This window comes from Diceros bicornis, chromosome 26 (genome assembly GCF_020826845.1).
Source record: "Diceros bicornis minor isolate mBicDic1 chromosome 26, mDicBic1.mat.cur, whole genome shotgun sequence".
Lineage (NCBI taxonomy): Eukaryota > Metazoa > Chordata > Mammalia > Perissodactyla > Rhinocerotidae > Diceros > Diceros bicornis.
The window spans coordinates 37,274,806-37,418,984 of NC_080765.1; the positions used below are offsets into that span (position 1 = coordinate 37,274,806).

The following is a 144,179-nucleotide window of genomic DNA, read 5'->3' on the forward strand; positions in this document are numbered from 1 at the left end:
TAAATTGGAATTTCAGATAATGAAAAGCAAATGTTAGCATAAGTATCTCCCAAATATTGCATGGGACATACTTATACTAAACGAACCTTCGTTTGCTTCGTTGCTTATCTGAAATTCCGTTTACCTGGGCGTCCTGTACTCTCAGCCGTAAACCCGGGAAGCCCACCTCTAGGGAAGGGCCGCCCCCGAGCTCAGCCCTCTGCGCGCTCGCTGGCCCCAGACAAGGGCCTGCACTCGCCAGGCGCCGCAGTCGATCCCAGAGGGGCCGCTCGCGGGGCGGCCCGCCCAGGCAGCACTAGCGGCGCCCCGAGCGCCGAGCCCCGCCCGCCCCGCCCCGAGCAGAGGGCGCCGCCCCGAGCGGGGTGGACCCGGCCGGGCGGTTGGGCCGGGTGGCGGCGCGCCGCTCCCTCCCGCGCAGTGTGCTCTGGCGAGGCCAGAAAGTCGCTCGCCATGTCGGCTGCCGAGGCGGGGGGTGTTGTCCACAGAGCCCGGGGCAGGACCCTGGACGCGTTTCCCTCAGGTACCGCCGGCCCTGCGCCCGGGGAGGGGACGACTTCAGGGCGGCGGAACCTCCCGCCGCGGGAACCCGCGGCCCGATGCGCGCGCCTCCAGCCGGACCCCTTCAGGGCCTGCACGCGGGCCCGGGGCCCCGAGAGCGGCCGCGCCGCGCGCACGCCGGGCTCCCGGGGGCGCGGCTGAGAGCGCAGTGTCCGCGCGGGGGCCCGGCCGGTCCCCGCGTGACCCTGACCCGGCTCCCCTGAGAGGGGAGGGGCCGGAGGAGGGCAGCGGAGCACAGTCACGGGAGCGTGGGCTCTGCGGCCAGGCTGGGTCCCCACGCCGGCCTGCGACACGTGACCGCAGGCTCGGCCTCAGTGTCCCCATCTGTAAAACGGGCACCACAGCAGGGCTGACGTGGCCCTGGACGAGCGCTCGGGGCGTGTGGGATGCGGCTGACTTTATTGTGGTGTTCACCGTGGGGCACTTTATACCCCGTAATCACGGTTATACCCTAGAGTGAGTCACCGCGGGCGTGTCCGCGGTGCCCGTTAGAACGAAGGGCGGGGCGGCCGAGGGGCTGGAGTCCAGTGCGTGGACTGCGGAGGCGGACAGGCGGCTCGCTGACAAGTGGGGTTGTCGGTACTCATCGCCTAGGGAAGCCTTCGCCGATGAAAGTGTTTCTGTAGCCCGGTGTCCAGCAGAGGCCGGGGCGGCGGGTGTCAGTCCCGGAGCAGTGAGTCAGGAGGGAGGTTTGTCCTGGCTCTTTGGTCCCCTCTGCGGCTTTCTGCTGTCCAGAGTCGAATTCCCTCCCAGGCCTTCACCAGTTTTGTAACCTCAGGGAGGTCACCCCAGGTGCCCAGCATGATCTGGGTTGCACTCACCTTTCTTTTTTTGTTTGTTTTTTTGTTTTTTTGTTTTTTGCTGATGAAGATTGGCCCTGAGCTAACATCGGTCCCTGTCTGCCTCTACTTTATATGAGACCCCACCACATTGCGGCCTGACAAGCAGTGTGTCGGTGCACACCAGGATCTGAACCCGGGAACCCCTGGGCTACAGAAGGAGAGCGTGAACTTGACCACCATGCCAGGGGCCACGCTCATTGTTCTTGCTTCATGCTTGTCGTTCCTTCCCTTGCCCGGGTCTCCTGCCACACTGGTTTTCTGAAACTGCATTTAAGAGAGCCGAAGGCTGCCCCTCCTCCCCTCCTCGGGACCTTGGCCCTTACTCTTCCCTGCTGCCGTGGCTGATAGCTGGGCTGGTGGGGGAGGCTCCTTCCCCACCTTCACACCTAGTTTCAAGTTCAGTCACTTTCTGGGACAACTTCTCTCCCTGGCTACCTGATTAAAAGTAGTAGTTCTCTGTCCTAAAACCTTGTTCTGTTCCTTCTTTGCAGCTCTGAGTGGGGGAGTGGCAGGGTTCTGGAAGGGCATGTGGGGCCAGAAATATAGCTATGGTGGGTCTTGGAAAATACCATCTACTGTAGCACCGTTCTCTACCTGTTTTAATATGCCTTTTTCACCCAACACGAGGTTTTAGAGATTTAACCGTATTGCTATAAGTAGTTCTAGTTCACTCATTTTCCTGGGGGTCAATGTTCTGTTCTGTGAGTGTATACTTCATACATTCTGTTCCTGGATGTGCTCAGTATCTTCCCTCTGCCTCTCCAAATCCACTCTCTCCCTTCCCCCCGTGCACTGGGAGGTTGACCTCTAGGGGTTACATCACTGGGCTCCTTGCCCTCTGGCTTCCCATTGGGGTCCACCAAGGGAGTCCCAACTGGAAATCAGAGGGAGGGGGCAGCAAAAGTCAAGGTATTTATGCCCCCAGTCTGCTCCCTTTTGGGGTGCTCAGGGCTGGCTGTGTTCCTCACCTGAAGGTCACTGCTGCTGTCCAGAAGGCCTTTCTGCTGGGCCCTCTCTTTCCAGATTTGCGTAGCCACCTCCTCCCTCCCTGCTCGTACATGTGGGAGTGGCAACAGCTCCGCTTTTTCTATGTCTGGGCTACTGAACTGGCTTTCATAGATTCCCTACACTCAACGCATCCCAAATAATCCCTTTTTAAACACTCCTTTAATTATCCTAATTCGAGCATGCCAGTTATTTCCTGCTAGGATCCTGAGTGATGTAATGGACATTTAGTTGTTTCTGTTTTTAATTCTTGTTATGTGTTCAGTGCTGTTGTGAACATTCTTGTGCAAGTCGTCTTGTGGACCGTGGGAAAGTTTCTCCAGGGCATACACCCAAGAGTGAAGTTCTGGGTTGTGGGATATAATCATCCCCAGCTTTACTAGGTCTTGTCAGATCACCTTCCTAAGTGTTTACACCAGCTTACACTCCCACCAGCAGTATATGCAAGTTCCCTGTTACTCTGCAGTATCTCTTCTTGTCAGTTCTAGAAGCATTCATTATGTTCCTGTTGCATTCTCTAGTATCTTGTGGAGAGTAGAAAAAAGAAGGGGAGGCAAGCTACACGCCCTCAGGGGCTTATAACCCAGGCACAGAACTATGGGACAAAAAATAATGCTTGGCAGCTGGTGAGCTCTGAGGCTGCTGTGGTGAGAGGAGTCTGGATTTTAAGCTCTGGTCCTGGGCGATGGTGGGGCCGTTAACTGAAATCAGGGAGCAGGGAGCAGATGACATTTGATGGGACTCATTTGGGAAGTATCGGCTTCGAGGTACCTTCAGGAAATCTGAGGCAGCTTGTGGGAGGCAGCGCACAGCTGGTGCTGGAGGTCTGGGTGCCATCCACAGAGGGGAGTAGATGGTATTGCTGTGGGAGTAATGGCATTGTTAAGGGGAAAAGTGTGGGGTAGTGGACGGTGTGTGTAACCTTAGGCTATGCCAACGTTTAGGGGGAGGAAGAAGGAAAAGACGCACTCAAGGGCTCAGAGCAGGAAACAACGAGAAATTCTGGAAGATAAAACCAGGAGCCGTCCTTGGCACCAAAGCTGGGGAGGGGGGCTTAAGGCAGGCTGGTACCCAGGGCCAGATGTCACAGAGGTCTAGGTGAGCGTTAGCTGAGCAGAGGATGGCAGGTTTGATTGTCAGGTGACCGTCAGGAGGACACTTTCAGTAGAGTTGTAGGGGGAGGGCTGGTGCCCACTGTTTGAGGATGTGAAATCAGCCAGGGCAGGATTCTGTCTGGAGCCATTTGGCGATGCAAGGCAGACGAAGGATAGTAGCAGTTCAAGGGAGGAGTGGCGCTGAAGGAAGGCTGAGGGGTGTGTAATAGTAAGAATGATGAAAAGAACCACAGGAGCATCTGACATTTGTCAAGTGTTTATACTGCGTGCCGGGCACTGTACTATGTGCCATGTGTGCGTTATCTCATGTAATCTTCAAAATAGTCCTATTGAGGTTGATATGATTATCCTCTTCCTACAGTGGATATAAAAATCAAGCTCAGAAAGGCGAGGCAACTTGCCCAAGGTCACATGATTGGTCTGAGATGGTTCTGGGGTTGAAAATAAAAAAGGCAGGAGAATTGTTGGAGAGTGATGCTGAGGAGATGGGAAAGGGTGGGATCGAGGGCTCTGGAGAGGGGTTGACCGTGGGAGCAAATGTGCTCTTCGACCATCTGTCCCTCCTTCTGTCCATCTATCTGCCCAACAGTTTGACCATCCATCTGTCTACCAGGCCATCCATCCACCAGTCTGTCCATCATGTGTCCATCTCTTTATCTGTCTGTCCATCCACCCGTCTATCGGTTCATCCATCTACTTGCCGACTCATCAAATGTACTGAGCACTTGCCTCGTCCCGGGCATTGTGCGAGATGCCCAAGTGCAGTGATGAGTGAAAACCAGAGGTGATTCTGCACCTCTGGCACGTAGCTACTTGGAGAGGCTGACATTAAGGCGACAGACACACAAACAGGTGTAAATCACAGGTGTGGCACATGTCTGGGAAGTGAGGAGTTAGATGCCATGAGAGCCTCTCATTGGAGCATTTGACCTGATAAGGACCTTGAGGGAGGACTTCCCTGAGCAAGAGGTGTGTCGTCTGATTGTTGAACGATGTGTGAACTGGTCTGCGAAGGGAGGGAAGACCAGTGTGGACCGTGGGCAGAGCAAGTGCGCAAGTCTGTAGTGGGGGATGGGAAAGGGAAGGAGGGGGATGTGGTGTGGGCTGGGCTGGGGAATGGGAGGTGGGTAACTGAGGAGTTTTATCTTCACCTCCTAGCATCCAGAGGTTTTAAGCTGCATGTGTGAGGAAACAAGGGCACATGGTCAGATTTCCATTTTGGAAAGAGTGGTCCGGCTGCAGCAGTGACAACAAAAGAGTTTTTACTTTGGAGGCACTTGGGGTCCAGTCTGATTGGAAGCTGGAGCCCAGGAACTTGTCTTGAAGCAACATTTCCACAGCACCACGTTGTTCACTTTGAATTTGTTTATTTGCAGGAGCTGGAGGTGTATGTAGTGGTGGTGCTGGGGGGGTTCCCGTGGGGACTTTAGGGGTGCTGAGGTGTGGAAGCTTCCTAGCCCATTAGAGCTGCCGCAGGGCTGCCAGTAGGACCAGAGAACAAGAGAGTGGTTCAGCTGGACCAGAATGGGGGGAGGGGGAGAGACTTAGAAGATAAAACAGTAGGACACTTAGCCGGCTGCGACAGGAAGAGGGAAAATGACTCTGGACTTCTCTTAGCGCCAGCTGGGTGTAGACGTGGGCCTGCGCTTGGTGTCCTCTGTGGGCCGAGCAGCCGTGGGGGCAGGCTCAGTATGGCTCATTTAGCGCAGGGCTTTTAGAGGCCCAGCCTTGGAGAGTTGGGCGTAGAACCCCTAGTCTACCCCCAGGCTGCCTCTGTCACTGTCACTGACTTTTCTCTGGTCCTAGTTCCCTGTTAGCATCACTGGCGACTTGCAGAGATACTCTTGGAGGATGCACTGCCAGTCCACGGAAGGAACTGGCTTTTCCCCATCTCTTGCCAAAATAAAAACTACTTGTCAAAGAGGTTCAGTTAACTCAAGCAATAGTGCCTGAAACCACAGCGCTGCTAACCTTCACACTCGCTACGAGAAGCCCCCTCCAGAAGCAGCTAGTTATTTAAACAGTTTGTTTCTCAAGTGAATGAAAGAGGGCTCTCTCAGTCCATTGGTGCAGCTGTAACAAAGCACCACAGGTGGGTGGCTTATAAACAACAGAAATTTATTTCTCATCATTCTAGAGGCTGGAAGTCCACAGTCAAGGCACCAGCAGATTTGGTGTCTGGTGAGGACCCCCTTCCTGGGTCCTAGACTACCGTCTCCTTGCTGTGTCCTCACACGTTGGAAGAGGGAGTGAGCTCTCTGGGGTCTCTTTTATAAGGGCACTGATCCCATTACTAAGCCCTCATGACCTCATCACCTCCCAAAGGCCTCACCTCCTGATACCGTCACATTGGGGATTGGGTTTCAACATAAGAATTTTGGGGAGACACAGACATTCAGTGTATGGCAAGCACTTTAAAACCGTCTCCCCCTCTGGTGATTATATGAGTAACGGTATTCCCATCCCCTTCTGCCAGTAGTGGTGTACGTGAAGCTTGGCTTCAGTTGTCCTGTCCCTGTTAACATAATCTGCTAGGCTCTGTCGACAGATGTTTATAACAAGTAAGTTGTACATGTCTCACATGAGAAGACTTACATTCCTCAGGCATGTTCAGATATTCATTTTAATTAGGCAAATTGATAATTATATTTCCTTGACACATCCTAATTAAGACTGCTTTCTCCTAGCAAATAATTGTCTTTCTGAAAAGTTTACGACATCCGTTTTGAAGAAATTCTCAAAGGGAGAAATATCAAGATAAAATACATTTTAAAAATTACCCATATTTAATTGTTTTCAGGTCGTGGTCTGCTTTTCCAGTTCATTTTACCACTGGAACTTTTTCCCACTTAGAGAATAGGGCTCTTCGATGGTTTTCTTAAAAAGATTATTTCCCAGGACGTTTAAACCTCTACAGCTGTTTCAGAGCAGTTGTCTCTCTTCACTGATCGTGAATATTTCTTGGTCCCCTCTGGAAACCCTCTCATGTGGCAGAGAATAAATGGAGTCTCCGTAAAAAATAACTTACTCCATCTCTTCCGGGTCTCACCTAAAAAGTTTTGTAGAAACAGTAGACCTGGAAATGTTTATCCAAGTCTGAACAGGGTTGAAAGTATTGTGGTTTAGAAAATTCTGACAGGTCAATGAAGAAATGAAATAATTGTGCCATACATTTAGTGCAAACCACTGATCTCTTATTTGAGAAGGGTTCCTGTGAACTAAAATAGGAATTTTGATTATTTATCCCCTCGTCATTATCATCAGTCAAAATTAGTGTGTAAAAAGTTACCATAAAAACATTTTCAAGAGACAAATGAAATTTTATTTTTGAATGCCTTAATTTTTTTGCTTCTCTATTTTTTTTTGTTTGTTTGTTTTGGTGAGGAAGATTAGCCCTGAGCTAATATCTGTTGCCAATCCTCCTCTTTTTGCTGAGGAAGACTGGCCCCGGGCTAATATCCATGCCCATCTTCCTCTACTTTATATGGGACGCCATCACAGCATGGCTTGACAAGCGGTGCATCAGTCCCTGTCTAAGATCTGAACCCACGAACCCTGGACCCAGCAGTGGAGCGTATGCACTTAACCGCTGCGCCACCAGGCTGGCCCCTTGCTTTTCCATTTTTTAATAACCTCATTGAGGTACCATCACATTCACCCATTTTAAGTTTACAATTCAATGGTTTTTAATAAACTCACAGAGTGGTGCAGCGTCACAGTTTTAGAACATCTCAGTCTCCCGAAAAAAGAAACTTGGTGCGCACTTGCAGTCTCTTCCTGTTTGCAGTCTCAGCACAGGCAACTGCTCATTGACCTCCATGGCTTTGCCTTTTCTGGACATTTTGTATAAATGGAATCATGTAATCTACTCTTTTGTGACTGGCTTCTTTCTCTTAGCGTAGTCTTCTCAAGATTCACTCATGTTGTGGCAGGTATCAGCACTTTGTTTGTTTTTACTGAACGGTGTTTATCCCATTGTGGGATAACCACGTCTGTTTATCTCTTCACCCATTCATGAACGTTTGCACATTTTTGGGACACTGGTAGACATTCCGCCTTTGGACACTGGCTGTTATGAATAAAGCTGCTATGAACATCGACATACAGGTCTTTGTATGGACATAGGTTTCATTTCTCTCGGGTAGATACCTAGGAGTGGAACTGCTGGGTCATATAAGTAACTACGTTTAACATCTTAAGGAACTGCCAAACTGTTGTCCAAAGCAGCTGTGCTGTTTTACGTCCCCCCAGCAGTGTATGGCTTCACGTTTCTCCACGTCCTCGGCAACACTTGTTTTTGTCTATCTGTTTGATTATAACCAACCAAATGGGCGTGAATTGGTCTCTCATTGCGGTTTTAATTTGCCTTTCCGTAATGGCTAATGATGTTGAACATCTTTTCACTTACTTATTGGTCATTGGTATATCTTTGAAGAAATGTCTTTTCAGATCCTTTTCTCAGTTTTTAATTGGCTTATTTGTGTTTTTATTATTGAGTTGTAAGAGTTCTTTATATTTTTCTGGATACAAGTCCTGTATCGAATATATGATTTGCAAATATTCTCTCCCATTCTGAGGAAATGCCCTTCACTTCCTTGATATCATTTGCAACACCATAGTTTTTAATTCTGATGAGGTCCAAATTATCAACTTTTTCTTTTATCACTTGTTTTTTTTAATTGATGTCATAATAGTTTGTAACTGTGAAATTTTAGTTGTACATTATTGTTTGTCAGTCACCATATAAATGCATCCCTTCACCCCTTGTGCCTGTCCCCCTGTTCTCTCTGTCCGTGTGTTAGTTGATCTTCCACATATGAGTGAAATCATGCAGTATTTGTCTTTCTCCGTCTGGCTTATTTCACTTAACATAATACCCTCCAGGTCTATCCATGTTGTTGCAAATGGGATGATTTTGTCTTTGTTTATGGCTGAGTAGTATTCCTTTGTATGTATATACCACATCTTCTTTATTTACTCATCAGTCGAGGGACACTTGGGTTGCTTCCACATCTTGGCTATAGTGAATAATGCTGCAGTGAACATAGGGGTGCATAAGCCTCTTTGGATTGTTGATTTCAGGATCTTTGGGTAAATACCCAGTAGTGGGATAGCTGGATCATATGGTATTTCTATTTTTCATTTTTTGAGAAATCTCCGTACTGTTTTCCATAGAGGCTGCACCAGTTTGCATTCCCACCAGCAGTGAATGAGGGTTCCCATTTCTCCACAACCTCTGCAACATTTGTTATTTTTTGTCTTGGTGGTTATAGCCATTCTCATGGATGTAAGGTGATATCTCAGTGTAGTTTTGATTTGCATTTCTCTAATGATTAGTGATGTTGCACATCTTTTCATGTGCCTATTGGCCATCAATATATCTTCCTTGGAAAAATGTGTGTTCATATCCTCTGCCCATTTTTTAATCGAGTTGTTTGTTTTTTTGTTGTTCAGTTGTTATCACTTGTGTTTTGTTTGTTTGTTTGTTTTTGTGAGGAAGATCAGTCCTGAGCTAACATCCGTGCTAATTCTCCACTTTTTGCTGAGGAAGACTGGCTCTGAGCTAACATCTATTGCCAATCCTCCTCCTTTTTTTTCTTCCCCAAAGCCCCAGTGGACAGTTGTATGTCATAGTTGCACATCCTTCTAGGTGCTGTATGTGGGACGCAGCCTCAGGATGGCCAGAGAAGCGGTGCATCGGTGCGCGCCCAGGATCCGAACCTGGGCCGCCAGCAGCGGAGCGCGCGCACTTAACCGCTAAGCCACCGGGCCGGCCCTCACTTGTGCTTTTGATGTCATATCTAAGAAATCGTTGTCTAACCCCAAATTGTGCAGATTTACTCCTGTGTTTTCTTCAAAGAGTTTAAGTTTACTTAGTTTAAGCTCTTACATTTAGTTCTAGATCCGTATTGAGTTAATTTTTATGCATGATGTTGGGTAAGGATGTAATTATTAGAAAATTTCCATAGTCTTTTTTTATTGCAGTAGAAGCCCGGTAGTTGGTCAATGAATAGAAAAAATTAGTTAAGAGAGGAATCATAAAAAAACTGCACGTTCTTACTTTTAACATTTCATTTTAATGTAAACTTAAATGTACATTCACTTACCAATCTTGAGGTTGGGCCAAGGAAGTGTCTTGGTTTACAGATGGGCCTACCGTGGAGCCTTTCTTGCATAAAGAGTACTTGTAATGAATCTTTTCCAGTTTGGGGTTTTTCCAGTGGAGTAGTCAGTTAAAAATCTCTTGGAAAGCACTCTGAAGAATCCTTCTAGGTTGGTACTTTCTTTTCCTTCAACTCTTTTACCCTTGTGTCCCCAACACCTAATTCAATAGCATTCAGTTTTTACCAGCTTGCCTTTATTGAGTCTTCCCGAGGCATCCATCTTAGTTTTATTAGAAAGAACCCTTTTTACATTCATATTTCTCTGGTTTACACATTTAATTAAATTAAGTGATTTAAAAATAAGCGCGAGCATAAACAGATTTGGGGACAACTCCCGAGGGACGCGTGGTGAGCAGCCTCCCTGAGAGGCGGGGGCAGAGGTGTGCAGAGCATGGGAGGGCCATCAGCTGGGCTGGGCGGTAGTCAGTGCCTTTATAGAGGCGTGGTAGAGGCTTCAGATCCGTCTAGTGGAGGCCTGATAAGAGAGCGTCATCTTCACAGAGAGGACTAACTGACAACTTTTATATTTGTGCAGCATGTGGTTTTTAACTTTGCCAAACCCTCCAATAAGGAGCAGGAACATGGGGCGGGGCAACTGAAGACTCCAGGAGCCCCAGAACTGCGCCAGCCACTCTTAGAACCAAGTCTGATGTGTGGTCAGACACTCAGGAGATGTTTGTGGAGAGAAAGAATGTCCCAACTCCCCATATACCTTTGTTTAAAAGAAAAAGAAAAAGGGAGAAAACCCTAGCCTTGCTGATGTCGCAGGCCCTCATTTGTCAAATGAAGGCAGGGTCTTGGCTAGATTTGTCTTGAGGTGCAGCTGCGATTATGTATGCGTTGACTTCATCTGTGCGGGGGCACTGTGGCACTGTGGTGATTTCAGGTCCCAAACTAGTAAGTGGGAGGACCAAGCAGAGAACACGGCTCCTGGTTCCCGGCCCTTTGGCCTCGCCACCACAACACACTGGGATAGGACAGAGCTCTTCATCTTCTCTCCAGTCTGCTCTTTCCCAGTCTTCCCCAACTCACCTGTTCAACCAGAAGCCTGGGAGTCATTCCTGACCTCGGCATCTCTGCTCTCCATGTCCCAACCGTCCACAGTCCTGTCCATTCAACCCCCAGAGCACACCTTGGTTTTGTCCACTTCTCTCCTTCCCAGCTCTCACCCCACCCACCCCCGTCTCTCAGCTGGACAATTCCAACAGCCTTTTGCGTCCACTCTTGCCCCTCTAGTTCATTCACTGTACAGCATTCAGAGTCACCTCTTTGAAACGAAAATTGGGTCCATCACCCCTTGACATGGCTTTTCTCTGTCTCTCTCTCTTTCTCTGTGTGCTTTCTCATTCTTCAGGTTGCAGTTCAAAAGAAGCCTGTGCTGATTCTCCCGTTCTTAATTAGGTCCCCTGTCATTCACCTTCACCTATTCTTTTCCTTTATGACACTTATTACAACTTAGAGTTTTGTATTTATTCCGGTGACGTTGATGTCTTTTCCTGCCTCTAGACTATAAATTCCTGGAGGGCAGGAAGCCTAGATCTAGGATGGTGTCTGGCAGCAGTGGACATTCAGTGGCCATTTGTTATGTGAATAAATGAGTGAATGTGAATGAATACACTGGATCGTGTGTGTGTATCCGCCTAACCCATTGCTTGCACACACCATGTGTTCTCAGGACAAAACCGGAAAGCAAGGTATTGAACTAATCAGTAGGATCCCTTGTAAACCATCCCAGCTGGCTCTGCAGTTTGTACATTACTCAAAGGCGTCCAGTGGAGGGGGTTCTTGTTACCAGGTGGATGCCCTCTCACGGAGCTGCATCTGCCCCCAGGAGGGGTTGCCTTCTCTTCGCATCCAGGGCCTCTGTTCGCCCAGCCTTGTGCCTGCAGGGCTGCCTCTGCCCAGAGAGAGCACTGCCTTGCACTTCTCCCCAGAGCGCTGCTTGGGCCAGCAGCCGCCGCCTCGCTTGGCAGGAGACCATGGGGGAAAAAGTCAGAGCAACATCCACCCCAAACAGGAAAACCCCAAATGGAGGTCTGCTTTTGAAAAGTGAGAGAGGTTCGGGAAGTGCCTTTTTTACCCCTTTAGCTGTTGTCTAGAACAGCGTCGGCCGAAGGCAGTCATGCTGAAAGCCGCCTGGCCCAGTCATCCTGGCCCATCTGCCTTCTTACTGCTCTGAAGGGTTCAGATAAAGTTTTTGGCAGGGCCTTCATCCCCAAATGGCAAGTGTGGCAGCCAAGCCATGATGCAGAAGCTTTTGTGTTTCTCAAAAACTACCTTCTGGAGCCTTTAGGCCAAGAAAAGAGAGGTTGAGTAAATTCACCTTGGTATTTAGGAAACACGATTTGGAGACTTTGAGAATATTGCTGTCACAGTTAATTATTTTGGCAGAGGAGGGGGTCCTGAAAGACACTGTTTTTTTCCCAATAGCTTCGCATACCATACAATTCACCCTTTTAAAGTGTACAATTCAGTGGCTTTTAGTCTATTCACAGAGTTGTGCAACCATCACCACAGTCGGTTTTAGAACATTTTCACCACCCCAAAAAGAAATCCTGTACCCCTCAGCTGTGACTCCCCAACCCCCCTGCATCCACCCCTAGCAGCCACTAATGAAGGACGCTATTAACTGCTGCATTAAGTTCTGGCAGTTTTACAGTTGAGATGTTTGGATTGTTAAACCATAAAGAGTCCCAAAGTGGTGAAGATTGTTTTGCTACTGTTTTTTTTTAACCACTAAAATAAGATTAGTCCCCAGAGAAAATGAGGGGTATTGCTGCAGACATTTAGATTGTGATTCACTGTGCGGATTGCCACTGTGAGAAACTGCAAAAATTGCATTTCATTGGCATTTGCTCTTTAGCCGGAAAGCCTCCAGGCAGTTGTAAAGCTCCGCATCTTTGACATTTTATAACCAAAGCAATATCCACGATATGTGAAGGATAAGATGTTAGGACTAATGCATGTAAATGTGTGTGTGTGTGTGTGTGTGTGTGTGTGTGAGATCAGATATTTTCTGAGCCCCACTTTGTGCTATGGGGAACAAAGAAATGAGTAAGATTTTGATAGCTCTGTCTCTGCTAAGACAAGGGTAGGAGTTACCATGAACAACAGTCATGGTGATAGAAGCTCACACTTGACGACTTACTGTGTGCCAAGTCCAAATGCTTTACATGTATTAGCTCAGTAATTCCTCATAACAACCCTTTTGAGGTAGGTGTGTTACTCTTACTTTACAGATAAGGGAACTGAGGCCCAGAGAAGTTAAGGAACATGCATCAAAAGTTGCATAGTTGATAAAGGGCAGAAATGGGATTTGAACCCCGGCTACACTGGAACTAGGTTAGGGCTTTAGGAGACCGAGGCTGAAAGTGTACAGGGGCTTTAAGCCCCTCCCCAAGCTCACATGTCCCAGGATGATGTCTCCCTGCCTTATAGTCATATTTGCCCCTGGTCTCAGGGTCTGAGTACTCGCCGTGCCCTCTGCCTGGGGTGTGTCCCCACAGTTCCCCCCATGCATGGCTCTTTCTCATCCTTCAGATCTCACCTCCTGTGTTGCCTCACTGCTCCATCCAACCATTGCTCTCCCACCCTCCAGCCGCGCTGTCTGTGATCACCCTGATTACTTCTGTGGTAGTAAGGAAGACAGTGTGTGATGAACTTAGTTGTTGACTGTTTCTTGTCCATCTCCTCACTGTTCTGTAAGGTCTTAAGGAATGGGATGTGTGGCCTTGCTCACTGTTGAACGTCCAGTGACTAGCATGACACGTGTCATGTAGTGAGTACTCAGAACAAACTTGCTGAATGAGGGCAGGAGGCAGAGCTACATCTGCCCGCGGGGGAGGGAGACAGACTTTGTAGTAGAGGTAGTGTTTGAGCTGGGCTGGGAAGGATAGGTGGACTCTCAGCAGGAAGAGTTGGTAGAATGGAGCACATCCCCTGGAGGAAGGGATGGGGAAGCATGGGGTGTGTTTGAGGAGCAGATAAGGGTCCATTGGAGGGATCCTGTGGTATGTCTTGTGCAGGGTTTCCCATCCTCAGCATTGACATAACGGACTGGATCATTCTTTGTTGTGGGGCTACCCCGTGTAAAGTGGGATGTTGAGCACCATCCCTGGCCTCTACCCACTGGATGCCAGAAGCACCATCCCCTTCCCAGTGTGACATCCCAAAATATCTCCAGACATTTTCCAAATGTCACCTAGAGATCAAAATCGTCCCTGGTTTGGAGCCACGGGTCTAGTGGGAACAGTAATCAGTACACCTGGAAAAGTTTTGGGCTACATTTTAGCCCCAAGTGCAAGGATGAGCAAGGATCCATTGACATCTTCATTTATCCCTCCACCAGATGTTTACTGACTGCCTCCCACATGCCAGGCACCAAATGATAGCATGCTGAGGATATACTGGAAGGGGAAAGCAAACATGGCCTTTTCTCATGGAGATTAGAAGGCAGTGGCCCTTTAGCAAGGGATTTTGATGGTCAGGATAAGGGTTGTAAGGAAGAGTCATAATAGCCGTGACTGCCCAAGATAGATCAGAGCATGGAGCACTGCATGGCACTGTGCTGGTAGCCCCGGGTGGGAAAGATGAACACCTGACCCGACGTGGTGCCGCTGCGAAAGGGAAGGAGGGACTATTGCAGGAGATGCTCTAGACATCTGGTTGGCTAGATGTACACAGTGACACATGATCCTCACATCTATAGACTGGGGGACTGGGGACCAAGGTGGCAAAATCAGAGCCATCAGCAGAAGGAGCCAGTCTTGAAGGAAAGATGACGAATTTGCTTGTGGGAGTGCTGTAAGGTGCTGATGGGACCAGCTGGGAGCTTGGACGTATCCAGAAAAACAAACATACTACTTTGTACTCACTTTTTAGTTGATTCTCTGGCTTTCTAGTCAAATGGAGAAATGTGGCCCCTATAGTCCCAATTCATGTATTATTTTGAGTCAGATAAGTTAACAGGAGCCAAAACATTGAATTCTTAAATATTCTTACAATGCGGTGATGTGGTGGTCTAATGATAGGAGCCTTGTTGATCAGACTGTCTGCTAACCAGACTTGTTAACCACTGTCTTACCATTTTAACTCTGTCCTCCAAAAGGCAAAGTAGATTTAGAAAATGAGAATTTCTTTATAAAAATTAAATTAAGAAACTATTTATCATTGTATTCCACCTTGAATTATTGAGGTTCCCTATAAGTAACAGGTTTAGCCATCATGAGAGCAGAGATTATTATATATTAGGTATTAATTAGGGACATGACTGACTCCCATAGGCCTTTTCCTAGTTGGATGATGAAAACAGTGATTCGTTTCCTTTTGGGGGTGCATTTATTATAGTTAGTCATTGATTAACTGGTCATAGCGAAAGGATCAATGAAATTTCTTATTCTTGGTATATATTAAAAAGTCAGCTTTCATTAACAATTGACAAATATGCCCAAAAGGTATAATAAAAATGAGTGAGAGGAAATATATTAACAGACAGAAATCCAAGAAAACATTTAGTTTGTGATATTAAAAGTGCAAACTGTGAAGAGCGATTGCAGTTTGAATATCTGTCTTTCAGGCAGGATACTGGCACAAAGTCTCATAGGAAGGATTAATGGTGAGGCATTGTGTGGATTTTTAGAGGTTTTTAAGATTCTTCTCTGTACACCGTTGCTTTGCACCCAGTAATGCTTGAAGAAGACTCACAGGCCTTTCCTGTCCGTGGTTTAACACCACCCCAAGTCCTGTCTTTTTATCCCTCAATTTTGAAAGGTGGTCTCTATGACAATTTCTATCAGTTAGCTGGAATTTGGAGGTGGCCAGATCTTGTTACTCTCTGTACGATGGATGAATCAAATTTCTTTCTAAGGCCAATTTTTCCTTTACCAAAGATTTTTACATTAATTTAAAAATTTTATTTAGGCTATGCTAACTGTTGTGGGCTACGGTAACATGATAAATTATGGTAATTTTTTATGGTAGCTCAGAGCTTGTTTTCTCTGGCTTGTCATTCGGACAGACCTTAGCGCTCCTAGCTAGACAGGTCTTCTCTGTAATCTCACCTGTGTGATCACCTGCCCTGAAATCGGGGTTCTGGGGCATAATAGGCCTGGTTCTGCCCATCACCCTTTGTTAGATCTCGATCGGGTTATTGATGCTTCACCCTGCTGAGTCTCCTCTTCTGCACCTCTGAGCAAAATGGAAGGGTTATCGTAGATAAGGACTTGTCATCGCAGATGTCTACAGGGGCCAGGTGAGTGGGGCCAGGCGTGGACTGGGGCAAATTTGAGAGCACATGCCGCCCTAGAGGGGCAGCCACTACTCAGCCCCAGCCAGTCGTTGGCACACTCCATTTGGGCCTGGTGTGGCCACATTTTCCAAGAGAATCCAGAAATCCAGGTATATATGTGAAACTCATGTATTAAAAATGTTGGCAACATGTTCAAAATTGTATAAACACTGCGTGGGCGAAACAGAACACATCTGCTAGCCAGACCGGATCCAGAGACCTGGAGTTTGTAATCTCTGGAGAAGATCACCAATTAGCATCCCACAGAAGATGGATGTTCTGGGCCCCAGCCTGTCCCCGAATCAGCCCTGGGCTGTTGGCAGGGACTCTGAGCACTGGGACTTGCCAGCATTATCTTTGTGTGCGGTCTTCTTATTTACCAAGATGTTCCTTTTGCAGGAGACTTTTTGGAGACAAAAATGTCTTTCTGGAGGTGGACGACTTGTGGACAGCCCAGGGCACATTCTGTCTCCTTTGTGGCTCTGTCCTCTTCAGGCCAGCCTGGCAGCACTGAGATTCTGAACAGTAGAAGCTGCTGTGCATTCATTGTGTGACCTTGAACTTGAGCTGTGACTAAGATCCCTAGCCAGGCCTCAGTATCCCCCCTTGGTTAAATGAGAGGGTTGGTTAAAGTAACTCTGAGAATCCCTCCAGCGCTGACAATTTCTAGTTCTTCAGTGGGAAAAGGTGGGCTTCTATAAGATAAGCCTTTGGCCTCCCTAGGATGAGCTGCAGTAAATGGGCTCACTGAGCTCCGTGTGGGCGGGTGAGGTGGAAACTTGTGGTTGACTGAGACAGTTAAGTGTGTGAGGCTAGGCCTGTTTAGTGTTATCGTCTGTGGCAGACAGACTTGCAGAGGGGCCTGATGATGCCTGCCTCCTGGTATTCATGGCCTGCACGGTCCCCTGCTCTTGAGTGTGGGCTGGCCTAGTGATTTGATTGTAATGAATAGAATACAGCAAAGTGCTGGAATGTCACTTCCATCATTATGTTACACAGGTAACTTCTGTTTGCTAGCAGACCCTCTCTCTTGCTGGCTTTGATGAAGCGCATTTCCATGTTATGAGATGCCATGTGGGAGAGGCCTACATGGCGCGGAACTGAGGGTGGCCTCTGGTTTACAGCCAGGAAGGAACTGGTGCCCTCACTCCCACAGCCGACAAGGAATCTTGTCAAAGACCCTGTGAGTGAGCTTGGAAGCAGATCCTGCCCCATGTGAGTCTTCAGATGAGACCCCAGTCTTGACTGACTTGGCAGCTTGTGAGAGATCCTGAGCAGAGGACCCAGCTAAGCCGTGCCCAGACTCTGACTGACAGAAACTGCGAGATAATAAATGTGTATTGTTTCGGGCCACTACATTTGTGATAATTTGTTATATAGCAATAGAGAGCTAATACACCATCTCTTTGAATTTTTTTAAAAAATTAACATTGAAAAATTCAATTTACTGTGGACATTGTTAATTCATAGCTGATTTAGGTGTTTTAGTTAAATAAATGTATGCTTTACGATGTGTTAACACTAAGTACCCTTTAGGCATTATGCCGAGGTTTGTGTTAAACGGTTAAAAGATTATAGTCTTGTTTTGGTACTATCTGGATCAGAAATGAGATCTTAATTTAATCAACTCACTTTATTCTTTAATTCGTTCATTCTACAAGTACTTAGTTTATCTGAATTTGACCTTGGCCTTATCATAGTTAGCCATTAGAGCCCTAACTGCATTCTTTTATCAGTTTTGGAAGAAAAATAACAGACCTCTCTGTTGTGTGCCATGAAGTCATGTAAAATCTGAAGTGTTAGAACTCACGAATTAGTGATGAATTCCCTGATTAAGTTCTTACCTTGAGTCTTGGAATTCTTACCAAGAGTCTTACTTGGTTTTGAAAGACAGTTTAGAGGGTGATGATTAGGTAGCAGAGGATAAGACCAAGCAATGTTTAGACTCAAATACCTGAGCTGGACACAGACAGGGACCTAAAAGGGAATAGGAAAATGGGCAAAACAAAACCAAAAAAACACCACTGCTGACAACAGCAGCAAATCCTCCAAGACATTATTTCAATTTAGGCAAACAAAAATCACTTTGCGTCTGCTTCTTATCAAACCTGTTTAAGCAGTTCCTTGATTAGTTGCAGGCCAGTGCTTCTTAAATTTGGATTTGTATACAGATCACCTGAGGGTTTGTTAAAATGCAGACTCTGACTCAGTCAGCCTGGAGTGGGCTTGAGATTCTGCCTTTCCCCAAAGCTGCCAGGTGACAATGATGCTGTTGGTCCTCGGCCACACCTTGAGGACTGAGGTGTAGCCCAGCCCTGCCCTCTTGCAGCCAGCTTCTTGGCTCCTCTCTTCTCTTCCTTGCCTTCTCCCTCAGCCTCCGTTTCTAGGCAATTCTGTTCCTTACTTTCGGTTTATCAGGCATTTACCGTTTAATTAACCAATCTGATATTTAAGTTCTTTGTCTAGGAGAATAAAAACAAACAAAACCACTGGATTCTTAAGTCTTTTTTTTTAATGCTCAGATTATGTAGCAGGGTGCTTGTAGGAATGGACCTCAGTATAATCCAGACTCCCAGGACAGTGCTTTCAGGGAGTCTAAAGAGAGAAGCTGGCCTGTGCCAGGGAGCAGACACTTGCTCTGCCCGGGAAGGGATGGTGTCGTAAGCTCTCCCTGGCTCTTGTAGATGTCAGGTAACTAACACCTGTGCCCTGCCCTGCGGGTAACTCTGGACTTTGGTGAAATAATTTAATGCAAATGTCGTTAAGAATTCACTTTCATAATGTAAAAATCTGCCCTTTTGAGGGATGGAGGAGGTATAAATTTATAAAAGATTCCTCTCTAGAACTAAGCATTATAAGCCTCAAATAGCTTTAATTCAGCCTTGATTAAAATTAAGATGAGACCAAAGACCACAAGCTTCTGTAGAGGGAACGTTAAGAGGATCCAGGTGCTTCTGAGCATGCAGAGCCCTGAGTCAACAAATTGCCTTTATTACCTAGAGAAAGTAGATTGAATATTGATATGTGAGCTGTCATTCGTTTTAGGTCAAATCTATTTATTTTATACCTTGTCATTATAAAATAGAGATTCTAAGTTTTTACTAAGTAAAGTAATGAAAGATTTATTTTATTACGTCCAAGGACTATTGACTTTTCGAGACAATGACTGTTTGTCATAGGAGACTGTATTTGTTAAATTGTTTGCTATAGAAAACTGTTTAATAATTCTGTTTGTTGTGGAAGATTGATCTATGCTCCAACCTTTGGGTGACGATCACCTGCCTGATCTGCTTCTGATTAATTTATCCAGTTTAAACAGCTCTGCAAACTGCCTCAGAAACAGGGACGTAGCTACAAGCATTCATCTTGTAAAAAGGTTATTATTCAAGTAAGATAAATAAATGATGCTAACAACTTTACAACACCAATCAGAATCTCAGCGTTTTTCAAGACACCAACCTTCAGCTTTGGAAGAAGTCTTACTGACTCCTTCCTGACCCTTTATCTTTAATGCCTGATCCACAGCTATCCATTACTGTACAACAAATTACCTGAAACCGGGCCGCTTGAAACAACAAATGTGTATTATCTCTCGGTTTCTGTCAGGACTCTGAGTGCAGCTTAGCTGGGTCGTTCTGCTGCAGGGTCTCTCACAGGGTTCAGTCAAGGTGTCATTCAGGGCCATGGTGTCATTCGGGGCCGTGGTCTCATCTGGGGGCTCAACTAGGAGGGATCCTTTTCCATGTTCACTCACAAGGCTATTGGCGGGATTCGGTTCCTGTAGGGTTGTTGCATGGAGGGCCTCAGTTCTCCACAGGCTGGTGCCTCAGTTCCTTGCCACATTGGCCTCCCCACAGGGCTAGTCACAACAAGGCAGCCTTTCTTCTCCACAGCAAGGGCTCTGAGAGACAGTGTGAGAGAGAGCAAGCAAGACGAAAGTCATGGTCTTTTTCTAGCCTAATCTCGCTCTTTTTTTTTAACCACTTTATTGAGGTATGATTGACATGTACAAAGCTGTACATATTTAATGTGTACAACTCGGTGAGTTTGGGGATAAGTATACACCTGGGAAACATCACTACCATCAAGGTCATAAGCATATCCATCACTTCCCAAAGTTTCTTTCCCACCCCCATTATTATTGTTGCTGTTGTTGTTATTTTTTATGCGTGTGGTAAGAACACTTAACGTAAGATCTGCCCTGTTAGCAAACTTTAAGTATATAATGCAGTATTGTTAACTATAGGTATTAGGCTGTGTGATAGAGCTCCAGAACTTCTTTATGTTGCATAACTGAAACTGCACCCTTTGACCATCACTTCCTCTTTCCCCTCACCCCCAGCTCCTGGCAACCACCATTCTACTCTCTGCTTCTATGAGTTTGACTATTTTAGATTCCACGTATAAATGAAATCATACAGTATTTTTCTTTCTGTGACTGGCTTATTCCACTTAGTTGATGTCCTCCAGGTCCATCTATATTGTCCCAAGATGGTGGGATTTCCTTTCTTTTTATTTTAAGGCTGAATAATATTCCATTGTAGATATATACCACATTTTCTTTATCCGTTCATCCATCGATGGACATTTAGGTTGTCTCCATATCTTGGTCCAGCCTAATCTCTGAAGGGATATCCCATCACTGTATTCTGCTTATTAGAAGCAAGTCACTAGATCCAGCCCACACCCAAGGGGAGGGGATTGCACAATATGAGTATCATGATGCAGGGGTCTTTGGGGCATCTTGAAGTCTCTCTGCCACACATAGGGAGGCTCAGTGGGTATGAGTTGAATCATTTTAGTGCTGGATCACTGTTCTTAGCAATGAATGCACCTGCAGTCCTTGTTCAGATTGAGTTCGGGTTGGTTGTGATTTGACTGAGCAGCTAGCATTGTGAGCTGTCGATCAAGAACTGGTGGATTAACACGCATATACAATTTGTTTTATAAAATATGTATAGATGGTTTTGTTTCTTTGCATGTTTGTCTTTTTAAGTTCTGAAAAAGGAATTCAGAATGAAGAGCGGCTGAGCGAGAGCTAGAGGTCCACTCTAAGATGGTAGTAAGCTGAGTATGGTAGGTGGGAGGGTGGCCATGGAATTGAAAGAGGTTACGACTGGCTCTTCTTGCCGATTAGATCTCAGCTTAAATGACACCACCTCAGAGAGAGTCCCTGCCTGTGTGTCCAGTTTAAATTAGCTATTGCTTCACTCTTCATCCTCTCGTAGGCCGTAGCACCCTCTGGCTCCATTCTCTGCTTATTTCCTTGTTTGCGTCTATCTCCCTCATGAGAACTCAGCCCCATGGGAGCAGGGACGTCTCCTGTTTTGGTCACCCGTGTATGGTCAGCACCTTGCACGGGCCTGGCAAACAGTAGGCTCTCAGTAAATACCCACCAAATAAACGAATGAATTGAACACGCAAACACAAAATGATTCCGAGGAGCTTTTTAGAAATTATAAATATCTTCATGACTTCCAAATGAAATGCCACTTATTTAGTTACACATGCAAATGGATTAATTTGTTAAAAAGAAGAAAGCAGTCTCAAGAGTGTGGGGTAGTTTTGTCCCGGCCACTGATTGCTGATGGGCCCTTAGGCAAGTCATGTCACCTCTCTGGGGCCTCAGTTTGCTCAGAGGACAAATGTGGGGGCTGTAGATCGGGGGTCTTCAGACTGCTTCGTCCTCAGATCCTGCTCGGGCAGAGGAAGCTCCGTGTTTTCAACATTGGTCTGCCACATAAGGTTTTGTTTGAAGAAAGGATTCTGTCGCCAAAAACAAAAAAAAAAAGTTTGAAACCCACAGGGCTTCCATGCCCACTACTGGCCATTCCAGCTCTGAAGGCAGGCGCTGGTTACAGTTCTTTTGGTGGATGAGGGTAAAGACCTGTGGTCCGTGAAGCTTCGGCCCGTAGAACCAATAGGACGGGCAAACCTGGTAATCTTGGGGCACGTGACCTAGTGCCCTTTCCAAGAACCTAAAGAATACCCTCTCCCTCCCCTTCCCCCTCCTTCCCCCTACCCCAAGCCCCACACCTTGCTTATGCCCACATCATGCTGCCTTGGAAATGTTAGCATCGATTTTTCTTTTCCACATTGACAAACTCATTTCAAGATTTCCTTTCTGGCACTGCTTTTCCCACCAGATAGCCGGAGCTTCCGAGCTCCAAGTATTATAATTAAAATTCTGTCACATCCCCGAAACAGTGCAAATTGTGCCATTAAGCCTGGCATAAAAGATTTGAGAGCGCTTCACCTAGTAATTTACATATAATTCTTCTGGCAGCTTTCAATTTGGGGTATTTTTAATTCTAATTAAAAAACTATTATTGGACATTAATATCCTCTATACAGCGTGTGTTGTGCCTCGGCGCTCCATTTTGGCCGCCTGGCTTTTAAACAAACAGCTCGGCTGCGTGGCTGTTGCAGCCCACATGGTTTTTCCTGGCCTCGGGGAGCCGCCGGGTCCCAGGCATAATTAGTATAAATCAAAATCCTCTAGACTATGACAGGAAAATGGTATGTTTGAACAGCAGCTTATTAAAATGACCTACTTAATTTAAGAAAAATATTGTATCGACTCACACGGTAACCTGGATGCTTTCCCTGACATATTTTATAATACTTCTTCCCTCTCTTTTTTTTTTTTAAGAAAAGGAAAGGGAATGGAAAGGCCCGTTCTACTTCATCCAAGGGGCAGACCCACAGTTTGGGCTGATGAAGGCCTGGTCCACTGGTGACTGTGACAGATGCGGTGACGAGTGGGGACAGGAGATCCGTCTGACTGAGCAAGCTGTTCAGGCCATCAACAGGCTGAACCCCAAACCCAAATTCTTTGTTCTCTGCGGGGACCTCGTCCATGCCATGCCAGGTAAGACTTGGGTTGTCACTCTGACCTTTTCTCCTTCACCCAGACATGACTACATTTGGGCAGAAAAAAATGATTTCTCTTAAAAGATGTCTCTGTTCAGTAATGGCTCATTCCTTCATGATTGTTGCAGTATCATCGAACATCAGAAAATGCACACTCGTTTTATATTTAGAATTTGGTGAGATTAATCACAGTAATTAAGCAGAGCTACAGTTCTGATGATCTGAGCTTAATATGAAAAATGGAACAGATTCGCATGTGTCACCTTTCTTCATTTCCAGGGGACAAACTTGAACTGCTTCCAGATACTGTATTCGTAAATGTAATCTTCTCCTCTTATTTCCCCTCTTCTTATACTTTTATTTTTCCTGTATTTGTTAGTGTGTTTTCAAGTCACAGAAATCTAGCTTAAACTGGATTAATTGTTTTTAAAAGTATGTATTGCTTTATGGGACTATAAAGTCCAGGGGCAGATGTAGGCTTCAGGTATGGCTGGATCCAGGGGCTCAGAGGGTGTTAGCAGGACTTGGTCTCTCTGTTGCTAAGCCCTGCTTTCTTCTGGGTTGAATTCATTCTCATGTGGGCTCTCTCTGTAGGTAGTGGCTCCTGGGAGCTCTAGGTTTATGTCCTTCTTACAGAAACCATAACAGAAAGAAAGTGCCTTATTCTTGGTGGCCCAGTCAGACTCCCAGACCAACACCCATCCAGCTCACATGGCCCCTTGAAGCCAGGGTGTGGGATCAGCTCCACTGCAACCAGGTGATCAGAACAGAATGGTTCCCCTAAAGAAAAGTGGCATCCTGGGAATGAGAAAATAACAGATGCCTTCTAGAACTTACTTCCCTTTTTTTTGTTCCCCCAGTCTGATATCCTTCTTTCCCAGGCAAGGATAAGACCCAGTGAGCAAGTATAAGCACTTGGAAACTGCCCCTGCCCATCAGGGAGGCTGGGTGCCCATGGCCACTCTTATCTGTGTCTCAGTCTCTGCTAAGTGGAACAGAGATGACCTGAAGACTTTTGCAGAAAGCACTGCAGTGGCCGTGGATATTTGTTTTTGGCTAATGTTACCCTGTAAACCAAGCTTCTTGGGTCCTGCTATGATATCTAACACCTCTAGAAGCCGAGGCGCTCTGCAGTAAGCCCAGGTGCATTAATTCCTCCCCATCCAGACTCACTTGTCTGGCAGTGTACCTACCTATCCAGAACAATCCCACAGTGAAGATGTGAAAGGAAAAAGAGCTGCCCAGAATTGCTCTCCCTAAAGTCTGGGGAGTGTAACCGGAAGGGAGATCCCTCAGACTGTCCCTCCTTCTCTGTTTACTCATGTTTTACACAAAGTCGTGGTTGTGGACATGCCTACGTCGTTGACTCCCGCTGAGTAGAACCCAGTGCTGTCATCCCTGGAGAAGCAGCCTGTCCTGCTCTTGGGCCTGTACAACGGTGGCAGGATGGGGTGAGGGAAAGTAAGGTGGTGGACAAAGACCTGAACTAGGGCTCATGTGTCCGGGATGCCAGCCCCACATCCGCCACTGATGCACTGGGTGAACTTGGACAGAACCCTTACCTTCTTAGAGCCTCGGTCTCTGAGCCGAGAGCCCACTGAGGCAACAAGAATTTAAAACCTCAGCAGTCTGGGGTCACACAGCACAGGGGCAGACGGCTCTATACCTCCGTGCTGGTGGTGAACGTCTGAGCAGGTCAGTACGGACACGCGTCCACAAGGATGGTCCTGATTTTGTCTTGTAGAGAGGTAAAATCTTAGCCTGTGAACCTGGCTACCCTTGGTGACTCTTGGCCGAGGCTTCCTGGGTGCTGAGATTGTACAGTGCTAAAGTAACCACAGAGTGCCCTCGTTTCTAAAGGAGCTGGAAATCACAGCAGGACTTGGAGTTGGTATGAGTTGGTATGAGTTGGTATGAGAAGGTATGAGTTGACCAAACAGATTCGTGCTGCTTCCCAGTGGTCTGATTTGCAGTTATCTGGTGTCTTTGGACTCATTTGGCCCCATACGCACTTGGAGCGTCAGCTAGAGCTCTCTGGACCACACAGTGAGCAACTTGTGATTTTATCAGACACTTGAAAATCAGAATCTGAATTTAACATTTTTCTGTCCAGTGATTTCTTTTCTCTGAAAACAGATTATGAGACTCACTAGAATTATATAACATGTTCTTGTAGATGTTTACTGACTAGTTCTGAATTATGTTAATGTATTCAGTCATATTTCAAAGTAAGATTTAAAATAAAAGCTTTCCATGTGATTACATTGCCTCTTAAATAAAGTATGCTGAACATAAGTAAACTAAAAGATATAGTTTTTGTGACCAACCCTACTAGTTGTTCAGAAGACCTCGTAAATGTGAACTGGCAAACTTCTGAATACGGATTTTATATTCAGTGCAACCAGAGCAGAATTCATTATCTGTTTTGAAGAGGGACTGTTGTGTGAGGTTGTAACTGAGCCAGTGGAAAGACTGGAACTGTTTTGAATATTGTGGTCTGGGATTAAACAGAACGTTTTAAAACTAGTTACCTTTTTTTAATATGCAATTAGTGGCTTCCTCCTCCTTTAGCTCATAGGCAGGGGCAGACACTAAAAAGTAATTATTTGCTTTGACTGCTTAACACATTGTTAATTATCGAATGCATATATTAATAGGCAAATAAAATCAGAAAGCATGCTTTTAATTCTACCATAAATAATATCTTGGGCCGAGTAGTTTTAGTTTCAAACTGGAGAAAAAGAACTTGAAGAGTAATGCTTTTTCTAATGAAAGTCATAATATGCTTCTCCATTATGAATATCCATCATAATATTTGTTCATCCACAAATATTTGTTGTGTGCAACCTAAGAGCCAGTTACAGTGCTAGATGCTGTGGATGTAATAGTTGGAAATGAGAGACCGGGTCCTTCCATGAGCTTAGAGCCTGGTAAGGGAAGTGCAAAACCACGGATGGTAAGGGGAGCCATTAGTGACAAGGCATGCAGGAAAAAGCCTGAGAAAGGCTGAACAAAGTCCACTTAGTTTTGAAACACATGTTTTCATTCTGCATCTTTTTGGTTATCTTGGTATTTTCTTATTTTATAAAGCTTATCTATGGGATAAGCCACTTATAATAGCAATTGAAGATTTGTACAAATATTGAGAACATTGATTTTCTTTCTTTTTTTAAATTTTATTGAGATCATATTGGCTTATAACATTGTGTAAATTTCAGGTGTACGTTATTATATTTCAGTTTCTGTATAGACTGCATTGTGCTCACCACCAGTAGTCTAGTTTTTATCCGTTACCATACCTATGTGCCCCTTTACCCCTTTCGCCTTCTCCCTACTCCCTTCCCATCTGGTAATCACCAGTCTGTTCTTATCTATGTGTGTTTGTTTATCTTCCACATATGAGTGAAATCATATGGTGTTTGTCTTTCTCGATCTGACTTATTCTGAACACCATTGATTTTCAGTCCTTCACTAAGCCTAGGGTTACTTTCTTCAGTCCTCCTGACGTTGAGGCATCAACCCACTGATATTGTCCCAGGAGCCCTGTTAGATTTCAACAATTATGTGGAAGCTGACAGATTGGAACGTGATGATACAATTAGAGTGTAAGAGATTCCTTTCGGCCTTTAGAACAGTTTGTTATTAACGCACATGGTGTCCATGTTTATTAACAAGCATCCTTACCAAACAAAACAGACAATGTGGGAGGAATCCTTCCCTTGATATAAAGTCTCCTTGAAGAGTTCTGTGTGTATCGACCTCTGCTGGGCAACTGGTACATGATTTAGTTTCAGTTGATAATTAAGCCTCAGGAAATCCTCTATTATGTAAAGTGAGGCAAGCCTGCATTCACATTAGTCCAACAGATAGTGTATGAGTTTCCTATTGCTGCTGTAACAAATTACTACAAACTTAGTGGCTTAAAACAACACAGATTTATTCTCTTACAGTTCTGGAGGTCAGAAGTCTAAAATGGGTCTGCAGGGCTGTGTTCTTTATGGAGGTTCCAGCTTCTAGAGGCTGCCCACATTTTTGGGGTAGTGGCCCCTTCCTCCATCTTCAAAGCCAGCAACAAGCATCTTCTCTCCTTTCTGACCTTTGAGTCCATCCTCTCATATTATCTCTATTACTCTGACCCTTCTGCGTCCCTCTTAAAAACACCCTTTTGATTACATTGGCCCATTCACATAACCCAAGATAATCTCTCCATCTCAAGATCCTTTACTTTATCACAGCTGCAGATTCCCCTTTTACCATGTGAGGTAACATATTCATAGGTTCTGGGGATTGGGATGTGGACATCTTTGGGGGCCGTTATTCAGCTTACCACAGATGGCATAGGATGGAATTCCAGGCCTGTTATCTGCCAGGAACTGTGCTTCTAGCTCACCTACTCATTACAGTCTTGAAAAGGAGGGGTCCTGAGTATTTCCATTTTAATGGATGGTGGAAGCTGGCTCAGAGCAATTAAGTACTTTTCCCAGGGCCACTCAGCCTATAAGTGGTGGAATCAGGATCTAACTCAAGTCCATCCTTTTCCAAACCTCATGCACATCCCACTGCAGCCTCACTACTCAAAGAGTGGTTCCCAGAGCACCAGCCAGGAGCTTCTTTGAAATGTAGACTCTCCACCCCACCCCCACCCAGTGAAACAGAGTCAGTATTTTAACAAGATCCCTGGTGAATCTTATGGATAATCAAGTTTGAGAAGCACGTAATAGACTAAAATGCACAGGGCCCTGGGTTTTTTGCTTTTCAATGTGTTATGTACAATTTTTGTGTGTCTGCAGGTAATTTGTGAAAATTCCCTTCAGCTGTTAAAGATATGGTGTTGAGCAAGAGAATTATCATTACTTTAGTCTTAGGATGCTCAGCGTTCAAAGGGGAATGCTTTAAGTTTGTAGGTTTTGTTTTGCTTCCTAAACAACAGTTTGAATAACTAAAGCAGGGTGACCTCTGCTATGCAGGGCTTCCAAAGGGGAACTTGACCAGAATGTTCAGGAGAACAGCCACACATGTATAAAGTATCTTTATATGGAGTGGTGGGGAGAGCTGGAACTGGTTCTTCGATTTGGGTCATGTACATGTGCATAATCCCTTCTCTGCCATTCCAAAGTTCCAAAAGCTCTGAAAACTAAGAGTTTTTTCCTTAAGTTTGGAACTAAGTCAGTTGGCAGCAAAACTGACCTGAACTGACGTGAGGCTGTTTATAGTCTCTGTTTATCCTACTTAGTGAGAATATTCATATGTTTTGCTAGTAAACTATTACTGTGTTCTATTACGGGGTGCTGCTGGAGACCCAGCTTGAGGTGTTATTTAGTGTATACCCTATGCCCAGCATTGCTATTTTAAAGTTTGAAAAACTCCAACTTTCAAACCAGATCTGGCCCAAAGGGTTTTGGAATGAACATATGAATCTGCAATATTGATAATTTTGGGTTTACAGATGAAGAAACAACATATGGATCTGCAATGTTGATGATTTTGGGTTTACAGATGAAGAAACCTTTCATCACTAGAAGCAGAAGGCTTTTTCCTCCCTTTGTCATTCCCCAAGTTAACTTCTACACACCCACTGCACGGTAACCACATTTTAGTTTCAAAGTTAAAATGATCCCAGGTATCATATATTTGAATTTTTGGGACCATTTCTGTTGGGACCAAAGTGACTGAATATGAAAATGGAATTGAATTCAGAAATGATTCTGACAAATTGGAGGTGAGGGTCTGTGCACAAAGGTGATGTTTGCTATAGATAAGTACAGAATAATCCACTTAGTTGGAAGAGTCTTAACTTCAACGTAGAGAAGGACTGGGCTTCTGCAAATATGGCTGCAAAAGGCTGGAGAGTAAGGGAGTCAACAGAGTGGAGGTGAGGAATGGGAGATGCTATGGGAATGTCACGTAGAGTTACTGATAAATGGAATTGTGGTTTTCTGAAAAGACCTAAGTGAGACCTGAAAAGTTCTATTTCATCTAGTTTGGTAGCCCCTCCCCTTGAATTAGATGTGAAGGGCTGGGCCCAGGTCCAGATAAGAGTAGCCATGGCCTAATGACCCTCACGATTCCTTCCCCACTTGGAGATTTCTAATTGTGTAATGAATGAATAGAATTGAGAAATAAAGCCATCGAGCAAAGATGAAATGCTTGGTGTGCTGGGCTTCAGGCAAAGAATAAGCCATTTGTCCTTCATTGTTCATACAATCCAGGAAGGTTGGTATTCATTTTCCCCCAGCTGGGCAGGCAAAATGCGTGAACATAATTCTGATACAATACAGACTATGATAAGCAAAGCCTCAGAAGCATAATTTTGAAAACCAAAGGCAGGATTAAGGCTCTGGCCAGGAAAAGGCCTTATCTTATCCCTCCAACCTCTACAAATTCACCTTCCCCCAAGCTTAATTTTAAGTTCCTAAAGGGCAGTGAATGGGTCTGTCTGTATTGGTGTGTGTTGTCATCTAGTATCCAACACTGTTGGGCATGTGAAAGGAATTCAATGAATGCAAGTCAAATAAATCACTGTATGTTTTCCATGATCCTTAGCAAGTAGCTAGCACATGGTAGGCACCCAGTACAAATTTCTGGATTAAATGAATAATCAGTTCATTTATTTAACAAATCTCCATTGAGTCCTTCTTTTGTGCCAGGCGCTATTCTAGATGCTTGTGCTACATCAGTGAATAAAGGAGACAAAAATCCATGCTTGACCTAGAAATAAGGACACATGAAAACATTGAATATTTTTTTTTTGATCATTCTGATCTTTTGTAGGATTCAAACGGGGTAAATATGGATCTGTTTTATTGTTATTTTATTAGATTTTTATTATACAAGTAATATATGAATATGTTCTCTTTGTAAAGGTTTAAAATCTATATCTAGAATAAACTGTAACTCCCCACCCAGGTCCTGCCCTTGGGGTCACCATAGTTAAGTATCACCATATTAAAAGTACGTAAGCAACCTGGTCTTATGTAAGTGTCATCATTCTGTGCACATTGTTCTGTGACTGGCTTTTTCCCCTTCCATCTGTCTGGAAAATCCTTATATGTTGATACACAGAGGTTTATGTCAGGCTTTTCATAACTGCAGTGCATTCCATGGATTGGAATCTCATAATTGGTTAATTCTCTCTCCTAGTCATGACCAGGAGTGATAATCTCCTCATGTTGGAGCTAATCTAAACAATACTGCTATCAGACGTTCTCCTGTGTACTCTGGTCAATGTTTCTTTAGGTGAGAAGTCAACATGGGTTGGCTGGGTTTGGGATCTGCTCGAGCATTTGCATCGAGTGAACACTAGCCAGTTTGCCATCTAGTTCCCTGGAGGACCTCTCTCAGGGACTGACACGCGCTTTCCTTCCATGTTCTCTCTTTTGTGCAACCAACGTCTCAGTCCCTGTCATACAAGCCATAAGTGCCAGTACTGCCTACCGCACCGTAGGTACTCAGAAAGTTTCATTGAACAGAAACCGTTTTGTCCATATTACAGTAAGATTTATTGTTGCAGTTATTGTTTTTTTGTGTGTGTGAGGAGATCGGCCCTGTGCTAACATCTGCCAATCCTCCTCTTTTTTTTGCTGAGGAAGACTGGCCCTGGGCTAACATCATGCCCGTCTTCCTCCACTTTATATGGGACGCCGCCACAGCATAGCTTGCCAAGCAATGCCTCGGTGCGTGCCCAGGATCTGAACCAGCGAACCCTGGGCCACCGCAGCGGAGCGCGTGCATTTAACCACTTGCGCCACCGGGCTGGCCCCGGTTATTATTGTTTTTAAGAGAAGCTCAGTTAACCCACGTTCATTTCCTTAGCTGTATAATTAGCCTTGAGTTTTTATTTCTAAGTGCCTATTCCAGACTCCAGGAAATGCCAAGATTTAAAGACAATTTACCATACAGCCTAACATACAGACACATACAAGGGGGATTATGTGAGTGCAAGAAAGTGACACACCTTGGTTGAAATATCACCAGGCCCTGGCATGGGCCGGGGCTGTCGACCTCTGATCTTCCAGCAGGTCGTTTGCCTGCGGAACACTGAGCAGTGGTAACCCGGAGCAATCAGCCAGCCCCGGGGCTCATTGGCTCCTTCACATCCATTGTAAGCCCTGTGAAAGCATCCAGGCAATCAGCGACAATACCTCCCTTCTGCTGAGGCTGATTGAAAGTGGTTTGAACTAATTTACCTAATATTACTAATTAGGGAACTTGGAGCATTACTTGAAAAGCTGTTTCTGATTAGGTGTGCGATCAGACGCAGCGTTGTTGGGGGCGGTGATCGTCCTCCCACTCGCCCAGCCTTTGCCACCTGGTGTCATGGCAGAGGTGCTGCGCTGGCTGCTGGCTGTGTCAACTCTTTATTCCAGGTTAGGGCGTCTTAACCTGTTTTATGCCTTGGACCTCTTTGGCGGATTGGTGAAGCCTCTGGACTATGCCTGAGAATAATGTTTTTAAATGCATAAAATAAAATGCATAGGATTTGAAAGGAAACCAATTATATTGAAATACAGTTATCAAAATATTTAAGAAATTATTTGATAAAGTAATATATATGTTTCTTTGTTGATCTGTAGCAGGACTAATAACCACCATAATTTCAAAGTGATGCTGAGCTTAAACCATATGTGAGTTATCTGCAACAGCTGTAATGGGATATGAAAAATCCTTGTGATTCCTGTTGGTGACAGAGTCACAGGAGCATTAATACCTCTGTATTTTCTGCCTAACTTCATAATAGAAGGAAATGCTGAATATCAGTTAGAGGTTAGTAGAAATGTAGTTTTCTCTCATCCAGGTTCACAGATCCCCCTGGACCCCAGATTAAGAGCCTTTATCCACATGCACATGTGAACATACTCTCGTTTGACTAATTGGAGCTGTCTCTTCATAGTCAATCGGTGGATATTATAACTGACCAAAGTATAAACTCAATGGCAGAAACTCTGCCTTTGATTAAAGGCCAGAAAGCTTCTTAATTGTAGCTAGGAGAACGTTTCTCTGGGCGTTTGATTATTCAGTGAAAAGAAGTGACTAGAGGAGCTAGAAAACCGTTGGCTTTTGATTAAGGGAAAAAATTCCATATTCTTTCTCTCGGGTTCCCAGTGTTTGGATCAAAAACTCAAAATTGAGAGAGCTTTGTCTCATTTGTTTGTTTGTTCCATGAAGCATTTGAGAAGACTTAAACAGAAACACAGAATGATAAATACAAGTAAGAAACAAATAATCAGGACCAAAGGAAATGTAAGTTTATATAGGAAGTCAGGACCAGAGGGAGGGGCAGAAACAAATAGGCAGATCTTACTGGCCATTGTGGTCGATAAGATGGAATTTTAGCCAGAGAGAAAAGAAAGTTATCAAAGAAACAAAATCACACCCATATCTAAGAGAGACACAGCTTTTCCTCAAAAATCTTAGGTTTGAAAGCAAATTTTTATGAGGATTCCCTTCTGGGGCACTAAATAATGTAGTGTCCCAAAGGGGGACTTCTAGAGGCAGGTTTCTTAACCGGGTGTGGGGTCCATGAATCGGCTTTGCCAGTGAGCCCCATGAGACTGGGCAGAATCCAATGTATTTGTGTAGGTGCTTTGAGGGGTGGAGTGAGGAGAAGGTCTGTAGCTTTCATCATATCATTTAAGACTCCATAACTCAAAAGAAGGGTAAGGAACCAGGGAGTAAAAGTCGTTTATGATCTGAGGGTTCTTGTTTTCCACTCCCATCTGAGGACACTTTCCTGCATAGCAGACCACGATTATAGATGCCATTAGACAGAGAACCTGTGGCAGTCTGCTCAGAGACACTGGACCAGCCCTCTGAGCAGAACAGCTCTGGAGTTCTACCCACTGCCCTTCCTTGGGATTTTTCTGGAGATGGTTAACAGATGCTACTGATGCTTGCCCAGTCCCCTGGCAAACTGAGACAGTATAGACAAAACTAGTGTCTTTCTAGCTTGTGCTTAGCTGTTTGGAATATTTCTGTCTTTCCTTTCATTGTTTTTACTCTAAACACTCATTTCCTGGATTTGGGACATTTAACCTCTTTGATGGGCCTATTTTCTGCAACTAAATGAAGTAGTAAAAAGGAGCATGACCCCAAAGGAGTTCAATTATCAGGTAATTGGTCAAGTGATCAGAATGTGAAATGAAAAAAATAATGAGAGGTTGAAAAACAGAGCACATTTAAATGCCAAAACTGCTGAGGACACCTGTTTTATAACCCCCAGAATTTAGAAACTCACCTGCGTGTTTGGAATTCTATCTTGTTGCCTCCAGTTCCTAAATAGTTTATTGGAAAACCATGGTAGGTTCTTTTCAATATATATTATTTGGGTTGTATAAAAATTTTACTACTCCTTCCTTTCTTTATAATTATTTGGGTGAAATACTGTTGTCATAATCCATAAGTATTCTTGTGAAGAAATTTTGTATTGATCTGTAAGGCAGCAACTTTAGAAATTTCACTTGGATAATTTACTCTCCTTAATTTTTTTTTCAAAAACACATTAAAGCATATTTCATATCATACCAAAACCTTGTATTATGTCAAACAGTTTATTTTGTTAATTGTATCCTAAGTTGGTTCATAGTACGGATTCAACGGTGAGTTGCTATAAATGTCTGGGAGCAGCCGGTGTAAGAAGCTGTAGCTGTTAGATGCAAAATTAAATGAATCTTGTCTAATAACATATAATTTAAAAACAGGTAGAACCTGATTAAGCTTGATCTGCTAGCAATGCGGTGGATCAGTACCTGAGTTATGTTTATGCTTGCAAAGTTTTAGATCAATGAATTTACATACCCCAATTAGGAAAAGATAATGGAAAGGATTTGAGATGGAAAGAATTATGGCTCCATAAATTCTCTGGAACTAGATGAAAGTAAATGTTTTTAATTGAAGGAATTAAATCATTTTCTTAAGTTCCACTCAAGGCTGCTTGTGCCACTGTGTCCCCAGTCCTGGCACTTTCCTGCACAGTGCCCTCCTGTCCCACCAGTCACTGCCATGCCCTTGACTGTTGGCAGTTGAAGTCAGGTAATTCAACCTGAATTCCTTCACTCATTTGTTTGTCTGATCTGATAACAGCAAATAAGTGTGGAGGGTCTGTTTCTGTGCCCGTTACAGCTTAGCGAGAAACAAGCCCAGGGCCTGTCCTCAGGAAGCTTACAGGCTCGACAGGGAGAGAGAGGGAAGCAGAAGGCGTACACATGAAATACAGTGGCTGCCTTAGTGAGTGATACCGAGCATGGTGCGTGGGGCTGGGAGGAGGTGCAGTGCACAGCCCTGCTCTGGTGTGGGGATTAGAGAAGGCTGTCTGGAAACTGGGGCCGTATTGGGTAGCCCGTGCCATGCTCATGGTCTAAAAAATCAAATCAAGTACCAAAAGGTACACGGAAAAAAAGTCAGCGTTCCTGCCACCACTGACCTACTTCTCCTCATAAAAAAACACGGTTATTAGTTTTTCATGAAAAATGACAGAAAATTGTCAAGCTTATGTACACTTGCATGTATAGCCTTTTGTAAAAAGCACAAAGGGTGCAAAAAAGACACGGCGTTTGTTTACATTCTGTCGTCTTTCCACAGCAGCACATACAGAGGTGAGTCACTCTTCAGTGGACAGGATACCAGAATGTAAACTGTCCCCGACTGTGCAACAGTCGTGTCCTATGTTCTGTCGTGACCCGTGCTACAGGGCCTCTGCTTGAACTGGCCCCTCTGTACATGTGCAGCTGTTAGGAGCAAGGCTGTGAAGTCGGATTGCTTGAATTCAAATCCTGGATCCCGGGCCGGCCCCGTGGCTTGGCAGTTAAGTGCGCACGCTCCGCCGCTGGCAGCCCGGGTTCGGGTCCCGGGCGCCCACCGACGCACCGCTTCTCCGGTCATGCTGGGGCCGCGTCCCACAAGCAGCAACTGGAAGGATGTGCAACTGTGACATGCAACTGTCTACTGGGGCTTTGGGGGGAAAAATAAATAAATAAATAAATCGTTTTAAAAAAAAAAAATCCAAATCCTGGATCCCTTGTTTACTAGCCAGATAGCCTTGGGCAGGTTACCTCCTCTCTCTGTAGCTGAGTTTCCTTATCAGTAAAACACAGATAATAATGGTACCTACTTCATAGGCTTCTCATAAAACTTAAAAAAGTGCTTAGATCACTGTCTGGCATTCAGTACCATCCAATAACTATAAATACTTCTACTAGATTTTTTTTAAAATAAAAGGGTCAATGGAAATAATCCAAAATCAATCCATAAATCAAAATTGGGGTGAGTTTATTATGAGCCGAATTTGAGGACCATATAGCCTGGGGCCTTCCTTCTCCAAGGAAGGAAGGGCACCAAAGAAGTGGGGTGTACAGAGCAGTTATATACCATCAAAGAGCATGCATCACATATAATTGCACTGTCACTTTTACAGTAGTCACGAGATTGTCCTGTCGGCACAGCAGTTGATGGACACAGCAGGTAGGAGGTCTGTTGTCTGAAGCTGGGTGGTCACAGGATGAGCACAGCAATCAAATCCTAGCCTAGGGAGAAATGCTTATGCCTAAGGAAATGCCAGTGTGGGGGAAGTTGCATCCTTATCTTAAGGGCATTTGTTCTTGTCTTTGGGACATGATAAATGCTTAAAGCAGATATACAATGTATGTTCAAAGGCCACTAGCCTTTTTGGAAAAACAGACTCAGGCAGAATTAGTTTTACACCAAATGGCTTCCTCCAATATATCCTGTTGCTTGCCATTTATTTCTCAAAAGCTTTATTGAGATGTAATTCCCATACCATATAATTGACCCATTTAAAGTCTACAAGTTGATAGTTTTTACTATATTCACAGAGTTGTGTAACCAACACCACTATCAATTTTAGAACATTTTCATCAACCCAGAAAGAAGCCTTGTACCTGTCAGCAGTCACTCTCCATTTCCCTCCAACCCCCTCCTCATCCCCAGCCCCTGGCAACCACTCATGTACTCTGTGTCCTTATTGATTTGCCTGTTAGGGACATTTCATATGAATGGAATCGTATAATGTGTGGTCCTCTCTTTCTCTGAGCATCATGTTTTCACGGTTCATCTACCTTGTAGCCTGTATCAGTACTTCATTCCCTCTTATGTCTGAATAATATTCCATTGTATGGATAGAAGACCACATTTTATCTATCTACGTTTACTTTTTGTTGTTATTCTATGAGATAAATTCTTAGAAATAGATTATTGAATCAACTGGTAATATTAAGGAAAGTGGAAGTTAGGCCTTGGTCCTAATATATGGTACAAATAATACATTTTAGTATTTTTACTCCATTACTAATCCCTAGTGACCCCAAAGATCAAATTTACCATATTCTTTATGGTGAAAAAAAATCTTTATGGGGAAAAAAAGTAAACATAAAAGAGAGGGTGTTTTTAATGTGGAAATTAAGGCCCCAGGGCACTGAGTAGAAGGGAGGGGACCGAGTCGCCCATCTCCCTGGCTTTATGCAGATCCATTTGCTGTCTCAGATAGCTGAGAACCTGTTTTTGTAAGACTCTAACTCTTCATTTTCACAATTCTAATGAAGGATCTTCTGTCTGAAAATTAAACCCAAACTTTTGGAAAATAAACAGCAGATTTGCTAAGATTAATTGAGTTGCTCTTATCCGTAGCCTTCTTTTCTTTCTGTTTTAAGTAATCACTTCAAAAAACAGTCTTCCCTGATTCATTCCTCATCATTAGGTAAACTTAAGAGGCCACCAGAAATTGGGAAGAGCTCATTACTATAAATAGTAGTACTCGTGATAGTGTAGCACCACCAAGGTGGTTGTGTTATTATGAAATAATACTGTTTTTATCCCTTTTTCCAGATGAGCAAACTATCAGGTCAGACAGCTTGCCCAGCACCGCCCACTGGTGATGCGGATGCTGTGGCTGAACCCGGCTCAGTAACTCGGAGCGTGGACTACTTTTATTGGACCCTCGAGGAGTTGCAGCTGTGCTGGGGTGAATCCTTTTGTCTGCTGCCCTCCCACAGGCCAAGGCTGCATGAAAACTAGGGGAAGAGGGTGCTGAGGTCAGGGGACAGTGTTCCTTACTCGAGTTTGATGACAGGCAGCCCTAGATGCGCTTTTGGATCTAAACCTACAAAATACAAAATGAGTTGTCTCCGTAGCTATGTAAGGGTGAAGGGTGGCTATAAGTAGAAACAGGTAATGTTTAGTTGCAATCTAGGCCATCCCGCCAGCCCTGGCCCACATCAGCATTATCAGGTTTAGGTTAATAGGATGATGTTGGGGTGGGAATTGCTTCTCTTTGTTTAATACACCAGGGCAGCCATACTCAAAGATGTCACATTTTAAAATTTCACTTATCAGTAAATTAAAAACGGTCCCCAGAGTCCCTAATCCAGGGATCTCCAAACACTTGGCACATGCTGTGGGAGATTCGCAGCACGTCTGAACAGAAGACAGTTTTGTTATTCTCAATAAGCGGGCCTGCTGACAGCCAGCCCCAGGACCGCTGGGCTCCCAACAGCAGAAAAAGTAGACGTGTCATTGTAGCAGCCTCTAGGCTCCACTGAGGAAGAACGTGACCATCTTGTCCGAAATCTTAGCATCGCCGTCTTAAACTCTTTGTTCGTTCTGAGGCTTGTAAAAATTTCTCTACCTGTGAAAGGCAAGTTCAACTACCAGTTAGTTAGAGCAGACAGAACAAGGTACTTGCAGTGGGCATTTATCCTTCTTCTTGACCTCCCAGGACCTGTGAACTCCACTTTCCCTCCCGCATGTGTCTTGGAGGAAGGCAGAAACCACCTGCTGAGGTTGAAGCCAGATGCCCTGGTGCTCTTTCCAGCTTCCCTTGCAGCTAGGACTCAGGCCTGTAACCCAGTCTCGACCACTTAGACCCCCCTGAAGCAGATTTTGAATCTTCAGCTATTGCCACAGAGGAGGCAGGATCTGTCCTGGTGAGGGGGTTGCCAGCCACACCCTCTCTCTAGGGGCAACAGTGGGCAGGGGTCCAGCATCGTTAGCATCCAGCATGGCCATCAGCAGTGTCAGTGGGCAAGCTGGGGAGGGGGGTCCATGCCCAGGCCAGTGTTTCTCCCTGGAAGCATATTTGCATGTGATTTGAGGTGCTGCTTCTGCCTTCTTAGCCTCAAAACCTGGTTCTCCAGCTTTCTTTAAGAGCTGCAGCTCCCTAATATCCTTTAATAAATTGCTTCTCCATTTAAACTAGCCACAATCAGTTTGCAGCAAAGAAATGATCAATGGAAGCTTCCACAATCACTTCTAGTTGCTTCCCAAATTACCCGCCCCGGGGCCAGATTTCACTCTGTGCTTCTCCCTAGGTATATCTGCTGGGAGTTCCCCTCACACCTCAATTTCATCATGTGAAAACCAAACTCACTCTCTGCTTAGAGCTTCCTTTTTGTTTGGTGGTATGTCGTTGTTCCTCCGTCATGAGGATGTGAACTGTGTGGATTCATCCTTGAGCCATCTCTGCTCCTCGCCCAGCCTCCCTGTAGCCTGGACCCCCCTCTGGCATATGAGCTCCAGACACTCAGGCCGGGGCTTTTGCAGCTGCCTGCTGATTGAGCTCTCTACCGTCAGGGTGGCCCCTCGTCACATTGTCCCTTCCATTGCCCACCTGACCCCCCTCCGCCATGTCACACAGTTGGCCCCATCACCTCTGTGGTGTTCTTATTACAGAATGGCCTCAGTCCTACCTCCCTTCCTGCGTCTCATCCTGCAGCATAACTTGCAGCTCTTCCCATCGGGAGGGGCAGCGTGTTCCTTTCACCCTGCGTTTGCAGAGGGGCAGCGTGTTCCTTTCACCCTGCGTTTGCAGAGGGGCAGCGTGAGGCAGTGATCAAGAGCACGGGCCACAGCATCCGTCTTCCCTGCCTGGTTCAAGTCGCAGCTCCATCCTGTAACGGCCGTGTGGCTTGTGCCACCTCCTCTGTGAGATGAGGCTAATAATGGTACCTACTTCAGAGGCTTGTTGTGGGGATGAGGCGAGATAGTGAACATAAAAGGGCTGGCACTAAATAAGCATTGAATAAATGGTGGCTGAACCATCCTCCTCCTTCATCATCCTCCATCTTTGTCGTTGCTGTTGTCGTTGTCATCGTCATCGTGTCTTCCTTTGAGCACTGATTCCTATCTTCTTGAAAACTTCTCCTGAAGTACCTGTTTTTAGTGATTCCTCCTGCTTGTAAACTCAGCGGTAAGTCTGCTTGATTAACGTGGTGCCGAGCTCGGGCTGTCGTCTGCAGCATTTGTCTGATGCACTCAGTCTCGTTAGGAGTGTGGGTTTTGGAGTCAGAAGATGTGGCTAATTAACCCTGTGACTTCAGGCTAGTTACTTAACTTCTCTAAGCCTCAGACTTTATAAAACATGGAAAATAATAGCTATGTCAGTGGGCGGGTGGGAGGATTAACTGAAATACTGATTGGGAAACATTTCGAACAGTATCTGGCACCTGATAAGTACTGAGTAACTGTGATGACTGTTACTGGCGCTGCTTCTTGTTTCCCCTCCCAGCCTGTGAACCTCTTGAAGACAGATTCTCTGCCATTTACCCTTTTGTATCCTAGAACCTACCACAGTATCCGATACATAGTGAGTGCTCCAAGCATTTAAGCCTTTTGGAGACAGGCAGACCTGATTTTAAAACTAAGTGTCATTTAAGAGCTATTTGACCATGGGCAAGGTCCTAGACCTCGCTGAGCATCTGCCTCCTTATCTGGCAGCCAGTGGTGAGGATATCCACGTTCCTGGGTTGTTTGGAGGATTAAACAAAGTCACAAATTACAGGGCCTGTGACAGACCTTGATGGTGGGAGTCATGGACTGGCGTCCTGGCTGGTTTTCCTTTATCATTTGACACCATGCTGGACCACGGAGTGGTACTCTGTCCCTTTTCCTGCGAGAAGCAGAAATGTGAGGAATAGAAAGGGGCTTTGTTTTTTCTTTGACTTTCCAGCTCTTATTCAGAACATTCCAAAAGCCTGCATGGAAAAACAGCAGCAGCCAAGAGAGCCGTCTGAAGAAAAGTGGATATTGGATTCCATGATTTACCCAAACAGCTAGTTCCTCTTCTGCCTTTCATTGCCATATATTTTGCTCTGTTTTAGAGTAGCCCTAGGTATCCACTGAATTTATTTGGAAACATGGTCTTTTCAGCCAAATGCTGACACACCACCATCTCTTGTAAATAATTACAGTGTTTTAATCTGACATCTGACAGCTTGCCAGGAGGACTTGTTATCCTTTTCTAAAAGGTTGCCTTTAGGACTGGTTTGGTAGATCATCTGGAAGGAATGAAGCGCATCATGGATGTCAGCTGTTACTCTCTCACAACACCCCTGCTTCCCAGATCCCCATGTGGAGGAATATCAGTGCCTAGAGTAAAATACCAGATACTCAAAGGGAAACCAGTCAAGGCGTTCAGTCATGAGGGTTTTTGTTTTCTTTTTCTTTTTAATTTTTGAATTTGAATCTTTTTTTAATTGAGGTATAATTGACATATAACATATCAGTTTCAGGTGTGCAATAATGATTCAATATTTGTATATATTGTGAAATGATCACTACAGTAAGTGTAGTTAATTTCTGTCGCCATACATAGTTACAATTCTTTTTCTTGTGATAAGAATTTTTAAGATCTACTCTCTTAACTTTTAAATATGCAATACAATATTATTAACTATAGTTACCATGCTATACATTACATCCTCATGACTGACTTATGGGTTTTTATTTTCAAGCATATTAAGGTCCTTCTGTACAATTCAGGTAGGCAAACCCTGTGGACAGACTGCATCGTGTGGGGCTCTTAGCATCTGTGGTAATGTTTGTACTTATACTTTGGAGTTCTGTATTACTCCAGATTAGGGCAGCCAACCAGTCTGGTTTGCTGGGAACTGGTTTCAGCACCAAAAGTTCTGGCATCCTGGGAACCCCCTCACAATAAATGTTCACCATTCTAGGAAGAAAACACCCATCGGGGACATATTTTGGGGGAGCATCATAGTTGAGGTCTCTGACTTTGATCTCAAGGGTTAAAGTTGTTCTCTGAGCTCCCCTAAACACCCTTTAATTGCTTACTTTTGTCTGATTTATTATTTTGTTGGCTGGCTTTCCTGGGATTTCTCAAGAGAATCACTGACTGTCGTTAAACAAATGCATCTCTGCTGCTGCTTCCCCTGGAGCAGTTTGCACAGAACTGCCCACGTGATGTTCAGCTGTGCCACATCCCTCCTCTAATTCACAGCATTTGCCCTTGTGACTTTCCAGTTGGGGCTCTTACTTAAAACCATAGCTGTCTGTGTCCACAGCTTCCGGCAGTGTGGACAGCACGCTTTCCAGCCGCCCATCCTGTGGACACAGCATTGTACCTGTTCTAGCTGCTGTGCAGCTGAACTAACTTCCACTTCTTTTGAGGCCCCTTGCAGAGCCCCCAGTGCAAATATCAAATATGCCACTTAACCTGGATTTTACGTCACACTGTCCCAAACATACCTTCCAGATTTGCTGAATGTGTCTAGCTATTGTCACAGGATGAAGCAACAGAAAGTGAATTAATTTTATTATATTGATAGGAGCCTTCTCAAAAGTATTTGTATCTATTGCAAAAATGATTTAACGTCATAGCTAGTAGATACATAAAGAAATATATTGAAATGCTCATAAGAGAGTCACCCCAAGAGAATTCTGTGATTAATCCACAAGGTCACTGATAGGGGTTATAAAAATGGTGCAGTTCCACCATCGAAAGACACCCATCAGAGACCATTTGACCCCATTTTGCCGTCTCACACCTGAGAGAGAAAACTGTTCATTTTAGTCTTGAGTATGCCACCTGCCCTGCAACTTCCTGTGCCCAGAAGTTTTTCAGTGAGTCCGACCCCCCTTTTCCTGCTGTACTTTCATATTTTCTTTAATTTGGTCCACTGTAAGGCCAAAGAAGAGCTGGTGTTCTCCCTCTTGGCCTCTTCCTCTCCGCAGTAGAGAAGTTCCTGCGAAAATTGGATTTTTATGAATAGAAATCAGCAGAAGATCTTAGAGGGTCTCTGTAGTTGATCCTTTTGTGAGGTGAAGAATCAGCTTGCCCTGTACACTCGTCTGCTTCATCTGTTTAATCGATTTAGAAGTTGAGCATCCCCCCCTACATGGTATATTGAATATGACTGCTCTTAGTGTGGAGGCTCCTTCTCATGGGAGGAGGCGTGGCTCCTGTGTGTGTGTGTGTCTGTGTGTGTATGTGTATGCGCCACAGCAGATCCAAAACCAAAATGCAGTTGCTTGTGAAAATTGCCTTGAACTGAGAGGGCTTCATCTGGTTTTGGCGGCTGGAAAATATCCTGTCAAATGACCTAGAGCCAGAGCTGGTGTTGAAACCAATATTTATTATTTCATTTGTTGTCAGACTCTGCGACCTCGAATGGGGTTCAAAGGCCGTAGTGCACCTGACTGCGGCTCTCTGTTATTGAGATGCAGTTTGAAGACCAGATATCTCTCAGTTTTCTTCTACCTGACAAAGCTGTGCACACGAAGAGATAAAGCACCGGAGCCTGAAAGGCCTGGCAGCAGAGAGGAGAGCGGCAAAGGGCCCCAGTGGGGTCACATGCCTTGTAGTGAAGGGACCACGGTAAACTTCAGGAACCCAGAGCCTCTTTCTTGGCCGTTGTGATTTATTCTTGTCCAGGCTCTCCACAGTCCGCACTGGAGAAACAGCTGCATTTCCACTTTTCCTGGGTCGATCACCAAGTAGGGTTGAATTTGCCAGAGGCTAGACTCGACAGGAGCAACCAGAAAAGGGAGGGGAGTACGATCCAGGTAAAGAAAGAAAGCACAGGCTCGATGTGGAAAATAGGATGTTCCAATTAGCCCGTACAGTGGGGTCAGTGGGGGCAGGAGGGTGGGCTGGGCACAGGGGCTTCTGGAGAAAGGCGGGGGATGTATAAGGATTGGAAGAAAGGGGATTCTATTATAAGAAAGAGAAGCCTACTCATACTAGCTTAAGGAAAAAAAGTAGTGGCTGGGGATGGGGGACGGTTGGGACTCAGGAGGCAGGGCAGGAGTGAGACCTAAGGAGGAGGATGGGGACGTGTGGGGACAGAGGCAGGAAAGGCAGCAGTCAGTGACTTCTGCCATCCCCAGGCCCACATGGCCTCTTCATTGAAGACCAGCTTTCTTGGTTTTGACACACACATAGGATGACCCCTGCTCTGCCTTCACGTTATTTCACAGCTCAGCTCTTTAGTGAGGTGCATTGATATCAAAAGCTCCAATTTCAGACTCCCAGAAGAGAACCTGTGATTGGCTCAGCTGGGGTCAGATGTCTCCTGAGACCAGTCAGGAGACCAGTTGCCAGGGGCCTGGGTTGCACTGTACAAGCATGACTGCAGGTGCTCGTCCCCATAAATTTGTGCAGGTCGGGGGCCGGAATGGGCTGGTATCCTCTACCAGAACCTGTCTACTGAAATTTGCCTAGAGGAGAGAAGAGGGCATTTCAGGTTGTTGCTTAGGATTCTTTGGATGCAAGCAACAGAAACCAAGTAGCCAATTTAAGAATAAAAAAAGAATTAATTGAAAGGATAAGAGGTGGTTCACAGGATTAAAGGAGAAGCTAAAAAAGGCATCTGGAAAGTGGAAGGACCCAACTAGCTCTGGGGAGCTGGGAGGCAGAGCTTAAGGGAAGATCTTTCCACAGAGCTGTTGTCCAGGGGCATCCACCTCTTCCATTTTTCATTGTTGTGTGGCTCTACTCAAGAACCAGTTCCAGGGAGAGGAAGGCTGATGGGCCCCGTATACACCCAGGCCTTGGCCAGGAAGAGCATGTCATCCTAAATGACAGTCCCAGTGGAGCCTGTGAACCCTTGGGGAAAGGTAGTTCTGCAAATCAAAATGGTGGTGCAGTTACCAGAAAAAGGAGATGTGAATGCAGGGCAGGTAAAATCCACCGATTCCGCCATAAAGAGAGCCATGTGAAACAAGATGCAGGGGCAGGAAAGCCCTGAGGATAGTCACACAAGGCTCGCTTGGCCGGGTCAGAAGAGAGGGTCAGGTGGCAGAGGGAGCGTGTGCGTGAAGTCGTCTGCCTTTCCCGTGCAGTGACACCTACGCCTCCCGGAACCGGACTCCGCCACCAACCAGAGTGAAGTCAGGGCTGGGATAAGGAATCCGGCAGCTCAGGGAAGGCCCTTTGAAGCCCAGCTGTGTATTGCCTGGGTCTAAAGACTCATTTTCCTTTAGTTCTTGCCGTCCCCACCTGCACTCCCCACGTGCAGAGCTCACCACCGTGCAAAGTACCAGCACTCCGTGGCTGCCAGCCAAGGCCTTTGTGCCCACGTGGGCTGGGAGCAGCAGTCCTTCTGGTCCAACTAGATGAGTTAGTGGTACGCAGAGGCGTGGGGGGGAAATACCCCCCAAAAAATAGAAATAAAAGCTGTCCTACCACGGATGAATTTTAATAGATAACTTCCACCAGATCCAAATGTTTTCCTTTGTTTTTGCTTTACCCTAGTATAATTTTTGAAAGCACTTCATTTTTAGCATGTGTATTAGTCTGCTCAGGCTGCTATGACAGATTACCAGAGACTGGGTGTCTTAAACAACAAAAATTTATTTCTCACAGTTCTGGAGCCTGGGAAGTCCAAGATCAAGTGCCAGCAGATCTGGTGTCTGGTGAGACCCTCTTCCTGGTTTGCAGACAGCCACATTCTCGGTGTAGCCCCACATGTGGAGAGCAGAGGAAGGAAGCCAGCTCTCTTGGGTCTGTTCTTATGAGGACACTAAACCCATTCGTGAGGGCTCTACCCTTATGATCTCATCATCTCTCTCAAAGACCCCCACCTCCTAATACCATCACATTGGGGGTTAGGATTTCAACACATGAATTGCAGGGGGGGGGCACAGATGTTCAATCCATAACGTGTTAAGAAATCCAGTAATTTGTCAAAGAAATATTTTTGGTGGTTGATATAGTAATTGAATAATAAGAAAAAAATTCACACTGTACTGAATTTATGATGGTTCAGACAGGTTGAATTTGCTTAAAAAACTTCATTTTGCTGTCGATCTTCAGCTTGTAAATTGGAAAGGCAAGAGAGTTGGTATTGCCACACAGCCAGAAGAAAAAAATATATATAATTTTTCATCCCATTACATACAGTCTCTCTCTGTTTATTCATTTGTTTACCTGCCAGGATAGCCCTCAAGTAACTGATTTTCAGAGTTTAATAAATTTGATCTCCTCAAAACTGATACTGATTTATTCCCACCAATCTGAAGACAACTGTGGTTGAACAGAAGGCGGTTAGGGAGAATTAAGTGGGAGCTGTCAGGATTCAACAAAGCTTCCTGACGTGTGTGGTAGAGGAATAGATAACACAAGCGTTCTCATCCAGCATGGCAGCTCATTAAAACCCCAGCAGTGGTTCAGGTACACGTTTATGTTAGTAACATCAAGTAGGCTTTTTAAGATCCAAAGGATGTTTTTCACCAAAATCCAGTTACAATCTGTGATGTTCTTTTAATAGATTTTCTGAAAGGAAGGATGGGCCTTTTCATTTTAAAATAGAACTTTAACCTTTGCTCTCTTCCTGTTGTGTTTGATTTTATAAGCTAGTACTGGTTTATTATGAGAAACTTTATCTTCTAGGCAAAGTTGTGTTTATCTACTCATTAGTTTAGAGTATAGTGGGAAATGCTGGGACCTGGAGTTCAGACAAACGTGGGTTTGAATTCTGGCCCTGCTGTCTACTATCCTGGTGACTCCAGGAAGCTTTCTTTTTATTTCCAATTCAGTTTATTTATCAAGTTGCCTACCAGGGGCGTTTCTCATATCACTGAGTCTTCAAAATCTTACTAAGGATTAGGTATTGGGCTACATTTTTTAAAAGTTTTAAATGTTTCAGCATTTAAAAAAACCAAAAAACTGAAAAGCATCAAGAACACCAAAAATATTCTAAAGATTAATATAATGAATACATATTTATCTACCAGCAGCTTAAGAAATGAAAGATTAACAATACTGGTGAAGCTGCCTGTGTGCCAATTTCAGTTAGAGATTAAGGGCATGTGACAGAAAATCCATGGAACAGTGGCCTATATATATATATTTTTTCCTCTCAGGTAATGAGAAGTTTGGAGGTAGGCATTCCTGGGACCCTGGTTTCTCTTGTTATGTGCTCCTTCATCTTTAGAGTGTGGCCCTTGTTTCCATGCTTACAAAATGGCTGCTAGGGCTGCAGCCATCACATCTGAGTTCCATGAAGCAGGAAAGGCCAGTGGCAAAAGGGCTTTTCAGCAAGGTCCATTCATTGATTTCCATTGCAGGGACCAGAATTGAATGGAAAATGTAGTTATTAGCAGAGACCATTTTTGCTGCCATCAAAATAATAGGTTCTGTTAGTAAGGAAGAAAATAAAAGTTATTAGGTAGGCAGCTAGCAGCTTCTCACTGAGAGGTAAACACTATCCTATATTACTGTATGTGTATGTATCCCTCAGAAATATGTAGGCTTATTTTACGTTTTTAAATTTCATGTAAATGGGATATCCTGTATATGTTCTCGCACAGCTTGCTGTTTTCTCCTCATTCAGCCATGTGTTAGAGTCATCTACATTCAGACGTTGCATTCTAGTGCATTTATTTTCACTGTTGTAGAGTATTCCAGTATATGACTGTACCATAATTACTTATCCATTATGCTGTTGTTGGGCATATGAGATGTTTTCAGATTTTGCTACTGTATTTACTCTCTTCTGTTCCATTAATCAATTGATTGATTTTTCTCCTCGTTACAGCTGTTATTTTCCTACTTCCTTGTATTTCTGGTAATTTTTAGTGGGATTCCAGACATAGTGAATTTTACCTGGTTGGATGCTATGTATTTTTGTCTTCCTGTAAAATTTTTGAGGAGATCCAGGACACAGTTAAGTGATTTGGAAACAGCTTCCAGTCTTGGTTTCAGTTTGTTACGTGGGACCAGGGCACAGTTTGGGTTGGGACTACTTTGCCCCACTACGAACGCGCACCTCTTGGAGTCTTCTGCCCAGTGGCCTGTGAACGACGAGGTTTTGCTCTCTGACTGGGAGGAATAGGAACTGTTCCCGGCCCTATGTGAGTGCTTGGACTGTTCCCGCTGGTCCTTTCAAGCGTCTCTCCTTGGCCTGGGCTAGTGTCAGTTCTCACGGGAGGCTCGGGGGACACTCAGCAGATGTCTGGGGTTTCTGTCCATGCGGCTTTCTCCTTGCTCGTCCTCTGCTCTCCAGACTCTGGAGGCCTGGACTCCCAGCTCTGTTTTCTTAGCTCGGAGGGACTGTGGGCTCTGCCTGGGTCTCCTCCTGCAGCGCGGCCTGGAGACTCGCCACGCAGTGTCCGTCTCGCTCGTGTCCTGTCTCGTGGGGTCACTGATTGCCACAACCTGCTGTTCAGTGTCTTGAATGCCATTATTTCATGTGGTTTGTCCAGGTTTTAATTGTTCCAAGCAGGAGGGGAAATCCACTGTGTGTTCCTCCTCCGTGGCTGGAAACAGAAGTAAGTCCTCATTGTGGTTTTCATTTCCTTTTTGTAATTACTGGAGAGATTAAGCATCTTTTCATGTGTTTTCCGACCATGTGGATTTCCTCCTCTCTGAATTGTCTGTCCATCTCGGCCAATTTTTTCCGTGGAGATATATGTATCTTTTTCTTAGTAACTTGGAATAGTTCCTTATACGTTTTATGGATTAATCTTTTGTCAGCTTATATTGGTTGTTGCTGACTTTTCTTAGATTTAATTTTTTCATTTTTAAAATTATGTTGTTTTTGACGAATAGAAATTTTCAGTTTTAATGTAGTCCAATTTGTCAACTGCCTTTATTTATGATCAGTGCATTTTGTTTAAGAAATCATTCTTTATCCTGAAGTTATTAAGATATTCTACTTACATTTTCTTCTGAAAGCTTAAAACGTCTTTTACATTTAAGTCTTTAATTTGTTTAGAATTGACTTCTGCGTGTGGTAGGGATGGGGTCCTAATTTTGTAATATTGTTTCCAGTTGGGGTGACCAGCTGCCTCAGCACCGTTGAATGAATAGTCTGTCTGTGCAGAATAGTTAACACAGCTGGCCTGAGACCTGCCTCTGAAAGGCCTGCTCACAAGGTCAGCCCTTGGCTGGTGTCTAGGAACCAGGATCTCGGGAGGGTTCCCACTGTCCCCAGAGCTGACACGAGGGCCTCACTGTACAAACAGTGTGGTTTATGCTGAACCCCCGTCTCCTTCTGTGAGTCTGGAAGGTTGGTGTGTGCCAGGCAGAGGCTGCCCACGTGACCAGCCCCCAATAAAGGCCTGGGCTCGGGGTCTCTAACAAGCTTCCTTGATAGACGGCATGTCACACGTGTTCTCACAGCTCATTGCTGGAGGAGTTAAGCACATCCTGTGGGACTCCCCTGGGACAGAACTCTTGAAAGTGGACTCTGGATTCCAGCTTCGCCCCATGTGCCCCGTCACTTTGCTGATCCTGCCCTGTATTATTTTGCTGGGATAAATCACAGACGTGAGTACTAAGTGCTGAGTCCTGTGAGTCCTTCTACCCAGTCATCAAACCTAGGAGTGGTCTTGGGGACCCCAACATGCTATCCTTTCCCTGATGATGTTAAAATAATCCTGAGAGGTGGGTATTGAGCAGTGTTCTTTACTCTTAAACATTCGTTTCTTCATCTAAACATCTAAGCCCTCTTCCCTTTCAGGTGATTTATATGATGCCCAGCACATACTCTGTATCACTCAATAAATGATGATTAATAATCATAAGAAAGGAACAAGTAAAGTGCTAGGTAGTTGGGAAGAAGATCTTAAATATTCAACAGTAAATCTTTCAGATGGGTGTATTTCATGTTTTTGCATTAGTGAAATAAATTTTCCCATAACTATTTAAAGTTGGCAATCAATTTTTTTATCATCTTGGAATATTTATAGTTCCTTTAATATCTTTAGGTAGGAATTTTCTACCCTCCTAATTTTGTCTGAGAATTAAAAATCTCAAGATTGTTTAATAAGCTTCACATTCCTGCCTTTATGTTATGCTATGGACTGAATGTTTGTGTTCCTCCAAAATTCATGTGTTGAAATCCTAATCCGCAATGTGATGGTGTCAGGAGAGGGGGGCCTTTGAGAGGTGATTAGGTCAGGAGGGTGGGGCCTTCGTGAATGGGATTAGTGCCCTTATAAAACAGACCCCAGAGAGCTCCCCCACCCCTTCCACTCTGTGAGGACACAGCAAGAAGTTGGCCGTCTGCAGCTGGAAGAGGTCTCACCAGAACCCGACCATGCTGGCACCCTATCTCAGACTTCCAGCCTCCAGAACTGTGAGAAATAAATTTCTGTTGTTTATAAGCAACCCAGTCCATGGCACTTTGTTACAGCAGCCCAAACTACGACATGTCACTTAATGATTTGTGACTTAGTAAGTCAGCTCTTCAACCAGTTGCTTTTATTAGTGTAATGTTTCTTTAGGTAGTTGTTCATCATTAGTTAAGCGATCTCGTTAAAATATATATATATTTTTTTTGGTGAGGAAGGTTGGCCCTGAGCTAACGTGTTTCCAATCTTCCTCTTTTTGCTTGAGGAAGGTTGGCCCTGAGCTAACATCTGTGCCTGTCTTCCTCTATTTTGTACGTAGGACACTGCCACAGCATGGCTTGATGAGCAGTGTGTAGGTCGGCGCCTGGGATCCAAACCTGCTAAACCTGGGCCACTGAAGCGGAGTGCGTGAACTTAACCACTACGCCACTGGGCCGGCCCCTCATTAAAATATTTTGAAAGACATGTCTACAGTTATTTAAACTATTTTTTCTACAAGCATTATGGTCATTTCTACATTATTTCTCTATTCATGTGTTTATGAGAATGTCTCTGTTTTGTCATGTTTTAAATACTATTGACTTTGTAGACAGGAGGTCAGCGCACATACGGTGATAGGCATTATATACTAGAAATTGTAAGCTGCAGGACAGTTAACTGTGAACCCTCTCATAAAATTCCAACAGATGTCTTATTTGTTCACTCAGTGTCTTTTGTCCCCTAGAAATTCACATGCCCAACCTGTTTTTCGATAATGATTTTTTCTAGTGGCTTATGTGAACAGATCAATAGTGTCCAACTAATTTCTTCCCCTAATGAGGGGAAGCAAATAATCATGCCCGTTTCAGAAACTGCTCTGAATTGAGCTTAATGCCTTAAATCACATCCACGGTGAATGGAGCCCCTTTGTCACTCGTAATGACTGCCACCTCTCTTGGCCCACATGTGATTTTCCACACCTCTCCGTAAACAGTTCTGTCTCAATTCACTTACTCTACAAAAAAGCATCCAAAGGAGGATTTACTTTTTCTGCCCATTTTTTAAAGTCTACCATAAACCCATACTAAGTGTCTCTGATGCCATTTAGGAGGCAGAACAGTTCTTTCTGATGATTTACCCTCCTGCTGTCCTGCCCACTACATTGTAAGTACTGTCCAGCTCTTGGCCTGAAGTTATTGTCATATTTGGTCATAATTGGATCCCATTATATTGCCATGTCAGGCAATTCTCCTGGTTTAGAAATGGGAATATTACCTAGTGCAGTGCTGGCTCCTTAGAACTATTAAGCAAATTTACATACCAAGTACGTTGAATAGGTGTGGACCCTTGGCCTTTTCTCCTTTGATCAGGGGAGGAAAGCTGTTACATCACTTAGGAAAGTGTTTGGCTGTAATTAACAGGCCACCCAAATCTTGTAGTTAAACAAATAGGGGTCCACAGTTCAGCTGCCTAGCAGTGCCCTTGGGGACCAGGGTCTTTCTAACTTGAAGCACCATCATCCTTAGCACGCTGGCTTTCATCTTCCTGCTTGTTGCCTTGTGGTCTTAAGATGGCTGTATTGGCCACATATGGGTCTGCTTTTATCAGGAAAGCAAACACTTCTGTGCCCTCTGCATACATCTCTACCCCTACCCCACCCCCACCACCAGGTGGACTTCTGCTGAGGTCCCATCAGTCAGATCTGGGTCACATGGCCGTTCCTGGACTCCAAGGAGTCTTGGAAAACAGGGAAGAGGAATGTGCTTATTGTCATAGTGCTGCAGCAGGGCACGGCACAGTGCTGCCCTGAACAAAACTGGGTTTCTGTTGGCAAGAGAGAAGGGAAGATGGATCCTGGGTACACAGTTGGCAGTGTTGGCCACAGATGTGTATTCTCAGGCTCTCTCTTGCTCTCATATGCCACACCACACCCACAGAGAGATATCATATAACCACCAGAATCCTCTTTGCCAAACTCACTCACATAGCTTATTTTTCTTACATAATAACAAGTCTTAAGAGTAGGCAGCTCCTGGCGTTGAATAAGTTGCTTAACACTGTCACGAGCAGTGTCTCTGCCATGTTCTTGTTACTTTCGTCCTGGTTGCAAGATGGCTGCTATAGCCCAGCCATCTCCTGCATGTTTAAGAGAAGAAGAAGGAAGGTAGGGGGGCAGTACCGCTGACATCTGACCCTTTTTTCAAGAAAGCAAAACTTTCTCTGGAATCCCCCCAATTTCTGCTTGTGTCACTTGGCTACTTCCAGCTAGGAAGGAGTCTGGGAACCATGTGTGTAGCTTCTCCAGCTTCTGAACTAGAGGTGAACAAGGGAGAAAAGGGAAGAAATGGGAGTTAGACTAGCCCACCAGTAGTGGTCTCCCTCTCCCCTCGTGCCCCAGCATTTATGTGAGCAAGTACTTTGGTATTTGTGGACAAATAGGAAAAGCTCACTTGCTTTGGTTATTTGTTGATTCATTCATCCACGTCCAGTCTGAGCCAGTCTCTATACTAGTCACTATACACACGTATTTTCTCATTCATTCTCACAACAGTTCTGGCAAGGTAGACATTATTATACTTATTCTGAAATTAGAAACGGAATCTCAGGCAGAATAAATGACTCGCCCAAGGTTGTGCAGCTCTATGAGGGGCAGAACCAAGACTCAGACCCACACCTGCCTCCCTGTGGAGCCTCTCGCCTTCCACCGTGCCACACTGCCTCCCGGAATGATTACAGCTGCTCCTGTGAAAACTGTGTCTGACTTTTCTCTACCAGGGAGCAATGATTATTAGCCTGTGGGAGCTTAGCTTCTACATTAAACATATTTTGGCAAAAACAGTTTGCTAATGATATTGCAACTGTGATTTGGGGTGATTTTATATTTGGGGTCTAATGAGGTGACATTCATTTTATGAGCAGGGTTATAATTTCTAGTACAGAGCCTTGGATGGTAGGCTAGTTAATAAGCATTTACCCAGCGGTTAGTCCGTACTCTTAAGACTAAATAATTTGCATAATCTTTTCCTGTATAAGCAGGTAAGGCTCTTTGCCAGCAGCTGTTCCCCTTTATTATTCCTGAAAACCCCAGCATTCTTGTTTCAGCATAATGGAAACAGTGATCATCTATATTCATGTCCGCAGCTTATAGTATGTGTTTGTGAACTAAAATAGTCAGAGACATTTCATCCCTGCAACATGTTTTTTAATAATGTGTGTGGGTTTTTGTGATTATGAGAGTAATAGATGCTCAACTGAAAGAAATTTGGGAAGAAGAATGAGAAAAATCACTCATAATTCTATACCACCCAGATGCAATAACTATTAACATTGTTGGCCTATTTCTTTCCTAATCTTTAAAAAACATTTTTTACGTAGCTGAGTTCATACATTATTTGCAGTTTTGTGGGCTGCTATTTTTCGTGTAACATAAACAAGCCTTCTTGTTACTACAAGCATCATTGTGAACGGCTGCGTAACGTGCCTTCATGAAGAGCACACCATCTTTCACGATTTTTACATGCTCACTAAAATAAAACAATGACAGAGCACCTTAAGTTAAAAATATTTTCAATATTATTTTACATACTTTAGAATCGAAACATTTTCTTGATAGATATGCTTCAGAATCTGCCTTTTTTCCTCCACAACACTTAGTACCGGTTAACATCTTGCATATTTTACTTATAACTGTACTGATCGTCTGCCTGTCTCCACTAGTGAGTAAGTTCCATGAGGGCAAGAACTTTTGTTTGTTCTGTTTTCTTCCATGTTCTTGGTGCCCAGCACGGGGCCAGGGCAGAGTAGGGCTTTAGTAAGTATTTGTTAAGCCAGTGGGAAGAATCCTAAGTCTAAGTCACTCCTCAATCTTCTGGTTGTCTTCGCTCTGCGTTAGAATTTGTTTTGGTTCTTTTAGACACAATAGCTGGAAGTTTCTGGACAACAAGAGCCAAAATCCAAAGGCATCTAAGGCTTCTCCCATCTGTGGACAGTGCTGAGCAGTATTTGGATGTGCTGCACACAGTCTTCAGCCCTCTGCTGACGGTGGGGGCCGGGGGGTTCTCTGAAGATCCAAGCCACCCCAGGTGTAGGGACCCCTCACCCTCTCATGCCCAGCTCACTGCAACAAAGTCAGAGCACAGAGGTCCTGGTAGCAAGCTCTGTCAAGCTCCAAGGGCCCAGGGGATCTTGTTTCTAAGGTGGGAGGTGGTCTGATCCATTTATACCTCCGCTAGGGCCGAATTGATGGCCCATAATGATATCCAGGCCTAACTCTCTTCCACTATTTGGGGCAGTTTAATCTAAATATAACTTTCTTTCCTCACTGGGGCACTGAGGGGGGCTGGCGCCTTTTAAATCTCTTGTAGAAACATTTCATAGGCATGTGAGCACAACTCTGGACAGAGAGAGACTTCTCCCAGCACCTTTGCCAACACACCATGTTCTCTTCCCTTGTTTTATTTTATTTATATAACTAACATTTATATAGGGCTTGCTGTGTGCCAGGCATTGTTCTAAGTGCTTTGCAAAGATGAACTCACTTAATCTTCATAACAATCCTATAAAGCAGGCAGTGCAATTATACATATTGTTACACTGTGTGTAATTTATCTTTGGGGACGAGGCACCTGGATCTTGGTGCAAATTGCTTTATAGTCATGGCCTGCTCATCCCGTCATCTCTTTTCCCAAGAGATGAAAAGGGAAAACTAATAATCATTCCATGGAATGTGTCAGAGGGGCAGACTTTCAGGCCCATAAAAAGGAGTTGCGTCCAGGGTCTCCAGGACATCTGTGTGCTCCTGACAGCAGTGACTTCAGCTTCTCGCTGGCCCTCCAGACAGTACTCCCCACTTCTTCTCCGCCTGTTGGTGGGGTTCACCCCATTTCCTGTGCTACATCTTCCTGCCTCGATCTGTCTCTGAAGTCTGGTGCTGGGCATGGGAGAGCAGTTGACCTGGAGGCAAGGCAGAGGAGCCCGTCAGTCTCTGGGCCTGGCTAGTCTCTGTTTCCCTTGAGGCTCTCGCTTGCATTGTGGTCTTCATGGGGTGCGCGCTGTGATTCGTGACGCCTTGTGTTCAGCTTGCACTACTTTCCTCACCTGCTGTGATGAGGGGTCTCGTGGGAGCCCTGCAGACACTTAGGGAGGTTGAACGACATCCTGGGGTTAGACATTTAAATACCTTTGGGGACAGGAAAATGACTTTGTTTAATTACAAAAATAATTATGTAATGGTTTTTATAGGCTATGGAGTTGCTATTTTATAGTAAACAAAAATAGTGTCACAATCTAAAGTTTTGCTTTTTGGGGGGCAGGCCCCATGGCGTAGCGGTTAAGTGCACGTGCTCCACTGCTGGCGGCCCGGGTTCGGATCCCAGGCACGCACCGACGCACCACTTGCCAGGCCACGCTGTGGCAGCGTCCCACACAAAGTGGAGAGAGATGGGCATGGATGTTAGCTCAGGGCCAGTCTTCCTCAGCAAAAAAAGAGGAGGATTGGCAGATGTTAGCTCAGGGCTGATCTCCCTCACAAAAAAATAAAAGAAAATAAATAAATAAAATTTTGCTTTTTTGATTTAGTTATTCATCTTTGTCAGCACTGAATATGCATGCAGATTAATGAGTCAAATCATTGTACACAGAATGTCATGAGAAGCGGCAGCTCATGACTCCTCACCAGCCCATTGCTCGCTTCCCAGAGGCCACCACTGTCAATGATTCTAGTTAATTTTGTTGATAATCACTTCATAGTTCTAATTAACATGCTTATGTTGCTATTTCTGGGTCTGCTTATTGTTATTTATTGAATTTGAATCTTCATTGAACCTTTAATTTTGGTTATATCGGTATTCAGTATTTATAATAGTTCATCTATATATACATTATTTTAAACATTATTCACAACTGTGCCCTATAGTATGCCATGAATATTTCTGCAAATTTTATTTGTTTTTTTTTAAATAAAATTTCTTAGTTTTTTAAATGTACTAAGTTAGCCTCAATCTCTTCTTCCAGAGGCATAAGTATATGACTTTCCTGTCAATAAATTTAAAAATATTAGGCATTCTATCAATTTCAGCTTCTCGAAGAAATTTCTGCTAGAGCCTTCAGCTTCCTGACTGGTTACTCTCTAAGCCTACTGACAGCTGTCATCCTGGGATTTCCATTCCCGTTCGAAGGGCTGAGCACATGCACCTCTCTCTCATGTTGGATCCCCGTTTCTTTCCTTTTTAGATGGATCACATCCTCTTGTAGCTTCTGGAGAAGAATTGATATCTGAAAGTATCTTCATTCTACCCTCACATTAAATTGATAGTTTGGTAGTTTGGCTGGGTATAGAATGTTAGGTAAGGAGCCATTTTTCTCTCAGAATTTAGAAAGCTTTGCTTCCTTGCCTTTGCTCGTTGAGTATGGATCTTAAGATGTTCCATCCCATTCTGATTCTTGATCCTTGATTCTTGATCCAAAGGATCGTCTCTTCGTGTCCAGGTTTCTGGAATAATACTGTGAGGTACCTTGGTGTGAATCTGCTTATCTGTTTAAAGTCATGGCCTTTGGTTCTGAAATCTTTCTGAATTCATTGATGATTTCGCTCTCTGATTTTTTCTATCCTCTCTGGTACTCATATTCTTCAGATGTTGGACTTCCTATACTGGTCCTCAAATATTCTTTCCTTTTTTTTCTTTTCCTTGCTTATTCTACTCTCTGAGATATTTCCTCAACTTATCTTTTAAGCCTTCTACTGAGATTTTCATTTCTGCTACAATAGTTTTAATTTCTAAGAGCTTTTTTGGTCATTACTCCTTTTAAAAATAGCATCCTGTAATTGTTCGATGGATGCAATATCTTCTTTTCCCTCTCTGAGGATATTAATGATAGTTTTTTCCTTCTCCGAATAGTCTGTTTCCTCCTGTTTTGATTGTTTTGGTGTGTCTTTCATATTGGACGTGTTCCTCTGGTGTCTAATGATCCTTGGCTGCCTGCTGCAGTTTAAGAGTGCAGCGCATGCACGTGCACACACACATACACACCAACAAATAAGGCAGCACTAAAAAGCTGATTGGACCTTTCATGTGTGGGGGTCTTGTGTCCCATGGTCATCACCACAGGGTGATGAAGGCTCCCCTTCCCCCAGTGTCAGTGTCCTTGGGTCTGTTCTTTTTGACTCTCAGATGCCCCAGAGTAGACTGTTCACACCTCCTGCTGGAGGGCTCTGCCCCTCTGTTCTCATTCTGAGGGCAAATGGAGGGAAAAGGCTGTGTTCACAAAATCAGGGTAAAACTTTTCACCTTAATTTTCCTGTCTTCGCTATGGTAACCCACCCCCAACTGTTCCTGCTGGCTCTCAGAATCCCCCCTGTTTACTCTTTACAAAAGCTGAAGCCCTCATCTGCCAGAGTGTACAAGACTTGTTTATGGAATGGAATGTCAAGCCATCTTTTCTTTTAGCTCTCTTTTATTCCCATTTCCAAGGATACTGGTTACCACAAATTCCTGGACCTTTGGAGTATCTGTAATATAAAGCAGATTTTTTTTCTTTTCATTGATTTTCTTTTTAAAAAATTGAGGTTTAACATAAATAAAATGCAATTAATATCGAGTGAAGAGCTCGAACATGCGAATCCACCCTTAGCCAGCACTCCAATCGAGATATAGAACATTTGCATACGCCAGAAGTCTCCCTCTTGTCTCTTCTCTATCAGTAACCTTTCTGTTGCTACCACTTGGTTTTGCCTGTTCTTGAACCTCATAAAAATGGAATCATTTAGTATGTGCTCTTCTGACTTCTTCCACTGTACGCGATGTCTGAGATTCATCCATGTTATTGCATGTAGCAGCAGTTAGTTCTTTGTTATTGCTGTGTAGTATCCATCTAATGATTGTATCACAGCTTATTTCCTCATTCTGCTATTGATGGATATCTGGGTCATTTCTCTTTTGGGACTACTGTGAATAAAGCTGTTATGGACATTCTCATTCATGTTTTTTAATAGACCTGTGCCCTCATTTCTCTGGGTGTATTCCTGGGACTAGAATTGTTGGGTCATTGGTAAGATGTAGGTTTAGCTTGGTAAATAGCACCTGAGAGTTTTCCAAAGTGGTTGTACTAAGCCAATTGCCTCTTGTCTTTTCCCACCGCCAGCTGAATATTTAACTTTCTAGGTCGGCCAAGCCCATTACCACTTGTCCATCTGCTTTCTGGTTTCCAAATTTCTTTGGCTATTTTCTCTTCTCCTTTTATCTTTGTCCTTGAGAGTTTACTGTCTTTGCAGTAGGGTTCGTGGAAGGAACAGAGCTGTGTGTGCGCTCTCAATCCACCCTCTTTAACTGGAAGCCTCTATTAGGATTTTAGGATGGCTTTTTAGCTCTCTCAGTCTCACCAGTCGTAATTACCCTTGTGTTTTCTCTGATTCATTTCTGCTTAATGGTTTTATAGAAACAAGGTTTTGTTGCTCTCAGCCTTTCACAGCTACTCCAGACATTGTTTTCTGTGTTCTGCATTGCCGACAAAATGACAAGATAATTCTGATTCCGTGTCTTTATCAGATATAAAGATTAATAAAGAACACAGACTGAAGTGTAGTTTGTCGGATTCTTTCCCTTAAATTTTTTCCCTGAGTTTGCAAAACCCTGAGTATACCATTATAGTTAGGATTTTCAAGCTGATCAAATTGTGTTCAAGTCTGGGCAAATCTGAACACCTAACATTTAACCTTATAATATCCCAGCATTTTACCTTGTATTATCCCAGGCGTGTGTCCCAGGTGTTCCCCTTGCCCCTGGAACTTTGTCACCATTTTGGTTTGGGTATACTAGGACTGGGAGGCACAGTAAACACCTAGAGCCCTGAATTGGAAGTCAGATCGTGTTTGCCCAGAGAACCGATGGTGTATGTTGACCCCCACCTACCCCCTGGGCTCCCTCTGGATCTCCTTCCTGTGCAGAGGTGGTGCCAGGCGGGGCAGGGATGGCAGTGAGGAGTCCCAGACACCTTCTTGGCTCACAGTGGTGATGACCACCCCAGCAGACAAGGTGACAGACACGCTCAGTGTCTGAGATGCTTCCAGCCTCCCAGACTCTGGACAACCTGTCTCGTTTACCACCCAGGCCCTTTTCCAGGAGAGCTGACCCTTTGTCCTCTACTTTAAATTCCTCTTTACCCATCCCTCCTGCATCACAGAACCAGCAGGGACACATTTCTTCTCCCCTGGTTGCAGTTCACTTCATTTGATGTGGTTTTACTCATGAGAAGAGTATTAGCATGAGGAGGGGCCCAGTCGTCTGGTCAGCCAGGCGCGTAGTGTGTCATAACACTGTAACAGGCTTGTCATGATGCGTTAATGCGGGTGCTCAGCACACAGTACTCCATGAATGATGGCTGACATCACATTTATTATTTCTTCTTACAGAGTGAGCTTCTGAGTAACCCAAGAGAGTTCTTTGCTTCACTCGGTCAAACTCAGACTGTGACCTTGGCTCACTGCCCTCTTTCTTTGAGGTCTCAAGAATATAATCAACCTGCAAACCCTTCATCTTTATCTCCTCTGCTTTTCCCTATATCAGAGATATGTTATCGTAAAACCACTAATTTAGTACATTTTACTTCTCTTAAAGTAACAATATTTCTAAGTTTAGATAACCACATAATTATGTCTTTACTGACCCTCTAATCAGATGCATTTAATATACTTATTACTTCACATAATACATTTCTCTCCTCTAGTATATTAAAATCCCCTGTGATCATTGTTACCTATGGGTATAAATAGTGGTTAGGTCCCTCTGCTAGCTGGTAAGAGCATTTTTGAAAGGAAGAAAAGACACAAAATCTGGCAACAATAACAGAAATCTCAAGTGTTTCCCTGGGAAAATAAAGAGTGTGGCTGGGGAGAGAAGCTTGATTGTAACTCGCATGTAGTTGAATCAGTCCACTCATCTGGGTTCTGGATTAACAAGGTTTCTGTGAGTTAGCCTGAGACCCAACCACCAGTTTTAATGTTATGTCTGTGACAAACTCAAGTTGCATTCCAAACAGCCAGGTGATGAACACATTTTTTCAAAAGCACAATACATCTGTAAAGTGAAGACCATTCTAAGAGGTTAAAAATAATTTATAATCCTAGTGATTTTCCCTTTTCTTTTAATACTGCTGGATGTGACAAGGAGGATGATTTAGAAAGCAACAAACCTTTACAAGTTAACAAATCTGTGTTATAATGTTCTTAAGCGCAGAATTATGTTGAATTCAGAAACTGTAGAATTTCATCTTTAATCCGAGGAATTGGCATTACTCTATCAGAATGGAATGCTTAAGTAAAAGTGGCTTTGATATCCGGTATCTCTCGGACAATTCTGGTGACCTCCCTGATGCCTTTGGCAGACTTGATGATTTGGTCAAAGGATTTGTTGCTGTGTCTTCCCCGTTACCACTGGCAGGAGTGCCCCTCTGAACGGTTAAACTGGATGCATTTCAGCAGTGTCTAGAACTCTCGTATATTCGATACACGACACACATCTAGATGTATTGACTGTACCTCATAAACCCACGGGTCGAGTTGTTTATTGTCGAAAGCCTGTGCGGGTTGTTTGCTCTTCATCATCACTTTGTGGTGGTTCCCCGACGGGTGCTGCAGGATGGTCCTTAGCATCCAGCGGAAGTGTCCTTCCTCCTGACAGCTCCAGCATAAGCCTCATGAGCTTCATGGGGAAAGGGACCGGGTCTGTCTCATTTGTCACACTATCCGGGCACGTAGCCCCATACACATTATGTCATTGCTTTTGGTTTTTTCCTTTCATTGAAAGTAGATACAGCAAGTTTATTATTGCTACTTTATACCTGGAGAAATTAAGGCAGCACACAGTTAAGTAAGAGTTGATGTCACGGTGACAGGACTGTTGTCCCTGTGAAATAATATGTGTGAAATGCTTACCTTGGTGCCCTGGCAGATAGAAACACTCAATGATAGATGGTGAGGGCCATGTGTGTAATTGACGTCCAAAAGATGCAGCTAGTTGGTCACAGAGTGAGATGTAGAGCGCCAGGTCTCCCCGCTCCCCCAGCCCCCCACCGCGAACCCCACTGACGAGCCAGTCCCCAGGCCACAGGCCAGACCCCCCTGGCTGAGCCCTGGGCTCCCTGCACTCAGCTCTGAGCCCTCATCCCCTGTCCCCTCCCCCTGGGACTGCAGTCAGCCTTGGTTTGCTCATCTATAAACAGCAGTAATAAACAATGGGATTGATGCTATGTGAACCCAAAATAGCATGATACCCAAGAAAAAAAAGCCTCTCTTGATGCTTTAGCTTTGAAGTAATATAAATCTCTTCAAATTAAACATTTGTCAAGAATCGTGTCATTTTAGAGCTGGTGAAGCTGGCGACGAGTAAATGCAGAACTCTTCGTGCTCTTGCAATGGCAGGGGCACTTCAGCTTAGTACACAAATACACCGTTCTGTCAGGAGGAGTCTTGAAATACGCAAGTTTTGAATTGGGCAAGGTTTTCAGAAGGTATTTCTTGCATAAGATGCCACAGGGCCATCCATTGCACCATCAAAGGGATGATGTGAGGATTAGATAGGATAACGGATAAGAAGATGAGATTCAGCCTATGACACTTTGAATTGTTTGTGATAAGGAGAGGTGAGCGGTGTGACAGGCTGGTGACATGCTGCAGAAGCTCGTGGCCAGTGCTGTGTGTCCAGGGGCTGTCCAGGGACACTCTGGAAGTGAGGGGCCATTAGGAGGTTATTGCAGTCCTCCAGACAGTAAGCTGTAACCAGGGAGGTCTTGCCAGTTCTGTGATGCAGGAGGGATGGGTAAGGAGGAATTTAAGTAGAAGACAAAGGGTCAGCTCTCCTGGGGAAGGGCCCGGGTGGTAAATGGACAGATGGTACAGAGCCTGGGAGCGTCTCAGACACCCAGTGTGCCCGTCATCTTGTCTGTCGGTGCAGTCACCACCGCGGTGAGCCAGGAAGGTGTGTGGGGCTCCTCATTGCCATCCTCGTCGCACCTATCGCCATCTCTACACAGGAAGAAGGCCCCAGCAGGAGCCCAGGAGGTGGGGGGGTGGGGTCAGCATATACCATCCGTCATATACCGTCTTTGGAAAATGTGATTTGACTTGGTCCAGGATGGCAGCAGGGGAGGCGATGCCCATTTGGACGGGTTTGAGAAATGCCTGGGAGGTGGAGTCTGCACGACGTGGTGGTGGGCTGGACGTGGGCGTTGACGGGGAGGGAGCGATCAAGCAGCACGCCTGGATTCCTGGGTTGGGCAGCTGGGTGGATGGGGGTGCCATTCCTAAGGGGCTGAGGGCTTTGCAGAGGAGGGGGCATGGGCAGAAAAGCCACTGAGGAGAAATGGAAGGTGCTACCAGCCCACCTCCTATCCCCACAGTAGCGGGCAGAGTTTTCCAGAAAACGTCCCTTCTCTCAGAGCATCAGGGGGTTTAGGTGAGGAAAGTGCAGCTGCTCAGGCCTCATCCTGCTCTCCTGCCTCGTGGGCGGTGCGTTGGCTTCCCACAGGGCTGCAATCACAGAATACCAGACTGGGTGACTTAAACAACAGAAGTTTATTGTCTCACGATTTTGGAGGCTAGGAATCTGAGATCAAGGAGTCAGCAGGGTTGCTTTCTTCTGAGGCCTCTCTCCTTGGCTTATAGGTGGCCGTCTTCTCTCTGTGGTCTTCACTCTGTGTGTGTCTATGTCCTGATCTCCTCTTATAAGGACACCAGTCATAGGGGATTAGGGCTCATTTTAACCTAAATTGTGACCTCATTTTAACCTAATTACATCTTTAAATAACTTGTCTTCCAATACAGTTACATTCCGAGGTACTGGGGGTTAGGATTTCAATATGTGAATTTGGGGGGAAACAGTTTAGCCCATAGCAGGCAGATACTACTGCTCATTGCAGCTTCGCAGGTCAGGTCGCAGTAAGCCATGTCACACCTTTAATGGCCTAGAGACTGACCGCAGCTCTGTTAGGGAAAGAGCTTTAGCAGACAGAGGAATGATGTGGGGGGGGGGGGGGTGGAGAGGGGGAGGGAGAGGGAGAGAGAGGGAGAGAGAGAAATGCACTGGAGGAATAATTTGGTTTGCAAGTAACTGCTCAGAGAGTGCTTCCTCAAGGGCCATATTGATTTTGTTGTTCTTTTCACTGCCACTTGTATTGACTAGGAAGTCCACTGTAGATCCCCCTAAAGGAGTCGAAGGCTCCATTAATAGCCCGTTACATCACCTGACTATTTCTCTGCTTACGTGTCCCGCCATTTAATTTAAATTTTCCTGACAGTGGTTGTGTGTGTCATTATCAGCTCTCATTTGATTCCTCTGCCTACAGGGACCAGGGAATAGAGAGGTCTTACTTTCTAACTAAGCAACATCCTTTCTTGTCTGTCTGCTACAGAGAACATTACTTTGCTTGTTTTTGTTGGGAAAAAAAAGAAGAAAAACTACTTACTAAAATAGTAAATAGATTCATAACACTGTTGAAAGCTATTCGAGGTGTCTGTTATTTAGACAGCCTCCGCAGAGGAGAGAAAATGTTCTGAAGGTCTCAGAGGTGGGTGGTTTTTAAGTAGTGTGGAATTCTGCCGTCACTGTGTGTTGCTGGCTGGGGTGGTGGTCAAAGGGGAATGGAGACATACAGGTCCACTGCTCGTTTCTTGTTCTGTCTTTTCTGTAACCGGGTTATCTTCTCTGGTACTTTCCAGCAGCTTCCATTCTCCTTTACCCCTAAAGGGGAAAATGAAATGTGTATTATCATGATGTTTTGTGCTTGGCAGGTAAGCACTAATTTTCTGCACTATCAGCCTGCACTTCTGGTTGAAAGATGCTTGAAGTGAATCATAATGGTTATTTTCCCTTCAGAAGATGGAGCCCGAATCTGGGAAAAAAAAAATGACAGTGACATGGACACCTGTGTTCTTGGAAATGAAGTAACCCACCTGGGTTCTCAATAAACAATAAATTGTAGTGCATTAAAATCCTGAGAAAAGCTATGTGGCCAAGAGCTCATCTCATCCTTCCAAGGTTTTGCCATTGCTGCTGAAATATTACGGAATATTCCATGATATTCCCAGGCACATTCTGATGTTTACTTTTAATCCAGCACACCCAAAAGAGTTTCACTGTGGAATGAATGAACCAGGCAGGACATTTTTATTCTAACAACGACATGTCATTATGTTTAATCGTGTTGAGCTGTGAACTGAGCTTTGCAAAGAACCTGTATAACATCAAAAACCCAAGTTAATATCAAAGGTACAGAAAAGAAGGAGATTCCTTAGGTGAAGCAGAGATCCCTGGGAGACAGTGCTGAGCACACAGAAGCAGAACACCCCTTTTAAGAAGGTTTGCTGGTAACTGAAGCCAAGCCACAAGTGGTTGTCTGATTTCAGGTACAGCTAAGAAGAGTCCAGGAGAGAATCTGACACTCTTGTATTTTATGGCAAAGGCTTCCTTCTCCACAGTGGACAAAACCACAGATGAGCAAGGCCTGGTCCCGCGCTGCTCTGATCAGTCTCTCTGGGGTGCCATCCCCCTGGGAGAAGAATGATGCCAGGTGCTCACCAAACCTAGAGTGCATCCCCTGAAGATGATGAGCTGTGTGAAGGGCTTGTCTGGGTTTGTCCAGGATTATACAGAGTCATCCAGTTTTGTTCACGTCTGGTGATGGTCTGATAAAACCATACACGTGTGTGTGCACACAGTGTAATGTATGTGTGATGAACATACATGTAGTTAGTTGTAAGTGTTTAATTTTTAAGGTAATAGGTGCACATGGGGAAAAAAAGTCAAATCCTATATATGAGTAGGCAGTGGTAAGTCAATCGTCCCCCCACCCCAGATGCCACTTTTCCTCCCAGGGACAACTGTCAGTTTCTTGTGTATCTTTCCCAGATAAATTTCTAAGCATATTTTTATATTTTTTCCTTATATTTTATTTTCGTAATTTTGTTTATTTACATTTTTAATAGAGAATCTGTTGAAATGCACAAACATTCAAAAGTTACAAAAGAATGTGTAAAATACTCCCTCCTAACCCAGTTTCTCTCCCTAGGGGCAGCACATAATACCAGTTTTTAAGGCATCCTTCCAGAGATAGTGTATGCACATGTGCATGTAGATTTCTCCTTTTTTCATGTAGAAGGTAGCAAATTATGTACAATGTATTGATGTGGCTTTTTTCCCTTAGTGTAGACAATCTACCTCATTTTTTTGCGGTTGCATCGTATTTCACTGTATGGATAGACCATCATTTATTTACCCAATCTCCTCTCCATGTTCACGTAGGTTGTCTGTGATGATATGCTACAGGACCAGGGGTAGGGTGAAGCGAGGGAGGCATCTAGGGAGCAGAATTTAAGGAGGCACTTGCTCTCAGGGTTGTGCAAATGTAGGGCCAGCACTTGCATAAACCTAAGAGTGCGTGCCATCTTAAATTTTGCACTCACTCTCCTCATCCTACTCCCAGCCCTGCCCTACTATGCTCTTACAAACAGACTGCAATAAAAATTCTTGTTTGTACATTTTTTTTTGCGCATACTATTGAGAAAATTCCCAGATGTGAAAATGTTGGGGTCAAAGTGTATGTGGGTTTTCAAATTTGACTAAAGGAAATCATTTACACTCCATCCAACACTATAAGAGAGGACCTGTTTCCCCATGCCCTCACCAACAGATTGTATTATCAACACTTTTTGATGGTTGCCAAGTGGGTGGGTAACACATCAAGAAAAACGTGGTCAAGCAGACTAATCGTTTAAGAGATTGAACCTGAAATCATAGTCTTGCATCACAACGTAGAAACTCATAATAGCCCGTAATATACACTCCAAAAATCTAAGCTCTTTTTATTACACTAGCACATACACTTTTCACTGCCCCACTTCACAAAAGGTGCCAGGTTCTCTTTCCGACCTCTCTGCCTTCACCCTGCCATTCCCTTTGCCAGAAAAGCCCCCTTCTCTCTTCAGCAGGCCCTGATTCTTCCCAAATCTTTTGATGTTTGGTTGGAGGGCTGCTTCTTCTGGGAAGGCTCTCTCATCCCTCCTTGCTAGGTTGGTTATTCCCACCTTGTGCTTCCACAGTGCTCCCATCACGTAACTTCGTAACTTATGCAGTGCCATGTGGTCATCGCCTGTTTCCATGTCTGTTTCCATGGCCCGCTCTAGACTTTGAGCTCCATGAGAACAAAGATAATGTCTTACTTATACTGGTGTGGCCATGATCTAGCACACAGTAGGACAGCAGGTGTGTGTTGAATAAATGCCTAGCTGAAGACAAATAATTTCTGTCCTTCTAGCCCTGCCATGACTGGGGCTTTTAGATTTGGCCTCTGGCTTTGAAAGACCAGTGACTATATTTGGAGTTGAACTGTGAAACTCCTATTAACTTTTCATTAGGTTGTATATTTAAAATCCCAAATGGGACCAGAAATTTAGGGGCATAGCCACTGGTGCCAGAGTTCAGATTTAAAATGGAATCTTAAAGTAAAAAGAGGCAATCATTCTAAATAAGACCTTTTCAGGCATCTGACAGCCGAGAAACTCTAAAAAGAAATGAATCATGCTCACTCCTTCCTCTGAGGGGACTTGCCAGTACCAGAGGTGAATCTGCTTATAACTTCCTGGAACTTCTTTGTCCATGAACATTGCATTGTCTCTTGTCGACGTTAGCCTTGAGCAGTGTCTCGCATGTACCAAGTGCCCAGTAGCATTTTGTTGAATTGAATATTCTACCATTATGTATGTGCACACCTTATAGTAGCACCAAGGGTGGCTCTAAGGAAGATAAATACCAGAGAGATGATCACTTTGGGGGGAAAATAATTTATGGAGGACCTTGGCCAGCAGTAATAATTCAGACAATGACAAAATATTTCCATATTTTTCTCCTCCGTGTTTCCTTATTCAAACAGGATAAAGCGTGCATGTATTTTGATGGTCTCCTTTCTTCCCATTCCTAGTATCACAGCCCTCTTCCAGTGTCTATTACCTCTTGGCTGAAAATCATAAAATCACCTCTCTGACAGCCTTTCTCCCTTCCTGCACCTCCCTCTAAGCCATCTCGTCTGCCTGTGGTAGATGAATCTTCATGAGGACACAGTCCTCCTAATCTGACACCCTTCTCAGAACACATAAGGGCTCCCACACCCTCACTGCCTCCTTCACCTGTGTAGTGCAGGCACACGGGTGGTTGGACATTATTTTCAGAAGTACACATCACCTTCAATTTCTGGGCATGGGCTGACCCTGCTGGGTCGCAGTCCAGTCCCAGAACAGCCTGCATAGTTGTAAGTGTATCTGCAGTGATAAAACTCAAATAAGCTTCCCTAAAAATCTATAAGCTTCTTGAGTGGTAAACCTTGATCTTAGCCCTCCTTGATTCCCAGTTACCACAAGCTGATCCTAAACTTCACAGAGAAATTCAGGGGACCCAGAAAGCCAGAACAACCTTGAAACAGAAGAACAAAATTAGAGGACTCACACTTCATGATTTTAAACTTACTAGAATGCTACAGTAATCAAAACAGTATGGTACTGGCATAAGATTTAGATCAGTGGAATAGAATTGATAGTCCTGAAATAAATCCTCACATTTAGAGTCAATTGATTTCTGACAAGGTTGCCAAGACAATTCAATGGAGAAAGGATAGTCTTTCCAACAAATAGTGCTGAGACAACTGGATATCCACATACAGAAGAGTGAATTTGGACCCCTACTTCACACCATATACAAAAGTTATCTCAAAATGTATCAAAAACCAAATAAAAGCTAAAACTATAAAACTCTTAGAAGAAAGCATAGGCATACATCTTCATGACCTTGGATTAGACAGTGGTTTCTGAGGTTTAATACTAAAAACACAAGTGACAATAGAGAAAATAGATAAATTGGACTTTATCAAACTTGAAAACTTTTGTGCTTCAAAGGACATTATCAAGAAAGGGAAAAGACAACTCACGGAATGGGAGAAAATATTTGCAAATCATATATCTGATAAAGGACTAGTATCCATAATATATAAAGAACTCTTACAACCCAGTAATGAAAAGGCAAATAACCTAATTTAAAAATGGGCAAAGGATCTCAATAAACATTTCTCCCAAGAAGATATACAAATGGTCAATAAGCACATGAAAAGATGCTTAGCATCGTTAGTTGTTAGGTACGTGCAAATGAAAACCACAATGAGATACTACTGTACCCACTAGGATGGCTACAATCAAAAAGACGGAAGATGACAAGTATTGTCAAAGATGTGAAGACATTGGGACCCTCATAGATTGCTGGTGGGAATGTAAAATGGTGCTTTGGGAGACAGTCTGGCAGTTCTTAAAACGATTAAACATACAGTTACCATATGACCCAGCAGTTTCACTCCTAGGTACATACACAAGAGAAATGAAAACATACATCTGTACAAAAACTTGTACATGGATGTTTATAGCAGCATTATTCATAATAGCCAAAAAGTAAATACAACCCAAATGCCCATCACCCAATGAATGGATAAACAAAATGTGTATATCTGTACAATAGAATATTATTCAGCAGTAAAGGAATGGAGTACTGATACAGGCTACAACATGGATGAACCTTGAAGTTAGTCACAAAAGACCACGTATTGTATGGTTCTATTTATATGAAATGAAACAAGAATTTTTAAAAAACCCCTTTCTGGCGCTATCTTTTGTTTTCTCCATTTTATTTCTTTCTGAGAGTGAAGAACTTAACTTATGCCATTGGCCTTGTCATTTGTTTTATATTTGTTCCTATTAAAACTATATTTACACTTACTTACCTAACAAGATCTAATTTTAGTGCATTTGTGATTTCTTAAATGTCTTGATTGTTTTCCTGATTATAAAAGTAATTCATGCTCATTATAAAAATTCAAACTTTACAAGATATTGAAATGTTTTCTGTCATTCCATTCTCCCAGAGATAATTACTATTAATAGTTTGTCCATAGTTTTCTAGAAATTTTATCTCTGAATATACTAGCTCGTTGGTCTGTTTTCAACAGAATTATATCATACATACTAGCTCTTGCAACTTCTTGTTTTCGCTTAACCTCCCTCCAAAGCCCAGCTCCCCAAGCCTTGGCAGCAAATATTTACTATCTGTTTACTGTATGTTTATATTCCATATTTATACATAAGTGTATATTTATATTATACATAAATGTATATTTATGTTATACATACTTACCTGTTTTTTATTCCATAGTAAAACACACCATCATTTCTCTACTGACAAACATTTACGCCATTTCAGATTTTTATATCTTCTTAATGAATGCTGCAGTGAACAGCCGTGTTTTGCACATTTGTGTGTATTTCTGTAGGATAAATTCTTATAAATGGAATTACCAGAGCACTAGATGTAATGAGTTTATTAAGTTTTAAGTTGACCTTTCCTAATTGCCCCCTAAAGGAGTTTTAATCTGTGATCTTAACTGTTTAGTAGATGCCCTGACTTGACCTGTTTCCAACCTTCAAGAGAAGAAAGGGCACCACTGACTGTGTTTCCAGAGACCGCTTAGGGCTGGCATTGGACGTTCTTGTCTTTGGCATGTTTCACCCTCAGTACAAGGGTCTTAGCATTGTGCCATCAGTTTGTCTATCTTTCTGCAGTGCGGTGTGGCCTCCAAATATCACAAGCAAATTGCCGTGGAAAGGTGAGCTGGGTATTCTCCCTACCCATGTGTTAGGGTGTCAGCACGCACATGTGTGCTGTTTTTCCTGTACAGCTCAGGGGGCAGCACCAGCGCTGAGAGCCAAGCTCCCTGAGAATAAGGAGAATGCAAGGGAGATCTAAGATGACCTGAGGTCTAGCTTCCCTCTTCCTCTGCCTTTTCCCTGGGAGGAGTAGGGTGGGAAGAGGGTTAGGGTGAAGGGAAAGGAAACTGAGCACGTGTTACATACCGGGCACTTAAATGCATGATCTCATTGATCTTACAGCATCTCCATCAGGGAGATGATAAGATTTCCATTTTAAGGGCTGGAGAACTGAGGCTCAGAGGGTAATGTGCCCAAAGGACACCCCTCAAAAGGACAATCTCACATCCTCTGCATCCGTAGCCCACCTGTGCTTCCACTGAAATGCCAACCCCAAAATATAAGTAGAATCATATGGTATTTGTCTTTTTGTGACTGGCAAATTGTCCTCGGCATCATGTCCTCAAGATTCATCCATGTTGTAACGTGTCAGAATTTCCTTCCTTTTTAAAGAGAAATAATATCCCATTGTGTGTATACACCACATTTTGCTTATCCATTCCTCCATTGATGGACACTGGGGTTGCTGCCACATTTTAGCTACTGTGAAGAACGCTGCGTGAGCATGGGTGCACAGATATCTCTTCAAGACCCTGCTTTCAGTTCTTTTGAATGTATGCCCAAAGTGAAATTGCTGGATCATGTGCTAATTCTGCTTTTAACTTTTTGAGGAACCACTGTACTGTTTTCCACAGCAGCTGTACCATTTTATTCTACCAACAATGCACAAGTTTTCCAATTTCTACACATCCTTACCAACACCCGTTATTTTCTGGGTTTTTATTATTATTGTTGTTGTTGTTGTTGTTGTTGTTGTAGCCATCCTAATGAGTGTGAGGTGGTATCTCATTGTGGTTTTGATTTGCATTTCCCTAATGACTAGTGATGTTGAGCGGCTTTTCATGGGTTTATTGGTCATTCATATATCCTCTTTGGAGAAATGTCATTTCAAGTCTTTTTCCCACTTTTGTATTGGGTTGTTTGTTTTTGTTGAGTTTTAGGAGTTCTCTATATATTGTAGGTATTAATGCCTTATCTGATATATGATCTGCAAATATTTTCTCCCATTCTGATGTATTGCCTTTTTACTCTGTTGATAATGAATTTTGATGCACAAAAGTTCTTAATTTGTCTTTTTTTTTCTTTTGTTTCCTGTACCAATACATCAAATTTTATATTAAAAAGAGCTTTCAATTTTCACCTGTAATCTGTTTCTTCCTCATTCTTTTCCATGTGAGTAAATGACATGACCAACCTCCCATTTGCTCAGATGTCTGGGAATTATTTTTGAGTTCTTTTCCTTCATGTAACCAATACAACAAGGATTCTTCTTGTTTCTACCTCCTGACTATCTCTCAAATCCTTCTATTTATATCTCTAATTCTTCATTGGTAGTGTATAGAAATACAATTGATTTTTATATATTAACCTTGCATCCAGCAATCAAGCCAATCCGCTTATTAGTTCTAGGAGCCTTTTTTCTTTACAGATTCTTTAGGGTTTTGTATGGAAACAGTCATGCCTTCTGAAAATAGGCAGTTTTATTTCTTCTTTTCCAATCTGCATGCTTTTTATTTGTTTTTTCTTGCTTTATTGCACTGGCTAGGACTTCCAGTATGATGTTGAATAGAAGTAGTAGAGAGAACATCCTTGCCTGTTCCCAGTCATAGAGGGAAAGCATTCAGTCTCCCCTGCTAAGTGTGATGTTAGCTATAGGTTTTTTGTAGATGTGCTTTATCAGGTTGAGGACGTTTACTTCTCTCCCAAGTTTGCTAAGACATTTTATCAATGTATTTTAAGGCTATTCTGAAAACAACAAGATAATAATCTCTGCCGCAAGGACTATTGACAGTAATAAGTTACATGTTTAATGGTATCACATCATATTAAAAATTCAAAGTCAATGAATAGGAGGCCAGCCTGGTGGCATAGCGGTTAAGTGCGCACGCTCCGCTGCGGCGGCCTGTGGTTTGCAGGTTCCGATCCTGGGCACGCACCGATGCACCGCTTGTCAAGCCATGCTGTGGCGGCGTCCCATATAAAGTAGAGGAAGATGGGCATGGATGTTAGACCAGGGCCAGTCTTCCTCAGCAAAAAAAAAAAAAAAAAAAAAGAGGAGGATTGGCATCGGATGTTAGCTCAGGGCTGGTCTCCCTCACACACACACACACACACACACACACACACACGTGTCAATGAATGATATAAATCAGTACTTTGTGATTATCTTCATAAAGTTTTTACCTCCTGGTTTTATTTTAACTCGTTGCATTTAAAAATTTTAAAAATATATTTAAAGCACATCACAGCTTTCCACACTGCCCCGTCAGTCCTATCCCGAGTTCTCCTCAGGAGGCGGCCCGTGTGTGCTGAAATCGGGCTCCCTGTTCTCTTGCTGCCCATTCTCAGCAGATGCCCCTCGTCTACCTTAAAGACTCACCCATAGCAACCCTTCTCTTTCCCTCTTCTGAGTCATTTCTTGCAGTTTTTCTTCTTTAGCTGAAGTCTTTTCCCTTCCTTCCCGCCTCCCTTCCTCTCCTTTCTGTGAAGCGCAGAGCCCCACTTGATCATAGAAGCTCCATCCTTGGCCAGGTTCCCATTTTTTCTGTTCCTCATGCTAGTGAGGTTTGGCTTTGAGCTTTGAGTTCTCATACATTTTCTTCAATACTATGACTTTTTTAGGAAGCTGTGCTAAGATGTGCTATAAGCTGTGTTAATGCTAAGGAGATATTCATATTCTGACCCTAAAGAAATTCTGATACACACAAATGAGAGCTTGTTGAACATAATGCGCATGTTTTCATTAAACTTAGCTTTTTGTAGAATTTACTCCTTCTCTTCTAAATTCTTACCTAAAAATCATTTATATCCTTGGGGAATGTCTTCATTCCTTCAGAAATGATTTGTTGATTGCAGTGTGCACACTGTGGGTCACTGATAAAAAGGAAGAATTCATTACATTCGAGTGTGGTAGTGGAGGGAAGACAGCTAACATTTTTGCAGACTTATTTGTACCAAACTCTGGAAATCATTATCTTGGTGTAAATCCTCACAGCCGCCTTCTGAGGTCTGGGGATTATCATCCCCGTTGCACGTACAATGAGGCCAAGGCTCAGAGGAGCCGGATGACTCACCCAAGGCCACACGCCTTGTAAGGGGCAAGAGCCAGTGACCAAGCCCCAGGTGTCACGGACCCCACATCCATGCCATGCCTCCACATGAGGGGTATAGAAAGTTCTGGAAAAGCTGCGTGAGAGACGTGCAGCTTTGAGGGGATCAGAGAAGATGGGGTTCATGTTTTTTAACAGATTATTGGAGGATATTTGTGACTTCCCGAAAAGTAGCATCCCTCTGAAATTTGGAGACAAACATCTCATGACTCTGTACAATTCACAGCCCTTCACTGTAGATTGCTTTGTAGACAAAGTCTCCTTTCCAAGTTTTGAGTAAGCCTTCCTTTTGAGGTGCTCATTTTTAACTTTTCTGGGTACGGTCATCAGCTACACAAGCATTCCCTGGGTCTGCCTCAGTGTGTGAAGCGTCGTGATGAAATTTACTCCGAAAATCCAGAACGGGAGACACTGCAACCCAGTGGGTTATGAAGTCCTCGTCCTGTGGATCAACCTGGTGGTTGAGAGAAGTCATCCCGGAAGCTAGGACCTCAGTTTGTGACCAGGACACTGTAATGAGAGATGGCACTCTGGCTGGAGCACCAAGTTCAAATCTCAACTGCCCCACTGGTTGTCAAATTGAGTTAATACACATGCAGTGCTCAGAACACTGCCTGGCCCGTAGTGCAAGCTTGGTAAGAATTAGCTGTTACTGAGTATCAGAAAATCCCCAAGTCAGCATGAATGGAAAGAAGGGAACACTAGGAGTGGCTTTGGGGTCTTTTGGAAAACTGGATAAGGAAAGTAGTGGTGAATTAGCCTTGGTCCACAGAGTCCTTTTGAGATGGTTTATCATGTTCAAGGCCATACAGGATTCATCCTCCCTAAACTCACAGTATATTAACAAGGGAAAAGAACCACCCAACAGGGTCTTGGAGGGGATTATGTAAATCAACACAGATGCCCACAGATGAGTTTGGTTAAAGAAGCAACATCAGTCAAGTGCATCTTTGAACCAGCAGCCCCAGGGCCAGCCCAGACCAGCAAGGAGGCAGACACTGGCAGTAGGCAAACTCCTAGCACCACAAGGGAGAAGCTTCCTGGCCCCCAGTGCCAGGAAGGACTTGGTTCTCTCCTCACCTGAGCTCCTGCTCTGGTGCCAGCCTCTCCCAAGCAAATTCCATGCATCCCAGAGATTGAGATCAGCTGGAAATGAAGCTGCCTGACTGGCTTCCCCAAATCTTTAAAACTGTAGGATCCTGGGGCTAAAAGCACTTTTTTTTTAACTTCAAATTTTTTTAATGAAAATAATAGATAAGCTTGGAAAAAGGGAGGAAGAAAGGAAGGAACTTTTAAAATGTAGTGTAAAGAGATTTAAACCAAATGTGAAAGTTTCCTTCACTTCCTACTCCTGTTTCCCAGATTTAACCAGAGTTAACAGTTTTCTTTATGTCTTTAGAGAAGTTTTATCCATAACTGTATGAATATGTATAAGCCTTTTTTATTTTTATTTTTTTGCTGAGGAAGATTCGCCCTGAGCTAACATCTGGGCAATGTTGGCTCCAGACATCCTCCAAAGAGGAAGATTGGCAGATATCTTCCTCTTTTTGTATGTAAGCCACCACCACAGCATGGCCACTGACAGGCAAGTGGTGTAGGTCTGTGCCTGGGAACCGAACCTGGGCTGCCAAAGTGAAGCACGCTGAATTTAACCACTAGGCTCCCGGGGCTGGCCCTGTTTAAGCCTTTTTTAAATTTGTGTGTGATTTTTTACTTCTCCACTTCTTACCTTCTTAACTTAATATATATTAAAGGTCTTTCCACAGCATCATTATGGATCCATCTCTTTCTACTCTTTTTATTTATTTTATTAGGATTAAATATAAAAGTATTTCAGTGAGATATGGAAATTCTGAACTCTTATGCATCTGACAACATAGCTAAACTAAATGAACACGAAACTTGGCAGAATTACAAGGAGAAATGGATCGACCCACAATTACAGTGGCGACTTAACCAAGTCTTTCAGAAACTCACACAAATCTGTAGGCCAAAAGCAAAGAATAACGACATAGGAGATTTGAATCACACCGTTAACAAATTTGATTTAGTGGAAATATGAGGAACTCCATATTCAATGGTTAGAGAACACACATTCTTTACAAGCTCACATGGGATGTTTAGAAAAACTGATGTACACTTGGCTGTAGAGGAAATCTCGCTACTGCTAATCTTGTAGTCATAATTTCTGAAATGGTTTTGTCTTTTCCTTGTAGTTCTTTCCTGAGTTAGTTCTACGAGTTCCTGTTTCACATCTGCCTATTTTTAATGACCATCCAGACTGAATTCTTTTATTTCTGCTTTATGATCTTTTTTCTTACCGTAATTGCTTTGTAACAACTTTTTTCCTTCTTTTTTAACTCATGATGGGAATGGAATGTTGGGTGTAATTGTCGTCTGCTTATGGAAGGATTTTTGAGGTGAGTTTTCCTCGTCACTGCAGAAGTTGGCTGCTCTTTTTCTTATGCTATCTTTGCATGATGCTGAGCTTATTCCTCAGGACTGACACGATGCAGGAATTATGTCTCTTCCCCACTTTGCTTTTCTCAGTAACGCTTAAGAACATCTGATACAGATGAGTGTGCCTCTATAATTCACTTGACAAATTATCTGACTCCCCAGTTTGGAGGGAAGGATCTGTGTCTCTTTGGCTCATAGTTCATCCCAGTAACTAAATCAGTGCCTTACACGTAGTCACTGCTCAATAAATATTTGTTGAATAAATTAGCATAGAGGGGCTCAAAAAAACAGATCTGGAATTGAATTGGTCATTTATTAATGGTGTTTTGTTTTGTTTTGGTGAGGAAGAGTGGCCCTGAGCTAACGTCTGTTGCCAATCTTCCTCTTTTTGCTGAGGAAGATTGGCTCTGAACTAACATCTGTGCCCATCTTCCTCTATTTTGTTTGTGGGACGCCGCCACAGCATGGCTTGATGAGCGGTGCATCGGTCCCCACCCGGGATTCAAACCTGCGAACCCCAGGCCGCCTAAGTGGAGTGCGCGAATTTAACCACTACGCCACCAGTAATGTTTTAATACATTATTATAGGGAGTGTGGAAGCCAGGAACCTGAAGGAGGAGAGTCCCCACATACTGTACAGCTCTTTGTCCAAATAATCATCTTCATACTGAATCCCTTGTGCCAGGGGGAATACACTTAATGTTCAGACATTGATCCCTGGCACTCTTACACGCTATTAGTGGAATATAAAATGCTTCCTCCCCTGTATGGGGAGTGATTTGGCAAGATGCGTGTGCCAATTGATCTAGCCATTTGGGTGTTAAGAATTTTTCCCGTAAAGGTGCTCACACAGTCTGCGAGGCCGTGTGTATGGTAAGAAAAACTTCAGTTGCCGTCAGTTTGGGGCTAGTATACAAAGCTGGGTCCACACACCGCAGGGGTGCTCATGATGACCCATTGAGATGGGGCTGAAAAGTTACAACTATTTATATTTATTTTTCATATAAATAAAAGATAGCATTAAGCTTCACTAATATTTAATATTAGAATGACTTTACACCATCACTCAATCAGCAGTGTTGGGTCAGATGTCCACTTAGACATTGAATTTCCAAGGCATCCTGAGAGAAGGACAGTTTCACTCCAGGGGACAAGGTTCCCACCTCACTTGTTGATTCGCTTTTAACATATGAATACTTTCTGCAGTTTCCATTTGCCTGGTTGAGTGGATTTCTAGATTATTCTCTCTTATTTTATGTTGGTAAATGCATGAACAGCCTCGGCCATTTGAGGACATTACCCTCACTTTTCCAGGGACACCCTGGCGGAAGGAGCAGACGGAGGACCTGCAGCGGGTGCTCAGGGACGTGAACAGCGAGATCCCACTGGTCTTCGTCAGTGGCAATCACGACGTGGGCAATGTCCCCACCCGGGAGACCATTGCGGAGTTCCACCAGACTTGGGGAGATGACTATTTCAGCTTCTGGGTCGGGGGCGTCCTGTTCCTTGTCCTCAACTCCCAGTTCTTGTACGATGCCTCCGGGTGCCCTGCCTTGAAGCAGGCCCAGGACCAGTGGCTGGACCAGCAGCTGAGCATCGCGGGGCAGCGGAAGTGCCAGCACGCCATCATCTTCCAGCACATCCCACTGTTCCTCGAAAGCATCGACGAGGATGACGACTACTTCAACCTCCCCAAGTCTGTTCGGAAGGAGATGGCAGACAAGCTCTCCAAAGCAGGTAGTGGCCCAAGACCCCAGGTGTCTGGGTGGAAGGGTGGTCTGGAGAGGAGGTTTCTAGATCCTTACCCTGCCCCTTTTCAGCCTGGCAAAGGGGAGAGAGAATGGGGCTTTGGACAGAACTGGGTTCTGATCCCGGCTCTACCACTCACTGATGTGTGGCCTTGCACAAGCTGCCTAGCCCTTCTGAGCCTCAGTTTCCTCATCTGTGAAGTAGGATTAGCAGAAGTAGCTCTCTCATAGGTTGGTTGTGAGGATTAAATGAGAAGAGGCCTGTAAATCATTAAAGCAGCCCCTAGCCTACCAAGTACTAAAGTTGTGGTAGCTGCTCATAGCTGAGGATGGGGAGCCCTGCAGGGTAGGGGGTTAAGGGGGGGGCGGTCTGAGTGTGGCTGTATGTGCCCCGGGGGGAAGGGAAGATGCCAGGGGCATCTTTTCTCATTTCTCTGAGAAGCAGGAACTTACCCAAGAGCAGATGATCTTTAAGAGCCAAGCTTCACACCTGTATTAGATATAACCTAGAAAATCCTGGGATGTGGCTGTAATGGGCAGGTCCTGGGGCCTCGTCAGTTTTCCTGTAGTGAGGGCTAAGTTCTCCAGGATCAGGAGAGAGAAAGGTGTTTAGTCTGATCTTCACCTGCTGTAAACTTTTAGCTAGTCATACATATGACATATGCGCACGCGCACACACACAAAACGACGACACTCCATTTGCAGAGTTCTCAGCTTCCGAAGGCGCTGTGTGCAGCACTAGCCCACACACCTCGCTTCTCCTCCTGGTGGCACCTGCAGTATTCCTCTCTCGAAAAACGGTGTGTTCTCAGCCAGTTCCCCGAGTTACCAGTGACTTGACAGGATTCCAATTTTGACAACTGTTGTCTCTTTTTTTTGGTCCTAGTGCCTCCTTTCAGATCTTTCCAGAGTGTACTTCATCAAACTCTTCTAAAATTTAAATATATTCATTTATTTGTTAGGGGGTAGAGAGAAGGAGGTGGCCTGACCCAGCAGCAAGCATTCATTAAAATAAAAAAAAAGATTCTGACACTCTTTTTTTCATCTTTGAGCATTAAATGTGTTCGCATTTACTTGTGAAAAGTACAATAGGCCCTTCTGTGTTTTTGAGACATTTTACAAAAAGCTTGCATAATTGGAGACATTTTCCAACTGTTCCATGGAGATGAAGTTGGAAAACTTCTATTAAGGCCTTTGAAATTTTATGCCATGCTCGAGTTGGTACAGAAAACCATTTTCATGACAAGGAAATGAAGTGTCAAGATGGCATCAGTACCACCATGGAAACTGTTTTGTAACAGAGAATAATGCCAGAGAGAACATTTAATGCCACTGAAATGATTCCTTTCATATCAAATGTTAAAGGATGCAAATGCCCCCTCCCCATGGCTGCTCTCTGTTCTCTGTTCTTGTCAACCACATTCTTGAGTGGCATGTGGTTCTGGGTCTGCCATCGCAGGATGGAGCACATGCAGCCCAGGAGCACTCCCAGATATCGAGACCTGTAGACATGGATAAAGAGAGAGCCCACAGCTGTAACAGGGCATCCTCGGGGGAAGCTTGCTGCCCACCCACCGAGAACCCCAGAGGGTGACATTGTATCCAGGATGCACCAGCCACCTCCCCTGTCAGGCCTGCAGCCCTGCAAGCTCAGGAATGGTTTGTCAGCACACCCAGAGCTGGTCTGCGTCTGAGAGGTGGGCTCCCATTGCCCCAGCTCAGAGTAGTATCTACCACCAGAATGCCAATTGATTCATTTAGAGCAAGACTAAAGCCCTCCCCTCAGCCTCAGCAGTGCAGTCTCTTCCCGTAGGCAGAGCGACATGGGAAGGCAGATTATAATCAGGAGGTTGCTTGCTAAGCATGAGACAGAGCAGGGAAGCTGGTTTCCTTATTCCACTCCTAATGGCATCGGGCTCTGGACCTCTGATGGATCCATCTCCAGCAGGGCCTCCTTGCCCGGGAAGACTGATATTTCATGTGCCGTTAATTCTACCTCGTTAATGTCTCTCCAGCCTGTCGGTCACTTTAGGCCACCATTGTCTCTCATCTGGGTCAGAGCAACAGCTCTGAGTTGGTCCCCCTGCCCCACTCTTGCCCCATTCCAGTGCATTCTCCACCTAGCAGCCAGAGAGGCATGTAGCTCCACAACCTCCACCCTTCTGAGGCCTCCTCGCCCCCAGGAGCAGGCCAGCTCCTCACGCTTCTCCATCATCTCTGCCTCTTCCATGTCACCTGGCCAGCACTTCAACTGTGACACCTTGTGTATGAGGTGCCCCCCCAGCCCTGCCCCACTCCAGGTTCTCTCTCAGCTTTCCTTGATCCCAGAGGATTTCTAAGTGTCGACTTGTCTGAATTCTCCACTAGACTCTCAGCTCCTTGAAGGCAGAGACACTGTTATATTCATCTCTGTGTTCGGGAGGCCTGGCTCAGGTTTTAGCTCACAGTAAATGCCTCATCAGTATTTGTGGGATGAATGAAGGACTGAAACTCTCTGACTCAGGCTCCTTCCCTTGGTAGCCAACTGACACAGCTCATTTATTTGTTTGGCACCCACTGTATGCCAGGCACAGAGTAGACCAGGTCCACGTTCTCACGGAGCTCCTGGGGACAGCCGTTCCCTGGTGTGTTCCGAGTGTCAACACACGTCACACAGCCTCAAAGTCCTTTGGTCTTGGGTGAAGCCACTTGTGTGTCTCTGCTGTGATCCACATGCTGGCTTTCCAGGTTCACCCAGCAGTCAATTTCTCTCTTCCCAAGTGCCCCTCCACTATTCCCACCATACCTACTTCATGCATGAGAAGGCATCCTCTTCTTGGCCACTGGCCTTAGGATCTTGGCCTAAACCTGCTTAATCAAGGAAAACCAGAGAGATGGGGGCCCTTCCTGCAGTCACCTGTCAGTTTTAGTGGCTTATCAAACCGGGACCTCTGCTTAGTGGCCTTTCAAACCCAGAACAAACCACGGGCAACATCAGGAAGAGGCCCAGGTCAGATGTGGACACAGCTCCGTGGCAGGCTGAGTGGCCTGCTTGGTCTGGAAGCATAGGTAGGTGGGCTCTCATGGGGAACGTGTGCTCATGACTCAGTATGCAGAAGACTACTCAGGTCACGGCAATGTTATTTCAACTCATTTTAGAAAGCCAGCAGTTCAAGTGACATTTTGTAAAATTCATTAACTTAAAGACCATGATAAAATTGGGGGTGATGGTGGCAGATGGTATTTAATACTGCCTCCGGCTTTTTTCCCCCACAGAAATATTATTCCCTAGTACTATTTCAGTCTCATTTATCTCCTTGTGCTAAAATGCCAGTACTCAAAAATATGTCAAAAGCTCATCAGACTATCAGGGTAGCTTTTAATTATGATAATTGTGTTGTTATAAAATATCCTTTTAAAGAGCACATCCCTCCTCAAACCACCATGGAGGTAAAACCCAGCTTCCTTCCAGCAAGCTTAATGAATAATTCTAAATCATTGTGTGGGCTGAATAAATGATTTCATGACGAACATCAACAATCATCTCACATTGTTGCATTAATTTTTTAAATGGGATGAGGTAGATGAGGAGGAGGGGTGTTACTATACAATGGGCCACCGTGTGTGAAGGGGTGCGCCCTGTGAATCACAGCCTGTGCGCTGCCAGGCTCAGGTTTCCCTAGAAACGGATGCATTCTGTTTCTACTTCTGCAGCTCAATAAAAAACCTTCTTTGTATGATACAAAACGTTGTCGATAGCCAGTACAAATAAACAGTTATCAGGGCAAGACAGAGGCACAGATGTGAAGCAGCACCGTTATTTTCTGTCTTCTTTTGCTCTGCCTGAGGATAATCAATTTCTGCACCACGGGATGCAGAAATTGGTTTTCCTTAATTCACCTGATACCTAGTTGGAGTTGCAAAGACAGCTAGTAGCTAATGAAATATTGGTTGAATCTGACCATTGTCTCCTTCCCTCATGCCTTTTTCAGCAAAAGGTTAATATGTGACCTAGTTAATGTGGATTCTAATTTGAAAACTCAATCTTCAAAAACAAAAGTCTAGCTCTTTAACTGACCCTGTTTCTCTTGATGTCTTGATACCTTTTCTTTTTTCCATTCTGAACAGAGAGATTAGAACTGTGTAGTAGAGAGCCCAGGGCACGTTTGGCAATTATGAAAAATTCTAATAAGTTGATCTTTCCTGCAAAAGCTAATGAGTAATTTCACAGAATTATAGTTTTATCTCTAGTATTTATGCTTTTTTAAAAAAACTAGAGAGAGATCTTAGCCTATGGTTACGGTTTTAGGATTTCAAAGTTGTAAAGAACAAAAAGGTCAGGTTTCCACTTTCTGGGAAAATAAAACATGAGGTCCTACTCTAACGTCTTACTGCGTTGTATTGAAATTATTTGTTTCCATCCTGATTCTTTTAGGAAATGCAGTCCCAGCTTTGGTCACCTCTCTAGGCCCAGCCCCTAGCCAAGACTCACGTAGTAGCCCCTCAGTAAGTAAATATTGGTTAAATGGAATTGAATTAGACTTGATTCAAATCTACTTGTTAGTAGAATCATAGGGAATGTCTGTATTACCTGTGGATCGGTGTTTACCAACTGACTTTTGGGTGGGAAATGCATCACCTAGAGCAGGGGTTGGCAAACTTTTTCTGCAAAGGGTCAGACAGTAAACATTTTGGGCTGTAGTCTCGGTGGTGACTACTCAACTGTGCCTTTGTAGTGTGAAAGCAGCCACAGATGATACATAAGCAAATGGACGTGGCTGTGTTCCAGTAAAACTTGATTTACAGAAACAGGTGGTGGGCCTTCCGGCCATGGTTTTCCCACCCTTGGCTTAGAGAAATATTCCCATGACTGTGTGACGCTCTTGCTCCCTATGCACTATGCATACGTCTAATTCCAGGATGCTTCTGGTGACCCCGCTGTGACTCACTGAAGGGTCTGCCCAGAACGAGCCTGAGGTTGCTCAGTGGAGGGCGTGACTGGTGAGGTACATTCCATTGGAGGCCCGTGATGTGATGGGGGGTGTACATGGGGACACTTAAAATCTAATACTTGAGTGTTTGTTTAACATGTGTTAGAAAAAATATAACTAGCTCATCAATTTAAAGAAAAATATTAGGTTAATAATAGTACGGGTAGTATGCAAGTAGGGGAAAACTTGTGAAGGTGGTGTAGGGGTGACGTGTTCGCACTGGTGGGATGGGTGAGGCCATATAACATGGTGAGTGAGCAGACAGCCTTTGGCTTTGACAGACCTGGATTCAGATCTTTTGGTGCTATGTGGTGGCTTCACATAAGCTGTGAACAGCTTTCTGCCTTAGTTTCCTCCCTTGTTAGATGCAGGTACTCATCCCAGCCTCACAGGATTGGTGTGAGAATCAGATAGAGGGAAGCATGTCTAAAAGCACTCAGCACCGTGCCTGGCACGTGGTGTGTGCTTGATTAAGGGTTGTGTGTTGTTACATGACCGTGGACTGTGTTGTGAGCCCACAGCAGGCAAATTTGCTTTGGTCGGGATCTGGCTTTATCCTTTAGCTGGAACAGTGCTTCTCCCCCGTGGGGTGCTGGCAGGAGGGGGGCAGGATATTCTTGTGGGGTTGGACATGAGCATCTCCAGGTAAGGAAAGGCATGTCGAATTTGGGGATGTGCCTGCAGTTTGCTGCCATAAATTTATAAATTGAGAGGGGAAGGAATTAGCAACTTTTTTCATAATACAAACTATAGGAGTGAAACTAGGCAAAAAACCTTTTGGCTCCTGGGATATGCGGGAAGATAGACTGTAGTCTCAGGGAGTCTGAGATTTTTCAGAGTGGACAAGGAATGTTATTTTTAGTTTTATCAAAAGGGGGTATTTGTTTAAGGTTGGGAAGCGCTGAACTGCATGGAAAATTCCTATGAAATTTAGTGATAGAATTTGACTCTTCCTTTGTTTTTTTAAAGTACATACCTCATCAATTAATGTGTTAGTAAACACACCTTTGAATGCATAATTTCATAGTCGAATCAAGCAAATGTGTCCACAGGACAATGGCAGTCATCTTACGATGCCCTCTGTTTAAAATGCATTTTAAAACACTTAGTGATTCTTTTTTTAACCAACTTTTAGGTGAGAACTCACAGGTTTTTTTTTTAAGCATCCGTAGAATCCCGAGTCTGTGGGGGCATAACAACTTGAGGAATTTTCCTTAATATGTATTAGATCTTGAATTCATTTTTTCCAGATTTGGTCTGTTTTATGTTTTGATCAATTCAATAAAACATCACTTTCACCATTTGACGTCTGCGTTTCATTCACTATAAACCTAAGACCAACTGCCAAAGCTACGTCTGGCGTGAAGTGATGGATTACATTTCTCACTTTGGAGGTGTCCCTAACACGTGGGCTAATTAAAGTTAAAATCAAGTCCTGATGGTAAATATTTATAAATCGAGAATCTGGAGCGTGTAAATGTGTGCTGCTGGTTCCCAAAGCTAAGTCAACATTTATTCATTCAACGAATAGCACAGGCCCTGTGCTAGGCACTCAGGACAGGAATGAACAAAACAGATAGCGGTTCTTTCTCTGTATTGTAGATCACTCTCAAAGTAAAAGTTAAAAATCTTGTTGAAAAATCCCCTTGCAACATTTCAAAAAGGAGCCACAAGTACATGGGAAACAGCAGTGTCTGTTTAAGTTTATGAAGTCAAAATATTACATCTTCTCTTTTTAGGTCATGTTTTAAAAATAGCAATTAGTGTTGTTTTCAAATGAGCAGTGAGATTCCTTTGTAAAATTGAAATATCCCTCGCTTAGCTAAATAAACAGTTTTCCTATACTAGTTGAAGGTATTTTTTTTTTTTTTGGTGAGAAAGATTCGCCCTGAGCGAACATCTATTGCCAATCCTCCTCTGTTTGCTGAGGAAGATTGGCCCTAGGCTAGCATCTGTGCCCATCTTTCTCTACTTTATATGTGGGATGCCGCCACAGCACGGCTTGATAGCAGTGCATAGGTCCATGCCCAGGATCCGGGCCCGCGAACCCTGGGCTGCCAAAGCAGAGCATGCAAACTTTACCACTGTGCCACCAGGCCAGCCGCTCAAGGTGTTTTTTATTTACTGTACTTGATTTCATTTAAGAGGCATTTGCCCCCACTATGTCCAACAGTATAAGTACAAATTTGGAATATTGCTTTGTAAAAGAAGCTAGAAATTGCTTTAATTTTGTTTTCTTATTCTACTTAACAAAAATGTTTGCATATTGATTCATTTGGGAGTAAAAGAGTGGCACCCATTTGAGTAAGGCTCCTAGCGCAGACATGGGACTTCGTGCCCCTCGTCACAACCCTGAGGATACGGTGACACTGTCTGCAGTTTAGGCAAGAAAGCTGAGCACACAGGAGAGAGGAGCAGAGGCTCTCTGCTCCTGAGTCCATTTTAAATTTAGATTATAGACACATAAGAGGAAAGAAAAGAATTGTTCTTAAACGTCTCCTTTACAGAAGGCACTATCCTACGCCCCGTTGGCAGTCTGAGTAGGGAGTTGCCTACTGTCACGCTGCCCAGGTAGAAGGGCCGTGTCTGGGGCAGGTGCGATGCTGCCTTAGGCATGAGCCTCCCACTGAGTCTGCACTTCTGTCTCACTCAGGGACTGTGACCTCACTTCCTCCATGGTACCACTGTAGGAAGATGGAGCAGTTTTTCTCCTGAAAAAGGCAAAAGATGAACAAGCTTCTTGAGAGCCACGGCTCCTGTTCAGTTTTTTTATTACTCACATTCTTGTCAGTGGCTGCTGTCATTGTCACCACAGCCTCCACAACAACCCTACAAGGTGTTGGCGTTCTCTCCATTTTACTGACGAGCAAACTCAGGTCCCAGAGGCTGAATCGCTTGTTCAGGTCACAGAGGTGTGAAGCAGATACTAATGTCTCAGGTTTCTGTGGGATTAGACGAGGTAATCTAATACCCCGACACAGTGTCTGGTTCCTGGTAAGTGCTCAGTAGTGGAAGTGCTATTCATATCCACCTTACTGTCATCATTATCGTTATCATTATAAAACTATTTGAAATGACTTAACACTAGATAAATTGATGTGTAAGGAACATATTTCCTCTTTTTCCACGCGTCCATACCTCTGACCCATTGCTGGGTTGCTGGAGTGTTGCCAGAACTGAAACCCAAGTCTTTCTGACCGTGTTCTTTCTACTACTCCTCTGCCCACCACACTGGGGTCCCACGTCCCAGAGACAGCCCCATGATGTGCCAGCAGTGGGTACGAAAAGCCACAGGGTAACCAGCTTCCTCAAGTATCAGCTTTACTCCATAAGCCATTTAAAACACAATTAACATTACATTAAATAATAATAGTGATTACCACTTATTAAATACTATACCATAGGTACTATTGTCTGATTTTATAGACGAGGAAACCGAGGCACAGAGAGACCAATCAGCTTACACAATTACACAATTTCCCTCATATAGCTGGGAAGTGCAGGGCTGGGCTCAGTCCCAGGGCTCTGGCTCTGGGGCCTGGCCTCTTCCCACGTGGCTGAGCTGTCGGGATAGTGAGTAGAGTACACAGTGGGAGTGGGTGTGGGTGTTGACAGCAGGATAAGAGGAGCCAGGCCTGCCTGTATGGGGGCGGGTCCCGCCTGCTCCCCCACCAAGTCCACTTTCCACCTGCCCTTCTTAAGGGGCTGCCTCAGGGAAAGAGCTGGTCCAGCCAGCCATGGAGGCTTGGAATGGGAATGTCTGAAGGGGTCTGCTGAGTGTGGGTCCAAGGAGTCCACTCAGGGCATGGAATTCCTCTCTGGCCTCAGCAAGCAGCAATTTTTCTTTCATTATAGGCCTCTCAGCTCATACTTTCATCTTGAGTGTGTGAATTGTGCCTTCTACACACAAAGTTGCTGTTTTTGATGTTTTCTTGAAACTGGAAAGGATCTATACCATCCCTGTAGACTCTCTAGCTGGCTCCCCAGGGGTACAAATTCAGGTGGGCTCTTTACCTGAGGATTATGGGCACCAGAAAAAGCTCACTTAAAAAGTGGGGACCGTAGCTCATAGAAAATAGGGATAAAATAAAAATAAAGGTTGGTTTGAGACGTTACCTTGCAAAAAGAGAGAAAATTATGGCAAAATTAAAATTATTTCAACTTGTATTTGATAAAATGTTGGTTGTTACTGCAAATAACGTGCCTGCTCTTAGAATGAACAAAGAATGAGTCAGGTGTCAGCTTGGTTTCCTTGGCCAAAATTGAAAATAATTGTGTGGCGGCATCCTGCACTTGACATCTGATGTTGGCAGCAGCATCACTGAGGGTCGTTTTGTAAGAGAGAAAAATATTTGCAGGTTCATCAGTTTTCCTGAAGGTCTCTTGCTGAATCCGTCAATAATCCGATTATTGCCCTTCTCAGGAACTAACGTGTCTGTGTTTACTCTGCCAGAGCCTTATTTGTCGATGACTTCCCCGTAATTCCAGCAGTTCCCTAGTGTTACTTTCATTGGCTTTATGAAATCCTGCATCTTTAGTGTGATTTGTGATTTAACACAGAGGTGCCTCTGCCTGGTTGCTCAGGTTAGGGAGTTTTGAGTAGGGGCTTAGTTTATAAGTAATCCATTCGTTAATGTTTTCTTGTTATTAAGAAGTTCCTTCTTTTCATACGGCTGAGATCGTATCATATGAGCATTTTAGAAGCAGAAGATTATGTCATAGACAGTATTATTTTGTGCCATTAGCAATGTTCCCCAAACCACAGATATTTTGTTCTACATAGACATACCATGTTCCTAGATCTCTTGCCATTATTAGACGTTTAAGTTGTTTCTACTTTTTCTCTGTGATGAATACTACTGCCATGAACTTCTTTGTGCACAAACAGGCCCAAATCTTAAGATAAAAAATGCCTGCACATTTTAAAATTTATGAAATGAGTACCTGAAATTGGCCTTGGTAAGGCCCAGTGTGACCGAGAGTCGTGTTTTGCTGAAGAGTTCAGCATTCTATTGGCAGAGTTACTGGCACTCTTGACTCTGGGATCGGGTGCTTTTCTTATTGTTACATTCATCTTTGTATTTGTGGACACTTATCACACATGTTCTCTGCATTTGGAAATGGGAGGAACAAAGATTAGTAAGTGTTGGTCCTGTCCAGAGTCTAGGGGGAACAGTCAGAGAAGGAACTAGAGGATTACAATCACTATAGAAGTCTCAGAGTGGGGACTTCATGATACTTTTGAGATGTATTTTATTTTATTTTATTATTATTTTATTTTTTATTTTATTTTATTTTTATTTTTTGTTTCTTTTTTTGGTGAGGAAGATTGACCCTGAGCTAACATCCGTGCTAATCTTCCTCTGTTTTGTATGTGGGTCACCGCCACAGCATGGCCTGACAAGTAGTGTAGGTCTGCGCCTGGGATCCGAACCTGCAAACCCCAGGCTGCCGAAGCAGAGTGTGCAAACTTAACCACTATGGCACCAAGCCGGCCCCCAAGATTTATTTCAGTGTTTGCAAACCCCAGGCTGCCGAAGCAGAGTGTGCAAACTTAACCACTATGGCACCAAGCCGGCCCCCAAGATTTATTTCAGTGTTTAAGTTCCTCTCTCCATAAATCATATTTGAATATATGTAGGTACTTTGCTGGCTACCTGTTTGATAGGGGCATGGTTGCCCTTAAGAGCGTGTGAATTGTGTGGTACCTGTTGCCGTGGACGGCCTCCACATCAGGGACATTTTGTCCCTCCTGCCCTTCGCCTTCCTTTCTTCTTCCTTCATTCTTTCTTTTGCTTCTTTTCTTTCCTGTAAATTCATAACGTCATTTACTTCATGGCTGTGTCTTCGTGAAATCACTGCATCAAGTGTTAGCTTTCGGCGCACCCATTCCATTAACTCAGTAGACTGGGGGTTGCCTATTCTGTGCCAAGCCCAGGTTTCATGGCAAAGTCTGCTTTCAAGGAAAAGACATCTTTTTTGGGTGATTGTTCCATCAGCCCATAGAAGCACTGTGGTCAGTGTCCCCACTTCCTGTCTCATCGAGATCCCTGACCCTCTGCAAAGGTGCCCATTCCTTATAAAGGGAAAGCCAAGTGCCTCTGATACCACAGAGGGCAAAGGGGACTTGGGCTATAATTGTATAAAAATTACATAATTGTATTTTCTCCTTTCTTAAAAACTGTGAAAGCAGATCTTACAAGATGTTAATATTTGTTATCTGTGGGTGGTGGGAATATAATTGTCATATTTTTGTACTCATCTGAATCTTCTACGTTTTTCAAAAAATGAAAAAAAGAATAATAGAAAGAATCCCTGTAATGAAGTCTAGGTCAGGGGCTTGGCAGATTGTTTCTGTAAAGGGCCAAATAGTAAATATTTTAGGCTTTGTGGGCCAAGAGGCAAAATTGAGGATATTATGTAGGTGCTTATATAAACCTAAATGTAGCCGTATAAAAATGTATCAAGCATTCTTAGCTCACACATCTTATAAGCAAATAGACAATGGCTATGGTTTGCTTACCCTTGGTCTAGGTACTCAAGATCAATGACCCTTGATGCATTTAAGGATAATAGTTACAGAGCCATCACTTCTTTTCAAAGAATTATGACACTTAGCATTTTCCACACTTCGTTTCTTCTAGCCACAAATGAGAGGCTAAAATCTAAGGTAGGAAAAGATTTTCTTCCTTTGTTTTTGGCTGACCATGTTTTGGGTGTTTTAATAACTCACACTCTGCCCAATGTGTGTTGTCTGTTTCTCAGTTTCCTAATTGCCTCCGAGTTGTCATCCAGTCATGGCCTAAGGTTCCCAGGCCACTTTGCTCTCCTCTGTGCCGGCACTGCGTTGGCTCCATGCCTTGGTCCTGTTGACGCATGATGCTTGGGAAAGCAATTTGATAAGCAGTAGAAAGGATATCTAGAAGATCATTGACAAAAAACACTCCGGTGGCGTCCTCCTGCACCCCACCCTATCAAGGAAGCTTCCTGGGACTTCTTAGAGAGCAGGGGAATTTTGTAAGAGCTTCCAAAGGCTGATTTTATATAGTGTTCAAAAATAGATTATTGGTGACCCAAGAAAGAGAGTTACTGTTTTGAAAAGTATAGTGTAGTTTTAGTTCCTTTTGGCTTTACATAACAGGAAATTCCAACCCGCCTGGCTCTGACAACAAGGAAGTTTATTATCTTGTGTAAATAGAAGGCTGGGAATAGTTCAGGCTCTCAGCCTGGTAACTCAGGGACCAGGATCCTGCCTTGACCTTGATTCTGCCCCACACACGCACCCTGCCCCACGTGGCCCTTTCCTTCTCAGGTGACTGCCGTGGTTCTGGACATCACATTGAGACTTGACAACCACCAGAGGCAGAAAAGGGACTTTTTAAAACAAACAAAACCTTCCCCAGGACCCCCCAGCCAGGGTCCTCCCACAGCTCCCAATCCAGCCCTGGGCCACAGACCCTTTCCCAACCCGTGGGTGCCATAAGAAGAGAATTGCAGCTGCTGCCTCCATCCTCGTTCTGGGGATGCAGCCTCTGACCTCCTAGAGCAGGACATATCCCAGAACAAAATCAGGATTCTTTTAGCAAAGAGAAAAAGGAAAGGCATGGATATCGGGAGACAGCCAGCATTGTCTCCCACGGCAAGGAAGAAAAGGCCCACGTTCACACATTATTTCAAAAACAGTGCCGAAAAGCACTGTGTCCCCAGTATGCAATGGTGAGCCTCCATTCGGGGTAAACACATCGTCTCTGCAACTCACAACAACTCCATGAGGGATCTATTGTCATCCGCTTTTTAAAATCGAGGAGACGGGTGTTCAGGGAGGTAAAGTAGCTTGTCATATGGCATTTAAGTAACAGACAGGATTCAAAATCAGTGCTCATTCCGCTGTCTCTGACTTCCACCCTCTTGTAATTCTTTTGTAGTATCAGAAAACACGGGGATTCTTCTTTTCCTTAGATAATATTGGCAAAGCGGGAAGTTTTGAGTTTCTCCTTCAGGACACCTACTAAAATATAGCCATATATTCGTATATTCATTCACTATCTATCCATCCATTCATTTATCCAACAGTCTTCTATAGAACAGCAGCTCTATTCTCTTCATTCTGGGGATAGATATTCAGTTAAATAGATTTGGTCTCTGCCCTCACAGACCAGTAGGGGACACCAAGGTGGGAACAAGACATCACAGGGCAAAAGTAGAGGAACGTGCAAAGGACGGGAGGAAGGAGAATCAACCTCATCCTGCTCGGCCAGGGATGTTTTCCCGGAGGAGAAGGGCAAGCAGGCTATTGAAGGATGAATAATAGAGTTCATCAGGAGATGTGGGCAGGAGGAGGGCATTCAAGACACAAGGCAGAGCATGGGCTGAGGCCAGAGCCACAGAATAGCCCAGCGTTGGGGCTAGAGCACTTTTCCCTAGCAAATTTCATCTCAACATTCTGCAAAACATCTCCCTTCCGTGGCTTTCCACCACCTCTGTCTACCTCCCTCGAGTATTTTTGGATGGATTTCCAATTTGATACATGAACATGCCGTCAGTCAAAACAATCTTTTTAATGAGCCTCTTGTCCTGACAGCTGTGTTTAAGATAGGGCATGGAAACCGGGTAATGGAAATCTAGAAAATTGTCCATTCTGGACTGAAACCTTAATGTGTGCCCCACACTCCATCTCACATGCAAGCCTGCCATCTTTTTTTAAAAATAAAGAGGAAATTATGAATAGCGTAAAAGATGTAATTTGTGCAAATAAAAAAAAGGATCTTCTGATCAGATACTTAGAGAAGGGTGAGAGGAAGGTATAATTATTGAGCACTGCCTGAGTACATCACAGGCAGCTTCCAGCCGTGTGACTTTGTCTCTGAGTCTCACTTGATCTTTGAAGTGACCCTAGGGGTGGTTGATATTAGTCCTACCTCCCAAATGGGGAAACTGAGGCTCAGAGAGGTTGATGGATATGCCACGCTCACACAGCTTGGCAGTGGCAGACTGAGGTTCAAGCCCACATCCCCAGACCCCAACCTCAAGCTGCCACTACTTTTCTGGCAACCAAATGTTAGTATTAATAAAATACAGCTCTCCTCTTGCGTATTCCACACAGGGTTTGAATTGCCAAGTCATCAGGAAGGGAAAATTAAATTAAAAAGTTGAGCATAGCCTCCCATATAGAAAAGAATAAGGGGAAGTGAGTCTGAAGGTTGCAGGGGCGTAATTAATCCTTGAGTCCAGGGCAGGACGCTCTCCTTAGGGACTTCTGCGGCAGAACCACTTCCATCCTGATTAAGCTGCAAATGCACAGCCCTGGTGTTCTCTGGGCCACTTCTCTGCCATTGAGAATTGTAGTTTCATCCCCTTCTCCCACCTTCTTGTAGTTCAATTAAGAGCCTTGAAAAAGGGAGAATATCATTTTTGTTGATTATTGAGGTGAGGCAAGAAAAGCATAATTCACATGGCTTTTTTTTAGGGGAGGAAATTAGGGAAAAAATTTTAAAAAGAAAGAAAAATCTTTTCTGGTTATAGAGTGTGAGTTTGCTTTGGGTGAAGGTCATTTCATTTGGTCATTGGGCCATTACTTCCTACCCAAGCAAAACAAAAAAAAAAAGAAAGAGAGAACCCCAAGAGGAGGCTCTGATTCCTTAAGACAAGCCAGATGTTTCACATCACATGGACTAGACATCTGAACAAATGCCTAGAGTGAGCAGATGTTTGCATGTTACTTAGCGCCCACAAGAGGAGAAGCATGAACCCAGGTTTCCAGCAGTGGCCCAGCCCAGGAACACTTGTCTAATGGTAAGGAGGTTGTCACCAGCCTTCCACAGCTACTCATGTCCTTCAGAAGATAGGGGCTTGGCTCCTGTAGGAGATAATGCACCCCTCAGCCCAGGTCAGGTCATGCAGAGACAGGGCTGCTTGTCCTGGGTGCTCTGTGACCTGAGAGAGTCTCTTCTTGTGCTAATGGTCCTGCAGCAAACAGGGACAGATGGGCTCTCCCCTGAGACCCTGCCGTAGACCTGGGCAGAGAGATGCCTTCCTCCCAGGAGCGGTTGCTGCCCCAGGGCCCCAGGGCTCTCTGAGAAGCTGCACTAACTCTGAGTGTCCCCATGTACCTGAGCAGTCCCTGGAGGGCTGAAAGGCTCTAAACCCGCCTGACCTCCCAGTTTAAAATGTAGAATGATCATCTGACAGCCTAGATTTTATATACCAGAAATACAGTTTTCAGGATTTTGTAGGTAGCTCTGAGATAGAGATGGCCTGAGTGGAACAATTAAAAGATATGGTGTTGAATGAAGGAAAGCAAGTTGCAGATCCATAGATAGCATATCCCATTTTTGTGCAATTATATATATTTGTATACATGTGTTTCTCTGTTACTGTTAGTGCCATCGAGTTGATTCCGACTCTAGGACCCAGTGTACAGCAGAGCGGAACCCTGCCTGGTCCTTCCGCACCATCCTCTCATCTTCAGGCGCTCTATCAGACGATGCTCCTCTGCTATTCATAGGGTTTTCTATGGCCAAATTTTTTGGAAGTGGCGGGGCTAGGTCCTTCTGTGTATTTCTATAGACCTATATCTAATATCTGTATTATTAGTACACACATTTCAATTATCTGGACAATACACACTGAACTCCTAAAATGAGAAGAGAGATTTCCCTCCCCCTTTTTTTTATGCTCTGTATTTTTGCAACATTTGATTTTATTTTTAGCAAGCATCCATTGCTTTTTTCTTTTAACTGTTTATTCAGAAATATTTTCAAGCTTACAGAAAAGTCGCAAGTAAAAATAACACCTATATACCCTTTGCCCAGATTTATCTGGCATTTTACCCCCATTGCTTTATTTTTTTTTATTATTTGCAAGAGATATTGCAAATATATATATTTTTCTGATCTCTTTGAGGGTAAGTTGCACGTATCACTGTATATGCGTTTTTCTCTTTATTCCCATAACTTTTCTTGGCAGTCATTCCGTATCAGTTCCTGGAGATCCTCCTCATTCTTCTCTACAGCTGCAGCGTGTGTGCGTACCGCAGTTTATTCAGTGGCTCTCCTGAGGCATGCATTACCTTTGAAGGCAGAAGAACAATAAAGATAAATGGTGGAAAAAAATTTAAAAACCACTGAAAAGAGCAGGCTGAAGCTCTAGTGGAAAGTCTCTGTTGTTTTTAAAGTGGGCGGGGCTGTGGGAGAAGTCAGGTGGCTGGTGAGCCCTTGGGCCACCCCTCGACTCACGCGTGGAGTGACGGGCGTCACGAGGTCCACTTGCTCTCTGTAGGCCAGGGTCCCCGGAAGCAGAGCCTGAGATGGGGGTTGGAGGGCCTGTGGGAGAGGCTCTCAGGAGCAGGGAAGTGAGGACGCAGGACAGGCCAAGGAGCAAAGGATGTGTGCTCAGCTGGAGTTGGACTTCGCCTGATCCAACCAGAGCTCAAATCGCACCACAGACGTGGTCCCACCTGGAGGGAGGGGGGGCCGACGCCCCAACCCCATGTACAGTAATCGGTTTTAGGAATGTTGAAGAACTAAAAATAATAGATGTAACGAGGCTCGTTCACAGTGCCTGGCGCACAGGAGATCTTCAACAAATGATAGCTATTACTATTATGGCCATTATTCCCTTTTTTCCTTTTTTGTCCTGTAACAGCTTTATTGTCATACCATATAATTCACTTATTTAAAGTGTACAATTCAGTGGTGTTCAGTCTATTCACAGAGGTGTGCATCTATTCCCACAGTCGTTTTTAGAACATTTTCATGACGCTATAAAGAAACTCTGTGCCCTTTAGCCATCACTCCCCCATTTCCTCCCAACCCCTTCCCTCCCTCCCTGCCCTAGAAATCTGCTTTCTGTCTCTATAGATGTGCCTGTTCTGGGTATTTCATATAAATGGAATCCTATGACCCATGGTCTGGGAGCTGACCCTTTGCCCTCGTGTCATTCGGTCGTTAGCCATGTCCCCACCAAGGGGAGGGAACCTCCTGAGTGAGGTGGCTCTGGTTCAGTCATTCAGGACTCAGGAGAAGGGCAGCCGTGAGCCCTTAGCAGCCAACCCTCCCAGCCGCTGAAGGATGCACGCAGCAGCCTGTAAAGGAGCCTGCCAGGGACACAGGCAACGTCCACCAGAGTAAATGGTGTGAAAGGGCTTTGTTAAGAGTAGGATGACAGGGATTATCCAGCCTGATAAAGAATAGGGAGGGTAGCCTTACTCAGAATTTCTGGATAAACAGAAACATATTGTATGTTGTCCTGGGCAGTCTCCCTTTTAATCTTTGCAAGCTCTCCCTTGTAAGATCACCAAGGAATAAAATCTCAGCAACCAAACTCTCATGCCCTTGGTGGGAATTTAAATCGGTTCATTTTCTGAAGGATAAATTTGACAAAGTCTAAGCTATGGGAATATGAAAGACTAAATTTTTCCCCAAGATCAGGAACAAGGAAAGGGCTGCTTCTACCACTCCTATTTAACAGCACATCGCAGGTTCCAGCCATTACAGAAGCAAGAAAAAGCATAAAGATCAGAAAAGAAGTAAAACTGTCCAAATTTGCAGATGATATGATTGTTTACTTAGCAAAATCCCAGAAATCTACAAAACAATTACTAGAACTAACAAATGAATTTAGCAAGCTCTCAGGATATCACATTCATAGACAAAAGTCACTTGTATTCTTATATACTAGCAGCAAACAATTGTCAAGTGAAATTATAAAAATAATTCAATTTGCAATAGCACAAAAAATCAAACTGCCTAGGAATAACCAAGGACGTAAGGCCTCTGCCCTAAGAACTACAAAACATTGCTGAGAGTAATTAGAGAAGACCCAAGTGAGTGGGAAGATAGACTGTGTTCGTGGATTGGAAGACTATTGTTAATATGGCATTTCCCCCAAATTGATCTATAGCTCAACATAATACCAATCAAAATTCCTGCAGTTTTATTTTGGGTAGAAATCTGCAAGCTGATGCTAAAATTTCTGTGGAAATGCAAGTTACCTATAATAGCAAAACAATTTTGAAAAAGAACAAAGTTGAAAGACTTACCCTATCTGATTTCAAGACTAACTATGTACCTACAGTGATCAAAACTGTTTGGCATTTGGTATTAAAAGGTAAACAAATACGTCAGTGGAACAGAAAAGTGAGTTTAGAAATAGACCAGAACATATAGTCAATTAGTTTTTATCAAAAGTGCTGAGGCAGTTCTGGAAACAACCCCAGTGTCCATCGACGGTTGAATGGGTAAACAAATTATGGGATATCCGTACAATGGAATAATACCAGCAATAAAAAGGATGAACTGTTGATACATATAGCAACATGGATGAATCTTTCAAAACCATGCCGAGTGAAAGAAGCCAGACCAAAAAAAGTGTGCATACTGTATGATTCCATTTATATAAAATCCAAATTAATGTGTAGAGACAGAAAGCAAGTCAGTGGTTGCCTGAGACAGGGATGGAGGGAGGGAGTGATTCCAACAGAGCATATGCAGAAGCTGTTGGGACTGATAGATGTGTTCATGATCCTGATCTTGGTGATGGTTTCCAGGTTTGTACATATGTTAAAATCGATCCAATATGTGCGGTTTATGGTTCTTCACGTTGTACTTTAAGCTGTACCAACAGAGGGGAGGTATGCTCTGACCCAGCAGTACAACAGTCCAGCAGCATAATTTCCTTGTAACATATGAAAGCTGTTGACCCTGGAGCTAGCCTTTTTGTCTATTTGTGTGTGGGGTGTAGTTATCATTTTTGCTCTGCAAGAGTGCCTTGTATTTGTCATATGGTATTAATAATTCAGTGCTTCTATAAAGGAAATACTCAGTGCTTTAGTTAATTAATATAATAATGGCTTTCATTCATTAGGTGCCTCCTCCAGCCACAATATAGCTGTTTCTCACAACAGCAGCTTTGCAAGGTAACTATTATTAACCCCATTTTACAGATGATGAAGCTAAGGCCATTCAGTTAAAAAGTGCCAGTGCTGGGATTGGATTTCCACATCGGCCCGCTCCAAAGCTGCTGTTCAGTATAGTAGCCACCAGCCATATGTGGCTGGTCCAAACCCCCAAGTGAGCTCAAAGTATAGAATACACACTGGATTTCCAAGACTTTGTGTGAAAATAAGAATGTAAAATGAGTAATATTTATATATTGATTACATGTTGAAATGATAATATTTTAGATATTGGGTTAAAGAAAATACATAAATTAATTTCACCTGTTACTTTTTACTTTTTTAATGTACCTACTAGAAAATTTTAAATTACATGAAGATCACAGTATTTTTCTCTTGAGCCTCAGAGCTCTTTCCACTTCACATTGTCTTTATAAACGACAACTAGGAAGTTAATTCAACAACATATATTTATATTTATTGAGTGTAAACTGTATGCTGGTTTTATAGTTTCTCTTATTGGTACATGTATTTACTCTATAAGCGTATTAGCTGTTAATTTTAAGAAAAAATTGTCGGCAATTTTTCTAATGTTTCAGCTGTGAATTACTTTTTTGGATGGAAGGATGTGGACACTCTTCGTTTAAGGTAGATAGAGAAGTCTCTTTCTGACCATCAGGACAGATGCTCTTTTTATACAATAACTGAGTAATTGTTTCTGGAATAACTTTGTGTTCATTAAAGCAGTGTTCTCTGTTGGGCAAATACACTTCTCTGCCCTGGTTGGAATGGCATCCGTGGTTTTATAAACTGAACTACGGATTACTCTTGCCTTTGTTCTTGTTTTCTTTATTTGTGAGAAGCACGGAAACTACCAATTTTTGAAGAATTGAGAACTCATGGCTGAACTTTGATCACCCCAATGTATTTTTTTAGGTGGTATGCTTTTCCCCTTAATACTGGGGATGGCCCTCCTCCCAGTTTTGTAAATAAAGTTTTATTGAGTCACCGCCACGCCCACGTGTTCACATACCTGAACTGTGGCTGCCTCCATGCTACAGAGGAGCAGAGCTGAGTAGTTGTGACAGAGACCGCATGGTCTAAAATATTTACTCTCTGGCCCTTTACGGAAAATGTTTGCAGACCCCAGGTCAATTAAGTTACAAATGATCCTCAAAAGAAGTTCCATGAAAATGTCTTTAAGATCCCACTCAAGTTAATGGGAATGTGGGGACGGGAGGGTTTGAATCCGTGAAAGGCTGGACCTGGAAGTGGTGGGATGCTTTAATGCTCACGAGAAGGAAGACACACACCCGAGCCTGGCAGTCAAGTCTATTTCCAATTCAGCCCGCTGGCCTTGCCTCCCCTGCCCTCCAGCTGAGCCAGAGTCTGACCTGGAATCCTGGTACTGCCATCCACTCTCCCGGAAAATACACATAAGAATTTCTCCCGTGTTGGCTGTCGTGAGGACTCCGAATGCTAGAGGAGAAATTCGGGTGCTTGTCAGTGGCCAGTTGGCAGGAGCCGACATCGTCGTCACTTAGCTCCCCGCTTCCTAGAAACACCTGACTCCTATTCTTTGCGCGCGTGCCGCCTCCCTGATGGGCCTTCATTGTACCGCCGCTCGGCAGGTGTCTCAGTTAAGAGCGCTGACTCGGGGGCCAGGCTCCTGCCTTCAGGTCCCAGCCCTGCCAGGTACAGGCTGAGTCAGGCAAACCACTAAATGTCTTGACATCCCAGTTTTCTCACCTGCAAATCTGGGATAATAACCCTGCCCTCTTCAGAGGGAAATTGTGGGGATTAAGTGACTTAAAAACATGTCAAGTGCTCAGAACAATTTCTGGCAGATAGTGAGCACTCCATGAATATTACTTATTATTATAACCACCATAATCATGATGCTACTTCAAGTCCCAGGGCAGACACAGGCAGAGAACTGGAAGAAGTTGAGGGTGGTTTAGGTCAAAGCCACCCCCTCCAGGAAGCCTTATTACTGGGCCTGCAGTGCCGTGATCTTGGCACTGTGTACCCCTAAGGTGGTGGACAGAGCATCTGCTTGAGTCAGCCTGATCCAGGTACAAATCCTAGCTGTGTGACCCCAGGCGTGTTACTTAACCTCTCTGTGCCGCATTCCGTCACCTGTAAAAGGGGGATAATATGTTCCTCATGGGGGTCCTTATGAGGCTTAACTGAAATGATACATGTGGAAAGTGCTCAGCTCAGAGTGGGTGTTCAGTAAATAAAACACTGCTAACCCATTTCTGCATTTTATTATGAAAGCTCTTTGCATTACTACCCAGCTGTAGACCTTCAGCTCTTGAGTGCTGGGAGTGGTCTATCTGGGTGCCCACTCTGCTCCAACAACACCTGGCACCAAGAGGGAGCTCCGCAAACGTTTATTGCCTCCAACTGGCTGAAGCAGCAGCCCCCTGCCTCACCCAGAGACGTGGAGCCAGCCTCTTCCTTTCTCCACGTTCCCTGGCAGCGTGGGCCACAGGCACTGAGGCGTTCAGAAAGATACGCGCCAGTGAAAATCTTATGAGAGTGATTATACTGGAATCTAGAATTCCCAAATTGACAACTCAGAACCCTAATTTAATAGTAAAAAAAGTCTTATTGAATGAGTCAGGTGGGCCTTGACCCATCCGGTTAGCAGCTGCGCCTCCCAGCCCTGCTTGAGAAGCATCTGCCTCTCCCCCTTTGCCTCGGGCATCCCTGCCTCTGGCCACCACAGGGATCACATCTCCAGCCTGTGTCCTGGCTGCCTGCTGAGGAGGTTCTTTCTCTGCAGGAGGGGTTATTTATCCCTGCTCTTTGTGTGTTCACACCAACCTTTCTTTTACTTTCCTTTCCTTTCTTTTCTTTATGAGCCACATTTTTTCCCCACCCCGAGGCAGGATAAATTGAGTGTGACTAATGATTTACAACACAAATTTCATTGTTATAGCTGGCAATGTAAAGATGCATAGCATTTTCATAAATGTATACTCAGGCAGGATAAAAGTAAAAGCTGTCCAATTGAATTTGTTTACACTTTCCAGGCCTAAGTAACATGAGGCATTGCGGAAGCCAGTTTTTACTGTCAAAATTGTACTGGGGGGTGCATCCTGATTTCCCTATTGATTTGAGGCCAGTTTCCGGTATTAGAATATTAAATTCGGTATTAGAATATTAAATTATATGGAGATTGCATCCCAATCTTCTGATTGATTTGAAATGAATTTGAATCAAGACAGCTTAAAAATAGCTTTTATAGCGTCTTTATGACTTGATACCGTGGAAAAATAAATATGGAGCTAATGCCACAAAGTCGTCCTGTTGATGCAGGAGCTGTCTGTGCTGGGAATTCTTCCGGCGGTAATTCAAGAAGATGCTTGTCATCTCCTTACAGCAGTTCATAATTCAAAACAATCTATACGTAATACTCAATTAAGGAACCGTAGAGGCATGTCGGCCACAGATGACTGATGAACAGCCCGAATGGAAATTCTGCACAACTGTTGAAAACACCGCTAAAATCAATCCCCCGTCAGGGAAACCATGATTTATTAATACATTCCTTACCTCCATTGAGTTGTGAATCAATGCTTCCCCGTCAAGAGCTAATAGAAAGCCGAGATGGGTAAAAGTTCTTACAAGTCCTCGCGGAATGGTGGCATGAAAGGGGCAGGAGTGTAACTCGGACGAGAGCCTGCACGTTGCGGAGCCAGCCCGTGGTGTGTGTCCCACTCCAGCGATGACCTGCTGGCCCTGCCCGGGCGGAGCCTCGAGGAGGGCAGGGGGGTGGTGCACCTCTTGTGTTCTGGGTGCTTGCTAGCCGCATCCATGCTCCCCCTCAAACCTCTCTGCCACCCATTTGACAGGTGTTACCATTATTCATCTTACAGATGAGGAAATGGAGGCTCACAGAGGGCAGTAACCTGCCCGCAGTCCCAAAGAACAGAACCCGAGCCTGCAAGCCGGTGGAGAGCTTGGGCTCTGATCCCGGCTGCCCTGTTTTCCAGCTGTGTAACTTAGCCTTCGTTTCTTAACTTCTCTGGGCCTCAGTTTTCTCGTCCGTGAAATGGAGAGGATTGAGTCCCCAGGACATAAGTCCGTTGGGATGATTCAGGGAGATGATGGCCGGGAAGTCCCCGGTGTCCTGCTGCCGTCCTTCCCCGCCCGTCCTCGTTCCCCTCTCCTCAGTATTTGTGCTTCTTGAGACAGGGTGAGGAGGACATAACCAGGGTTCAGAACTCCTGGACTTCTCGGGGGTGGAAAGTAGACGCAGGAACTCCCACTGCTGAATCCCCGGCTGCTTGCGGTTCTAGTTACAACCCGAGAAGAGGCTCCCTCACTTCCCACTCGGAGTCTTGTCCCTTGTGGTTCGGTTTTCACTGGGCCAGCCAGGAACATCCCAGAGCCTTGAACTCGGCACCAGAACCTGGCAGAATGGTTATCCATGTCCTCCTACTTTTGAGACAGACTGTAACCTCCTGTCTGACCGTCCCTTTGTAAACTTATACATGGTCAGTGCATGGTTTGTCATTCAGGACTCCAAAATGTCAAGTTCCTAATTGTAATGGGGGCGGGGGTTGACTCTTTCCCAGAGGGGAGAAGGTTCTGAACACAACAGCTCTGCTCAGTGATGGTCTCTTTCATCTTTAGTCCTCTTTAGGCACCTTTGCTGTTGTACAAATCCTGGTTCAGACACATTTTCTGTGACTTGGGACATTAACAATAAATGGTGATCCCTAAGGGGCCTGGAATGGGATGGATGGGACACGCGTATTGCAGAGACGCCCAGCTGTCCATGGTCCACTGAGACCCGCTCTCAATATTTCGCCGGTCACTCGAACAGTCCCCGTTAATGCTCCTGTCTCTGCAAATGCCAAAAAATGTGGCATGAAATTTAAACATAAATGAGTTTTACAGCTAATTACGGCTAATGTGAGCTACTTTCAAAACTGCAAAACATTTCCAGAATAGTACAGTTTTCAACTATGAATTAGGCATAAAGAGCCAAATTTCATAAACAAAATTTAGTATACAACAAAATAATAATAATGCTAAGTGCTTTCCGACCGGCCATTAGGAGCTCCCTGAGGTGGCTCTAATAGCACACGCTCCCGTTGGGCTCTGACGGCACAGGCCACACGGCTTGGAAAGCCCAGGAAGGCAGCCGAGGAGGCAGTCATTTCCACGGCCCTCCAGTCGGAGCGATCAGGAGTTCTTCATCTCTATTTGCGGCGAGGACCCATCAGGCGCCCAACCCCACGGTTCCAGCTGCAGCTTTTGAACCGCACGGCTCTGGCCCTGGTGTGGCGGCACCTCCAGCCGTTCTGTCATCCTTTGCCCTGTCCACCTGTCACGCCACCTCTACGCTGTTCGGGTCAGCTTGATGTTTTGTTTGTGATCACCAGATGGATTCATGATCACTGAGAACATTACAGTGCGGTAATTAAAAAGTAGAACGTGATGCCCCTCACGAATCCTACCCCCCCACGCTCATGGTGAAACCACCAGTGTGGCTGTTTAGTGAATGTTTCCCCCCAGTTCAGTTTGGGGGGTACACACACACACACCTTCTTCTACATATGCTACCTTTATTTTACAAAAATAGGATCACACTTTTTTTATTGATGTTTTAATAGTTTTTAACTGTGAAATTTTGGGTTGTACATTTTTGTTTGTCCATCACCATGTATATGTCTCCCTTCACCCCTTGTGCCCACCCCCTACCCCCATTGCCCCTGGTAACCACAATACAGTTTTCTCTGTCCATGTGTTGGTTTATATTCCACATATGAGTGAGATCATACAGTGTTTGTCTTTCTCTTTCTGGCTTATTTCACTTAACATAATACCCTCCAGGCCATCCATGTTGTTGCAAATGGGACGATTTTGTCTTTTTTTATGGCTGAGTAGTATTCCATTGTATATATATACCACATTTTCTTGATCCAATCGTCAGTCGAGGGACACTTAGGTTGCTTCCACTTCTTGGCTGTAGTGAATAATGCTGCAATGAACATAGAGGTGCATAAGCCTCTTTGGATTGTTGATTTCAGGTTCCTTGGATAGATTCCCAGTAGTGGGATGGCTGGATCATAGGGCATCTCTATTTTTAGTTCTTTGAGGAATCTCCATACTGTTTTCCATAGAGGCTGCAGCAGTTTGCATTCCCACCAGCTGTGTATGAGGGTTCCTGTTTCTCCACATCCTCTCCAACACTTGTTGTTTTTTGTCTTGGTGATTATAGCCATTCTAACCGCCATGAGGTGATATCTTAGTGTTGTTTTGATTTGCATTTCCCTGATGATTAATGATGTTGAACATCTTTTCATGTGCCTATTGGCCATCTGTATATCTTCTTTGGAGAAGTGTCTGTTCATTTCCTCTGCCCATTTTTTGATCGGGTTGTTTGTTTTTTTGTTGTTCAGTTGTGTGAGTTCTTTATATATCATGGAGAGCAACCCCTTGTCAGATATATGTTTTGCAAATATTTTCTCCCAGCTGGTGGGTTGTCTTTTCTTCTTGATTCTGGTTTCGTTTGTCTTGTAGAAGCTCTTTAATCTGATAAAGTCCCACTTGCTTATTTTTTCTTTAGTTTCCCTACACAACACTTTTTTTTTTACATCTTGCTGTTCCTACTTAATAATATATTTGATGGCTTTCAATGCCGGTACATGTAAATCGACCTCTTTTTTTGAATCCACGTACTATAATTTATCCAGTCTCCCATAAGGGAACATTACAAACAGTGCCTCAGTGAACACTGCACTGTATATTAATGCCCACAGGCACAACACACCTACGTCTGTGGACTCTTCTCTGGGTATTTCTGAAGGATAAAATTCTATGAAAATGGTGGAGGTGGGTCAAGGGGGATGCACAATAAAATGTGAGACGATAGCACCAAATTACTCTGTGAAAGGAGTTGTATCTGTTTCCATTTTAATAACAGTAACTGAAAATAGCTGTTTCTCCCCACCCTGGGCTGTTTTAAGTAGGGAAACCTGGGTCACCTTCCTTCCCATCCCTAGCTGTGGACCTCAGCTGGCAGGCAGCCACACCTGCCCACAGGTGGGCCTCAGTTCCTGCCTCGTGCACATGGCATAGTCCGGAGAGCTCTGTTGAAGGTCTCCCAGAATCCTGCTAACCAGAAGCAGCTGCTGTAAACATTGTGAACATATTTCCTTCATACCTTTTTGAATCATTGTTAAATGCAGAACAGTTCCATCACCACGAGTATCCCTCCTGCTGCATCCACACCTGACCCCTCCGTCTCTGTCCCTAACTCTTAGCAACCATATCTATAATTTTGTCATTTCAAGAATGTTACATAAATGGAATCATACAGTATGGAGACTTTTGAGTTTGGCTTTTTTTAATCAACATAATTTCCTTGATATCCATTCAAGTTGTTGCATGTATCAATAGTTCATTCCTTTTTTATTGCTGAGTAGTATTCCATGGTATGGATGTACCACAATTGAACCACTCACCTATTGAAGGACATTGTTTCCAATTGCTGGCTATTACAAGTAAAGCAGCTATGAACATTTGTGTACAGATTGTTGAGTGAACATAAGTTTTCATTTCTCTGGGATAAATGTCCAGGAGTTCTCTTGCTACGTCATATGGTAAGTGCATGTTTAGTTTTATAAGAAACTGCCAGGCTATTTTCCAGAGTGGCTGTACCACTTTGCATTCCCACCAGCACTGTAAGAGTGATCCAGTGTCTCTGCTCCAGAGCCAGCATTTGGTGTTAATAACATTTAAAAAATTTTTTGTTTGATTGTTTTTTGTAGTTATTGTGATTTTTTCCCCCTCTTTGCTGATTGAAAGCTATATATTCCATTTCTATTCTTTTGGAAATTATCCATATGTTTTTTTAAAATAAACTTTTAAATTTTAGAACAATTTTAGATTGACATAAAAATTACAAAGATAATACAGAGAATTCCCATATACCCTGTACCCAGTTTCCCCCATTATTAATAGGTTACACTAGTGCAGTACATTTATTACAATTAATGAACCAACATTGATACATTTTTATTAACTAACATCCATGATGAGATTCCCTTACTTTTTACCTAATGTCCTGTTTCTGCTCTACGATCCCAAGTAGCATACCATATTACATTTAGTCATTATACTCCTTAGTCTGCTCTTGGTTGTGACAGTTTCTCAGACTTTCCTTGTTTTGGATGACCTTGACAGCTTTGAGAAGTACTGGTCAGGTATTTTATAGAATGTCTCTATTGGGATTTGTCTGACGCTTTTCTCATGCTGGGGCTATGGATTTGGGGGAGGAGGACCACACAGGTAAAGCGCCACTTTCATCGGTCATATGAAGCGTGTGTATTATCAACATGATGTGTCATCACTGTTGCTGTCTGTCCAGTTTCTCCGCTGTAAGGTTACTCTTGGAAGGAAGTCACCGTGCACAGCCCATACCTAACGGGTGAGCACTTATGCTTCACCTCCTTGGGGATGGAATATCTACGTAAATTGTTATTCTTCTGTATGGGAGATTTGTCTCTTTCTCCCACATTTATTTATTTATTCAGTCATTTATTTATATGAGTATGGACTCATGGATTTTTAAAATATACTTTGGATTATAATTCAATACTAATTTATTTTGTTGCTCAAATTGTTAAACTTTGGCCACTGGGAGCTCTTTCAGTTGATTCCTGTGTCCCTTTGACTTGCCCCTGACATTGTGAGTTTTTGGTTACTTCCTTACTTTCTGGCCCTACAAAATGCTCCAGGCTCCTCTTGTGTATTTCCTGCCCCAGCCCTAAAGTCAGCCATTTCTCCAAGGATCCATTGTTCCTTTTATCAGAGAGTGGTGTTAGAAACCAAGATCTGGACACTACGTGTGCCCGTTGCTAGTGTGTGTCCTTGCTTCTAGGCACTCTGAGCTGACAGAGCAAGGGAATGTGTGTGTGTACACTAACCTGTGTATATACACATCTATAAATATTTCTGTATGTAGCCATCTGCTTCGATACTAAAGCTAAACGTGAGTTCACACGGATGTCTCCAACTCTAATCCATCACTGTGGATCATTCTAGTTGCTTCCCCTTGCCTTGCTTTGTTAATTGAGCTATATAATTCACATACCATAAAATTCACCCTTTTAAAGTATAAAATTCAGTAGTTTTTAGTATATTTACAAGGTTGTGCAACCATCACCACTAATTCCAGGCCATTTTTACCACTCCACAAAGAAACCTTGTACCCATTAGCAGTCACCCCCCATTCTCCTTTCCCCCCTTTCCCCAGCCCCTGACAAACAAAAAATCTTCTTTCTTTCTCTATGGATTTGCCTGTTCCGGGCATTTCATATAAATGGAGTCATACAGTATGTGGCCTTTTGTATCTGACTTCTTTCACTGAGCATCATGTTTTCGAGGTCAATCCATGTTGTAGCACATATCAGTACTCCGTTCCTCTTTGTGGCTGAATAATATTCCATTTTATGGATGTAGCACATTTTGTTTATCCATTCCTCAGTTAATGGACATTTAGGTTGTTTCCACTTTTTAGGCTATTATGAATAGTGCTGATATGAACATTCATTACAGGTTTTTTGCATGGATGTATGTTTTCATTTCTCTTGAGTATATACCTAGGAGTGGAATTGCTGGGTCATGTGGTAACTATGTTTAACATTTTGAGGAACTGCTAAAGTGTTTTCCAGATCAACTGCACCATTTTACATTTTCACCAGCACTATATGAGGGTTCCAATTGCTCCAAATCCCTGTAAACACTTGTTATTTTCCATCTCTTTGATTATAGCCATCCTAGTAGATATGAAGTGGTATCTCATTGTGGTTTTGATTTGCATGTACCTAATGACTGATGATGCTGAGCATCTTTTCATGTGCTTATTGGACATTTCTATGTCTTCTTTTGAAAAATGTTTGTTCAAATCCTTTGTCCGTTTGGTAATTTGGTTATTTGTCTCTTTATTGTTGAGTTGTAAGAGTTCTTTATATTTTCTGGGTATTGATTTGCAAATATTTTCTCCTATTCCAATAGGTTATCTTTGCAATTTCTTGATAATGTTCTTTGAAGCACAAAAGTTTTAAATTTTGATGAAGTTCAATTTATCTATTTTTAAATTGGTTGCTTGTGGCCAAACATTTTTAAGAATCACAATAATTATACATTTTTTTCTAGCAAAGTATAAAGTTACTCATTATTTTCATCTTCCTTCCAAACATGACAATAACTTTTATATGCTTTAATTATCCATTGAACTGTCCATCTTGACATTTTTGTTTGAGTTTTAGTTTCACTTTAAGATTAAAAAATAGAATTTTTCAAAGAAAATCAGTAGTTAATTAAATTCACCAAAATATTTTATCAGTGTTTGCTCATCATTGTTTTTTAATATTTCATCCCTTCCTTGCTGAAACATATCTCTTAATAATTCTTGTAATAAAGGTTTGGAAGTGGTAAACTCTTAGTCTTTCTATGCCCAAACATGTATCTATTTTGCCCTTGAACTTGACCGGTGGTTTAGCCAGGTGTAAAATTTGAGGTTCATGTAGTTACTTGCCCTCAGCATTGGAAGGTATCACTGCTTGATTCTCTTATTGCTAAGATGCCTGCTATCTGTCTAATTGTCATTCCTTTGTAATATTTTTACCGTGATATCTTTTTAAAGGTTTTTCTGTTCAGTGCTCCACATGTCAGTATGAATTGATTTTTATTTGTCCTACTTAGTACTTTTTATCTGAAGACCTCATATATTCCTCCTTTCTGGAAAATCCCCAGCTATTATTTCTTCAAGTAATTGTTTCTTCTGTCCCAGCTCCTCTTAAGCACCATCGATACCTCTTAATCCACCCTTTGGGCTCCTTGAACTATTTGTTATATTGTTTGTGTCTGGGCCTCTAACACAGCGGTTCATTTCTTCAATTCTACCTTTTAATTCTCTAATTTCCTCTCTCATTAGTGTCCAGTCTAGAATTTACCCCATTTATTGAGAGTTGTTTTGTTTTAAATTTTAATGGTTGTCTTTTATGTCTGCCATTTCTAAATTTTCTTTACCAACTATTCTCATTCAATTCATGCTTGTTTTGTTTCATAATATGTTGTTCTTTTTTATGGGGATTAGTCCTTGTTAAAGGACTTTTTGATATCCTAAACATATTTAAAATATTTCTCAGACAGTTGTATTTCATTGATTTCAGCTGGAGTGAATTCATGTTCCTGATTGAAGAGTTTGTAGACTGTCTTACTTAGCGTGAGATTTCTTCATGGGTGGTGGAACTTTTTATTTCAGGTTCAGTTTGAGTAAGAGGGTATTTTTTGTTGTTGTTTTTCCCTCACTTTCACTCTTGACTCACTGCTCCCTGTCTAGTGGTTTTGGTTATTTCCACCCCTGCCCCTACCCAGGACCAGGCCTAAGTACTTTAGGACCCTTGTCCCACAGTCATACTGAGAAAACGTGTTTCAATTCCTAGACTTGAGCCTGTGTCTGTCCTTCCTTTCTAGACCCATAGGTTGCTATAAGCCCTGGCCCAGTGGTGTGCTGGAGAGAGCTCCTGCCAGCTCACGAAAACCAATTATTAAATTTAAGGAATTTTGTGAGCTCATTATTAATCAACAGCCATTATTAAAAATTAAATTCTACAAATTCACCATTAAATAGATTATATTAAAAAGCGAAGGTAGTAAATACTCAAAACTTACTATTTTCTAATTATCTTGCTACATGTTGCTATTATCCATGCTCTTAGGGTTGTTTACGGCTTTTGTATCTGTGTGGTGGAAACACCATATAATGATGTGCTACCTACTGGGCATCTCTTCCCACTTTTGGTTCAATGACATCACCTTGGTAATTTGAAATCGGCCATAATGAGAGTGTTTACACCATGGAAATTAGTAAACATTACAAATCAGGTCTTTTTTTTTTCCCTGAAGTAGTTGTTAACCACACCAGCACACCACTGTCGCAGCCCCAGGCAGCAGGCAATGGCGGTTTTCTTCAGACTCCTTCCGTAAACAGAGGTACTCATTGCAGGCCCCAGGCTTTCTTTACTCATCTCAGCAAGTGCTTTCAGTCTCAATTATCTGATAAGAGCTCAGCTCCTAGTAACATTGTAACCCCACTCATTACTTTGCCTTCCTGCTTTGTTTCTGGTCCACAGAACTATTTATTTTGGTTTGGAGGCTACCTTTGTCCCTTGGTTTTCTTTTTTATATCTTATCCATCATGGCTCTAAGTTTGGAGCAGAGGAGATACATTAAATGTTGAACATGGTGTGCTATCTTGATTAGAACTCCATAAACATTATTTTTTGTAGAAATATAAGATCCATCATATGGCTGTTTCCAGAGGCCTCAAATATTCCCTTCAGCCTTCTTCATCTCTCCCAAAGTCATTCACTTACCCTCCTCCTCTCTTCTTGTTCCCTAGCTTGTTCCCTTCTTGTTTCCTGTACTAGTTATGACAAACGTGTTAGTGATATATTGTATAGATGAGTTATCCTTGAAAGGATTCTGAATGTCACATATGCTGCCTTTTTATTTATTATGTACTGAGTAATATTATGCATTTAATGTAATAACATACTATTATTCATAGAAGAAAACATTGGAGCCCCAATTTACCTAAATGGAAATTCTTGGCCCCTTAATGTTCTTTTCCCTTCCCTGCAGGTATCAAAGCTGTGTTCTCGGGCCACTACCACAGGAATGCTGGGGGCATCTACCAGAACCTCGACATGGTGGTGTCGTCTGCCATCGGATGCCAGCTGGGCAAAGACACCCACGGGCTCCGAGTCGTGGTGGTCACCGCCGAGAAGATCGTTCATCGGTACTACAGTTTAGATGAGCTGAGTGAGAAAGGGATAGAAGATGACCTGATGGATTTGATGAAGGAAGAATGATTGCCATTTATGATCTATTCACTTCCACTATTTTTTTATTTTGCCAGAAACAGCAGCTGCACACAACCACTTATTGAATATAAAAGTATAGCAGGCAGATTTGTGAATTTATGTTCTTTTGCATAAATCAGAGAGCTGAGTCCTATCCTAAATTATATTCAAAATAGAACTGCCCGTCCTTTAAGAAAGAGAAGGGGAGGAGAGGAGCCTGGGAATAAAAGAATAAATGATATTGGAATATCTCTGCATGGGTGTTTGAATGAATTCTCCTAATGATGTGTTTCTCAGTTCTGCTTTCGAATTGGATTGTTTTCTGGTGGCAAATGGCAAATATCTACCTATGGGCCCCACTCCCAACTTGATATCATGTGTGATCTTTGATGATCGTTGAGCAAACTTCATCTGTTTGCATTAAACTGTGGTCCCAACTCCCAAAATACTAGGCAAAGCAGAGGTCATCTCCTTTCCTTCCTAACGAAACAAATCATCATCTCGCATCACCAGAGCCTGTAGACTTACTGGAACAAGGAGCTGAATAGCCAGCATTTGCTGTTAAATTCTGCGACTTTGTTATTGCTGGTAATGCAGTTGATACAAGGCAAAGCTTGAGTTTGCTTTCTTGGTGACTAGAAAAGTCACCTCCGCATATATATTGGCCATATATAAAAATTTCATCCGAAGAGACGAGAACCCAGGCCCTAAAGCGCTGCCTCTGCAGCCACTCAGCAGCACATTTTGAGTTTATTCACATTCAATGCTGCAGTAACTCTGCAGGTTGGTGTTCCCGTGTGATCAGAATGACCCTCCATTTATGAGACTCTTCACTGTGTCTACTTTGACAGGAAAAGTGGAAATTGATGCAGAGTTCTCAAAAGAAACACAGCAGAAATTCCAGTGGGGCAAAAACAGTGCTTTCAGCCACGTCGTCTAAATTGGCGCCGACATGGACTAAATGTACCAGTGCAATGTCCCTTCACAAAAGAGCGTGGATGGTCTAAAATCAGCATTGTTCCCATGTAATCTACCTTGCTGTGTCTCCTCCACAGCTCCTGGCCACTGCGTGATTTCATCCACGCAGTCGTCTTCAGCAGTTGTCCTGGTGGACGAGGAACCTAGGTGCCCCAGTCCCACCAGGAAAATTTCATAGCATTATGCAGTAGCATCCAGTCATCCTAAAACAACTTTAAAAACTGACTGGATACAAATGATCTGCAAAGTCCATTAAATTAAAAGACTTTTCTGTTAAAAAAGTTTTAGTCGATGTAGCAAAACCATAAGAAAATAGAAAGGTAATTAATTGGATATGTAAATTCCTAAGGAACAAAAGACAAGAAGTTAATTATACTACAGATTGGTGACACCATAGCTCGTTATGTGGCACAAGAAAATTAAAAATTTTCAAAATTAGAATGCTCTTGTTTTAGTGTTTTGCTGCATTCTTGCTTTGTATTCATTTTTCTTCACAACAGGTGTAGATATAAGAGATCAAAAAGAGAAATTCAGTAAGAGGCGTACTTAGGAAGCAAGCATTTGAGGCCTGGGATGTGACGTGCGACACCAGGATTGTAAATGCAGATGTGAGGCTCCTGGGGGCAGATGGGAAGAGTTTAATCACAGTGGACTGATGGAGCCCTCTGTCGTGTGACGTGAGCAACAGACTGTTTGGGGAGGATACGGAGATGATTAAAAGTAATGAGAATGAAACGTACTAAGTCTCCTTGCCCAAAAACCTAATAAATAAAAGAATTGATTCAAAACACAGCAAGAGTATGCTAAGAATAGGGAATCAATCATCAATAGGGAAGTTATCACCATTTTTTAAGAAACCAAACAGCAGTATTCCCCAGTGGTGAGAGGTTCAGAAAGAAGTTAGGAAATGATTTTGTAGATGAGCATGTATCATTCTGATAATAGATAATTACCAGTGCATTCACTTATGATTCCTTTTTCCTTAAAAAAAGATATTAAAAAAACAAGTGCCTATACTGTAAAAAACAATAAAACACTTGATGATCATAAGTGCTATGGTTTTGTTTTTTGTTTTGTGAGGAAGATCAGCCCTGAGCTAACATCCATGCCAATCCTCCTCTTTTTTTTCTGAGGAAGACCGGCCCTAAGCTAACATCTATTGCCAATCCTCCTCCTTTTTTTCCCCTTTTTCTCCTCAAAGCCCCAGTAGACAGTCGCATGTCATAGCTGCACATCCCTCCAGTTGCTGTATGTGGGACGCCGCCTCAACATGGCCGGACAAGTCGTGCGTCGGTGCGAGCCGGAGATCCGGACCCGGGCCGTCGGTAGGGGAGTGCGCGCTGATAACCGCTAAGCCACGGGGCCGGCCCTTATCGTTTTAAGTGTTTATTATGTGCTATGTACTGTTTTAAGTGCTTTGGCTCAGAGCAGTGGGGCCACTTGGCCAAGGTCACACAGCTCATCAGTGGAGAAGGAAAGATTGAGAGGCAAACAGTCCTGCTGTGGAGCCCATGCTCCTTAACACTAGCTTCTCTCTCCTGGAAAGTGTTTGTCACAGGTAAGAAGTTTGTACCCGCTCAGGCCATGGCAACATCAGCATCTTGGACCATCTCTCCTGGGTGAGAGAAGCCAGTGTTAGCTGGAGGCCCTGGGACTTCATCCCGGGGTTTGCAAAGCCTAGACAAGGCCCAGAAGCCTCTGACTGCACCAGGTTCAGGGTGGCACAGCCTGTCCAAGGAGCGGATTGTTCCAGACAAAGACGCTGGAGGAGATTGGGAAAATGACCTGAACCATAATGGGCCACAGGACACAGCTCTGCCCACAACCGTAAATGCCCCATCAGATGATGCCTCACTCCTTGTTTTAGTTCCCACCCCAGTGAGTAGGAAATCCACAGCTCTCTCAAGGCAAAGAGTGCCACCTAATGCTCCCCTCCAATTAATCATTTTAACTGGGAAAAATAAGGAGTGGCTAAAGGAGGAAAGTTATGTAAAGTGACCTCAAATTGGATTGTCAAGACTCCAGAGTGAGTTTGTGGACAGGGGGTGGGGAGATGATCGTCTAACTGCATTCACTGTTTACAATAAACCAGTTTATCTCTGGTCTTCAGTCACCTTTCTCCTGAGGTTGGAAAACATGGGGAAAAAAATCAAGTAAACTTTATGGAACCAGCAAACAGAACATTTCATATCTTGTGATCATCAGTCCCAGATCGAGAGTTACAAGGCAAGCAGTAGTTTTAAGCCGGAATAGTAATACTGGGACCATTTACCTTATGTACCTGTGAAAGACACAGTTATATATAACTGTAGGAACTGTATACACATAATACTGTTTAATATCATAGTCTGTATTCTAATGCGAAATCTTTTGAGAAAATGTAGCGAAACATCATTTGCATTCACTTGAACTCTTAATACTTATTCCCCAAGTGGTAGTGCCTAAAACAGCTTTATGCAGTCATGAAATTAAGTAGCAATATTCTACTGAGCTGGGGGGAAGAAAAGAAGGTTTAGGAATAAATTGTCAAGGCAAGTTCTATTAAAAGCTTTCTGTAATAGACACTGGAGATTTCTTGTTCAGATAACCTTAGCAGTTTTGGTTGCACATGCAAGAGATAGTACTTGACAGGTAATATTGATTTTTTTATAACTTCATAAAATACTGTCTTATGCCATTGGAGAGCTCTTAGGAGTGTGTGTATGTGTACATATATATATATATATATACACACACACACACACACACACACACACACACACACACACATATATATACACACACACATATATATATAAAATAGAGGATTCTTGGAATAATAATTTCTAGCATCTTGCTAGAAAAGATTTCACTGACTAAATTCTCTTTTTCCTCCAATGGACTTTTGTTTCCCTTATTTTTTTTAACAGTAGTGACTATACAAACACACAAGTATATTCAGATTGGATGTTTCCTTTAGGTTTTATCTATGTAAATAAAGTTGATTGTGAATAGTTACAAGATACTTTTCATTAATCTATTCTGATACTTGTCTTTAAAAAAGTAATTTTCTTCATTAAAGTGACTGCACCTCACCGAGAATGAAGCCCACACTCCTTACTGTGTCTGTCCAGCGCCGCTCTCTTGGCCCCATTCCTCCCTCTCAGCCTCGTCTGCACCACCTTGCCCTTGCTGACCGTTCCACTGCCCTTTGCACTTGCTGTTTCCTCTGATGAGAATTGGCTTCTTCTCATCATTCTGATCTCAGCAAAAGGCACCCCTCAGAGTGGCCTTCCCTCACCACCCTGTCTGTGGTCATGCTGCTCATCCCAAAGCTTCGCCTCCCCACTGTTGGTGATTTTCCTCATGGCACATCACTAAGAAATTTCCCCGTTTCCTACTCTTTATGTGTATCCCCCGCCAGAACACAAACTCCAGAACAGCAGGGACCTTGTCTGTCTCATTGGCCACCCTCTTCCCAATTTCTAGAACCATGCCTGGGGCATAGGGTAGCTGCTCAGTGACTACTTGGCAATGAATGTGGAATAAATAAAGGAAAGATATGCAGCAATACTAATTATCAATATTAATACACAGGAGGAAGGATGGCAAGGAGGCCATATTCCTAAGCCTTGTGGTAGTTCTTTTGGGATCCTCCTTAAAGTTAGGTATTGTCAACTGGTCAATAAATAACTAAAAGCATTGCTGTTATTCTTGGTTCTCCACTCACAGTGAAGAAACGGGGGGGGGGTAATAACAGAAGTGTCCTTGACTCTTAGTAATTCTAAGCCCAGCTCACTGGACAAATCCTGTACCAGTAACCAAAGCAGGTGAGTCCAGAGAAGAGACTGATTCTAGACTAAAGGTTATATGGGAATATGTAAAAGAGATGGCTAGAGATACAAATATGGGACTCAGAAGAAGTGAAAATGCATCTTGGAAGTGCTGTCCGGAGAGGTTATGTGAATTAATGAGATTCCTGAGAAAATTTAGCAGCACTAGAAGAGACCTAAGGACAGAACCGTAAAATAGACCTTTAGGGAGCATCTTTGTTTCAGTGAAAGGAGAGAAAGATGGAAGCCACAAAAGCAGTAAAGGGGAATCTTTTTGAAAAGTTCAGACTGGTGCACACTGAACAAACAGGAAAAGGCATTGGCTGCACTTGGAGTTTAGAGGTTTAAGTCCCCACAGACCAATCCTGCAGATATCTACAAACTCTAAAAAGCTACCTGGTGATTTGGAGAGTAAACCAAGCACAGTTGTAGAGCAGCACATCAGGGATGGGTGAAGTTTTTATTGAAAAATCCACCATCTATTTACCAGAGAAACCAGAGTTGATGAAGCCCAGGTTGATGCCGGCCCTGATACCAGGTCCCTTACATGAAACCCAGCATATATGGGGTTAAAACCAAAAGCACTCATCCCCTCTCCCTGCTTCTCGAAGTTACATTCATATGTAAATATCTGTTTTTCAAACCTTCCTATCCCTGAAAGTCACAAGGCAAATATAAAAAGTTACAAATTGTTAGAGCCCAGGTGGCCTCATGCTAACATTTTGGCTAGTTACAGGTCCCTTGAAGTTTTGTTACAGGGAAACTGATATCCAGAAAATATCAAGGAGATGGGGCTTCTCAGACCCCAAGTCCTTGTCTTCCTGGCACCAGAATCCACCATCCGCCACGGAGACAACCAAGGACACTCACCTGCAATTCCCTTGTCTTGCCCTCCACTTCCCTCCAAGCAGCCTTGCAAGGCCAAAGGCAGGCTGGCGGGAAGCACAGACCAGCAAGGCCACAGGCTCCCCCTCCCTACAAGCAGCCACATTCCTCACAACCTTTAAAATCCCTTGCCTCTCATCTTTCGGGGAGATGCGACAAATTTGAGAGCTCTTGTCTCCCGGCTGACATCACCCAAAAATAAAAACTCTTTCCTTGCCATAAGCCTGGTGTTTCAGTTTTATTTGGCCCCTCTTGTGTGGCAGGTAAAGAACCTGGGTATGTATTCGGTAAGAAGGTCACTAGAGAGTGAGGAATCCCAGAGAGGAGAGAGCTGGGGATGGAAATCCCCTAATTTTGTATGTGAACTTCACACAAATCTCTGGCTTACCCCTAAGTATGTATGAGCAGAAAAGACAGGGCAGCAAAAGCTTAAAGAATTGAACTGAGATTTGAACGACTGCCTAGAGAAAGCCCAGAGCAAGCAACAGAGAACTCACAATTTGAGTCAAATGAAGTTAATTGTGTGCTCAAGCAAAAACTTCAACATTTCTTCAGAGGAATCTAACAGAATCCCAATTCTCCACAACATAACGTGGAGAATGCCCAGGATACAACCCAAAATCACTTGATGTACAAAAAAAAAAGTATAAGAAAATGGGAGTCACTTTTGGAGGAAAAGACAGTCAACCCCAAGATGCCCCAGATGTTGGAATTATTACACTAGGGCAGTATAGCAGCTATTATAACAATGCTCAATGAAGTAAAGTAAAAAATATGATTAACATGAATGAAAAAAAGGACATCTCATTTGAGAAATAGGACATATAAAAATAACCAAATGGAAATTTCAGAACCGAAAAAGTACAATATCTGAAATTTTAAAATTCCCTGGATGGGCTTAATATCAGAACAGGGATGAGTGAACCTGGAGGTAGATGAATAGAAATTACCCAGTTTAAAGACAAAGAGAAAAGAGGTTGGGAAAAAAAGCCTCAGGGTCCTGTGAGGCAATGTCAGAAGGTCTAATGTACATGTAATATGAGTCCCAAAAAAGAAAGAAAGAATAGAGCAGAAAAATATCTGAAGATATTAAAGCCAACAGCTTCCCATATTTGGTAAAAGGCGAAAGTTTACAAATTCCAGATGCTGAGAAAACACAGAAAACATGAACCGTAAAACAAAATATTGCCAGATTGGATGTTTTAAAGATTCTGCTCTTCAAAAGACATAACTACGAAAATGGAAGGCAAGCCACTGTTGGAAGGATATATTTGCAACACATTTACCAGATAGAAGGCTTGTATCCAGAATATATAAAGAACTCTTACAACTCAATAAAAAAAAATAATCAAAAAAGTGGGCAAAATATTTGAACAGACTTAACAGAAGAAAATATAAGCACATGAAAAATGCTCAAAATCACAGCCCTCATGGAAATGCAAATTAAAACTACGGTGAGATACTATCTGCCACTCACTAGAGGAGCTAAAATGGAAAAGACTGACAATACCAAGTGCTGGTGAGAATTCCGCGTGACTCGCATTGTGATATTGTGATTTACAGTAAGAAAATATGTTTGGTCTTCATCCCTGTCCCTAGCAGAGTTCCTAAAACCATTGGAATTTCCTAAGTGATAATTGAGATGTGCCTTTTGTTATTCGTAACAGGACCCTTTCTGTTCCACCAGAGTTTATGTTAATGAGGTGACTTTGGAAAGCTCCTAAGAATGGGCTGGTTGCCAAGGGAACCAATCATGTGATTAGAGGGCTAGAAATTTCAGCCTCACCCCCCCCTACCGCCACCCCTGAGGAGGGCAGAGGAGCTGGAGATTGAATCAATCGCCAGTGGCCAACGATTTCATCAATTGTGCCTACGTAATAAAGCCCCCATAAAAACCCAAAAGGACGGGGTTCAGAGAGCTTCCAGGTTAGTGACCACGTGGAGGGGCGGGGAGAGTGGGGCGCCTGGAGAGGGCATGGAAGCTCTGCGCCCCTTCCCACATACCTTGCACACATCTCGTCCATCTGGCCATTCCTGAGTTATATAATAAACTGGTAATCTAGTAAGTAAAACGTTCCCCTGAGTTCTGTGAGCCGCTCTAGCAAATTAATGGAACCAGACAAGGGGGTTGTGGGCACCTCCATTTATAGCTGATCGGTCAGAACCAGGTGACAACCTGGACTTGCTTCTGAACGGGGTGGGACAGTCTTGTGGGACTGAGCCCTTAACCTGTGGGATCTGACACTATCTCCAGGTAGATAGTTTCAGAATTGAGTTAAATTGTAGGACACCCAGCTGGTGTTGCAGAATTGCTTGGTTGGGGGCAGGGGGCACCTCACACATTTAGTGACCAGAAGTGAAGTGCTCACTATTGTGTGAGTAGAAAGTAAAGGAAAACAAGAGTTTCTCCTACTGCACACTAACGTACATATGTTCTTAGCAAGAATATTAAATGGTACAACCATGTTAGAAGAGAGTTTGGCAATTTCTTAAAAAATTAAATTCCATCATATGACCCAGCAGTTCCACTCCTGGGGATTTACTCAAGAAAAATGTAAACATATTTCCACACAAAAACGTGAACATAGCAGCTTATTTGTAGTAATAACCCCAAGCTAGAAACAACTCAAATGTCCATCAGTAACTGAATGAATAAGCAAAATGTGGTACATTCATACAATAGGATGCTACTCAGCCCAAAAAGGAAGGAGGTATTGATACGTGCAATGACATGGACGAATCTCACAATCATCACGCTGAGAGAAATAGTCACACTCCTTTCCATACATTTAAGTCAGTTCCATTTACAAAAAAGTCTAGAAAATGCAAACTAATCTATAGTGACAGGAAGCAGATCACTGGTTGCCTGGTAACAGGAGTGGAGGAAGGTATGGCCAGAAAAGGGGGCACAAGGAGACTTTGGGGGTGTTGAAAGTGTTCTGTATCCTTCTGTGTAGTTGTTTCACAGGTGTAGAATCTGCCAAAATGCATTGAATTGAACAGTTTAATGTGCAGCTTAGCAGTTTATTTTATAGAAATCAGATCTCAATAAAGTTGTTTAAACATTAAAAAGAAGAGGAATTTATCCAGCTTGGGAGAGGGCAGTGTTTTCAAAAAGGAGCCTCAGTCGCAGCCAGGAAGGCATCTTGTCTCATGAGGCGCTGTTTCCAGAGCTCCTGTGCCTCTGAAGGCAGACTCAGGGTTGAACCCAGGCTCTGGGGTTTTACCGTGAGCGTGGGTTCTCTAGCAAGATTCCCAGCCTCCCTAAACCTCAGTTCTCTCATCAGCAAAAGTGCACACTCTCCATCCATTGGAATGCCTCTAGCTGATGGTACAATATCAAGTCAGAAGAGCCTTTACAAGTAGGAGGATATTTTTCTCACACACATCAGTCCCAAGTCCTGAAGCTGGTGGTTCTGGGATGTTCCGGCAGCTCAACATGTTGGGTCTCTGTGTCGACGGCTCCATGATTCCTACTGACAAGATGGCTGCCCAGGCCAAGCATCACATCCTCATAGAACTGTGTTCAAAAATAGGAAGAAAGGGCTGGTCGGGTGGGTCTTTACCTCCAGAGTCGCTTTTCTGTCTGAGAGGAAATTATCTCCCAGAGGCTCCCAATAGATCCTCCTCAGGTCCCACTGGCCAGAACCAGAAATGCCAACGATACAACACAAGAGCCGTCACAAGTCTCAAAAAAAGGCAGGGAGGATGAGGGTTCAGGGCCATCAATGATTGTGAAAGAGTGCCTCAGAAGTTGCTGAAGAAATGAGTAGTGAGAAAGAAAAAGGAATCAGCAAAGACCAGTTTTTCCAGGGAACGTGGGAGGGGAGTAGACTGAGAGTCAGTGGAGAAAAGTGTGCGTTGAGCATGTAAAGAGGGAGGAAGCAATCAAGAGAAGGAGGGTAAAGAGGGACGTGGAAAAGGACAATAACTGATAGAACCAGGCCATGGGAAGGGAAAGGGAATGGGTTTGGAAGCAGAGCCTTGGCCATGAGACAAGAACGAAGATGATGGACAGGGTGGTGATGCTAACAGAGTGGACGGACCATGGGTTGATTGCTTGATTGGCAGGCATATTCCATTTCCCGCGAATGAGTTTCTCAGAGGTACTCTGCTTCATTGTGGAGCAGGGGAGACTTCCTGGAATTATGACAGTTCACCCTCGTCTTGTCAGGCAAAGCCACCATCTGCACAGAACTGGTAACCATCTGGCTTTCACTGATGCTCTGCCTCCGGTGGGCCACATGGCTGTTTTAGACATTGAACGAGAGCAGATTCAGGGTGTGGCTTACTACCGTGCCGTACAGAAGTCTCCCCTTGGGCTTTGAAGCTGTCCTTGGAAGCTTTCATGGAGAAAATAGACAATTTCATCTCTTACAATATCTTTGAAAGACTCTCTGGATTTGCTGTTTTTGAAACTATCAAACTGGAACATCGCATCCCTAAACCACATGTTTTAGCTGTCAGTTTTCCTGAAAAGCCATTTAAATGAAATTGTTCTGTACTCATCAAGTTGGCCTGCACTTTCCTGGTCTCCAGTGTTTGTCAGACACGATCATGACCTGAGGACAGGAACAGCATCTTATTGGCCTCTGGGTTCTCATCACCTGGTCCAGGCCCTGGCACACCTTGTACACATCTGTTGACTCCCTGCTGATACACCCCCGTCAGCAACCCTTCCACATCAGGACCCTTCCCTCCATTATTCGTCCATCCCGAAGACGTTTGTCAAGTAGCTACCACGCCCTGTGCCAAGCTCCTGGAAACAGAAAGTAGCCTTCAACCTCAATGAGACAATTTAAATATTGATGTTTCCTATGTCCCGGGAGGCCTTCTCTGCTCCCTTCTGTCCTTGGGACACATCAACACCAATAGCATTAATTACCACATTTGTGATGACCATTCCCTCGTAAACCATTTTTAAGATGAGATGAACTTCTAAGCCTCCGAGTCCTATGCTCCAAATGCCAAATGGGCAGCATGGCAATGTCCCAAAGACGACTCAGGCACACCATTTCCAAAATCTAATTCATCTCCCTTCTAAAAACACTTTCTCTTCCACTGATCCCAGGTTTGACAATCAGCACATCCCCGACCCATTTGCCTTGAATCAGAAACCCAGCTTCTCCCTCTCCCTCTGCCCCATGCGCCATGTCCAATCTCACGCCTCCTAAGACCTCATGCCCCCTGGATCCTTGGCGCAGTGGTTGACAGAGGAGCTCCTAAGGCAGACTCAGGACCCATATCCCATCTACACCACTAATGGCTGCCTGACTTGGGGTGTCTGTAACCTCTGCACACCTTCACATCCTCATCTGCAAAACGAGGCTGATGATGGCACCTGGGTGATGATCAAGTGAAGCAATGCACATGCAGCTGTTAGCCCAGTGCCAGGCACACAGTGAGCTCTCAGCAAATGTCATCCCCACAGCCACAGCTGTCATCCAGGTCACTGAACCTTCTCCACAGCCTCCTAACCCTGTCTCCCAGCCTCTAGTATGTCTCGCCTCTTCCAGGCCAGGGAGAGAGGGAGGGACGGAGAAAGGAAAGGAGGCAGGGAGGAAAAGTTATTAACGGGACAGAATCAGCCCATCTGGGTTTGAGTTCTGGCTCTGTCACTCTGTACTCTTGGACAGGTCATGTCCCGTTTGGCGGACTCAGTTTCTTTATCTATAAAACGGGTACAATACAGTACCTTCCCCATGAGGTTTAAATGAGCTTATTCCTTAACGCATTAGCATACTGTTAGGTGCAGAATATGCACACAATAGATAATAAGAATGATGCTGATCATCATCAAACATCACGTTTAGTTCCCTACCCCCACCTCAGACCAGAGCCCAGCAGTGCACCCTGAGGGGCCCAGTGTGCCTGACTCCTCATGTATTGAGCCTCTCAGCATGGCCTCTTAAAAATAGATCTATATTCCTGAATTCCTAGGATAACATCATTGGTGATAATTACAAAAGGGGTGAGAATGGGCATGGCAACTGGGGAAGGGAAGAGAGAAGGCAGGGGCAGTGAATAGCAGAGCAGTGTATTCTTTCCATCCTAAAATTTTGTCTCCTCTGACAAATGGAACCAAGTTTATCTATTTGATCATTCAATTTAGCTAAGTATTTTTTTTCTCTCCCGCGAACTCTAGCAATAAAGTCACACATTCCCCAAAAGATCTCCAGCAGGTAGGTTTCTGGGCCAACCCTACTCACCTACAGAGACTCTGTAGCTCCTGGCACAGATGAGAAGAAAGTTTCATTAGCTTTATTTACTTCCCTCAACATAATTGGCCAGCGGAGTTTATTTACTTCCCTCAACATAATTGGCCAGCGGAGTATAAATGCTGATGTCATGTCTAATTAGCGGCGTCCTCTGCCTTCCTGGTTGCAGTTCCCCGTCTGGCTTGTTTGTGTGGATGGAGCGGTTTCATAGGGAGCATCTTTATGAACCAGCTCTCCCATGGAGACGCTCTAATTATCATTGAAGAAAACAAGCTTTTTGATGTCGTGTAGACAGTTCAGCAACATCTCCCTGTCTTGACATGAGTACAGCCATGTTTGGCCGCTCCATTGACCTACAGCCACCAGCACAAAAAGAAATATAAAAGCTGCTTTCTGTGTGGGGGGAACTGGCCTTTTCCCGGGAACTGGCCTTTCTCTCACGGAGGGAGTTGCAAGTTGTAACATTTCAAGGCTCTTGGAGCGTCGTAGCACGGGATGGACTGGCCATCTGTGCCGGGCTGGGACAATAACCAAAGAGAACAATGCACGTACACAACTACTGGGCCGGGATGTTAGCCAGGGGGCTCAGTGCACGTACGCCACTGATAACAATTTTGTACATGGGAACACTAAATGCTTGCTCTGCAAACTCTGTAATTGCTTACTCTGAAAATTACTGATGGTATAAAAACTGCTGGAAACTGAGACCCGGTGAGAGTTCCACCTGTGGAAGGGACACCTTGCCCAGGATGTGTGATCCTTGCCCAGCCGCGTCGATTGACAGGGCTCTCCCGGCAGTGGGGCGTGGATGTTGTGAGTAACTGATTTGATGTGAAGTAATTGATTTGATATGAAGTAATTGATTTGATGTGTTCTCTTTTCGGTCAACCTGGTGTTTCTCTTTCTGGTTGGTTTGTGTCATTTCTCTTAAGCCGATGTGGGTGCTTTCCCTTTCCAGTCGGGCTGATGTTTTTTCCCTCTTAATATTTGACCTATTTGGATCTGTTTGCAGACTATCGCCTTTACTATCCTCTATATAATAAAATATACCTTCAGTCCATTTGTTTGGAGCGGAAAGTGTCCTTTACGTCTCCGATCGAATCCCCGAACCTCTCATAACACTCCCCGACAGGGCTGATCATTGTAACACCCTTTCCGTGCATGACGGGCTTTTCTGAAGGTAGTAACACCAGATCCTGGGAAACTAGAAATTAAGAACCTCATCTCTGCTTCTCCCTCTCCTGGACACCTTGTCCATGTTGGCTCCAGTTGGGTTCTTCAAGCATTCCAAAGTAATTGTTTGTATTGGGATGAATTTTGTGAAGCATCTGAAATTCAAATGAAACCACCAATGCAATCATCATGCCCGTAGGTACCATTTATTGTCACAAAATCAAACCCAGCAGAAGGGAAAACAGTTCAATACCTAAAGGATTAGAGTAGATACAAATATTAATTGATCCTGATAAATTTCACAACATGCTTTTGCTTAAAAAGGAAAAAGAGCAGGGCAATCATCTGAATCCCCAGTGGCAGGATTCCATTGAGCCTTGGAGAGGTAAAGATTTTTAACAAAGTTAATTACAGTCTGAGGACGTCAGTCTGGCAACAGCGCTGTCTTCTGGTTTCACATCAGTCAGTTCCAGGAAATCTGTAAGAGGGAAGCCATGTTCGAGGAGGCGCATTCCAAGTTTTCTCAGTCACTGTAATGATGTTGCCTTCTCGACCCTTGTCTTTGCCACCTGCCCCTCCATAGCCCATCCCTCCTGTCATTCTCTCTACCTCCTCTCTGTTGCAGCCCCTGGAGCTCTTGTTTCCGTTAAACACCTCCCCTACATTTTCAGTCTCTTCTCTGAGCTGGCTAACCCTGCTCCCTCTGACCTGGCTGACCATGCAGGACCTAGCTTTGCCTACAGCATCTCTGAGTGTAAGCTCTTACCTCCCCCCATGCCACTTACACAGTTCCCATAAGTGAGAGAGTGTGCTCGCAGTTACCCACTGTGTCTTCCTGACCGCGCGTCTCCACCGCCTTCCACTCATTTACGTGTCTGCAAAGGGTCCCTGGACCCAATTCCAATGTGTGTGTGTGCGTGCTTCCCTACACCAACAAGCAGTTCTCGGACGCCTGCAGGGTGTCTGAGAATTCAACTCAATTCTGACACTGTCCACCCGGAGACAGAATCAGATTCCACAGGGAAAGGGTTCAGTCCCGCAAGATCACCCCCCACTTCGGACGCCATTCGCAAGCCTAGGTTGTTATGGGTACTTTTGACCGACTGGCTGTAAATCAAACATTCCCAGGACCCTCCATGGGTTCGATTAATTTGTTAGAATGGCTCACAGAACTTAAGAAAACCCATTTAATCACTAGATTACTGATTTATTACAAAGGATATTAAAAGATATGAATCAACAGTCAAATGAAGAGATGCGAAGGGCAAGGTCCTGAACAAAGGAGCCTCTGTCCCCGTGGAGCTTGGCGCCCAGCACTCTGGCACGTGGAAGTGTTCTAGTTCCCCAACCAGGAAGCTCTCAGAAAAAGGGTGACAAGCTGACCTTTTGGGTTTTTATGGAGGCTTCATTACGTAGTCATGATTGACTAAGTCATTAGCCACTGGCAACTGATTCAACCTCAAGTCCCCCTCCCCTCCCCAGAAACCATTTCACCTTTATGGCCCTGAAGCATTTTCGGGAACTGAGGACAAGAGACTAAGTATTATGACAAAAGATCCTCCCATTGCTCCTATCACTCAGGAAATTCCAAGAGTTTTGGGAGCTGTGAGCCAGGAACTGTGGATAAAGACCAAATATATCTGAGAAATATATTTAGGTCACGTGAATAACCAAATATACGTATTTCTTATAAGTCGCAATATTGCAGTCTCCATTCCGCAAGCTCGTGGGTACCCGCTCTGTGCTGGGGACACATCTCATGGCTCCTTCTCATTCGAATCATCTACTGCTCTCCTGGCAACTCATCCCTCTTCTATGGAAGGCTTTGGGACCCTATTAACAGTCTTCCTGTCCACCCCAAATCTAACTTCATCCAGGGTGACTTAATGGCCCTCTGAACCACTCACACGCCACTGACATCTGTTGCTTATACCTATGCGGCATCCATTGCCCTTTCTGGTTTTACTTTGGGGGGGCTCCCCTTCCCCCCACTTTAGTCTATGTTGTTTAGATGTGGCTGGTCCTGCTGGTCCAGGCTTTGCCATGGTGGATGCAGGATTGCATGTGCTATATTGGAGTGCCACGGTTCTGGCGCCAGGGTGCCAGCGAGGGCCACGTGACCTGGGTCAGACAAGGAAGACACAGTCCCAGGACTCTTGCTAGAAGTATTGGGAGGAGAGGCTCTCTTTCCGCTGGGGGCCCCACCTCGAAGAGGACCTACCTGGGAATAAGACATCATAGAGAAAACTAGAGCAGAGAAATGGGGGGAAGAGAGATAGAGAAATAAAAAGTAAGGCACCAAAATGAGCCCCTGGGTCCAGCTATACCTGAAGCCAGTGAATGCCTGGCTGCTCAATTAAATGAGCCAACAACTTTCCTTCTTTGCTTAAGCCAGTTTTCTGTTGTTTGCATGTCAAAAGAGGCCTGACTAATGCACCATACCACATGTTGATCTCAACTCCCATTATCTTCTCCATTCTACCTCTGCAACTAACTCCCATAAGCCAGAGCTGGAGGCTGAGTGAGGGGATCACAGGCATGGCAAGGGAGTAATGTACCCTGATTGATCAGGAGACAGCAGAGACTCATAGGAGAGTTACCAGAGATTCAGGACCAGCCTACGTTGGGAGATGAGCCCATGCTTCTTCATACATGCACATTCGTGATGCTTAATTAGTTCTGCAAATATTTATTGAGTGCAAACTATTTGCCAGGCCCTCTCCAGGTCCAGGCACATAGCAGTGGATGAGTGAGATGGACACCCTGCCCTGAATGTCTGTTAAGTCAAGTCCCCTGGCTTGTATTTCTGATCAAAACCCTGATGTCACCATGCAGCAGCCTGCCTGCCCTATTGCAGCATTGAAAAGACCAAAATCCCTAGGGACTTTTATTATGTCATGAGGTTGCCACTTGGGTGGCTTTTATCCTGCCAAATAGAAAAGACACTCATGTTTTTAAAAATCTATTCCGTTTACAGTTTATGAACTGATGCCCCCATTCATGATAAGCTATTTGATAGCATAATATTATTCCTCTTTATTGACATCTTCAATCTGAGAGGAGCTGGATCAATAATCTGGCAACTGCATTTCAAGAGATGCCTGGATATGGAAAGGAAATCTTAGTGTTGTGCTATGGACTGAATGTTTGTGTCTCACAAATTCATATGTTGAAGCCCTAACCCCCAATGTGATGGTGTTTGGAGGTTGGCCTTTGGGAGGTAATTAGGTTTAGATGAGCTCATGAGGGTGGGGCCCTCATGATGGGATTAGTGCCCTTATAAGAAGAGGAAGAGACCAGATAACTGTCTCTATCTGTCTCTGTCTCTCCCTACCCCTCTCTCTCCCTGCCATGTGAGGACATAGTGAGAAGGCAGCCATTAGCAAACCAGGAAGAGAGCCCTCACTGGGAAACCAATCGTGCTGGCATCCTAATCTCAGACTGCCAGCCTCCAGAACTGTAAGGAAATAAATTTATGTTGTTCTAGCCAACCAGTACATGGTATTTTATTATGGCACCCAAGCTGACTAATACATGCTATGATAAAAAATTATCTATAGAAATCCCAAAAACATTAAATTGAGTGAATAAGCTTTACACAAAAGATTATGTTCTGTATATACACTGTATGATTCCATTTATATGAAATTCTAGAACAGGCAAAACTCATCTAGAGTGAAGAATATTAGAACAATAGTTGCCTATGGAGGTGGGGCCAGGAATTGACTGGGAAGGGGCATGAGAGAACTTTCTGGAGGATAATAATGTTCCATATCTTGATAGGGGTTTAGATCACACAGGTGTATGCATTTGTCAAAACTCAGTGAATGTGTACACTTGAGAATTGTGCATCTCATCGTCCGTAGATTGTACAGCAAAAGAGGTAAAAGCTGCAAAGAAACGTTAGACTCTAGTTAATGATAAGCATGCTGAAGTGTTTAGAGGTCAAATATATGAAGTATGTGATGTCTGAAATTTACTTTGAAACGTAACAAAAATGAGATGGATCAATGGATGGATAAAGGAAAGGATGGGTGGATAGATACGTCATAAAGCAAATATAGCAAAATCTTCAAGGTAGAATCTGGGTGGTGGGTATATGAATGTTCACTGTAAAACCTTTACAACGTTTCCTTATATTTGAAATTTTTCGCTTAAAAATATGGAGAAAAAAGATATCAGAACTCAAAAATCTCTTTCACCTCAATTAAGAAACTTAACAGCTATCAGTAGGCGTTGGTTGGGCAGCAGGCTCTGTGCTCTGAGCTTTACATATACATCCTGTTTCATTTTCACAAGAACCTACGAAGTCGTCATTTTTATTCTTAGTTTACAGGTGCAGAAATTGAGGCTTTAGATGATAACTTGTCCAGAGTCTGCAGTTGGTATATCTCAGAGCAAGTGTTTAAGCCCCAAAGTCCAGCTTCTCCCCACTCTGTTCTCCTGCCCAGCATAAGAGTAGGAAGCAGCTACAGTGTAAGACTACCAACTGCCTCGCTGTCTCAGCTTGGGCCGCTAAAACAAATCACCGTAGACAGGGCGGCTAAAACAACAAGTATTTATTTCTCACGGTTATGGAGGCTGGAAGTCCAAGATCAAGGTGCTGGCAGGTCTGGTGTCTGATGAGGGCCTGCTTTCTGGTTTGCAGATGGCCGTCTTCTCGTTGTGTCCACACGTGGCAGAGAGCAGAGACAGAGGAAGCAAGCTCTCTCCTGTCTCTTTTTTTTTTTTTTTTTTTTTTTTTTGTGAGGAGATCAGCCCTGAGCTAACATCCGCCAATCCTCCTCTTTTTTTTGCTGAGGAAGACGGCCCTGGGCTAACATCGGTGCCCATCTTCCTCCACTTTATATGGGACGCCGCCACAGCATGGCTTACCAAGCAGTGCGTCGGTGCGCGCCCGGGATCCGAACCAGCGAACCCCGGGCCGCCGCAGCGGAGCGCGTGCACTTAACCGCTTGCGCCACCGGGCCGGCCCCTCTCCTGTCTCTTTATAAGGGCGCTAATCCCAATCATGGGGGCTCCACTCTCAGGACCTAATCACCTCCCAAAGTCCTCCTAATACCATTACATTGGGGGTTAGGGTTCCCACATATGAATTTGGGGGGACATAAACATTCAGTCCATAGCACTTATGTATGATGTCCATCTTAGCCGATTGTTCTTAACCTTACTTTTGAGAATTTCATGCCATTTAGAATCCCTCCATCCTCAAGTCATATCTGCACACAATTTTATACACAATACCAATGGGTTCATAGTCTCCCCGAGGCCCATCCACGGGCCTGTGAAGCCCCAAATGCCTTTGCTCGTGACTGAATTCCCTCCACCCTACCACATATCTCTGTGTTCCAATCCTCCCTACCTTTGCTCGAGCTCTTTCCTCTCCCTAGAATGTACTTCCCACTTTTTATTCATCAAATCCCACTAGAATGTAAATTCCATGAGGACAGGACACTGTCCTATTCACCACTGTATCTCCTTTACCTAGACCAGTGCCTTCCCAGAGTAGATGTTCAAACAGTATTTGTTGATTGACAATTTCCAAAAAGTATTTGTTGAGTACTTACTATAGCCTCTGGAGATAGATAGAGTGTTGAGCAGCAGTAGTCCTGGTTTCCACTCTCATAGAACTACCAGAATGTATTGGTTATTTTCTGTTGTATAACAAATCACCCCAAAACTTACCAGTTTAAAGCAATAAACATTTATTATCGCACACATTTTCTGAAGGTCAGAATCCAGGAGCAGCTCAGCTGAGTGTTTCTGGCTCAGGTCTCTCATGAGGTTGTCATCAAGCTATTGGCTGGGGCTGCAGCCATCTGAAGGCTGGACTGGGGCTGCAGAATCCACTTCCAGGCTCACTCACACGGCTCTTGGCAGGCCTCAACTCTACTGGCTGTTGGCCAGAGGCCCTTGTTCCTTACCACCTGGCCTGAAGTGCCCTTATGACATGGTGGCTGGCTTCCCCCAAAGTAAGTGACCCAAGAGAAAGAGAATCCCCAAGACAGAAGCCTTAGTCTTCTAAAACCTAATCTTGAAGGTGACATACCATCACCATATGCCATATGCTGCTGGTCACAGAAACCAACACTGGTACAATGTGGAAAGAGGTCACAGGATGTGAATACCAGGAAGTAGAGAGCACTGGAGGCCATCCTGGAGGCTGGCCACCACAGTCGGGGAGAAAAGCGTGACAAAGTATCACACTAATGAACTTATAACCGGAAACTGAGGTGTGTGCTCTGAAAGTACAGACCATAGCTCTGTGAAAGTAATAACAGGAGGTCTAACTGAGATGTACATGGGGATCAGGGATGGCACTTTGGCATGGTATCTAGGATGACAAAGGATGAGAGGGTGAGACGGCTGGGGAGAGGAAAAAGAGCACCTCAAGCCATTGGTTCTCAATCTTGGCTGCTCATGGAGTCATCTGGGGAGATTTTAAAAGTACTGATGCCTAGACTGTACCTCCAAGGACTCTAATCTAAATGGTCTGGGGTTAAGCCTGGGCGTCAGGATTTTGTTAAGTTTCCAAGGTGCTTTTAATGTGCAGCCATGTTTGAGAACTGCTGTTCTAGGCTAGGAGAGCAATCGCTGCAAATGTCCTGTGACCAGAGGCAGCATGGCATGTTTGAGGAGCTGAAAGTCTGGCATGGCTGGAGGACAGAGAGTGGGGGGAAGTGACATGAAGTAGGGAGGAGAGATGGGCAGACACTGGACCACATGGAGCCTCTGAGAATATGTTAGGAAGGTCGGTCTTGGGAGGTGTGAGGAAGGTAGTGGAGGGTAATATGACCCAATTTACATGTTGAAAAGATCACTCCAACTCAGGTTGGAGAATGGATTGGAGGGGAGCCAAGTGCCTGTGGGGACGCCATTTTGGAATGGTAGGTCCATGGTCCTAACTATGACAGAGGATGAGGACTTGGACTAAGGCAGTGACAACAGCAGGTGACAGAAACATGGTGAGCCAAGTCAAGAGTTATATGTCACCAATTCTTATGATCTAATCAAAATATTTTATTTCACAAATGGGAAGCGGGGGTCAGAGAGGTGATGGGGCTTATTCAAGGTAACTCAATAATAGGAAAAAGCAGAAGGAGAGAGAAACTAAGTTGGCCCTGACCACCCAGGGCTGTGGTCTAAATGCTAAAGAAGATCAGAGAAGATGAGACAAGAAAAATGGTGATTAGGGCATCCGGCTAAGATAAAAGACACATCTAAAATGCACATGCTCCCAAAGGAGATGATCAAAAGGTTACTGCTAAATTGAAGAATAGATAGTGTAATTATAAAGCTGTCTAAAATGCCAGCCAGGGTCAGCCCCATGACCCATCCCTCCGTGCCTGGCAGGGACGTGGGGCGAGGGCTGTAGGAGTGCTCCCAGCCTCCCTGACGTTCTGCTTCTCTGGAGAGGGTGCTGCCCCGTGACCTGCCTCCCTTCTCCACAACGGAAGCTGTGGACTCCTCCCCAAGACAGCCGAAGCCTCTTGACAGCCGGTCCCACCTCTGTAGTCACATGATAAAAGGTTATTTCCAGCATCCCACTTTTAGCCACACATTAAACAGAAGGGGTCCTTCCCTTTTCCGTTGGTAATGACCCCCTGCCTCTAAAGAGGTAGCTTTTCAATGTCGTTCTTGAGAAAAAGAGACGGTGACTCACATCTTACAAGCCTGAAATCATTAGTTTCAGGGCAAATGCACGTAGATGTGGGTAAGTACTTTCAAGTGAATCCCTCTAGTCAATAGTCTCTTTGTTTGTAGGAAAGGAGCAGATGGTAGGAGGTTTTAAAAGGAACGCAGAGACCAGAGACAAATATTTCCACTGCATCCTAGGTTAGACAGATCATTAAGTGGGTACTAAACTCTACTGAAGGTTTAGGGAAGAATATATAATTCTGGAACGTTGGAAAGACCCTCTGAGAAAATACAGTGTCACAATGACCAATAAATGGCACTCTCACCGTCACCTCCCCTCTCACACCCATGCCAGACGTTAATAATCTATCACAGCACTGTTGCTCTCTGAATTCTCCTGGAGACATGTTCCAGGTATTCATTGTCAATCATGATTATCACCTTAGATCTGCATTGTCTTATATTGTAAAATTTAAATTAAATTTAATTAAAAATACAGTTCCCCAGTCACACTAGCCACATTTCAGGTGCTCAATAGCCACACGTGGCTAGTGGCTACTGTTTTGGGCAGCACAGAATAGAACATTTCAGAAGGTTCCATTGGACAGTGCTGCCCTAGATCAATGTTTCCCAAATGTCAGGCATTCACATATCTTTACACTTTTTGCCACCTTGACTTACTTTTTAAAAAGGTATTTATCTAACAAGGAAATTTTACATTTCCAACCGAATGGAAAGCCAGTATTGCTTACCATAAAGAGAAGGTAACAATAGATGTAGCCACTCTGAGCCAACAATGTAACTTAATTCTGCTGAGATACTGCTGCTTCCAGAATGTTCTGGCCCTAAAGACTGGCAAGTATGGCAGTGACTGGCTAATGGTGCGCCAATATCAGTGTTCTCTTTCTCCGTGGTTCACTGTGAGCCTTACCTCCCAGGCTCCTTGCTTCTAAGTGAGGCCCCGTGGTAGTTTTGACCTACAGAATTGCAACCGAGCAAAAAAAGAATCATTCTGCTTGCTGCGACGCAGTGCCAATCAATTGCAAAGGAGTCCGTGGTTGAGAAAGGAAAGCTTATATGATTAGCCAGCACAATTGGAAGATGGTGGACTAGGGTCCTGAAGAACCATCCTAAAATCATACAGAATCTTGAGGCAGTTATATAGGGGAAACGGACAGGGAAGGAGGGGGTTTAGGGATGTTGATCATCCAGTGTGACGAACTTGAAGGAGCCATATTATCTCTTTCTTCTGTCCTCTGTGATGGGTACCAACACAGAGTTTTTCTTTCTGGAGGTCATCATGTTCCTGGGGGACTCAGAGAACAAAGGTATCGTCTTATCACAGCTGGGAGAAATTCGTAAGCAAGAGTTACAGAGCTAGCAGATCATGTATTTTGCAAAAGCAAGAGGCGCTTAATCATCTAGGCTACGTGCAGCCTAGAATGTATTCAAAGAGACTAGTGAGTCAGGATGACAGTTACAATATTGCTTCCTTTCCCCAAGATGGCTTCCCTCATGGTAACTTAAGATCTAGCTGTTACAATTTCCCCACTGTCAGTTGTAACTTCATAATCATACAAAGCACTTGGGAAAAAGGCCATCAACATCTTCTGGCTACTTCCAGCTGATGAGGGGCACCGCAAGGGGGAAGAATCTGGAAGCTCAAAACTGACAGTGTGGATCTAAGCAAGGCTTTCAGATTGTCTCATTCTTTCCTGGAACTGAGGGTTAGTTCTGACCCTTATTAAGGTTATTTGGTCTCCTGATTGTTTTGATGGGGGCCAGCAACATTGTGGGAGACACCAGCAACAACACTTTCTACATTTCCAACAAAGGAAGAGAAGGAAAATGGTGGCACATACCAGACCAATAGTTCTAGTGGGGGCAGATAGTGAAGTTGAGAGAGCAGAGAAAAAGCAGGTCATTCCACCTATGAACCCTGAACACATATGTTCATATTTGTTGACCAACTGGACAATTTTCTTTCCCCCATTGTCTACTGTGATCCGTATTTTATGATATACTGTGGAAACTAGAAGAATTCAGGAGCCAGACCAGTTTACAGATAGAAAACAAAAAACCTTGAAGATAATTAACAGAACCAGAATCCAATATCCACAAATGTGTACTGTAGTTTCTATTGAAACATACTTTTTTCATCACCCTCATTTTTATCCAAGATAGCCAAATTAAGACTTACTGGTTTGCAAAATAAGTTTAGTTTTAATAAACTTGGCCCAGTTATTTACATAAGTACAGCAAGAATAGCAATTGATCACATAGGCTCTTTTAAATCTGCTTTTCTGGAACTTTTTATAAGGAATCTCAGATTGAACTTTAAAGGCCTCTCAAGGCCAGGAAAGCCAGACCAGGGTCTTGTCATCAGACTCTGCCTGCAATATGTACAGATTTGGGTGAATTCCTCTCTTCTTGAGGTCCCCAAAATATCCTGGGGTTCTCTGCACCTGTCAGAGGAGTGACCTTCCTTACTCACTTGGAAAGGTTGCTGAGAATGCTGTAAGCAAGGTACCAGGCCAATATTTCCAAGTGGCTTTATTCAGTAAAGTCCAATCTTTGCCCCTTAGCTGTCTTGTTATATCTGAGTTTACGTATACTTTTCTCAAATATGACATTCCAGTCAAAGCCTTGGCAATATAATGAAACTTTCCAATTGTGTCCTGCTATAAGGAGAACAGATTCTTATTGAATTTATGTAAACAACCATATTGCCATGAAAATAATACTTAATCACTAAGAGTTTCCAAATTCTGGAGGGATCAGGTAGGGAGAAAAAAGCAAATGTTTCAATTCTGTTTACAAAAGTATAATTTACCCAATTGTTATAAGTCCTAGTAAGCTTAAGAGAAGAGAGAAAAAATTTTCCTTAAACCCAAAAAACCAGAACATTAGAAAACCAGCAATATTGTATACAAAAGTCATAAAAATTATAATCATCCTCATCAATTTATTCAGTCCCATGATATCAACTCTTGATCTTCTGTTAGCAGTTTTATGAGGCCATCAGTTTCTCCATTACAATTCTGTAATTTTTTTTACCCAGCTCAGTTTCATAACCTGAAAGTTTATCAGAAACCTGCATTCTAGAGCAAGTGTCAGAGTCCTTTCCATGAATCCCTCTGAAAAAGAAACATTTGCAAAAACATTAGAGTAAAACAACGACCTTCTTCAAATGACAAGACATTCAAAAATGGCAATTGATAAAGACTGTGATATATAATACTTTGAGATAATAACTAGAATTATGACTGACCACCAGGACAGATCAGAATTTTTGGAATGTTATATATTTCTTGAAACACTTATATTAATAACATTTACCCACACAATATAACCTAGGAATGCTTATTATCATTTATTTGACAATATTTCTCACGTAATTTAACATACCAAATAAATGTAATTAGTTTAATACTTTCCTCTTTATAGAAAGAGAGAACAAATTCTTTGAGAAGTCCCAGGGCTAACTGGAAATTTTCAAAGTTTCCTTTTTAAGTCAAAAGAAAGACTTTAATTTTGGCAGAAGTTCATCAAAAATATCAAAAGGCTTTAAAACACTTGGCCAAGTAGGAAATAATGCCTAGTTATCCATTTAATCAAGGTGACAACAGAAACAGTCAAAGGCAAACAGAGAGTTAAAACAGTCAAAACAAACAAACAAGCAAACAAACAAAAAACCTTAGTAGATAGACCTCAGTCCTTTTGAACATAGGAAATTATTTTAACAAAACATAGATTTTCTGTCTTTTAGGTAAACTTCCTCAAAGGTAAAGAAAAACTTTTTATCAAGAGCAAACCAGGGGCCGGCCCGGTGGCGCAAGTGGTTGAGTGCGTGTGCTCCACTGCGGCGGCCTGGGGTTCGCCACGTCGGATCCCCAGGTGTGCACCGATGCACCGCTTGGCAAGCCATGCTGTGGCGGTGTCCCATATAAAGTGGAGGAAGATGGGCAAGGATGTTAGCTCAGGGCCAATCTTCCTCACAAAAAAAAAAAAAAAAAGAGCAAACCAAAAATTCTTTTTAAGAGAGAAAGCCAAACTCTAATGTTGTACCAGCTTACTTTAGCCAACTTGACCATGAACAAAACTCCTCAGGGTTTTACTTCCACAAACTTTCTGTCACTTACTTATTACATTCAGAATTTGTCCCATGCCTTCTTTCCTTTTTCTCTTTTCTAGTACTTTAGGAGAAATTTATCTTTCTTAACAAAACAAACAAAAATATCTCTATTATTTATACCTTCTTTACTGACAACATATATTTTGCTTTCCTTGTATACAGACTTTCCAGAAATATATGTTTTCTCATAAAAAATTCCTCAGCATGCACAAAACATGTTTATCAATAAATTCAAGCATCTTTTAGTTTCTTTGAGATAAGAAACCAAAGGCAGACAAATCTATACTTAGTAATCAATTTCTAATATTTTCTCTTATGTGGGAATGACCTAGATACTCAACAAATTTTTATCATTTAATTTAATTTAGCTAAACTCTGAAGTTTTACCTTACCAAAAAGATTTTGGAAGCTTCTTTTCAAGTATATATAACAGAAAACATAATTATTACACACGAAAACCTCTTACCCATTTTTATCTATTTAAAATATTTGTTCTCAACAATTTTATTTAGAGTACTCTCAAAAACTTCATGTGTCATTGAAGCAATTAACCATCATCTTAAGTTGTTTTAAGTACATACATCATAACATATAATTATTGTTAAAAATTTCCCCCAAAAACTTTCATCCTTTTCATATCTATTTAGTTTATTTGTTCCCAATAATTATATTTATATTGCCTACAAAAGCTTCATGAGACATCAGACAAAACCAGCTATTATTCTGTTATTAATTTTGTTGACAAATTTCACGAGATAACATGTTTATGTCATATCCAATGTTGATAACTCTGAAAATATATCTATTTTAATCAAAGTAACAAACCTAAGCAAACTCTTCATTTACCAAAGATCATTTTATATATATCATGCTAACTTGAAAGATATCTGGGCTAGTTTCTACCACATATAGAAATAACTTATAAAAGTGTCTACTCCAAGCCAGTTAAACAAAGCTCCTTTAGAAATTATATCACCTCAGGGGAGACAAATACATATAGAGACAGATAAATACCAACAGAGATCTTTAAAATTTTAACCAAGTCTCAGGTACAAAACTCAAAAGAATAGTTAGATCCAAACTATTTTTCTAGAAGGTGGATCTGCTCAGATGGCCAAAAATATATACTAAAGATTCTTTTCTTTTTGATATAAGGCCTTTTTACAGCTGTTTTTGAAATAATTTTGTCTTTTAGAAGTTTCTTTATATTAATCAAAGATTTCATCCCATTGCGGGAGGTTTTGAATTCTCTCTCTTAAGGGTAACACTTAAGGTGGACTCATCTGAAACGGAGGTTCCCCAGAATGGCCATTACAATTCCAAATTATCTCAAAAGTTTAGTTAGTTTCACTTGCTTAATTTTAGATCAGGAATTCTGGGGGAGTTGAAGTGGGGAAGCTCACCGGGAGAGCAGCTTTGGTTTCGTTTCGCTAGCAGGACCGCTGACATCCCCAGTCTGCCATGTTTAATTATTTAATTATTTTCTTTTAAAGAGGCAGTAAAGTATTCCTGATTTCATTTAGAAGCCTCAAAAGATTAAAATAGGCTTCCCCCTGGTTGTTTAATTTTATAGCTAGCTTTTTCCAATTGCATATGCAAATACACCAGTTTGGGTAAACTGAAATTGTCCTGTTTTGGCCACTTCCTCTCTGGAGTCTATGGAATATTGTGGCCATCTGGTGTTACAAAAGAAAACTATCTTCTTCTTGGACATGAGCTCATAGCTGAAGTCAGCCCATTTAGCCAAGAGGCAGCCCAGAGAGCTTTTCTAGGGGACAGATGGAGGTCCCCTCATTCCAATACACAGAGATGGACAGACGCACAAACCCAGGCACAGAAAAAAACAGACACCCATGAACCAGCTCCCAGATTTAGAGTAGAAAGTCTTACAACTGTTCTCACTCTGAGTGCATGTCCAGATGGCCCCTCTGCCAAAGGAAAGGACCCCAGATGGAGGGGAAGAAAGTTCACGGGCATTCCCAAGGTGACTTACCCTATTCCAGATTGAGCCCGTCAACTCACCAGAAGAAAAAACAAACAAACAAACAAACAAATCTAGAGCCTGTTTCGTTTCTTCAGCTACCAGGAAGCACTGACGGCAGTTGACAATCAGAACTCAGGGGATAGTCCCCAGTAGAAAGAACATCCCGCAGCCACTGGGAGAGTCCCGTGATGTCTCCTGGAGTCAACTAGCCATGGGCAGAGGCGGGTCTCATCTGGGTTGCCAGAAATTGTAACTGAGCAAAAAGGGGCTCGTTCTGCTCGCGGCAATCCAGTGCCAATCAGTTGCAAATGAGTCGGTGGTTGAGAAAGGAAAGCTTATATGATTAGCCAGCACAATCAGAAGATGGTGGACTAGGGTCCTAAAGAACCATCTTAGAATCATACAGAATCTTGAGGCAGTTATATAGGGGAAATGGGCAGGGAAGGAGGGGGTTTAGGGATGTTGATCATCCAGTGTGACGAACTTCAAGGAGCCACATTAGCTCTTTCTTCTGTCATCCGTGATGGGTACCAACACAGAGTTTTTCTTTCTGGAGGTCATCATGTTCCTGGGGGACTCAGAGAACAAAGTTATCGTCTTATCATTGCTGGCATATATATGTAAGCAAGAGTCATAGAACTAACAGATCATGTATTTTATAAAAGTGAGAGGTGCTTAATCATCTAGGCTATGTGCAGCCTAGAATGTATTCACAGAGACTAGTGAGTCAGGATCATAGTTACAATATTGCTTCCTTTCCCTAAGATGGCTTCCCTCATGCTAACTTAAGATCTAGCTGCTACAGAATGTGGGAGGAAGCAACAGATGCCACTTCCAGGCCCAGCTCCAATACCCCCTCAAGCAATCCTCTGTACTGCCTTTGTTCCTCTGCCTACTACCTGGATGCAGGGGTGTAAGGAAGACTCCAAGGCCTGGGGTTTGATGGAGCCACTGGATGGATGGAGGTTGGGTACCAGAGTGACTGGGTGGAGCAAAAAATAAGCCTTCAATGAGTTAAGACGGTGAGATTTTTGGAGTTGTTTGTTATAGCCGCTGGTCTTATTATCCTGATTACCTCATGTTGGAGGGTTAAAGACATACCAACACCCAACTGTGGCTTTCTCCTTGATGTAAGCAGTAAGATTGAAAAAGAATTTGAGATGAAATAACTTTCTCACTAAGTGACACAATGTTATTTAATGCCAAGCGGGTGTGCCACCTAAAATCACGTAATGTGTTATAAGAGATTCTTTTCTGCCCCTCTGGTGGTACAAGCCCCATATTGTGGGAAACTCTTCCCCAAGAAGAAACCTATTTCCATCCCTTATCTAGTCCCACCTTCTCACTTCCCAGAGGAAAGGCTTGGGCCCAGGGGAAGAGATTTCCCAAAGCCTTAGCTACTCAGTTACCACGTCTGGATCATAATATACAACTCCTGACTCTGGTTCCATTGTTCTTTCACAATCACTGCTGTGTCTCAAGACCACTGCACCTCCCCTCCCCGCCCCCCACCAAAAAAAAAAGGAGAGGAAAATCAGTTCTTTTAGTAAGGACTTTAGAGGTTGAGCCCTTGTAATGAAAAGTCTAAGTAGTTCTTTTAGTTGTCTTCCTACACAATATGGGCTTTGGGGGAAAAGAACATTGTCTAGGGTTGGAATAAATGTGGCTTTAGCATACTTATTCAATTGGCTGTGTCTTGTGATGCCAATGAATTTAAAGGATTACCTTTTATCTGTTCTGGAAGCTACTGATGCCCTTTAGGTAGCTTGTTAAAATGATACGGTAGCCAATCTTCAAAGATAGTTTGATGTGACCCATGCCTCTCAGTGTTCAGACCCTGCATGGACCCCTCGCCTTGAATTTAGGGTGGTTCTGGGACTCATTTTAACCCAGTGAAATATGGGAGAAGTGAACATATGCCAGCTCTGGATCCCAGCCTTCAGAAGACCTGATGTCTTCCACTTTTGTGCTTTCGGGATCCAGCCACCATGTAAAGAAGCCCAAGTCAAATAAAAAGACCACATAAGGAGAGAGAGAAGTCCCAGCCTTCCAGCTGTCTCCTCCAAGGCACCAGGTATGTGAGTGAAGCCATCAGTTACAACTGCCATAGCCACCATCTGACAGCAACTGCATGAGACCAAGTGAGACCAGCTGCAGAACCACTCAGCTGAGCACAGTCTCCCCACAGAACTGTGAAAGCTAGATAATAAGTAGATCATATGAATGCATTTTACTGAGGAGGAAAGGGAGGCATAGGGAGGTTCAGTAACTTCCTTGGAAAACTTAACTGAGATATGAAAGGTGCATTGGCATTAACAGGAAGACCTCTGCAGACATAGGGGCTGTTACATGGAAAGGTCTTAGAGCAGGAGGGAACCACGTCATTCAAGGAACTGAAAGGAGCCACTGTGGGCACAGTGGCATTTATGAGGCTGGCCAGGGTGGCAGCACCTGGACCTTGTAGAGCCTTCTAGATCACATCCATAATTGGTCTAGCCATGAGCATGTGACCCGGTTCTAGCCAATGAGAATTAAGGGAAGTCTGGCGGGCTCTGGGAAAAGATGTTTCTCCCTGGATAAAGGTAAGACACGTCCTCAGAGAACCTCTTCCTCCCTGCCTGCTTTTGGGCATCAACGACGTCGTGGTGTTTGTGCAACCTGAGGAGGAAGGTAAAAAAACAAAAATTGCAGAGAAGCTGTCCCAGAGCCCATGTTGACATCAAGGGCTGAATTAAGCAACTTTGGAACTACCTTCCCCCAGGCTCATCCAAGGACATAAGAAATGTCCTTGTTGTTTGGGCTACTTTTAGCCAGACATTCTGTTACTTGCAGCCCAAAACAGTTGCACCATTTTTCAGAAGAGAATTGCAGGATCGGCCGGGGGAACCTAGTGCCCAAGTTCACCCAGCTGGGGTGCCTGACTACCCAGCCAGTGCCCTTCGCAACCTTTCAGCTCAGGAGAGCCCCTGACCCAGAATTTGTTCCAGGGAGAGAGGAGGCTCTATGAGGATCACAGGGTCACCTGTATCTGGTCCCCAACACTCCAGCATCTCTCATCCTGCAAACAGGCTGTGTTCCTGATGCCACCCATCACCCATTGTTTGAATTCTGTGAGCTGTTCTAGCAAATGATCAAATCCAAGGAGGGGGTCATGGGAACCTTCAATTGTAGCCAAGTGGGATAGAAGTTGTGGGTAACCTGGGGACCTACTACTTGTGATTGGTGTCTCAGATGTAGGCAGTTCCCTGGGACACAGCCTTTAGCCTGTGGGGTCTGCACTAACTCTCGTGGTATCAGAACTGAACTGTGGGACACCCAGCTGGTGTTGCAGAGAAGTGCTTGGTGTGTGAAAACCCCACACAACTGGTGTCAGAACTGAAGTGTGGAAGTAGAGAGATAGGAGAAGAGAAACACAGGAGTCTTTCCCCTCAGACAGCCTTCTTTGCATCCCAGCTCACTGCTCTGTTCCTCTCTGAACCTTAATTTCCTCATCTACAAAATATGAATAATAATAGCTACCTCATTGGGTTGTAATGAAAATTAAAGAAGATAATAAATCCGGAAGCATTTTGAAAAACAACAACTAAATATTATATATTACTCTTCTCCTGTTAGTCTGAGAATTACTTAAGAGCAAAGACCATTTCAACTTAAAAAAATTTTTAATCTCCAGTTCATAGCAAAGGATTTGGCACATACCGGGGTGCTTGATAAATGCTAATGAAATAAATAGCTGATATTTGATGAGCTCTTACTACGGACTATCTCATTTAATACTTACTGCCCCTTGAGATAGATAGATTTTATTATTAACTCATCTTACAGAGGAGGAAAGGAAGGCTCAGAGAAGTTGGGTAAGTTTCCCAAGGCCACACATTAAGTGGTGGAAGTAAGTGTTGAACCTGCTCTATCCACCCTCCGAGCTGACACCCATAACCATCGTATTAGACTGGACATGTGGTGGGCTTCGAGGCACAGGAGCCACTTCATAAAGCCAGGAGGAGGAGTCAAGAGTGCTGACAGGACAATCGGGCTACATGGAAGCAGCGGGAAGAAATCTGGGAGCTGATATGGAAACTTGTGGATTGGACTTGGGCTTCCCAGCCGGCAGGGCAAGGGCTCTGCATTCCACCTGCTCAGCACACAAACCTCCCGCTGCAGTGGGGCTGGTAGCAGATGCACTGCGGACGGCTAGCCCACTCTAATTAGGAGGAGGTGTCAGGACCCACTAGGATCACGTGGAAATACCACGTCCAGGCATGTGCGACACCACACGCGCCAAATTGCTGCCTTCCCACTCCAGCTAGTGTTTCCTTAACTTTTATTTATTTTTTTGCTAGTTTATTTATTTATTTATTTTTGTGAGGAAGAGCAGCCCTGAGCTAACATCCATGCTAATCTTCCTCTTTTTGCTGAGGAAGACCGGCTCTGAGCTAACATCTATCCCCATCTTCCTCCACCTTATATGGGACGGCGCCACATCATGGCTTGATGAGCAGTGCGTCGGTGCGCGCCCGGGATCCGAACCAGGACTGACAGCAGCAGAGCGCACGCACTTAACCGCTGCACCACGGGGCCGGCCCCTGTTGCTCGTTTTTTTAAAATTAGGCAGATAATATATCCACGTGGTAAAATTTTCAAACAGCACAAGAATATGTACAATAAAAAGCAGATCTCTCTTTTGCCCCAGACCTCTTGGGCCACCTCCTCACAAGCCACGACTATGTTAAGAGTCTCTTGTGTGTCCTTGCAGAAACGTTTTATACATATACAAACCTGCAAAAGGCCAGTTATCTCTAAGTTTTTAAAACACATATTCACACAGTGTTTTCCAGTTAATAAGGCATTTTGGACATCTCTTAAGATCACTACATGTAGAGCTGCTACATTCTTTTCTTGGCTGCCCAGCACTCCGCAACATGGTTTCCACATCATGTTGATGGATATTTACGTTGTGTCCAGTCATCTGTTATTACAAGCTGTGCTTCAGTGAGCTCTTTGGATCATCCGTCTTTGCTCTATGTGCAGAATATCCACAGGAAACCAATTCCTAGCAGAGGAATGGCTGGGTTAATGGCTACGTATATTTTTAATTTCAATAGATACTGCCACCCAATGCAATGTCACCGACTCACTCCTCCCCCAAAATGTGTGAGTCTCTGAGGCAGGTTCCACTTCACTCCATTTCCTGATATGTTGTCTGGCCGCACAGTTATGCAAGCAGTGCGGGATAGGTAGCAGAGAAACCAAAGGAAAGACCCGGAGACGGCGTACAAGACATATAGGTTTATTGGGACTTACATATAGTGAGTGTCCAGGGGCAGCTGGCTGGATGGAGTTGTGCACCCGCTACTGCGAGCAGAGAGGGGGTTGCTTATGTAGGCAGGGTACTAAAGACTACGTGCTTGCCAAGAGGGGCTGTCCTTGGTATGAACAGCGTTCCCAGGAACAGTAGCTCACGTGGGAGGGCTTTGTGTTCCTTCAAGATGTGATGTTCTTTGAGTGAGATAAGTTAAGATCCAGGTTGGCCGGGCCCTGGATCGTCACAAATCCCAGATGGTTGGCATCCTGCCCCGAAGGGGGCCAGAAGGACACATGGTTGTTATAGGGCAAGTAGGCTAGTGCCCCTACATATGTGGACCCAACTTGTCTCATTGAGATTTCACAAACGTTCTCTCAGCCTCTGCTATGCGTCTGTCTCTGGGTAAATCCTCTCATCACTTAAAACACAAGTTATAAACCAGAATTATGAGGCTGGCTGGCCTTTAAAAGATTTTTTAAAAAGTCATTTGGATAATATAAATAATGCATGCTCATGTAAGTGATTGAAAACACCTCCTAATGGTGAAGGGAAATGTTTATAACATAATATTAAATGACAAATGCAGAATGCAAAGAGTGATTCTTAAACTCGGGTCTGCACCAGCATTTCTTGGAACTAATTAAAAATACAGATGCCAGGACCCCAGCTCTGGAGATTCTGGCTCAGTAGACTTGGGGTAGGGCCAGGGCAAAAATCTATATTTTTAGCAAGCTCACCAAGAGATGCTGTGTACCCATAAAATGTTGTATATTCACTATAATCTCAAATATGATCAAAGAACGAAAAACGAGGGAATTCATCAGAGTGGACAATGCTTGTCTCGGGGTGGAATGTATCTGAGATTAGTTTCTTCTCCGTGCTTTGCTGTGTTTTCCAAATTTTCCTCCTAGAAACTTTGATGTTCAGAAAACAAAACGCTGCTCTAAAAATCTAGAAGCTCCTTCCCTCCCCCCTCCCCCTTTTCTTCTTGCCTTCCTTCCTAATTCAGCCCAGATTGAAGGAGGCTAGAGGGACATGAACCCTGGTTACAACACATGATTCTGGACTGGATGTTTTTGCTCTAAAGAGCATCATTGGAGCAATTATCAAAACCTGAATAAGGTCTATGGATGAGAGACATATGGGAGTTTTTTGTTATAATTTTCCAACTTTTCTGGAAATTGGAAACTTCAAGACTTTATGGAAGCATCTCACCATCACCTTGGTGAGGTAATAAGGCTTTTCTGTGCTTGAATCCTAAAGCATCATAATATGACTCTGAGTCCTTTAAAAAAGAGTCTAATATCAGGTCTCCCTGGAATACCTTATAGATGGACGTCCACACTCCTTCCTCCATAAAAAAATATTTGTCAAAGCCAGGAAATTAACATTGATCTGGTACTATTATCTAACTTATGGATCAATTTTCCCAATAATGTCTTTTACATTAAAAACATTTTTTAACTTTATTTTCTCGTTCTGGATCCAGTCCAGGATTATACATTGCATTTGGTGGTCATGTCTCTTTAATCTCCTTTCATCTAGAATGTTCCTCAGCCTTTGCCTTTCATGACTTTGACATTTTTGAAGCGTACAAGCCAATTATTGTGTAGAATCTTCGTCGATTTGGGTTCGCCTGACATTTTCTCATTATTAGATTCAGGTAACACATCTTCTGCAGGAATGTCACAGACTTGCTTCTGTTTTTCTTTGCATGGCAGATGAAAAGGCTTAGGTGTTGGTCTGTCTCATGTCGTTAACTTTGATCAATCAATTAAGGTGGTGCCTGCCGGCTTTCTCCACTATAAAGTGGCTACTCTTTCCTCTGTGATCAATGAGTAACATGTGGGGAGGTATTTTGAGACCATGTGACTATCCTGTTTCTCATCAATGTCTCATCCTTCAATTTCAGCTTCCATTGATGATTCTCCACTGGAACAAGTATTCAAATCTTACTGCATTCTTGAGAGGATTAAAAACAACTACATATATAAAATATAACCTACAAGTTGTATTTCAAGGAAAATAATGTTATATGTCAGTTATATCTCAATAAAGCTGGAAAGAAAGGAAACATATTCCAAGAAAACAACAAAAGATGTGAACAAAGGTTTAGGTACAAAGATTAGCATGGCAACATATATACTTATAACAGCAAAACTTGGAAATAACCTAAGTCAAGCCATATAGTAAATTGGTATCAAGAAATATGAGGCAGTCAATTAAAATGATGTTTTTGAAGGATTTTCACCATATAAAGCTAAGTAATAACAAGTAAGATATAAAACTACATTTGGTGAAATATAATACAGTGTCCTGAATTGGATCCTAGAACAGAAAAAGGACATCAGTGGAAAAGTTGATGAAATTCAAATAAAGTCTGTAGTTAACAGTAATGTACCAATATTAAATTCTTGGTTTTGATAAATGTACCATGGTATGTAAGATATTAATATGAGGGGAACTGCCTCTGGGGTGTCCCAGAACTCTCTATACTATTTTTGCAACTTTTCTGTAAATCTAAAATTATTCCAAAATAAAGACTCCATTTAAAAAATTGACTTGAGAGTGATGGATATGTTCATTATCTTGATTGTGGTGGTGGTTTCATGAGTATATGCAAATGTCAAAACACATCAAATTATACACATTAAATATATGCAGTTTATTGTATGGCAATTATACCTGAATAGAGCTTCTTTTTTAAAAAGAAAAACTGTGTTTGGTAAGCTCCTAATTATGTTAAAATATATGTACAGAAAAATACTGGATGGAAATATATAAAAATGTCAATGGGCGTTGTTATCTGTAGCTAGTGGGAGTATAGGTATTTACCATTTTCTGTGGTGTTTTTTTGGTGAGGAAGATTGGCCCTGAGCTAACACCTATACCAATCTTCCTCTATTTTGTATGTGGGATGCCGCCACAACATGGCTTGATGAGCTGTCTCTAGGTCTGCACCCAGGATCTGAACCTGTGAATCCTGGGCTGCCGAACTGGAGCATGTGAACTTAACCACTACACCACTGGGCCAGCCCCAATGATTACCATTTTTATTTTTATAATTTGCTGTAGTTTCCAAATTCCCTTATAATGGATGTGCAAGACTTGAATAAACAGAGGGAACCACTATTTTTCAATGGGGGGATTTGTCACAACAAAGCTTTGCTTCCTTGTCTGTAATGTCGCTCATAGTGAGTAGGAGCTGAGGGCCATTGCCTTCCTTTGCTCATTAAGAGAATGCAAGTAAATAAAACCTGAAGAATGAAGAAAACCCCTTCCAGCTGACGCCCCTCAGATCCCTGGTAATAGAGCCTGAAAACGCACACACTACAATCTAAGATCGTGGAACAGTGGTCCTCAAACTCTCCTGTGTGTGTGTGTGTGTGTGTGCTGGGGGATGCTTGTGAAAATGCAGATCCTCAGGCGCTGCCAGCAGAAGCCATGACTCGGTGGGTCTGGAGAGGGGCCTGGGAACAGTTCCCAAGCGTCTTGGGTGAATCTGACACAGGTGATGGAGATGGAGGCTCTGCCGTGGGGCCCGAGAAGCCCACAGTGAGTTTGCCCGAGGGTCTGCCAGAGGCTCAGTCAGGTGTGGACTGTATTAATCCACCTGGCTTAAAGCCCAGCTGTCCCCGCCCCTCCCGGCTAGGCGTTTCCAGACGTCCCCCAGGCCCGGGAGGAGGTCGCCGGAGGCCAGAGAGGGGCGTGGCCCCCTTCTCCCCTCCTTCTGCAGAGGGACACAGGCAGGGCTGGGGCAGCCTCATGGACCTCAGACAGGTGTCCGTGTCACTGGTGACCCAGCCTTGGACCAGGCCTCTGAGGTTTCACTCAACTCCAGGGACTCAACTGACTGGTGGAGTTTAGGGAGGAGAAGGGATTATCCGAAAAAAGCTGAGCGTCGTGGGAAGAGGCAGAGGGGACGAAGGCTGGACTGTCCGGGTGACAGGACAAGATGAGGAGAACCCCTGGCCCCTGTGAGCCCTGCA

At 43.7% G+C, this 144,179-nt stretch overlaps 1 protein-coding gene across 2 annotated transcripts; it reads left to right on the top strand.

The window, feature by feature from the left end:
• The first annotated feature begins 396 nt into the window (after positions 1-396).
• Positions 397-108,270, top strand: CPPED1 (calcineurin like phosphoesterase domain containing 1). 2 transcript variants are annotated; one of them, XM_058570029.1, is made up of 4 exons: positions 401-520; positions 22,623-22,841; positions 75,872-76,294; positions 107,845-108,270. In XM_058570029.1, exons 1-4 carry the CDS (start codon positions 451-453, stop codon positions 108,072-108,074), a joined length of 942 nt encoding a protein of 313 aa, XP_058426012.1. In that variant the 5' UTR covers positions 401-450; the 3' UTR covers positions 108,075-108,270. The 2 variants fall into 2 exon arrangements, with proteins under 2 accessions (XP_058426013.1, XP_058426012.1); XM_058570030.1 differs by lacking the exon at positions 75,872-76,294 and having other exon boundaries at positions 397-520.
• The last annotated feature ends 35,909 nt before the right edge of the window (positions 108,271-144,179 follow it).

Bases quoted from the DNA above. Each gene is read 5' to 3' on its own strand.
- CPPED1 (XM_058570029.1), top strand. From the start codon at position 451: ATGTCGGCTGCCGAGGCGGGGGGTGTTGTCCACAGAGCCCGGGGCAGG. The intron at 22,842-75,871 runs GTAAGACTTGGG...TCACTTTTCCAG, and splicing joins CCTCGTCCATGCCATGCCAG to GGACACCCTGGCGGAAGGAG. The intron at 76,295-107,844 runs GTAGTGGCCCAA...CCTTCCCTGCAG, and splicing joins AGACAAGCTCTCCAAAGCAG to GTATCAAAGCTGTGTTCTCG.